Source organism: Thermobia domestica, chromosome 16 (genome assembly GCF_964235325.1).
Source record: "Thermobia domestica chromosome 16, izTheDome1.hap1.1, whole genome shotgun sequence".
NCBI lineage: Eukaryota > Metazoa > Arthropoda > Insecta > Zygentoma > Lepismatidae > Thermobia > Thermobia domestica.
Genome location: NC_137469.1, coordinates 117,099,449 through 117,221,344, shown reverse-complemented (window position 1 = coordinate 117,221,344; position 121,896 = coordinate 117,099,449). Strand labels below are relative to the sequence as shown.

Genomic DNA, 121,896 nt, shown 5'->3' with positions numbered 1-121,896 from the left:
CGCAAAGTTTAATAGGGTCTTGTAAAACCTTAGCAATAGGGAGGGGGTGGCTTTTCCTCATAAAGGTGTCAGCTTCATTTACGCGTTGCAATGGGGCCTCAGGATGGAGACCTGTTGTGTTTCTTTATGGTGTTGCAATAACTACAATACATAATAAATAAATAAATACAATAAATAAATAAATAATACAATAAATACAATACAATACAATACAATACAATAAATACAATACAATACAACTTGTCAAATGACTAACAGAGGCCCCAGCAGGACTTCATAAAAGTCAGACACATTTCGGCATTCATGGGGCTCCAATACACCTTGAGACAATATGATGCTGGGGCCCCATTCTTCACGTTGTTGAAATATAATATTACTAGGCCACAAACAAAGATGCCCAAACAGGACTTTATAATACTGTTAGTTTCATTCCAATAATGGGACTCCAAGACTACATTCAATGCTGGTGGCTACCGAACCCTCGGAACGGAACAAACTACAACGAGTAATTATGCTCCAACACAGCAGACATGTTTTATCCTATTTTACAAGTTATTCAATATTCATTATTATATATAGGGTCTATTTAAAGAGGGCCCCGTCAGGGAACCCTGCCCTCCTGCCCTGGCCAGTCCGAGCCTGTTATAGATAGATGGTCATGCATAGGGCCTATTCGATGAGTGAGGAGCGACACTCGGGATTTTGCCTAGGGCTGCCAAACGCCATTGTTACGCCACTGCGTAAACAGCAAACTGAACAGCGAAAAGAAAGATGGAAAAATGAAGGGTTAATCTTAAAAAGCCCGCTCCAGTTGAAGTGCTTGTACAGACACGGACAATGACACGGAGAACAATCGTATTAAGAAATGCTGAAACAAATCAATTACGCGCTTACTCACCTTCACTAAGATGTCTGCTCACTAGGGGCGCATTTCCACCGTGTACATTAACATGTAACCACAAGAGAATAACTATATCTCAGATTCTGAGTACAATTTCAAAATTTCATTTCAGTAACCTGTAAAAGGCAGTGATGCTAATTAAATACAACTCTTGAGTTGCATAAAGCAAACTACTAGGGAATCAGGTCCAAGCGCTAAGAAAGAATACACTGGAAAATGAAATATAACAAAAATTAAAACAAGATGATAATCGATACAAATGTAGAGGATGAATATGACATGTTCTATCTTCGCCAAGTATGGTGGAAGAAGCTATTTGTTTACTTTTTCTTGCCCAAACGCTAAGAACATTTATAAATCCATATATGACTTTGTCATGGGCAATTAGTACATTCAAATTCACGAACGATGACAAACTAAAGGGTACGGAGTTACGGTTGCAAGTAACAACTGTAGTCATAATAATATAGTTCAACTAAACAAAGGTAAAAATAGTGGGTAATTAAGTGGTAAGTAGAAATGACTAAAACTGAATAGTCGCTCATTTCGAAATACAGCTAAAAGATTAAACTTACAAGTAACGACAAAAATCAGTGAAATTTGGCGGTATACTGAGCATAGTTTTGGTGTGTGTGTGGGGGGGGGGGGAAGCGAGCATATACTTCACCTGACTTGTTTGGAGCCGGTAATTCGAGGCATATAAATGCACAAAAAATATTTTCAAAAAATGATTACAAATTTTAAAAAAATATAAATAACTAGAAAAGATATATAGGACCTAATACGTCAAACTGAAGTTCTTGAAAAGTATGTATATTTGTAAAGAAATACCTTCAAACAGTCGCGTACTTCAAGAGATGTTGGTGCAGGTAGTAGCCCTTCCCATTGAGTCTTTCATAAACTATTGAAATGAGAAGATCTTAGTTTTGATCATGGATCAACAACAATCTTCCTGTGTGGAGAACGTCTCCGGGCAAACGTCTGCTAGAATCACCGCGTGTAAGGATCCTGATTGTCACACGTTAAAACGCCGATTTTGCCTTTCATTGACCAAACCTGTAAAAATGAGTCCGACTAAGTTTTCTCTAAAGTATTGGCTGTGTTCGGTATTGGTGATTTTTCTCTGAACTTGGCAACTGTGTTCTCCACCTTTTGTTCTCCTTGACTAATTAGCAGAAAGCAAAGAAGAGCAATAATTTTGAACATTGGATTCAACTTAGGAATTGTTAAAAATTTTGGTAAATTTAGAACATGGAAGTAGGATATTAGCTGTAGTATGTAAGTCGAATACAATTATATGTTCAAAAAGAAAAGAAGAAAACAACGCAACTGTTTCAAATATCTGGAAGTATATTATGTAACCATTGACAAATACCGGTGTATGGAAATATTGATGTTTGTCCTCTGTAATTAAATGTCTTTGCCTTGCTTGACGCGAAAATTTAACTGAATACGTATACCCATTTTTAAAGTACAAACTCAATTTAATATACTGTAGTGGTGAAATAGTTGTAACATAGCAAACGTTGCGAATATAATGAAGTTCTACAAAATATGTAAGCCTATATATCAAATTGGATTTGTGTTATTAAGTCTGATTTCCACAACGCGCGTAGGTCAGAAGAAATTTTGGCAGTAGTGCTGTTTCGCCGGAGCACACGAAAAAAGTTTCAAAATATGCTAAATTTGGTAAGAAATGTACTAAATTACGTTATAATAGGTTAGGTTAGACCTTCATAATAGACGTGTGTGAACTTTTTCAGAAAATCGAAGAAAAGGTCTATTATTTAGTTTCTCCCACAAATCACTTGGTAGTGACTCTTTCTTAAACACTGAGCTCCTTCACGGCTAAGCGGTTAGCGTACGCGCCTTTGGCGTGGGAGACCCGGGTTCGATTCCCTGCGGGAGCTAATGTGGTTCGGATTTCACGTTAATCAATATTCCCACGTTTCATATAGCCTCGGTGCTGAACGGGGCGTTAAAATCAACTTAACTCTTTCACAAGTACGTGCTCTGCCTTCGTCGATGAGGGTGTGGATTTGCATTTCTCTGTGCAGATTCATATTAGGAGGACTTTAGTGTACTTACACGATAAAAACAATCGTGGAAAGCACACTAACCAACTTTGCTAGATGACCACTAGAAAGTACGAATGCTATCTAACTGAGTCAGGGTGTGAGCACAGGATGGGGTCCAAGTGGAAGCAAGAGGATGCGTCCGTAGGAAGCAGGCGCGTCAGCGATGGTGGGTATACACATAAACGAGGATAGCGCAAAACAGTATTTGGCATAATACATCTTGAGTGGATTTTGGGAAAATATTTAATGTGATCCAAAAGAAATACCAAAATGTACTAAATTAGGTTAGGTTAGATTAGACCTTCAACAGAGGCATGTAAAGTTAGAATCGTGTACAATCATGTAGAAATATATGCACCATTTCCACATTGCCCTTCACGCGGCTAAATCATAAGAAGTGTATCTCTCTGCTAAATAGTCCCTTTCGCCTCCACATAGAGTGCCGCTTACAACATCAAAAGCAACTACTTTTTTAATATCAGCTACTCTTCACCTGAGTTTCATTCAGTCTTGCTCACAAACCAAAATAATTCCTCAATTGACCCGGCAGATTTCCTAAAATTGGTCCGCAGCAATTACCTCGAAACTTTTCTTCGAGCACCATGTTATATAGGGTCATTCCACGTCACTTCAGCCAGGATTTGTCTCATTTGACTCCCACCTGACTCAGAACGGGATAAAAATTCATGTACTAATGTAGTTCGTGATGCTGAATCCAAAATTGCAATCCGTTTGAAAATTGGTCCATTGGTTCTGGACTTATCGAGCTTTGAAATTGATGCCTGTAACGTGACAAGTAGTAGTTACGAGAACGAAAGGTACATTGAAAAGAGGGTGTAATTTTCTTCAAAGTTAACATAGAAACATGATTTTTTTTTTTTTTTTTTGTTTGTTTGTTGCCTCTATAAATGTACTTTACAGATACATAAAAGTTATTCTCGCAATGGTAGAAGAAAAAGATAAAATCATCAGTAAGTTAGAAAAAATCTGCAGACAAGAAATGCTTAACATTGTAATTGAAGGAACTCATCAGCCCCACCTCAATTTGCATGAAATTTTAAGTGAAGGACCGTAGCAAAGTACCCATTCAATATTTAAAAAGAAAAGGAAAAAACCTGTAACTTGTATCATCAAAAGCATCTTATAAGTACCTCCTCAGAGGATTGGCAGTAGTACATTTGGTGGCTTAGTTCTTTGTCTTTCTTCATTAACTGATTGAACAGAACATTCTTAGATTTTATGTAACATTCGAATGTAACTTTTATCTGGAGTTCTGTAGATAGAATGTGTATGTACCTTGTTTGGAACTATCTAGAATGGTCGTCCTTGGCAATGCAGACTTTATCACTGGAGGAACTGATTAAAACTATCACTGAAAAATGACCAAGCTTATTCCACATGCATACATAGCACAGCAGCAATCTTGTTATCTAAAATCTAGAAAGGAGTGTGTACCAGACAATGTAGCATTGATACTGGTGGACTTCAGTGAAAGGTTTCCATTTGTCATTCAAGATAAAGCCGAGGGATTCCACTGGACCAATGGCTGCGCACATTGCATGCTTGTGTTCTTTATTTTAAGTAAGTCAGGGTTGACAAAAGCCATGGTTTTTATTGAAAAAACCAAAAAAACCCGGTGTTTTGGTTTAAACCAGGTTTTTTTGGTTTAAATAATTTGCTCTATGTATTTATATCACATATGGACAGAACTAAGTTTATTTCGCCTTGGTGTTATTATGCAAGAACCGGGTTATGCTGGAAGGGGTCACATAAGCTTAAAGTGGAATCCAAACCACTTCTCGGCTTACATCCGAGAGAAATTGTTCTTAATTTAAACTCGAAACCGGAACTAATTGGCCACAAATGTGATAAGTCTGTCGACTCATTCACGAAGGACTCCTGATAAAAATACGTTGTACTGATCTTTATATACTTGTTAATATAATTGTCAAGAGTCATTTCAGAAAGACAAAAAGATAAACAATTGCACAAGTGAAACCATTATACAGAATTACATACGGACAATTTCAAAATACTGCAAAGTACGAAAGAACTATTTCAGTCCAAGTTAGTTCACTACGACTTTTATTACAGTAGTCCAAGTTAAAGAAATACAACGACTTACCTTTCATATCAGTAAATAAAGATACGAATTATTTGAGTCCACTTTGGTTCTGACCCATTTATACATAAATAGATACCAAAGGTACTTCTAATTTCAATAAAAGTTCTCGTGGGGTTTGTATGACCCCCGCTCCCAAAAAAGTACGGCATTTCGATGTATTTTATCAATAGTAAACATTATTAACACGAAACAATATTTAGAATTTTCCTTTGGTTGCAATTTGGTAACAATAATAGCAAACTATAAAAATATCACAAAAGAAACATTCATAAACTTATAAAAAAAATTGCTTTTGTAGAATAATATCTTTGAGTAATGAATGGGGAATTTAGGTCTGAATATAATACGAATAATATACGGGAGTGAAACGTGATAACCCAGAAATGTGTGTTTATCAAGATTTTACGAATAGTTACATTTTTACGAACATTTCTCGTTTTTTGGTTTAAACCACTTTGGTTTATCCAGTCAACCCTGTTTTAAATGATGATTTAAATTACGATGTTCCAATGGTATATGCAACACAGCAACTTTTGAAAAGTTTCATAAAAATCACCATCCCACAATTGACAGTAATTGAATATTTCGCTGACCGTTGTGCATCACAGCATAAGAACTGTAAATCCTTCTTGAATTTGTCATCATGAAGCCGATTTTCAATTGAAAGCCGGGTGGTCATTTTTTTTTTCTTTTTTTTTTCAACGAGTCATGGCAAGTCACCCTGTGTTGGTATTGGTGGTACCATAAAACGAACTGTAACTAAAGCAAGCTTTCAGAGAACTATCAGTGGACACACCATAAATGCACAAGCATTATACAGCTACTGTAAAGATTTCGTTGGTGGCATTCGGTTTTATTTTGTAGCAAAAGAAGACATGCAAACTATTCGAGAACAGTTAGCAGTTAGGTTTGTGGCTGCAAAGGAGGTACGAGAAGTTTTCATTGTTTTCAGCCAACTGGATAATTGGAGATTATTGCCAAATTCGTGAGTGTAGACAAGGAATTCTCAGAAGGAGACGCTGCTGTTATGTTCATACAACCTCATGGCCCTTCTCCATCATTTTACTGGCCACGGAACACAGTCACTTGTTTGATGCCTTTTACGAATGTTCTCTGTCAAGTAGATGTAACCACGGCTACAGGATCAACATAAAAACTGTCAGATATTTCAAGCAATTTAGTGAGAACAGTGGAGAGTACATTTGCAAAAGTAGATTTTCAACTGTACATTCTGTAAGTGTGCTTTTATTTCTTTAGTTTACGCCAATATTATTTTCATACCTGAGTACTTCACAGGTTACAAGCTCTGAAATAAAACATTCAACTCATCACTAATTTACCTATTTATTTATTTTTACGATTCTTATGCATTGTCCATCACCATTTTTTTACTATTGAATGGATATGTTGCTACGGTTCTTCATACAAAATTTCATTCAAATTGCGATGGGAGTCGATGTGTTCTTGCAATTACAATGTTGGGCGTTTTTTTTTTTTTTTTTTTTTAATCTGTAGTTGTTTTTAACTTACTGATGATTTTACCTTTTCCTTCTGCCGTTGCGAGAATAACTTTTATGTATCTGTAAAATACATTTATAGAGGGAAAGAAAGTTCATGTTTCTACGTTAACTTTGAAGAAAGTTACATCCTCTTTTCAATGTGCCCTTCGCTTTCGCGGCTACTATTTCTGACGTTACAGGCTTCAATTTCAAAAGTCAATAAGTCCAGAACCAATGGACCGATTTTCAAACAGTTTGCAGTTTTTGATTCAGTATTACAAACTACATGAGCACATGAATTTTTATTCCATTCTGAGACGGGTGGGTGTATCAAACGTTGTTATTCATTACCTATATTGGCCTATAAAGGAGAAATGTGGTATTGGAAGCCAATTCACTGAGCAGCGCTAATTATTCTAAGTCCTTTAGTGAAATACTGATAAAATTAGATAACAGGTGGAAGTTCTAAACTAAACTACTTCCAGGTACAGCATATAAATAGCTATAGAGCTCCCTCGTGGCTAAGCGGTTAGCGTACGTGCCTTTGGCGTAGGAGACTCGGGTTCGATTCATGGCGGTAGTTCATGTGGTTCGGATTCTACAATAAGGTGTAAGTCCACCTCTTATATAGCCTCGCTTCAATAGGGACACTAAACTAAAAATCAAATCAAATACCTAAGTATAGCCGGCTTGAAGGCGCGTTTCAGTTGGATGATGTGTTGTCAGCTAGTTGCCATAAGAAGGTCTGATATTTCTGGTTTCCTGAATCGGAGTTTGATAAATATTAATGCAGGTTGTTCTGAAGTTATCTTATGATGCTTGATCAACACCAAAAAATTTTAGTGCTGCCATCGGTAGTGAGGGACCACACATGTAGAAGTAGTCTGCAGCTAACTGCAGAAGTTTGAAGGGGCCAGAAATGTGTTAGGAGAACCGAGTCATCGATAGTAACTCAAATATTGTATGCGTGGTAATCGTAAGTTCCATCTAATTCTTTCAATTTAGCTACTTACTGTAATAATAATAATAATAATGAAGAAGAATGGATATTTCAAATATTTCAAACACGTGTAATAACCCATTATACATGTAAAATGTACAGACACTCTTAATAGATATTTTTAAGTTTAACGTCCCACGATTATGCACCGAGGCTGAGGGAAACTGTGATGATGAGTGGATTAAAATAGTGGGAGGAAACGGGAGAACTTCGAGAAAACCCACGTATACAGTGTTCAACACCAAGTTCATTTGGCGTGGGCTGGGATTGAACCAGGGACACCACACACCAGAGGTGAGCGCTCTACCATTAAGACACCGTGACCCCCGTTATTAGATTGTTAAGTGGATTTCTATAATTAAATTATATTTATTGAGGTATATTATAAGGAGTTCAGTTTAATATTAGCGTAATAAAACTATTTATTTTCTTTACAAACCGTATACATTTTTCTTTTCCCACAATTTCTTTCACACCAATTATTAGTGAACTGCTTTTTACTTAACCTGGGCAAGGTACATGTGGGGGCTCTTAATAGGCTACTAGTCTTATTAATTTAGTGTAAAATGGAGAGAGAGTAGATTAGATTAAGTAAGCATAATATCCTAGAAATTTATATAACGCATATTTAAAAACAAATTAAATAAAAGTTGCGGAACTTTCTCGCTTCCATTGGATAAACTGAATAAAATCATGTTAATTATGAACATTATTGTAATAGATGTTTTCAGAGAAACTTCGAAGATAAGACCACCAAAACACTAAACTACTCCTTGTTGATTTATTCGTTTGAAGTTTGTGCCATATTGTAGCGTTGTGGTTGTGTGCACATGTATAAAACATAAACAAACAATCTGAGTAATTTTTACGAAAATCCTCTAAGAAAACTCACCCCAAAGGAGAAAGTACCACCTCTTGTGGATATTTTCAAATATTTGTATTTTAAAAAAAAGCCACATGTAAGGTTGTTTATGAAGGAAAAACAAAATTGGCTGAACAGACTGGTTTATGGGAAAAACGTCCGAAAATAATGTATTTCTAAGAATAAACGACCCCTTGCAAATCTCTTCAGAAGGAACAACTTAGCTACGACATATTATAGTGTTTTCAATGAAATATTGGTTTCTGAAATGTGTCACAAAATGTCTTGTACAATTTTTAATAAAACCATATGAAAAGGATCGTTTATAGTAAACTACCCCATGTAGGTTTTTCCAAAAAAAAATGGCTCCAGAAGAATACAGGGTAGCTCAAACGTAGGTATACACCCCTGCATTGATCAAGTATAACATTCTAGGCCTAGCTTATGGGTTTATTTGCTTCGGCTGTTCCGAGCTTAAGATATAAGTAAAAAGACATTAAGAACAAATCAGGGCTCAAAATTTCAAGGTCAGACGCACTCGCCAATCCAAAACTGATGGTCGCCAGTATCTCTCACGTGTAAATTATGAGAGGTCCCTCCCCCTTCCCTTGGGGAGCAAATCATCCAGTGTGTTAGTCTTCAGTGAATTCCTGTAGGCAGTCTTAATTCTGTTCAGACTGCTGAAGCCTCTCTCATATGAAACAGTACTCACAGGTAAAGCTGCACAAAATGTAACAATAAGTTGGAAATCTCGTAAGGCAGGAATCCAGGAGGCAAACAGTTTCGATATGGGATGGGAAAAGAGGGTCGAATTACAACGTTGTGAAGACTTCACTTTCCGTGTCCGTTGTGAAGACATGTGTCCGTTCACATTCCATGTTTTCTCTCAGTCAGTGACATTTATTTTCGTGCGAAACGGAAACAGTGCAGCCCTGTGAGTTAAGAAAGAAAAAACATTCTACTGAACACTGGTCGCAAGCTCTAAATTTCTAGTCGCTAATGGCAACCGGAAATTTTGCGCCCTGGAACAAATAATAAAGGTAGGTAGGTCTTCCTGTTTGATAACAATAAGAAATGATATGAAATAAAGTGAGCAGATCAGTATGGGACTGTATACCTGCTTTTGGGCCACCCTGTATATTTTAGGGTGTTTATGAAATAGGACAAATTTGGTTGAGCAGTTAGAAAATCCTTCGAATAAAACTTATCCTAAGAGTAAAATACAACTTAGGGACATTTTCAAGAGAAGTGACGTATGCCTTGTGAACAAAACCGTCAGAAATATTTTTGAGAATATTGTCCTTTAAAAAAATCACATCCAAAAATAAAGTATCCCTTTGTGATTCTTGACGTTACATCTAAGGTTTGACACTACAGTTTGGTAGGATGTGGTATATATGAACACCTTAGGTAGTATGTCACGTCAAATTGTAATATCACTAATTTTATGGACACCATTTTGTGTTTTGATCACGTGACTTGTTCACGTTCGCGAGTCGTTGAGTTAAAATACGCATAACCGGTTAGAATGGAGCGATTTAAATAATGTTGACACCAAATGAGAAGTAATGAAATGCCCTACAGAAGCAGTATTACACAATCACTGCTGCGTTGGGTCTTGATTCATGCGAGTCGATGTTTTTGATCAATGTTACTGTCAATGAAGGCTGGAGAACGTGGTCGAAGAGGGGTTTCAACAGGACTAGAAGTCAGGATTACATCAGAAACCACACCAATCGCAAAACAGTGGTCGAAATGTATTGCAAATCCTAAAAATAAGGTGAATCTCTGTGTGAATTTCTGAGTAACACTTGGTGCAAAATTACACAAGAAAAGCTTCAGACAGTACAGCAGATATTTAAGGGTGGAGGATTCGGGAATGGGGCACGAACAGTACAGTTAACTATAGGACACTGTAAGCAATTGTCGGTTCTAACATCGGATCATGAAGAGGCATATACATGCTTACTTCTACACGCTGCAAAGGCATCTAAGGACCACAGAAAATTCGCGATACAATTTCCTGACACAGATGTAGCTTTACTATGCACTGCACAATTCAGCGAAATTGGGTCTGAAGAATTGTGGTCTCGTGCAGGAGTAAAAGATAAACTGCGGAACATCCTGATACACAAGCTGGCTGTTGATTTGGATCTTAAACTATGCGATACACTATTACCCTTCCATGCACTGACTAGCTGTTACTCCACGAGCTCATTCACATCAGTTGGAAAGAAAAGACCCTTCAAAATGCTGTGTGAAAATGAGCTATATCAAAAAGGTGTTTGCAAGTTGGGTATAAATGTAACACTCACTGAAGATACTATTTCAGCATGTGAATCATTCGTGCATAAGTTGTACACAAAAAATGAGAAGGCTTGCCTCAAAACTGATGCCAAAAAGGACAGAAAAACGAGCTACTGTCTTCAACAGCAGATAGTATACTGCAACACCTAAAGCGTACAAATTATCAATCCCATCTGGAAAAAGGCATTAGTTTCAAGCCAAGATCTCCCATCACCTGAAGAACACGGCTGGCGCAACTATAATGGTTTTCTAAACCTATGTGGATGACAAAAGAGTCAGCACCAAATGGACTATCTGAACTTACAGTGTGTCACTATATCAAATCACATTGTGTAAGGAGAGATTGCCCATGCATGGTGCAAATCTTTCGTGTACGGAAGCATGTTCTTGTACGGCAAATGAAGAATGCCAAAACCCACATACACACATATATGAACGTTTAAATGACTTAAGTAGTGATGAGGATGACATCTAAGAACTTATCAGTAGTACAATAGAAATGTAGATCTATTGTAAGTGGTGGAATTTAACGTGTAAAGGTGAATACAATTATAAAATAATGAAATCTTTTATTATCTTTTATTAAAGCATTTCATTATCTCTCATTTGGTGTTAATATTTAAATCGCTCCATTCTAACCGGAGTTACGTATCCTTTAAGCTAACGAATCCCGAACGTGACCGAAGTCACGTAATCAGAACAAAAATGGCGTCCATAAAATTAGTGATACCACAATTTGAAGTGACATACTACGTAGGGTATTTATATATAACCCATTCTATCAAACCTTAGATGTAGTGTGGGTTGGGCCAATTTCTTTTTTAGAGGCCTTTCAGATATTAGCTTCTTGACTAATTAATTAGGTAACAAATAGATTAATTAGATCATCGTGAAAAGTGTTGCTCACAAAACGTGATTTAGGGCCCTTTGGTTTCGAAAATATGCTGTGAAAGTATTATATGCTTTGAAAAGTGTATCTGGGGTCGCGGTAGCTCACTGCTAGAGCGTTCACCTCTGGTGCATGGGGTCCCTTGTTCGATTCTAGTTCGCGCCAAGTGAACTTTGTGGTGGACAAACACCGTGTCTGTGGGTTTCTTCGGGGTTTTCCCGTTTCCCCCCACTTTCTTCATTCCACCATTTCATTCATTTCTCATCATCACCGTCTCCTTTAGCCTACCCGGCATACACGTGGGACGTAGAACTTAAAGATTTTATTTCATTTTCATTTTCGAAAAGTGTATGTTTTTATTAGAGTAGTTCTGTCTTGTCACGAATCTCAAGAGAATTCTGTATTCTCTAATCTTGTGAGCAGGTGACCCAGTTGGATTAAAAAAAAAAAAAAAAAAAAAAAAAAGTAATGAAAGAAACGTGACTAGTGCGTGCGTCTATGGAATGAGGTCCCAAGCTTGATTCCCGCCGGTGGATTCCACCTTTAACTGTAGGTCCACATTTTAGCCTCACTGCTGAAAAGAGACGGTAAGCTCCAACCAGCAACTATTGATTCCTGGTGGAAGAGCGCTGAACAGTGGCGGATCTAGGCCAGGGCCCGGGGGCCTAGCCCCCTCCCCAGTTTTTTCAGTGACAAATTTATTTGAGCTATTATTTATATATTTTTGAAAGTTTCTATATACCTATCACACTCTCGGTACTGGCTGGCCCCCCAGTTTTTATCTTCTAGATCCGCCACTATCGCTGAACGCATTATTGTGATTTGGATGCATCTTAATTTATTTATTTATTTCATTTTCCGCCGTAAGAACTTAGCGTTCATGGCTTCGTCAAGAGATACAGTTACTATTAAACTATAGATCCACGTCCCAAATAGTCTTAGTGCTCGAAAAGGGACGCTAAACTCCGAAGGAAGAAAATATTCTTTATTAATGGAAAAAAGTAACAAAACTATTCCATGGATTGATTGATACCAGTCACATGGCACGATGATACTGCATATTTTGATTTTTATCATGTGGATAATATTGTTTCCTTTATTTTTCGAAAATAAAATCCACCAATATTAAGAGCGAATAATAAATCCATCTCCAGTAAACTAACATCTAACTTGGATGAAAATAATAATAGTAATCTACCCCGCCCTGTAGCCTAGTTTCAGTTCGCATATGCCCAATAAGCTTCAAAAGCGATAAGGACATGATCCCCAAATGGTAAGCGGATGGAAAATTGTACCAACATAGCTGTTTTCAGAAAAGAATACATCCGCGTTTTTGTTTGGAAGGTGACCCGTACAAAATCTCTGAGGGCGTTCCTGCTCCACTTTCTTTCATTACTTCCACTCAGGCATCATATAGCTCTTGTAAAAGCTCCACACGAAAAGCAGGAGAATTAGCATCTAGCGAATTAGCAGACTAATTTTTCATTTAGTTTTGTACTGATCTTTTCCCACTTCTTCAACAAATACGTGAGGTTAAATACTAAAACTCTTTGTAATACAAACTAGTTCAGTAGGATGATCAGGTCGTTTGCGAACTCATTGGCTACTTTCCATCTGTAGTAGTAGGTATACTTAAACAAGGAGATTTATTTCCCTAAAGAAAGAGTCGGAGCCAGAGGTAGTAAAGAAAGACAGTAGCAAACAAGGTTAGGGTGCTTCCAAGTAGTTAAGCATGGGACGGTGAAGAGCGCGGGAAGGCCGTAATATTTAGAGTCACTTATAAGGGAGCTCTCTGCCCCTTCCATTTCTTTGTTAAATTTGTGATCATCCGTGTTAGTTAAAGTGCATCCGTGTGTTCTATCTATGATTCAAAATATGAGTTTGAGTTTTTCATTTCGTGTATGCATGATTTTATTCTCAACAAGACAGCATAAATTATCAATTATATTAGAATAATGGTTTTATATAATATCTTAAGATTTATTAGTAGTTGTATTAAAGTCTTACTTATGTTTAAAATTATGTGGCTATTGAAAATTTTCAAGAGCTTCAGGGTTTTTTATGACTAGACGAAGGTAGGAGCCTTAAGTTGGTAAGAATTGAAGTGGTAGTTGGCAGTCTGTTTTCTGATTGACTGATTCATTTTAGAGCGAAATGGCTTTGTAAGTCATGAGGCAACTAAAAAAATTCGAAAAAAAAAAAAATGTTCCGTAAGAAGTCAGTACATTGTCAGTACAGCTCAAAATTATTGCTAGTTGGCTTAGGTAAGATCGAGCACTCATAGGTAGGTGTGTGTGTGTGACAGAATTTACATAGAATTTTAGGTTTGAACTTTATGCTGAGTGGTCTGAACTTATTTTACTGTATAATGAACCGTTTGCAAATTCATGATCAATTGCGAAAAGTCGTTTTTAGACCTGTAATGGGTTGATTGCACACAGTCAATTAGAGTAAAGTATGCGCCTCGGTGGCTCAGTGGTAGAGCGTTCATCTCTGGTGCATGGGTTCCTTGATTCGATCCCAGCTCACGGTAAGTGAGCTTTGTGGTGGACAAATACTGTGTGCGTGGGTTTTCTTGGGGGTTTTCCCGTTTCCTCGAACTTTCTTCATTCCACCATTTCAATCATTTAACATCACCGTCACCTTTTGTCTAGTCGGCATAAACCTGGAACGTAAAACTTGAAGCTTAGATTTCGTTTTTTTTTTTTTTTTTTTTTGTGTGTGTGTGTGTGTGTGTGTGTGTGTAGAGTAAAGCATAGATATTGAAATACATTGGTTAGAAGGGAGTCCTTTATGCGTGCCGTGAGCTTGTTCTTTCAAGCGATTTTCATCTCACACTTTACTGAATCTCTTTCTTTCTCTCGAACAACAAGAAAGAACTTTCACATGTTCCACATATACCAGGACGCGAAATTTGCAACCATTGGCGACTAGATATTTTAGATTGGCGATAGACAATTCACCTGTATTTGCACCCATCTAATTGTGAAGAAAAAAATGACGAAGTAAACCGCTCTGATCTAACTAGTGGATTCAGATCTCATATTTCGTTCCCTAGCGTGCACAGTCTGTATTTTTACAGTTTTCGCGTGGTTTATTTCTTAAAGACCATGATCTCTTCAAAGTTATTGACAGAAGTAGGCAAGCAGAATATATTCTGTGTTGTACAACCTTCTAACAAATATACAATTGGGTGGTGAAATTTTGACACACTACTCGGATGATGCTTAACTAGTGATGCCATGTATTGTTGAAGCAAGCGATTCTCTCTCTCACTAATTTCAACCCCGAACTATAGTAGTACGTAAGTCTCTAATTTCCGACAAAACACATAGAAAGTTCTATAAATTTATTTTATTTATTTATACATATTTCTGGGCATTAATGGCAATAAGCCTGTCACGTAGGAGGGATGACGTCTCGGTGAATACACTATCCGGGAAAATGGGGAAGGAAGGAAGAAAGCGGCTGATACCTGTACCTTAGGAATCAGTTTGGTATGAATGAGGAAAACTCACGAGAAATCTTATTGGATGCTGACCTTGAAGCAACTGTTACACGTTTTCGACTGGGTGTCCCCACCGGGAATCGAATCCGAGACCTCTTGCACGAAAGACGAGAGCGTTAGAGACTACACTACGCGGGCCCACACAATGCTCTATAAAAATCGTAGTGAGATTAATAAATATTCAAGAAAATGTGTGATATAAAATTTAGAAGAAAGCACTCCCTCATTATTGGCCATTTCAACTGCAACCAATTAAGACGATTAGAAGTTCTTAGAGAAAGTTATATCATATTCGCCAAAATTGTATATGTTATGAAAATTATCATGGAATTTTTATTTCATTCTTCAAGGGAGGTGTTAAGTGACGCCCGATATTTGATTGAGTTCAACTGGAAGAATGAGGATTATGTGAAAACCTCAATAAACACATACATCATATTATGTTAAAATCGAATAATATTTACAAAAGTTTTTATAGAACATACATTTTTTTAAAACCGGGTGGCTCAAAAATTAAACGTCATATTCCACGAAAATCTAATATTTTTACGAAAGATATCGTGGATGCATATTTTTAAATCTGAGGGCATGGTTGGTTGGTTTAAACCAAACAAAAAAAGAACGAAAAATGCTTTAAATCGTGTTAATTTCATGGTGACCTCTCTACATATGAAACCATCTGCATTACGTTTATGTACTTTTCATCTTTTAATCAAGGGGCCCTGTGTTCAATTCTCGGTCGAACCATAACCCATCTTTCAAGTGTAAATAAAGTAGCGATTCGAGGTGTCCCTTTAAGCAAAAGTCTTCTCCGTGATAATCTTGGTATTTCATAAGGATGTTAAGCCTAAACATACGAAACGAAACCAAATTATATATTTCTACTTGTCTGAATGCCTGCTGTTTTATAAAGAAGCCAAGGTTGCTTAAATATATTGATAGAAATTGGCAAAATTTATCAACTGCCTACGCAGCTTCCAACATCAGCTTGGATTTGACTTTGTTTTAATTTTATTGAATGATATCTACACCAAATTTGTAATTTAATACCTCAGTTTTAGCGTAGTGATTATGATACGTTGACTTTAAAATTTTATATACAAATACATTTAAAGTAATAACAGGATTTTCCCAATGGCTAAGGCAGGAGTTTCCCGATTTATATATAATTGTATAATGTTTTTACTTGTGTAACTGTTTATCTTTTTGTCCTTTTGAAATGACTCTTGACAATTATATTAACAACTAGACGCATGTAAAGATCAGTACAACGTATTTTTATCAGGAGTCCTTCGTGAATGAGTCGGCAATCGCATTTGTGACCAATTAGTCCCAGTATCGTGACGAAATGGTCAGTTTTTCTTGGATGAAGCCGAGAAGCGGTTTGGATTCCGCTTTAAGCTTATGTGACCCCTTCCAGCATAACCTTGTTGTTGCATAACAACATCAAGGCGAAACAAACTAATTTCTGTCCATATCTAATATAAATACATAGAGTAAATTATTTAAACCAAAAAAACCTGGTTTTTTGGTTTTTTCAATAAAAACTATGGTTTTTGCCAACCCTGTCTGAGGAGAATGGGGAAGTAATCTATAATACATTAGGGAACTAAATTCACCACTCATCCTTGACTAATTTTAATCCCAATCTCAAGGGATTACGGAAAACGTAAAAAAATATTCATAATATATGTTGTATCAATACTGAATGAGTTTTATATAAGTTAATCATAGATCTCTAAAAAGAGTCAGGGGTAGGGAATAATATCACTACGATTTTGTTTACTGCTTTCAGCTTTACATAAGGTGAATGATTGGGAAGCCTTAAAGAATATGTACAACCCAGTACTAAAATCGAACAATTGTAACGGAAATTATCGAGAATTAATACTTAAAAAAAAAAAAAAAAAAAAATGTGGTGAGGGTTATCCGTACCAAACAAGGGGTGAATTCAACACTCATTCTTGACTGATTTTAATCCTAAGCACTAGATATTTCGGAAAAGAGTCTAAAAATGTAAATTATATTGTATCAAAACTGAATAAATTTTTAGAAAATTTACCGTCGAACTCCGAACGAAATCGGGGAAGAAAGGTGGGGTGGGGGATGTGGAAGGTAAATGCACAACTTTATTCTTTACAGATTTTAATTCTCTAGAGAGGTGATCGGAAAACCCCAAGGAAAATGTACGACACGCGCCAAAATCGAACATTGTTTAGGGAAACATGGAACATATTTTTAAAGTTTAAAGTTGGGGGTGAACTCGAAACTTCTAATCTTTTCAGATTTTAACTCCAAGCTGGGGGATATTCTCAATACCATAAAGAAAATATACACCAAGTTTTGTCCTAATCGAAAAAGGTTTACTTGACTCGTGTTGGAAAATTGTCTTGCATGCATGTGTAAATTTGCAATATAGGGTTGATTTTAGACTCTTTTACCATCGTACATTTGATGGACTTCAAGCAATAGGGTTATTTCTTCAAGTGGTAGGAAGGCATAGAAAAATGGGATAAGTTTTACGAGATGGGCGGAAAGACACATAAATGCTAATCGAGTCGAATAGTAGAAGCTTCCCTGACAGTCGCTTTAATTATTCAAATTCCTTCCGGTCTTTTTCTAGCAATATACTATGCGTAAAATATCAGAGTGCTTGAAGTTAAATAGTAGTTTAATCTCGTATTGATATGTGATCGTCATATTTTTGAACGACAGGTATGTAAGCACTTTCCTAACTCAAACTAACATTCTTTAGCAAAAAATTTTTACAAAATATTCGTAGTCGCTCCAGTAATATGGCTTGAAACACACTAGCAAAAGTGGACACTTACAGTCATCATCTTATAAGCTTAAAGATATAGTTGTACGTTGTGTAAAGGTACAGTGTCCTTCAAATAATACCTTAGATTCCTTCCCATTACTAGAATCACTCATTTTAACCATCCATTATTATTATTGCTATTATTATTATTATTATTATTATTATTATTATTATTATTATTATTATTATTATTATTATTATTATTATTCAGCAATTTGTAAACTTACTCCTTTGTAATATATTCCTGTATTAGTGACAGGTTTTGTTTCATCATAGTTTCGTATACAGCTTGAGGTTTTCGTATGTCTTAATTCAGTCGCGAAAGTTAACAAAACAAAAATATATGTTCTTCATTTGTTGTTTTGTCTTCGTTTCCAGTGGTGTACCGGGAAACATGTATACAAAAGTCATTTATTTGTAAGAATTATAGTATATAACATAATGCAAATGAATCGATTTATTGAGTACCATTTCCTCTGAAGAATCAGCTTCCTCGAATTCGTTGTGAATTGTTCCTTGAGACTAACTCACTAATCTATTCGAAGCCTGTTTTCTAGTGACTCGCTTCATTTGAATAAATTCTCTAATGTTAATAAGTTACATTAATGCAAAACTTAAACTGAGGCTGCTGTGCATAACGTTTAAACGTCACTACCCATCCGACCACTTAGTGTTTCAACACTGTTCTACTCAGGCCCGTATTTATATATTGTGCGCCCCTGTGCTCTAAATTCCCCCCCGCACAAACTTGTCTCAAACAAGGAAACAAGCCATGATTTCGCACACATACAAACTTTTGTTGAGTAACAGTTTAGGTATTACAAGTTACAAAAGTTCCAACGTAATTTTAAATGGCTTAATTCTCTCAATGATGATTGTAATGTGGTGTTCTTCCCGAAGGTAGGTGTTTGATCCGAAGGATCCTGGGCAAGGTGAACCGATGGTAGTTTGCCATTGCTTTCCATGGGATGATGATGACCTACCAAGGACGGGGCCTACAGCTTAACTTGGGATCCGAACCAGTTGTGTCTCCACCGGAAATCGAACCCGGAACCATTTGATTACAAGGCAACAAACTTAACCACTCATCCATTGGAGACACATTCTTTCAATACTGGCATGTAATTTATTCATGTAGGTTTTAATTTACTGTCCGGAGAAAATGCATTCTCTTAATTCTTAATCAACCGTTAGGCCATTTTTGTATTTCATAATTTCAGTTGAATTATGATTGAATTTCTTAAATATTTGCTCTTATCACTGTAATAGTAAAATATGGAATTAAAAAATTAATCAGTGTTTTTGACATTGTTTATTTTGAAATTACCACATAATTAAAGATTATATGAGTTTAGTAAAAAGCATTTTATAAACTTTATATGTAAAATATTATATTAGGTTGACATAATGAGTATGAATTCTTTCATATGTTATGAAGCTACTCGAACGAATAAGAGAAGCTTTTTCCAAAGTATTTGCAAATAAACTTTTTCTCCTATATGCATTTTCTTTTCTCATGTTTTAGGATACTTGAATAATAAAAATAAAAAAACTTCCCAAAGTATTTTTAAAAAAAAAGTTTTTCTCCTGTATGCTTTCTCTCATATGTTTAAGGTTACTTGAATAAAAAGAAGACTCTTCCCAAAGTATTTGCAAGGAAGTTGTTTTTCTCCTGTGTGTGTTTTCTCATATTTTTAGGTTAAAAAAAAAAAAAAAAAACCTCTTCCCAAAGTACTGCAAAGAAACTGTTTTTCTCCTGTCCTGTCGAAATTGTTTCCCGGTTTTATCATGACAATTTTAATATGTTTTAAAGCTCTCAGAAAAATTATCTAAAGGACTGTTCCAGGTCCCTAGGTCACACCTGAGCTGAGATATAGAGGTGGAAGGTCCCCTATAGGAATAACATGGGGGCAATTTAAAAATAATCGAATATTAGTTGAATTCATAGTTTTTGGGTCGTTGAGATGAATAGTAACAATTTTAATCCAATTCAACATCAAGGTCATACTTCACTCCCAAGGAAGGGGACGATATTTTAAAAGTAATCGAAAACGACATATATTAGTGTTGAATTCATAGTTTTCGAGGTCGATGACTTTAACGGTATCAGTTTTCAAAATCTTCAAGTTCATTCTCACCTCTTGGAGTGGAGGTGGGAGATGATGACTTTAAAAAAAAAAATAATCGAATAAGCTGGCTAATTAGTAACTACTGTAATTAAAGCGAATTAAACACATTAACATTTTTCTCGCGCTTGCGTTGGACTCTGCGGGTTGTTAGTTTTAAATATTACTTTATTGTGAATTTTTAAAAAAGAAAAACCAAAATTTTGCCGCCCCCTAAATTCTGCCGCCCAGTGCTCGAGCACAGAATAGCACTTACCTAAATACGGGCCTGGTTCTACTATGTGGGTATGCTAAAGTTTGCATGGGAAAGAACTTGTTTTCGGCAGCATTTTTCCCACTACACCTTCACTCTTCTTCACAATAGGCAAAAGACTAATCATGTGTGCGTACAATTTTATTGCTCAGCGAAACCCAGTTTGACACGTGTCACTGTCTGTAAGCTGTTCATATGAAAATTGATCAGCTTCTGTTCTTTAAAGACTGTTTAAGAGCTTATTCTGACAATTTCCAAAAATGAAATTAAATGAAATATTTAAGTTTTACGTCCTACGGTTATGTCAGCTAGGCTAAAGGAGACGGTGATGATGATAAATGAATGAAATGATGGAATGAAGAAAGTGGAAGGACACGGGAGAACCCCAAGAAAACCCACGCATACGGTGTTTGTCCAGCACAAAGCTCACTTGGCGGGAGCTGGGATCGAACCAAGGACCCCATGCACGAGAGGTAAACGGTCTACCTGACAATTTCCGAGTTCATATCAAGAGTTAAATAATCTGTACTGGAAGTACGATCAAAAGTAAAGAAAGTTCTAGAAGAAATGAAAGCTAAAATAAAACGGACTGAAAGTTGATGATGAATATGCACGGGTATATTCGAAGTATTTAAAGAGAAGCTATCAGGAGATTGTCCCTGAAGTTTCTTACCACGTACGGAGGAAAAATGGAGCCCCTGTTTTGGTGCTAGTTCTAACAACCACGGTCACTCTGTTCTACACTATCAAGAAAATTGCCATTATGAATGCACCGAGAAAGTCTTGACACATGAGTAGTTGCAGCGCTGCTGCGAGCTGTCAGAAACCTCTTCCTGGCTCCTCTATAGTACACACCAGTCATTTAGTTGTTACAGGAACATATAGGTTAATAAAGTGGGGTCTAGTGTAAATATATATTCCGTACATCCTATTAGCAGCAGAAAATCTATATTCCTGTTCGGAATCAAATCCAAATAAATCAAAGGCACGCGCGCTAACCAGTCATTTACTCACTCCTTAATATAACTCTCTCGTGTTGTTAATTTTGCTGTACTCTACTGACAGTTCTACCAGCGACTCGCACGAGCTCTTACGCTTTTTTCGCAAGTGATTTCGCGTGTAAGTTGCTGTATCCTGCCATAGCCCTTCAGGGATATAACACCAAGAGTTTCAATTTTACTTGCTTATAAATGCTAGAGGACACATTTCACTGAATTATAATTAGCTTACCTCTGTATCTCGCAAATAATATCTGTTAGTTCATGTAAATAATTTCAGTTGGTGTGGGTTCGTTTTCTTCATCTGCTACGGCTGCACACTTGAATTTATTTAATTTCTGACGTTATTGCAGTGTAAAAAATGTAGAAGCGCAGAATTATCTGAGAAACGGTGACTTGAATATTGCTCGTAATTATGCCTCCCCCCCCCCCCCCATTTTCTTTACGAAATCGTAGTTGAAAATGTTAAGAGATGAAAAATGTGACTGTCACTTTTATTAACGCATGTCGTCTGTAATTAACATTTATTTATTCATAAAATCACGGTTGGTTTTCACTTTAAAGTTTATGAAATATTAGCGAATTCACCTTTTCGAAAATCTTAACATTTAAAATGAAAATGTTTCATGTGCACATTTTGTTACATGTCTGTTGATATTCGTAATAACGCCATCTATTCATTTTTATTTCAGGTACCTAAATTGAGTATAAATTTACAAATTGTAAACGTTACTACAAATTTACAAGTTATAACATTGAAAATGAAATAAGGTTCTAGTGTGTAGCAATAAGATGTGTTGAAAAAGGGCTCAACAAGAACAGAAATTATTCACACACGAATTAACATATATTATTTGCTAGATACAGAGATAAACCAATTTAATTTTAGTTCAGTGATATTCTGGTTTGTTTTCCAGACCGGAGATTTTGTGGTGTAGGAGTAATGGATCTTTTGGAACCACCTGTTCTTGCTGCTTTGGGGAACCCGTTGTTGGATATTAGTGTTAAACTTCCGGATGACAAACTCATAAAGAACTATGGCTTCAAGATTGATGAACAAGTGGAACTTACGGAGGAACAGCTATCAGTATTTGATGATATAATAAAGTAAGTTTTTATTTACTTGTTTAAATTTTTAATATAAATTACGTAACGCTTTTGATACGAAGGAGGTTTTAGGAGTTATTTAAAAACAGAACAGTGATCATGGTATTTAGTAAACTCTCTTCCATATGAGCACTTTTTATATACAGGGTGACAGGCAATTCGATGCATTCCTTGCAAGGGGATATTCTACAAATTCTTTGTAACATTTTCACCTATATGAACCGGGGATCGCGAATCAATAGTTTCTGAGTAATTTGCACATGTGTGATTTCTTTCAAATTTGCCGGCTAATGAGAGATACGTGAGAAAGTTTTACCCTGACACACTTCTACATATCATAGAGCGCTGAAATTTTTCATTGTAATCCTACATGTTCTTATGTAGGTCATGTGGTAATGTATAGCTCATAATTCTGCACCGTTCCTGTGTGTTATAGGTATATGAACGTGATAATCACTTTGGAGAAAAGTACATCGATCTGGAGAGTTTTCATGTTTTTTATAGAGGCTGACGTTAGTGGGTCAGCAGTGTGTTGTATTGCAGAAAATTGTTCACGAGGCTAGTTGGATATAAAACTGGCAACAGTATTCTCACGTCTTGGTGATTTGTGTCAGCACTTACAAGAGTCCGTAGCAGATAAGTGAAAATAATACCAATTAAGTATGGTGAGTGGTAATGGCTGTGTGTTATTCAGTCAAAAGCAGCAATGCCGTAAATTAAAGGAGTGTGGAAGCGCCATAACAATACGTTTTGGCAACGTAGGTGAATGAAGATTGAAGTGGCACGTGAAACATTGATTTCGTGATAATCTTATCGCCAAAATGAAGGAACTATTTCGCGGGAAGCACTACAACAGAAGAAAATCCATCCGTGCCGTATGGCGATCCTGTAGGACACAGACATGTATTAACGCTTTAACGGCGAACGGCAGAAGGTAATAGAGATGGAAGGGGATTACATTGAAAGAATTTAACAGCTGTTCTGTACATAAACCTAGGTACGAATTATACCAGGTTGCTATTACTTTAGGACTTGTAATTTTTCAGTGGGTGCAAAAATACGTTTATCCTGCAGTAAAGATCAGTGGTGAAACGAGTTACGATGAACCTAGTCACTTGAGATAGTAACTTGGCTACGAGAGATCGGAGTTGCGTTAATTATTTAAAAGTTAAGTGGAACATTTACTTGATTGCGTCTGTAAAAGTTTTTCCGCACAGTTTCGACCACTTATTCTGTAGCTTATTTCCTAGAATGACCATAAAGTTTTCAGCTGAAAACGAGACAAGTTCCGGCTTTTTAAAATTCATGAGAAATGAGAAACAGGTCACTGCGTAAATTAGTTCTCGTTTACCTTAGCAATACCCAGTACAAATACACGATTTCTGTTTCCGCACAACAGACTGCTCGGGACGCACACGATCCCCAGAAGAAACAAAACCCTTCTGTAGACAACAAATACCTCCGTTTTACCGACATTTGCAGTGTTGCTAACACTCAAGCAACACCCTCATCCTCCACGTGCCAAGCTGCCAGCATCTCGTGCCATGCCCGTAAGAAATTTAGCGTTTAAAATTTTCGCGTTTAAATTTCCTCTACCTACACACAATTTACATATAATGACTATATTTTTTTAGAGACGTAAGATTAATATGAAAATTGGCTCTAAAATTGCCAGAAGTGAAAAGAATGTGGCTAGGATTGCTATTGATGCTGAATTAGCTATCCTGGACTTTTAGGCCTATCTTTGTTCTTATCAGAAATCCTCCCCCCCCCTTCTCTCTCTCTCTCTCTCTTTGTTACAGGACGGGGTCAAGTAATTCGATACTTATGAAAAAGGGAAGACACGTTGAAGTTCATTCAACAAACAAGCAACTGCTGAAACCTTGGCTGCCTTTCAAGCAGTACTGCGAACTATAGATCATGTTTAATGTAGAGAATTTCAGTTCAATTCTTGCCTCTTTATTATTATTATCCGTTATTATAAATAATTATTAATACAAGGAGTACAAGGACTAAGGGGGTGCTGGGCTTGTTATTTACTTCTTTCACTTGCATAAAACGGGGTAAATACTACTTTTTATCCATCTATTGACGGAACGGCCGGGATACGCCCCTAAAAGGGACTGTCCCGGTCAAAACGGGTGGTATGGTCGTCCTACTTTTTCATCAAGTTAAGCTACTCACGTGAAAATCCAATCATTTTATAAAGATATTTTAAGAACACAGATTCTGAAATTAAAATAAAAATTCCTAATAAACTGGTTGTTTGTGTTGAGAAAAAAAAAATAAATAATACGGCGATTTCTTCATAACAACTGAAAATTAGGAATTATCACTTACATGTTAACAATGTGAGCGACTTCTAGACAGTAACAATGTGAATGTCTCTCTTAGGAAAAATATCAAGATATCTTATTTGTTTTTAACCAACTTAAAAAAAAAAAAAAAAAAAAAAATGTTCTTAATTTGAGCCGTTTATATATATGGCGTGTCTATGTTTACGCTTAACTTCGACGTAGATGCACCGCTTTTTTTTGATAGAGTTCTGTCCTAGTGGTTCGGTATAATAGTCATCGGAGCTAGATCATGAAACTGATCAGCAGCTGACAGAGCTCATTCCATAATTGTGTGCATGATCACGCTTAAATTCTATATAGGTACACGAATTTTGTCTATTTATTTTTTGTTTAAAAGAGCTTGCTCTCACGGTGTTTTCATATAAATTTCTTTAGAATCTGATGATAGTATTTGAAGCTTAGACCATAAAACTTCTCAACGACTGACATAGTGTTATATATCGTAATTAACGGACTTCTTTGTGTGCATGTTCACTGTTTGAGTTTCAAAGGAGTATACTTTCTCGTGGATTTCATATAAATTTTATCAGGATCTAATGACGGTCTTTAGACTTAGATGATGAAACTTTTTAACAGTTGGGGGACACGGTGGCTCAGTGGTAGAGCAGCGTTCCTGCTGGTAAGGAAAACCTCAGGAAAAAAGACTAGAAATCAGGGAAAGCCAGGGAAATTTTATAAAATATATTTTTTCTAACATACCAAATCCACCTTAGCCATTACAATATCTATTTGCTTTTTATTTCTGTTTTTTTTTTCTACATGCAATTTTGTTTTTGTTGCTGTTTATTTCACTTCTGCATTCTAGAATAAATGTTCTCATATATAAATATTCACCATTATTAATTCTTTATTCAACGTAAAATCCTGTCATAAAAGTCAGAGAATTTTGCGTCAAAGGTCAGGGAAACTCTAGAGCGCTTACCTGTGGTGCGTCGGATTCTCGGTTTGATTCCCGTTCAGGTAAGTTTTGGTGGACAACTCATTATGCCCGTGGGTTTTCTTGGGGCATTCTCGTTTCCTCTCACTTTCTCATTCTACCAAATTCTTCCATCATTGTCTCCCTTAGCCTAAAGGACATAGTCGTGGGACGTTAAACTGAAATATTTCATTTTTTTCTTTAACAGCTGCTATCTATATCTATATCTATACATATACAGTGAAACCTCTGAATAACGGACACCAATGGGACATGAATTTTTGTCCGTTATTGAGAGGTGTCCGTTACAGAAAGGTAACAGAAATTTAATTTCTCACAGCGGTAATTGTGTGCTGTAATATACAGTAAATACATTATGTATGAACGTAAGTACGTAAAATTCAATATGAAAATACTCTATTAGTACTATTTGAATTACTGGGAGGGATGAAGGAAAAATTCATTTGAAGGGTAAGGGGAAAAAGAAAGAATGTCACAAAACTACATTTTCGAGAAAACGGCACTTTAATATTGAAAAGGTGTATAAAATGAATAGGGTTAGTCAAATCTTTTCCCCGTTTTACATGGACATTTCTACATCTATGCATGCATTCATATACAGTCAAATAGTACCAACAGTCCCCAACAGATAGGACAAAGCACTCGTTAAAGCACACACATGGACATTCCTTGTTTTTTCCCCTTACCCTTCATTTGTGTTAAATAATATTATTGCTGGGGGATGTGTTAATATATTCGTATACCTGTACTGCAAAAGATAATGCGTGTATGTTAATTTCCTTAAGTACATGTCATCACCCTGTAAGCGTTTCTCATATATTTCAAATTTTCAGAACCTTCTCAAAAGATGCGTTAGGAACCAATTACTCGGCTGAACTCTTTTGTTTCGCGAAAAAGGCATACATTTTCCCTACAGGGGTAATAAAACTCATTAGCAAATGTCCTCTCAGAATTCTCAATACGGTTGCGGAAGAATGTGTGTGTGTGTGTGTGTGTGAGTTTGTGTACTGCCGTGGTATCTTCGTTGGCGGAATGGATGAAAAGGCATATGGGAGTGCATATGTTTATTGAACCAGCGCCAATCACAAAGAATATCCTCTTAGAGAAAGTGAAAAGGAAGCCGGGAATCCTCCAACCCAGACTTGTTCCAGTATCATAAGTAAAAGAAAAAGGTTGCTTTTCCGAAAAAAAGAAAAAAAAAGTAAGAGAGGACACATTGCTCTTTGAAAATGTTACTGTAAAACAAACAATGTTTGTTTTGTTATCTATGAAATTGCCGGGAAAGATGCAAGGCCCAGAGGCAAAAGGATTGAATTTGTTAGGGAAGAGAAGATAGTTCGTATAGAATTCTTGGTCATACGACTGACCCTGCATGAGTGTTATTGCTTATTGAAGGTTTTCTAGGATTTCCACCAGAAAGCAGATTATTGCGGGCAAGAAAAAAAAAATTTCAAGTTCAGCATGAAGCTGTTCTGTTTGATGATTTACTAGGTCTAGACTCATGATAGATACGCTTGTGAGAAATAATATATCGCAGAACCGAGAATAATTTCCGTCCGTTATGAAGAGGTTATTGAAACGTCTGGGGAAAAAAGGACTGTCCGCGTCCGTATCTGAGTGTGTCCGTAAAAGAGAGAGTTTTGTTCCATAAGCGAACATATATTTTTGCCGGGACAAAAGAATGTGTCCGTATTATAGAGGTGTCCGTTAAGGGAGATTTCATTATATATATATATATATATATATATATACAATTGTACAATACAATATTCCTCAGTACAAGCTGGACTCTTAGCTGCTCGAAGAGCAAAGGAAAAAAGGAATAAATATAGTAATCTACTCGATAACTGTTGCTTTGTTGCAATAGCAGTGGTTCTTGGGAAGAAGGCGGCCTCAAATTTATAAATGAAATCGGCCACCGTCTATCAATTAAATCAGGATATACTCGAGCAAAATCTTTCCTGATTCAACGCATTAGCATAGCCATTCAACGTGGAAACGTGTCGGCTATTATGGAAACGTTACCTACCGGTAAAGAGATAGAAGAGTTTTTCTTCTGTGATAGCAGAGCAGAAAGGTTTGGGTAAAAACAAATCATTGGTGCAACAATATGTAACAACCGAGCAAGCAGTAGGGAGAGACAGCTCACAGTCCATAAGTTTATATGAAAAATTACGGCAGAATGCTGTACCGTACGTCAAGACAGTGACATAACATGACCTATTGGAGCCATTGAAAGCAGAAGATTTAGTATTACCTGCCAAACAGTATGGGAACAAAGGTGTGTATGCGAGCTGTGGTTTCTTGGAAAATATCTCCGATCATGCTGAACGGGTAGCAATTCGAGGACTGATTTATGTTAGGAAGCTTTCCGAGGCCAGCAAAGCAAAACAAGAGGCACGTAGAACAGGCGAATAAGAAAGTAAAGAGACAGAAAAGAGTTTAAGCGTTCTTGATGTTGGTAAAATTGTAAATTATGAAAAATTACAATAATTGCAATATAATAAATAATAAATGTAAATATATATATATATATATATCTACAACAGTAATTGTATATGAAGTCCACGAATTAATACAACTCGGACGACAAAAGGCAGTCAGTGTATATGAAGCGTCAATTAAATATAATAAACACGGATGCATTATTTTGTATCGTATATATATTTATGAAGTCTGTGCCAAGCGAAATAAATTAATGCTTCATAAAATTATTAGCCAAACTTAATTTTATATTAGACATTAATTTGTTTGGATTTGCACAGACTTCAAAATTTTTTTGTAATGAATTATTTTCTGATTTTGAGCATTTATTAAATTATTTTCTTCTTCTTTTTAGCGCTTTTATTTTCTACATTTTAGCTCTTTTGTTGAAGTGTGTTAATATTGTTTTTAAGAATGTATTTATAAAATCCTTGCACCAAAAGTGCAAAATTTATTTATTTATGAAGTGAACTCGATCTTCATGTGAATGATTAAATGCCACAGAATAAGTGGTCGAAACTGTACAGAAAACCTCTTACAGGCACAATCAACAAAGTAAAGTAGAATTAAAATTACCTTTGAGCAAAGCTCAACGTTTTACTATTATTCATGTGCAGCAGTGTAGAAGGCACAGGTGGGCAGATCATGTAGCCAGAATGAAAGAAAGTAGGAACGCTTTCGAAGTTTTAACTGGAAGTCCAATCGGAAAACGACCATTAGGAAGACCTACTTGCAGATGTGAGGACACTATTAAGATGGATCTTGCAAAAATAGGAACACAAGTAAAAACTAAGGATAGAAGTCAATGGAGAACTTTTTGTGAATATGGCATTGAACCTCCAAGTTCCGTAGGCTATAGAGTTAGTTCAGTTAGTGTAACAGTTTCGCAACTATCTGTATCTCATGCCTTCATCAGACACTGTACCGTGAGAAATGAGAAATAATGGTGTGGGATGCGATGACTTATTTTAAACTCGTCTAACTAATAAGTAAGATACTATCGAAAATTGCTTCCTCGTTGCATATTTGATTCTTCCGAAACACAACTTACCGTGTCAAGTTACGATACACTCACAAAACAAAAGAGACATATAACCATAAAAAAACATAAAACAAACAGAAATATAATTCACATTTAGAACAATTTAATAACAATTTCTTCGCATTTAAACGGAGATTGTTGGCTCTATACAAAGTCGTTAGCACCGTATTAAGAGCTTGACTAATGGATAATTAAAATTTTCGTATTGAGTAACCCGTTAGCGATGCATTTCACGACTTATATCAAAAGAGATTAACTACGACTTTTCTACAAGGTCCAAATACATTAGGAAAAACAAAGTAAGAGAAAATATTAAACAAATACAACACAAGAAGTTAATATTTCATTGGAAATCAAGTAAGGTTTTTGTTTTAAATGATAAAACACAAGTGTGTACAGTATAGCAAGTGTTTATTATTTAATGCTAAAAATTCGATCTGACTTGCAAACTAAATTACTTTCTTCGAAATCAAGAAATTTCGTTGCACGTCATTTAATACTTACCTACATATTTCTAGATTTGAAAAAGTTGTTATATGATTTATTTCTTACATGTAATAGAATAACGTAATCTCAAATGACACCCTACTTCATTAGAAGAAGAAGTGATGGCTACAAGACCGAAATTGCACGTGTTATTGATGTTGCTTTTGCTCGTAACGCGAAAGGATGTCATTACAGGTTGTCTTACAGTATTATATGAGACAGCGTTATACGAAATAGTTTTTGAAATTGGAAGGACCTAAAATATTCACTCAACGACGTGCTGGAAAATTTCTTGAATAATAATGCAAAAATGTTTTCCAATATCAAGTAATTTTGATTGCAGATTAGTTAATATTTTCAGTATTTTTAAATTTATAGAATTTTAGAGTTCTGGACTTTTGGCATCTATGGTCATGTTAACCCGTCACGTATGAGGGATGGCGTCCCTCGGCGATCACACTATCCAAGGAAAGGGAAGGAAGAAAGCGACCTGGGATCTGTATGTTAGGTACCATCCCGGCATTTGCGTGGTGTGAATGAGAAAAATCTAGGAAAACCTTACTCAGGATGGCTGGCTTGGAAAGCTTTCTACACTTATTCGATCAAGTGTCCACATCGGGAATCGAACACGACCACTCTTACCAAAGGAGAGAGCTTTAGCGACGACAGTACGAGGGACCACAGTTAAATAACAGTTCCTTATTAGACTGCATATACGTCTATTTTTTTCATTTAGTGCTCCCGCGTAGCGTAGTCGCTAACGCTCTTGCCTTCGGTGCGAGCGGTCCCGGGTTCGATTCCCGGTGGGGGTACTCGGTTGAAAAAGTGTTTAAAAAAACTTTTTCAGGCCAGCCTTCTTGAATGAGGTTTCCTGGGTTTTCCTCATTCACACCAATCAAATGCCGGCTAGCATTGTATTTGTTTAATATTCTCTCTGACTGTGATTTCTCGTAACAGGTTTAGACAACCTACGAAAAAGTTGTCTTTTTTCGATTCAAATCATGGATAACGTACAAATTGTTTGTAAATACGGAAGTTAGTGTCACACGTTAGTCAAACTCAGTACGACGTTAATCACAGGTGAAAACGTCTATGAATATAGCTTTGTATGTGCAAGGTTAAGAAAAAAAGTTTCACTTATTATATATATATGTAGGTGTGGTGTGTAGTTTACATTGTAATTGTGACAATATGAAGTATACCCGAATACGTTACAAGACTATTGCAAAAACGTAGAAGATTAACAAAAGAATGTAGAGAATGATTTATTACTCCTGCCTCTATGTGAGTAATAAGGCATTTGGTTTCTGCTTGCTAAAAAAAAAAAAAAAAAAAAAAAAAAAAAAAAAAAAAAAACCCGAAGCAAATGACTGATAATAGTACAGAAGTTCAGGTGCTAGACACATGATCACGTTTGGCAACAAGCGGTGTTCTCCTTCCTTGTGTGCGGCAGACTCAGGTTCGATTCTTAGCAGAAGCTCATATGTGTCGGATTCCATGTTAAGCTCGAGGTCCAGATCTCATAGAGCCTCGATTCTGAGAGAGATGCTGAACTTGAATCCAACCTTTCTTATCCCTATCCAACAAGTGTAAAAAACAAAACGATAATCGAGTGTTCAGCAAGGAAGAATTTAGTAAATGAACGCAAACACAGAAAAGAGGAATGATAATTTTTTCCTCACTTTATTTTAAGAAAAATGAAATAAAATTATTTAAAATGTACAAAATACGATTTGAATTGTTGTTAAAATATTGAGCCAAGCTAAAAATCGTTGCAGCTTTCTGTATTGATACTAAGAATCTAAAGCTAAATATGGTGAAAGAAAACGAAATCACTGTAAAAGACTGGGATATTATGATAATCAAATTCATTAACAAAAATCATATTTGATTTCAGTTTTGCTTTAAGGTTTTATTCTCACTAAGTACATTTTTTTTTAAATAATTATAATCAAGAAAAGTTATCTGTAAATGAAATGTTTTTATAAGATAACAGTATACAATATAGTTAGTGAAAATCTGCATTTTATATTTATTTTTGTTTATTTGTGTGTATATTTTAATATTGATGCTCAAAATTGTGGTTGTTCTAAAATTTTTATTATTATTATTATTATTATTATTATTATTATTATTATTATTATTTTATTTATTTATTTATTTTGACAATAATATTATTCAAAGGTAAAACATGTCAATTGATACATGATATCGAGCTGAACGAAGTGACATGCTTGAGGGAAAAATCCCGTAAGTAGTTTTCGAGCAAATAAACAAAAAGTACCTTCTGTGGTGTTAAAATGGATGTATGTCGTTCATTGTTAATTTGCTGGGCTGATTATATTTATTGTTTGATTTCTTGTACATACATTGGTGTCCAAAAAGATAGCATAATCCTAGTCCACAGCCAAAAAGATAGCAGAATCTTAGTCCACATGGACCAAAAATACCTGACTGATCCTAGGCATCTAAAACTTGGACACCTGCGTGAAAAAAGTGTGCAAGGGAAGAAGAAAACACACAGCACACAGACCCAACACCTTTATTCGACAAAACTCACCATAGTTGAAAATGACCCAATCTGTGTGGCGAGAAGACAAATGAGTTTGTGGTGGATCAAGAGCATCAGTAAGGCGTGTGGTCACCCCGCGCGGCTGTACAGGCTGCACAACGACGTTCCATGCTTCCGATCACTTCGTTAATGAGTTCCATCGTTATCTTTGGCCATTCCGCCCGAAGGGCAGTACACAGGTCCGGAATCGTTCGTGGTGGGGGCTGTCGGGCTGCAATCCGCCTTCCCAATGCATCCCAGACATGTTCTATTGGATTCATGTCTAGGGACCATGCAGGCCACGGCATGCGTCGAATATTTTCCTCCTTCAGAAAATCATCCACACACCTGCCCGATGACAACGTGCGTTGTTATCCATGAATATGAGTGATGGCCCAACTGCACCCCTAAACAGTCTCACATACGCTTCCAGCACCTCATCACGGCCCCTCTGGCCAGTCAGAGTACGGCCCTGAAAGACGTGTAGGTCAGTACGGTCATTCAGCATAATGCCCGCTCAAACCGTCACACCCCCACCACCAAATTGATCCCTTTCAATGATGTTCTGTGGGTTTTGGCGCATCCCCTGTTCTCTCCATATTAGTGTCCGTCGAAAATCTGACTGCAAGCTGAATTGCGACTCATCCGAGAACAGAACGTGACCCCATTGTTCCATGGTCCAGTGCCTGTGTTCTTGGCTCCGCCTCAAGCGGGCTCTGTGCTGCACACGAGAGAGAGGGACACACACGACGAGACGTCTTGCGTAAAGACCAACCTCATGCAGTAGCCGGTACGCCGTTTGTCTTGAAACACGTGCTCCTGTAGCAGCTGCAAGTTCTGATGACAGTTGCTGTGCTGACATCAACCGAGTCCGACGTACTTTTACCGACAGATACCGGTCCTGTCGAGCGGTTGTGACTCTTGGGCGACTCGGAATTGGTGCACGTGCGATGTTGCCCGTGGTTTGAAACCTGTGCCACAGACGTGAGATCACAACCGCTTTGTGGTACATGCAGTGTTCTGGACACCTCCGTTTGTGTTTGCCCAGCTTCCAGCCGTCTGATTATTCTGCTTAGCAAGACAGGGTCTAATGTGGGTCCTCGTGGCATGTTGAAGCCTTCACGACGCACTAACACTATTGCCAACACGTCTGCTTTGCACACGACTCAGCAATCGACTGTGGTGTGGTGTGCTGTTATCAGCTCTTCTTTGGGCATTTCTCTTCCTTCCCTCCAGCAGCCCTTGTATGACCTTCAGCACGCTTTCTTCTGTGTGGCAAGTAGAGATGCAAGGGCTCGGAAAAAAACTGGCTTTTTTGAAAAAAAACTCGGTTTTTTCTGCTTCGCTTTTTTGCTTGGGAAATTTTGGGCTTTTTTCAAAATTCTGCTTTAAATTGATAAAGCAGACTTTGTTTCGCTTCTCTATAACACAAAAAGTCATTTAGTTAGTGGTTGATGCCCATAATAATATAAAACCTCGAAAATAAACCATGAATTTCGAAAAGATATTTCAAACAATTTTACTTCAACATTTTTACATTATGAATTCCAAAGGATTAACCAATGTATATAATAAAAAAAATTAACCTCCTATATACAAAAGCAAGCAGAGTTGGCAAGAGCCATGGTTGTTTCTGAAAATGCCAAAAACCCGTTTTTTAGGGGGAGTTTAAACCAGGTTTTTTTTTGGGTTTAAACCAGGTTTTTTTGATTTAGATATTTTGCTTTATGTATTTATATTACATATTCACAGAAATAAGTTTGTTTTGCCTTAGTGTTATTATGCAACAGCGGGGTTATGCTGGAAGAGGTCCCATAAGCTTAAAGAAGTCCAGTCAGTAAATTTCTTAAATTGAGAAACTCCTGCCCTAGCCATCGGGAAAATCCTGTTCTTGTTTTTCATGTAAAATTTAAAGGTCAACGTATCATAATCAGTACGGTAAAAATGAGGTATTAAATTACAAATTTAGTACGTACATATCATTGAAAGTACCATCCAAGTTAATGTTGGAAGCTACGTAGGCAATCGATAAATTTTGCCAATTTCTATCAATATATTTAAGCAACCTTGGCTTCTTTATAGAACGACAGGCATTCAGGCATGCAGAAATATACAATTTGGTTTCGTTTTGTATGTTTAGGCTTAACATCCTTACGTAATACCGAGGTTATCAAATAGAAGACTTTCGCTTAAAGTGACATCCGAACCGCTACTCGGTTTACACATGAAAGAAGGGTTGTGGTTCGACCAAGAATTGAACATGGGACATCTTGATTAAAAGGTGAAAAGGAAATAAGACTAATGCAGATTGTTTGACATATGGAAACGTCACCATGAAGTTCACACGATTCGCATTTTTTTTTTTTTATTTTTCTGGTTTAAACCATTTAAAAAAAAAAAAAACAGCTGGTGCAAACGAATCATTCCTAAAAGTAAAAACTTCTTTTAAAAAAAATATAAAAATAACTAGCAAAATTGTATGTAGTATTTTTACTTCAAAATATTCCATACCCTCTTTTTGAAACAAAATAAAATTAAAATAAAACATAAGAGAAATACTTAGATTTATATGATACACTTAAAGGCTGCACATCTAGAGCTTTTGGTTCTGTATATTCTTGAAATTCTACAGTTAAGTTTTATATAACCACCATCACAGTTTACCCAATCCTCAAGTTTTCTGAATTTTTAACAAGAGGGATTCAACATATCATTACGGAACTTATCCCCCCCCCCCTACAAAAAAAGGACTGCACAACAAACATGACTGAGTGGTTAGCTTTTGCGCTTCTATCGGGAAGTCCGGGATTCAACCCAGCAATCGACCATTCTGACAAAGCTTTTCTTCATTCCATCTGTGAATGTAGAAATAGTGCGTGTACTGACCGACTAGGAGTGTAGGAGTTGGCCGATTTCCTTTCTTATTATTTTTAAATCGTTACTATTACTAATTACCAGCAGTGACGGTTTTTCGAAGATTAGGGGGTCGGTCTTTCGGACTGAAGCCTGTTCCCCAAAGTTGCGGAATGTCTAAAACGAACGAAATGTCTATTAGTTATGCCTTTACTCATATACTTTAAGCTCCCGTCAAATAAAAATTACGAATATTTAGGAAAACTATTCTTACTAAACATTAGTAAGAAAAACCCCTCCCAAAATACTTTTCTAAATTCACCACTGATTCTCAGTATAAAATGATCTTCTAGGTTGTATCCGGAAGATTATTGCTAAACATATAAACGAAACGAAATATTAGTTATCCTGTACTCATAATGTCAAGCACTTCCTAAATAAAAATAGGACTTTTTAGAAAACGAAACAATCAGAGAAACCCTTCCCAAAGTACTTTTCTAAATCCTACTGATTATTTGTATAAATTGGTATTCAAGGTTGTATCCGGAAAATTATTGCTAAATCATTGCACAACTACAGTATAACATATGTGGAAGTACGGTTTGACGGACATATTGAAAAACGTATGCTTTGACGGATATATAGAAAAACGTAAGTTTAACTTTTGTGCTAGAAGCTAGAGTACTAAGCTCTTAAAAATGAAACACGGATGACAAACTAAAATGATCTAGAGAAGAAAAAATGTCGATAACTCAAAAGTTAAAATAAAGTTAAATAGCCTGTAAAATTGCCCTCAAATACTACATTCTTCATGTTAGCTTTAATTCGTAAAATATGTGCTCCATCCATCTTGATGGTGAATTACAGAGCTAAATATGGCATTTAGGTCATGGAATTCTTATCTAACTATAGAATATACTATAAGAAGGCTATTTAGATAGAAAAATCATGAAAATGAAAAACGCCAAAATTTCCAAAATTCTCGTTTTTTTTTTTTTCAAAAAAGCCGGCTTTTTATGTGCAAAAAACCATCGATTCAAAAAAGCCGGCTTTTTTGCATCTCTAGTGGCAAGGTCAGTTCTGACCGCACTGTTCTATGACGGCTGTATGTCGCTGTTCCCATTGTGTGTTCCCACGTTTTCCCATTTTTCTTAATTATGCTATCTTTTTGGACACCAGTGTAGTACTTGTAATATTTTCGCTTCCCAACATCACCGAGTAGTAATTATTAATTTTGTATTTTATTATTTTAGGTACCATGTTGAATACAGTGCCGGCGGTAGCGCACAAAATACCGTCCGTATTTTACAGTGGGTCCTTGGGAAACCTGGATGTTGTGTGTTCATGGGAGGTATTGGAAGTGATCAGAGAGGAAAGACATTGGAGAAAATAGTCAACGATGATGGTGTGATTACGAGGTAATTAACTGTATAATTTTACTATGATTACATACTAAAATAAATTATTTACATGCGTGTATTTCGTACCCATAGTATCGGGTTAAAATATTGGAGTTTAAAAATATTTTTGCAAATGTTACATAAGTGACTTTCGTACGGAATTAGGAATATCATAAGTGGACCTATTATATAATATGGAAAGCAAATTTCTAAATCCTGCAAAGATGGAATGGACATTAACGCTATAACAGATAATAAAACAGAAAATAGGGGCCGCGGTGGCTCAATGGTAGAGCGTTCACCTCTGGTGCTTGGGGTCCTGGGTTCAAACCCTGCTCCCGCCAAGTGAACTTTGTGGTGGACAAACACCGTGTGCGTGGGTTTTCTCCGGGTTCTACCGTTTCTTCCCACTTTCTTCATTCCACCATTTCATTCATCTCTCATCATCACCGTCTCCTTTAGCCTAACTGGCATAACCGTGGGACGTAAAACTAAAAAATTTCATTTCATTTTTTAAAACAGAAAATATCTTGGATGGATTTATATGTTTATTGTGTGTGTATCCAACGATGTATTTTATATAACCTTAAACTGAGGCAGACTATTACTTTTCGAGATGATGTTTCCTGTATTATAAAGTTTCTAAAGACTCATTAGTGGTAGTTTTGTTTTTTGGAGGCTTTGGTACAAGGTAGAGGGGCAGAATTTTAAAATTGAAAGTATCTTAGATTTGGACAGAAGAGACCCTCGCATATATACCTAATATATATATATATATATATATATATATATACATATATATATATATATATATATATATATATATATGGTAGACCACTGAACTTGATACGTCCTTGGAACTTAAACTAATGGAAAAAAATGTCATGCAAATATCAGCAAGGAGGGCATTGTTTGACATATTCTATGGCACCACAAGATTAACAGTGTTGGCAACCCAACATAAAGTTATATCTTTTGAAACGGCACTACGAAAGGATTTCAAATCTGCATGTAAATGGAAAACATGCAGTGTTGCAAACTAAGGTCGCTACAGTTTCATAAACATTCAAATTTTGGCGGCCTCTGAGTAGTAGTAACGATAATGAGACAGACGGAGCAGTGCAGATCCAAAGTACTTTAGTATCTACTACTCCGATCATGATATATATGATGGAGTTCGAATGAATACCAACAAAGTTGCAAGGCATTGACAATTTGACTTTCTTTAGAAGCAGGTATTTCGAAACCCGCTTAGGTAACGTCATTCAGTTAAATAGGCAGTTTTCAGTAGATGTAAAGATCACAATGCCGTTTGCAGCAATTTTATATCTGAAACAATTCTTGAGATAAGGTAAAAAGCATCATCACTGTTCAAAATTATGAAATTCCGAGAACTTTTTGTGGTTACACCTATCAGAAAGTATTGTTGTAATGTTATAAAAGGAAAGTTACTCAAAAATTGATTTGAAAAGTTCCTACAAATACGCCATTTTAAGCAATATATCAAATTTTACTGTTTTTTCATATTTTCGGAATGACTTGATAAATCAAATTGCTGTAAACTGCGGTATAATCTTTATGTATATTAGAAACAGTGTATATAATTCAATGGAATACTTAATTAAACACTTTTTCGAAATAAAAGTCCATCGAAAAACGTTAAATTTTCAATTCTTTGTAATGTCGTGTGATGACCGTAGTGCTCGATACTAAGGCACTCTGGATGTGTATCAACTTCACTCTGTAAGAGATTGGTGTCATACTCTGTCACGTGACTTTCGACGTATTCGTGATAGTGAGTGGCGACAAGACAGCCGGGAGCTCCGTATCGCAATCTTTGGCGAAGGTCTCAGACACAGTTTTTCCAGAAACATTTCCCGTGCCTACAGCAATGATAGATTTTGTTTTGTAATCTTTTACGTGTTTTTATGGGGGAGGGGTACCATAATGCAAAGATTCTGGATGAAAGAAACTTGAGGGGAGGAAATAAAGATTATTTTTTATTTGGAAGTTTGCATCATAACAACATTCTTTTATTTCACCATATTTAGGTTCATTTTTATGAGACTACTGAATACGAAATACTGGAGGACTGGGATCGTTTTCCACCGTTAGTTGGTTTATTTAAACAGTTCTATTCATATTCTATCATAAAAATAAATGAGAAAAATTACCTAATGTCTAAAAGAGTAGTTCGTGTAAGAAATATGAATCTCGTTACAGTATTATGTTTATAAAAAAACTATTTATGAAAGAATTATTTTAATGAAAACCATTGGTTTCGTATGAATTAGATAAATTAAGGAACTGCCCTTTCCCTCAATGCTATGCTACTGTTACTTATGCCTCATTGTATGATTACTTGAGTTTTTTTTTTAAGCCTGACGTGGTGAACTAACAGTGTTATATACCAATCCCTATAGAAATCTCTTGATTGCACAAAAATTCACATGCGGTAACTAGCGTGATATGAATTCACATAGCATTTTTACAAATTTTGCCCTTACTGATACGGTGTTGGACCAGGAAATTGCAAAAACTAGGTTCGTGAATATTATCGTTACATCTTGGTAAAATTAATTTGGCGGATGCAAAGGACGACTTTCAGACAGAAAGGACAAGCACAAAGCTTTACCTTCTATCATATTCTTGTTTCTTGAACATAATTCCGGACTTCTTAAACCTTTCAAAGAAAGGTACACTCATGTCCAAAATTATTATCACATATCTATAACTGTCCTCTTGTAAGAACATATTTTGCTAATTATTTTGCAGGGTACTTTTAATACTGATACTGTGTATAATTGGGAAAGGTATATTTGCGGTAAATTTCATAGGAAAAGAATTATAAATACGAAAATTAGAATGAGTAAAACAAAATGTTGCTAAATGAACAAGAAAGTTTTATTTTCGTTTTATTGTTCTTATTTACTGCTCTTTTGACATGAAATTTACTACATACATGTCTTTGCCGATTATACACATACCAACATTATAAGAAATACAGGGCGAATTCGTTATTAAATTATATTCCTAGAACAACATATTTATAGACATGCGACAGTAGTTTTGGACATGAGTGTACATACCTAGCTCATAGTAATCATTACAGAAACAAGTAGTATTGTCACGTGTACACCACATGAAGAAGTTTGATTTATATCGAATATTTCTCAATATTGAAACCGGGAGTGGTAGTAGATTTCTATCATTTCTGCTTTTATTAGAAAGATGAGGATCGAGATAGAATGTATTTTTTGGCTGATTGATTTCAGAAAACCATTTCTTTCTATACATTACCGTTTTTACTATACAGCAATCAATGACAGAACCGGAAGTGGTTGATTTCTGTCACTTCCGGCTTGAATAAAATGTTAAGAGAAAAGATGGTACTTATTCTTAGAATACTAAATCGACTTATCGTTTTTGCTCTATAGAGATCAATATTGAAACCGAAAGTTGTATTGGATTTCTCTTTCTTCCGCTTTTAGTAGAAAGTTAAGGATGGAGATAAAATGTATTCTTGAGATCCTAAATAGATTAAGAAAACCGCTTCTCGCTGTCTATTGCCAAATTTTCTGTGTAGTGTTGAACGTTAAGCCGGAAACTGCTTATTTCAGCCACTTCCGGTTTGAATATTACCTCCATCAATGATCTCGTTTGTTAACCGTCTACACACTGGCCAAAATTGATATCGACCCTTCAGGTAATCTAATCTAATATAGTTCTTGAGATTTTTTTGTCTACTGGTCGGACGGACAGACAGAGTCAATATATATAAAGGAATTTGATAAACTAAACTTCTTAATGAGTAGAACAATTTCTAGTATTTTGAAGTTTAAAACTGTCTTTGCCTTTGCACTTTACTGTCTATGCCTCAGAGATAGCTGAATTTTTAGAAACTGTATAAAGTAATGCTTTTTCGTTGCAACTTCTGCTGTTGTTTTCACAAGTTGTCTTCACACCCAAAGTGCATTTTATTTAGTAGACGTCCATTCAGTTGCTCAGTATTAAGAAATAAATAAATAAAAATACACAGCAAAACACAACTTACAACACACAAAATAAACTAAGTCAAATTGTTCTTTCCAGCCAACATATATTTCTCATTTTCTTCTGTTCCTTGAGTTGTCGCCATGCGACATCATAGTTCGTCCACTGCTTGTGAAAAAAAAAAAAAGCGTGTCTGATCCTAGCTTTGTACAGAGTAGTCTTGGATGTGCATTACCTTGTCCGCCTCTCTTGCGTTATCACTGTTGTAGAATTCTTCAAAATTTGGTTGTTTTTCGATTTTCGAGATACAATAGCGTCATATACTTTATAACACTACATGATAATTATGGTCCAGTAGATTGTAGCTAGGCTGAATGTTTCAGTATGTTTTCGTTTTACATGTAGATTTGAAGTAATAACTTCGCGCAGTCATAAAAAAATACTTAATGTTGGGTTGGCAACACTGTTAACCTTATGGTATTTCAGAATATGCCAAAGAATCTCTTCCTGCCAATATTTGCATGGTACAAAATTTCAGCGTCTTTTGTCCATAAGAGTTACAAGGGTGCGTCAAAATAAATGGTCCGTTATAAATACATAAATCTAAAAATGTTCAAAGGATACAGTACGTAAATACTTCAAAAAGTACACCTTTGAACTTTTAGTATTGCAAATTTGGAAATATTCGCAAATAAACGTTTCACCACTGATGTAAGTTCATTATACCAATCAATAAAGTCACCAAAGCTACAGTAGATTGTAGCTAGGTTGAATATTTCAGTTTGTTGTAAAATTCGGAACAGTGGTGTCTAATCGAAAAATGGCTTTCTAATTTTAAGATTTTTTTTTTTGGGGGGGGGGGGGAATACGAACTTCTGAAAAGTAATACTTTTCTAGTTTAAGGTTTTATATAAAGGTAAATTACTTAAAAACAAAGCATAGAAAGGCATTTTACTCTCTCGTTAAGTGGCTAAGCCCTTTAAGCGGTTTTATGTATCATACTTCTTTTGTTTGTTTATGCATACTTGTTTATAGCGGGAAACTCATCAACCTGGTATAACTTGTCAACCTGCATGTCAGTTAAATGGACCGGAAAACTTGAAGTTATTCTCAATGGACTTAACCTTTGCATACATACATACATATAGAACTTCTTCAGTTTTAGTTTTCAGTACATCGACTCTTGTGGGAGTTATGATCACGAACTTTTTTTTTTCTTTTTTATCCGATTCTATTCTGGATGTTCACTATATTTCCATCCTGTGTTCTTTTGCTCAGTCTTGTGAAAGAAAACAGACCCAAGTACTCCAAGTCAAAATTATTTCCAAAATACACTTATTTCACTTGTAACTATCCGATTTTTATATTAATCTACTGACAATTTAAAGAAAGCAAGCCAGTTCTTGTAACGGTTATTGACTTCAGAACCTTGGAACCATATATGAGGAGTAAGGAAAAAAAAAAGGAATGTCACAAAACTGCATTTTCGAGAAAACGGCGTTTTAATATTGAAAACCGCGTACAAAATGAATAGGTTAGTCAAATTTTTACCCCTTTTTACATGGACATTTCTACGTCTACGTATGCATGACATACAGTCAAATAGTACCAAGAGTCACCAACAAATAGGACAAAACACCCGTTAAAGCACACACATGGACATTCTGTGTTTTTTTTTCCTTATCCTTCATATGGATAAATTGTAATTACGGGGGCCAGAATTTTTCCCTAAAATTTCATACGTTTTTTTTAATTTTTTTTTTACAGCCTAATTTTAGTTAGATTAGGTTATATTACATTTTATTTATCTTACATGGTTTGTATTGCCCCTCTCCCTCCTCCGCAATTAGAATTAACCCCAATATATTTACGTAAATCAAGAACTTCTGTTGTTAAGAAGAAAGATTGATTTAAGATTATGGTAATGAGATCATTATTGTTTTCATACCGTAAGGCTACAGTTATTCAAATTGGAAAACTAAAAGTGTGGTCCAAAAAACCTAACAATATAAATTAACCAAACGCAATTTTCATTTGATCATATTCGGCAACACGATGTACTGATATAGTACTAAATGCATTTTATTCCTTATGAAAGTGTTAGTCATAGTTGTTGAAAATAGTTGTGTATCATTAGATAATTGCATTAATATAAAATGTATTTCATTATTATTTGTAAGTAAAGTTTAAGTAACTACAGATTTTATAATCGGAAATGAGGTGGAATTTTTCTGACAGTTTTGCAGTGATCACGGAGGTAGTAGCAGATTTTTTGTTCCTCATTTTAACTTTTCTTATTATTAATATTTTCTTTTAAGGAATGGCCATATTTAAAGATATAAGACGAAAAGATAAAATTAATATAGTAAGGTTTAATAAACGATTCTCGAATTCAACCTGAAGAGAATTAAGTAGGCCTGAAGTTCTATTTCATGTCAAACAATTCCAAGTAAATATAGTGTATATCAAAAAATTTATAAAAAGTGACTATGTTAGTTACAATATCAAGATCATTAATTAACCTTATGAGCAAATGACTGTTACAAGAACTGACTTATTTTCTTCAATGGACGGATATAAAACGGACTTTATGCGCTAAAAGTGCTGATGAAAATAAATTTGTCTTGAAATACCTGGGACTTATTATTTTTTTTTTTTTACAGGACAGCGTAAAACAATATGCAATGGGAATATAGTGAACTTGCAGCAAAAGTCTGACTCACACGAGGGTTAAAATCTTGAAAGCACTTAACCAAAACTGAAGGAAGAGCATAATAATGTCTATTAATGGTTACACAGCTTGACTTCTTTAGACGGTTTGAGAAATAGGGTGAACTTTAAACATCTGACCTATTCCGTTCAATTCGCAGATTTTAACATTACTGAGCTGTATAACTAGTTTTAATAGAGTAGCAATCCCGCGCAAGTTTCCTTCTCCACAATCTCTGGCTGAACTGAGTGCAATGCATGAAGAATAAATAGTCCACTGCTCCTCACGATCCACGAATAGTGTGTCCTAATTTTGTGACCTGTGCAAGCTATACTACAGGCTAAAAGTATTATATGTTGAATTTTGTTATTGGAAGTTCTCTCTTGAACTTGTATACTAAGAGGCAAGGGACAATTGGTAAAAATTAAACTTTGCGCGGAAATATCTCCAACTCCCTCATGATTTTTGCTTCCTGTAGGGCAGAGGTTTTCAGCCTATTTCTTATCATTATCCCACTTCTATCAATCACATCATCGTACCAGCGACCCCATAAGTAATTTCTGGTTTGGAATAAACTTTTCGATTATTGTTGGTTATCATTGTAGTTGTATGTGTGTATAAACTTCATATATGAATTTGAATAACTATTGGACAGTACTACGTAAGAGTGCAAATAAAAAAATGTTTATCAAAGTAAGAAATTCAAAATAAACTCTAAAAATATATTTTCCGCTACTATATTCTAATGACATTTATCTTTCTCATCTCCTTTCGCGACCCCAATGTATTTCTCCCGTGACTCCCAAGGTGAGAAACCTCGCTGTAGAGTAATTAATGAAATAAATAAATAAAAAGCAGCTTATAGTATAGATCCATTCAAATTGTCTGCCCTTACAGTTTTATAAGAGTTTATGTAGAGTGGAATTTTCTGAAGGATGAAAATAGCTTTAGCTATCCGACGAAAATGAGTGAGTCGCGTTTTTGACTAACAAGCTGGAGATTGTGGGTTCGAATTTCGCATCCGAGCATGCTGATCGATTGATTTTTTCCAGTTTTCTTCTGTTACTAGACACATGCTAGAATGATACTTTTAAATTACGGATTCTGGGTGGGATCTTGATTGACTTTATTCTAAAATTTCTTCCCATTTAAATTTGCAGTGTTTCTACTGTAAAAGGTCCTTATACCTGAATTTGGATCACTGTAAACTATTGAATTAATAATTATGTTAATAATTTTACGATACATAGTTAGTCATGATAGGAATATATATATATATATATATATATATATATATATATATATATATATATATATATATATATATATATAGTGTTTTATTTCTGGCGGTACGGAACGATATGACGTACGGCAACTTTTTAATGAGAACTAAGTATTTCCTCTTCTGTCTTTAAAAAAAGAGGTTGACGAGAAATTTCGAAAATATCAAATACTAATTACATAATTTTATTGAAAATCAGGGGTTCTATAGTTTTCCTTTTTTTCTTTCTAGAGAAAGAGCTGCAAACCTTTGTTCCATCTTGAAATCAGTTAATTGTATCCAGGGACTAGAAATGTTCGGGCGCTGGCACGTCCTCGCGTCGCTCCTCTCTCTCTCTCTCTTTTTTTTTTTCCATTTCTTTTCCACACGGTAATATAAACCATAAAGGCTCTAAACCGACATTTTTTTTTCTTTTCTGTTCTGAAAAAACTGACCTCTCACAACGAAATAATACCAACAGATTTGTCTGTCGCTGAAGTTCGACTAAAGTGACAGCCAGTACAAAAGTTCTGTTGGGACTCCAACTTTGTACTTTCTCCGCAGAAGAACCTTTCCTCAGTTTCTATTTTAATTTATTCAATTAATTGTTCTTATTCATTATTAGGAAGCGGATTAAGTGAAAACATCTCCTTGATTTTTTTCGCAAAGTTTATCCATTAATTTAGTAGAGGTTTCTAGAGCATTTTGGTAGCATGATTAGTATTCTGAAGAATATTATGCGAACAATGTACTGTATTGTATGCATGTTGTTGAAATTCAGTATTTGTAGAAATCTTGATGCCTTTTCAAAACAAAAGATAGGAGAATACTTTCGCCCGCTTACAAAAAGAGAAAAAAAAATCAAGCAACAGATCACTAATAAATATTGATTATCATTACGTTTGTTGTATTATAAAATTAAGATGCAAGAATCAGACATTTTAAAAGCATCTTTATATATATGTACGTAAGAACTTTGCGAAGCTAATACTCCAGTGATATGCTACTGGATATCATTATTATTATTGTTAATAATAATACTAATAATATCCTGAAGGGTATGCAACTTTTTTTTTAACCATTATGAACCTGAGATCCAGCGCACCGGCACCTTTATTTTTAGAAATAAAACACTGTAGAAATAAAACACTGTAAGGATTCTTATGAAAATCATATTAGATAGTGAATAAGTTTTATTCATGGATTAACTTTTCACACTTAAATGTATTCTTGTATTCATAATATACTTGCGTAATTAAATGTTACGCAGGTACCTTTAAAATGGAGGTTCTGACTGACTTTATTATTCCTTCTAATTCTTCTTGGCATTATTTTCTAATTACATGTACACTCATGTCCAAAATGATTGTCGCATATCTATAACTATCTTTTCGTAGGAATATAATTTGATAATGATTTTGCAGGGTACTTCTGATACTGATACTACGTGTATAATCGATAAATGTATATTTGTGGTAAATTTCATAGGAAAATAATTATAAATACGAATATTAGAATGAGTAAAACAAAATGTTGCTAAATGAACTAGACAGTTTTATTTTCGTTTTATTGTTCTTATTTACTGCTCTTTTGACATGAAGTTTGCCACATACATGTCTTTGTCGATTATTAACATACTAACATTATAAGAAATACCGGGCGAATTCGTTATCAAATTATATTCCTACAACAACATATTTATAGACATGCGACAATAATTTTGGACATGAGTGTACCTAAAAAGTTTGCGTTAATCGTCACAACAGGTAGAATATACACCTTTCCAAGACAAAAAGAAATTAATGTTTAAATTTTTTGACTATATTATATGTTGTATGATTACTTGGAATGGTGTCCTTTTCAGGTATGCTTATCACCCTAAATTGCCTACAGGAACATGTGCTGCATTGATCTATAAGAAGTATCGAACACTTGTAGCGTTTTTAGGAGCAGCAAATATTTATGAACAAAAAGATTTACTTATGCCAGATAATATCGAACTTTTAAGCAGAGTAAAAATGATATATGTGGAAGGTTATTTTTTAACTCATAGTTTTAAAGCTGTTACTGCATTGTTTGAGTTTTTGAAAGACAAAGGCATTGCTTTAGCGTGTAATGTTAGTGGTGTGTACGTTTGTGAAAAATTTCCAGACGAAATATTAGAACTCGTTAGATGTAGTGATATTATTTTTGGTAATAGTGGAGAATTCAGAGCTCTCGGTAAAGTATTAAGGCTTCGTTGTGATGAAGAACAGGTGCCTCTACAACACATAGGATTAACAGTAAGTAAATTACAGGATAGTCCTAACAATACTCAACGAGATATACGGCCAAAACTCTTATTACCCAATTTACAAAGGCTGCGTAAATTAGTAGTAATTACTCGTGGTAACAAACCGGTTATTTGTGCACATGGAGATGAAGTGAAAGAATACTCCGTATGTTCCGTTAAGGAAGAGGAGATTGTAGATACAACGGGAGCTGGTGATTCGTTTGTAGCTGGCTTTCTAGCGGGATTATTTCAGCAGAAGGACTTGGCCGAGTGTGTTGAGTGGGGTGCACGGATAGCGAAGAAAATAATCCAACAAGTCGGTGTTACAGTTCCTAATCAATCAGCAGCAGAGTTATTAACATAAAAATGTAAATACATGTTTTGCATTCAAAAATTAAATGCGCTCAAATAGCCAAGTTAGGAACGAGGCTGACGTTTCCTACACTTTATAGTAAAGTGCTTTATTTTTATAGTACAAATTGGATTAGTGCTTTGTTATAAGCAATTTTACATGTTCGTATTTTCGAACACTATATATTTAGTTCTCTTGTTATAGTACAAAGTAAGTGCCCAGTACAAATCATGGCTACTTGGCAATAGCATTTAAAGATCTTTACTAATTGAATATCTTGCAGGATACAAATACCATTCAATAAACTTTGCGAGAAACCTAACTGGTACGCTGTGAAGATGTTCCGGCAGAGGTACACTTCAGGTTAACGTCAGGGTAACCGGGAATCGCGTGAGACTGCTGTTATTCCCGTGGACACCGCAGTTGTCGGTATTTTGAAAGACCAGATGGACCTCTAATTTTCTGTGGGCGCTGTCTGCTAGCTCTCCTGGGCCTCGATACAATTGAGTGCTCCCGCCTGCATTCTGTACCACCTGTTATTCGTTCGTTACCCTGAACAAAATGTATACATCTCGCCAAATAAAATGTGGCGAACCGTAAGAAGTGCAAGCTGTTATCACCTAGTACCGGTTACTCCACTGCTAACGAATCTGATAAGAACGTCTCAACTGATCCCAAAATAGACGGTGGATCGATTCATGGATGCATGTTGATCATATTTCAGTATTATTAGAAAACAATTAAAGGAAAAAAAAATATCCTACCTCATGTAGAATTCTACACGAGATTACAAGCGCTGGAGTCTTTTAAGAGGAAGCAACACTAAACGCACACATGATAGACAACCAAGAAACAGACAGGAGGAGCAATGAATATCTAAAGCATTGTAGAATACTTTAAAATTCAAACCAAGAACACGGCTGCAAATTGAAAAAAGTTCATGTTGTTTTTTGATTAATAGGTGAACTTAATTCTTTGTTCCTAGCTGATTACGAATAATGAATTCGTTTTTCCCTGTCACGTAAGATTTTCTTACAAATCAATGTCAAAATTTGGGCCTTCTTCCGTATTCAATACTGCTTTATTATACCTTATTTCTTATCTTCTATCAGAATAAAGAGCTTATTATACTAAATAACTGAACATGTTTTGTTTAATGTGAATTCAGACAGACAAAGAAAAGAATATAAGATTCTCTACACATACAGATTACTACATATATACATATAATATAGAAATATATACATACATATATACGTTGTAAAGTGGAAATCAACACAGTCATATAAAATACTTATTTTTCACATCTTTTTAGCACGCTTTCTCTTATAAGCTTTCCTAATTTTCTTGTAATTTTCTTCTGAAGTTTCTCTGTGCAATATGCAACAGTAGTCAGCCATCATGCTAACACTCCAAAGTGCCTGATACCTTTTCTCCATATCCCTCATGTCTTGGTGGAACCGTTCGCCTTGTTCCTCACTTAATTCTTCGAGATTTGGTGGAAAGTAATCAAGATGAGAACGCAAAAAATGCAACTTGAGATTCATGTTGCAACCCAGTTCTTGAAATTTAACTAACATATTCTCAACAACTTCTCTGTAATCAGCACTTTTGAGGTTTCCCAGGAAGTTCACCACCACGCTTTTAAATGCTATCCAAGCATCCCTTTCAGCATTAGTCATAGTTGCCTCGAAGTTTTTATCCTTCATTAAGTTCCTAATGCCTGGGCCAACGAAGACACCTTCTTTCACTTTGGCACATGAAAGTGAAGGATAATTTGTTGCATATGAACTTGAAACATTCGCCTTCCTTGTCGAGTGCCTTAACAAATTGTTTCATCAATCCTAATTTTATGTGAAGGAGAGAAAGTATAACTTTCTCAGGACTGACTAAATTTTGTTGAATGATGTTTTTTGATCCCGCGTTCAGTGTTTTCCGTAATGGCCACTGTTTCCTTCCCTAGTGGTCATTTCGTGCCCTACTATCCCACTCGCAGATGTAACATGGTATTTTTGTATACCCACCTTGTTGCCCAAGTACAATGCTCAAAATCTTCAAATTTCTACACACCACCCAACCATGTATCTCGTATTTAATTTTATTAAGAATAAATTGCACATTGTCATATGTTTCCTTCAGTGACACAGAATGAGCAATAGGAACTGAGGGGAACTTATTTCCATTATAAAGTATAACAGAACAAATTTTAAACTTGTTTTATTCGAGTCAATGAATAATCTCCAATCACTAGAAAGGCAAGGGAAATTTAACTTGGTCAACAAACCTGACACATAACAACAAAACACGACAGAACCTTCTTTTGAGAAATACTGCACAAATTCTTTTTCCCGATATCTGTACCAGGAAAATGTTCCACAGGCCAGCATGTTATTTTCATTAAGTCTGGAACCAAGAGGTTCAGCGCGTTGAGTGAGTGGTATAGGGTCACGAGATCCGCTAGGGGGTTGTAAACTTCATCTTCTATTTCACTATTTTCCACTGAGGCACTATACGAACTAGAATCACTTACAAACTCAAGACTTGATGGAGGTGTCGGAACAGGCAAGTCTAGGCCGTGCAGCACAGGTCTCATTGGAGAGGGAATATTGGGATACACTATCTTTGTCTTGTTTCGAGTATTGTGTCCTACAATTTCACAGAAACAGAAGTAGCTATCGTCGCTATGGTTTTTGGGTTCTCTCCACACCATTGGTGCTGCGAATGACATAGATGACTGCTTTCCAGTGCTCCAGTTCCGTAACGATTCCACACAAGATCTACACAGATTGTGTGGAGTCTGCGATTTATCTTGATCTCCAAGTTCCTTACGGAAGTATGCGAAATATGCCCTTCTTACAAAATCTGTAATTTTCTGTCTCTGTTTGTGTGGAACAAATTCACCACAGATGTAACAAAATAAATCTGCTCTATTCTTACAACCACGAGATGCCATGGCAACACAGTATTCAACGAACTACAAAAGAGAATTAGCCTACGATATTAACATTTCATACTATTGAAGCACATCTAAGATTTGCGATAATTAAATATGAAATTTATTTGAAATGAGATAACAAGGTTTGATATAGAAATATTTTAAATATTCATGCAGGCAAAATTTTAGTTAATTTAATGAAATTAAACTTCCTTACATTTAAAACACATTCATTTTTATTACCGCCTGGATAATTTCACCACGTACTTGTGACATCTAGCGTCAATCAGTTGAATTACGCTTAAACATGCATACCGCAATCAATATATATAAATCGTGAATTGTAAGAAATTCTTACGTGATATGAGAAAACTAGTGCCAGTTTCGGTTTCAGCATGTTCAAATACATATAAAACACCCAAAATTATAAAAACAACAGAACCTATGCTGCCCTGTGAAATTTATCAGGCATATTATTGTATATGCTTTCAATGTGATTCCGCAAAAGGCTATGAGTAGAAAGAAACATACTGCAAACAAAATAAATTATAATTTTGGTTGAGTTGCCGAAAGAGAGCAGTTGTTGAAAGTTGTCTTATAGATATTACTTATCTATAGCAATTTAACAAACATACAAGAAGACCAAGTGGATATATAGTTTACCGTTATCTGTTAAGCAGTTGAAAGGAAATTTAGGGTATTCAGAGGAGAGAGTGACACTCCTTTTTCTTCTGGTTACACTCAAGAAAACTTCTCAGAAAAATATATCTCAGGATACACATATCAACGAGTATAATTTTTAGCACTCACGAATGTTGATGTTGGTTTGAGGTACTGTTGAGTTTTGATGTTGGTTGTTCTCATTAGATATAAAAGTATATTGTTCAAATGATATTCTTATATCTGTGCAAATGTATTAGAAGTAGAATTGCAGAATTTGTGTGAAAGACTTTTGTATTGACAGTTTTAACATGCCTGCCAGTCATCAGTTTGGTTTAAAGTACATACAAGAAAAGTATAAGTATGTAAGTACAAGACAAAAGTATTAAATGTGGTCTTGCGGTGTCATTAGTGATACTTCATTGCTTATTGTATTATGACATTTGTTAATGTACCTTCATATTTCATTTGCTTCGTGTACCAACTTACAAGGCATCTAACTGAACAGCGTAAGAAAGTGAAGATTTTAATATTTTTCAACGAAAACTTACATGTGAATTTTGTGGCAAGTTAATACAATCATGATCATTAACTCACCTGCTGTAGATCATTTACATTATCGTACTCTTTTGTGTTGTCTGCTCAAACATTTCCCTGCAAGAACTTTATAGACCTTTGCGTTTCATTGTAGGCAATGTGTTTAGTCCATTTCAAACGTCTCTTCTTTAATTTCATTGTATTCGATGATTTTCATATGTTGGGGTGTGGCAATCCAGCAAAAGAAAAAAAAAATGTATTTTCATGAAAATAGTTGTTTATACTTAAATTCAGTTCGGCATTAGGAACCATTTAATGTATAACAAGACTTCGTTTAATCGAGAAAAAAAAAAAAAAAAAACCTATTCGGTTTAATGAAGAAGTTGATAAAATGTAACATTAAATCTATATTTTTGTATTGCTTATTTCTTAGAACACAGTACATCCAATTTCTTTATATTTGATTCTCATTATATCGAAGTACCAGCAGAAATAAAGTAGGATGGATGAATCAACTGATTTCGTCACTTCTGCTCTCAACCGAAGTGCAAACTTCTAAACTCACATTTTTGATTCCAGTCAGTTTTGATCTGGTTGGTAAGGAAAACATAGGCTAGTGTGTGTTTCAGTTTATTTTCGTGTTTCCTTATCTTCGATCCATTTGCTCTTTAAGGCTCCGTCTTGCGAAATTTTAAACAAAAACATCAATTTTCTCTTTCATTATAATATAAGTCCATATATCCATACGTAGCGTGTGTCTTTGCAATCCTCCGGAAACAAATAATGATATTTACAAAGGACGTAAGTTTTCTAAGATTGACATTTAGAAAAAGTTTTGACATTGAAACTATACAGTTGGTGGGTACATTCTGGCTTGGTTTTCTTTAAGTATTGTTTTGTGATAAATAGTTTATTTATTGTATAAATGTATTTTTGTAGATAAGTTGACGATGTTGTTGGAAATAAAGAATATATCAAGTGTTTTTTGTAGATGACTTTCAGATGTTGTTGAAAAAAAAAAAAATAAATCTTTTTGTTTTCAAATTGTATGGTTTATTTTTTCTTTAACGCTAGAACACTGACTAATATACATGTTCAAAGCATGAACATGCGCACACGTATAACAACTCTTTAAAGGCAATCCAACGATGATCGATATTTCCGTTTCGGATGTTTTAACGTGCAGTGTATATATAAAGTTCTGTCACCTTTTGTAGAGATCTGTGTTTAATTGGCCCTCACACCATAAGTTGACTGCTTGCGGCATCGTACATCGGGAACTGCTACTAGCTGCTCAGAGCATCAATGCAGCTGTGTACTATCAGCAGTTGAGTCGCGTTCAAAAAAGAAAATTAACCTCTGAAGCCAGCACTTCTGAATCGCAAAGGGATCCTCCTGTTACAGGACAACGCTAACAACTCTCCACGTGGCTAGGATGACCCGGAACACCATTCTACGCTTTGGAGAGGGAACTCTATCATATCTGCCATATTCGTCGGACATCGCACCATTCGATTATCACCTGTTCAATTCCTTGGACGATCACCTTAGAGGACACCAGTTGAAATCCCTAGTAGAGGTACAAAATGCACTTGACACCTTCGCTTCACGGCCCACCAAATTCTACCACGATAGAATCCATAGCCTTCCAGAACGTTGATAGAAAGTCGTTGATGCTGATGGGGGTCTATTTTTTATTTTCCAGGTTAGTGACACATTGATGTTCGAATGTAGTGGTTGAAAAAGCAACAGAACTTTGTTGGTTACCTTTATAGAATTAAAGGGTGGATGAAAGTGTTAATTGCCTTCATCCGCCTTTCAGTTCTTTCTCGGAAATTGCCTGTTCGTAGTTTCACTTGATTTTGAAACAAAGTAAAAAATGACTTGTAGTGGTGAATAGGATTTAAAAAAAAAATCAGAATAATTCACTTGAAATACAATTTGCAACAAACGTAATTTCTTCAATTTAACCCGTTCATTCCAGCGAAAACTTGAGTTATTTACAGCGTCATACTTGCAATCACTAGCAGAAGGCATACAACGATGTTTCAATAAAATCTGATTACTGAACTGTCAGGGATCCGAACGTCGATCTTCCCTTTTTGGGATCAGTGACATGACTAGCCTACAGCATTTATAGCTCTGGATATCTTAAACTGTATGCTAACAATGTGTAAAATAACAATATAATTTGATCTTGAAGCTTTGCTGGCGTCTACTATTAATCCAATGTTCTCGGGATTGCTGCCAGAGTGAGTGTTGCTGTGCTGAGCTTTCGTTACCATACAGCGGCAACATCTTCAGAGCTTCACATAGCTCTGAAGATGTTGCCGCTGTATGGTAACGAAAGCTCAGCACAGCAACACTCACTCTGGCAGCAATCCCGAGAACATTGGATTAACAATATAATTTGCTATTTATAATAAAGTACTTGTTTATACGAATTTCGGTATTTGTGTGCTCTTCTGAAGTACCCAGGTCTAGATCTTCCATCTTTTTTTTTTTCATGTTCGTTGTACAGATAAGTTTTTATAGTGTATCTTATTCTATTCATATATAATATTTAGTTGGAACAAAAAATAGTGTCGAATTGAACATGGAAACAAATTGTGGACCAAAAATAGTAAAATATTATTGCACACCATTATGAACATTAAAAAAGTATACACCCACCTCAGTGCAGTGAATGTGATATGTTGGGTGTACGGGAAAGGAATTAAAAGAATGTATAAAACAACATTAGGTTAGAGGAGAGAGACAGAAATGCAGTGTACAAACACGATAGACACAGGACATCTAGTTAATTGAGCGAAGTGGAAGTGCTAGATCAAAGGATAGAAGATAGTCAGGAGGCAAGATTTATAGACACGAAATATGATGAACTGGTACACAGTTTAAAATTGACGAAAATGGAACAGGTTTTTAGGAAAGCTTAAGATATAAAGTTTAACCGTACAGTTCAATTTTTGTAAATTTATATTTTGTATAGACATAAGTTTCCTTCTGTCGATACATATATGTGTTTGTAGCAAAACGGGGTGGGGAAGGCAATTTAGCAATTTTTGTTTACTTTTGAATTGTTTAGTGTACTTTAATAGAATTAGCTTACAACGGTACATTGTATATTTGGACCATAAGATATTCTAAATATGTACTAGGCTGGCTGATTTTAATATCAGAAGAAGAGAAAGAAAAAGAAATAATATAGATATAATGTTAATATAGATAAAGATATTCAAATGGTTTAAAATAATAAGATTTTGATATTTCGTTGTCAGGACAACAATACATAAATAAATGGAATTATGGCAGTGAAGTTTGCGTTGCAGTGGCTCAATTAATTTAAACATTTTGAAAGTTTATTTTATCGTTTCAAAGTTTTTCGAAAATGAACAAAGTTACTTCATAATTTTTTTTTGTATTATTTACCTACATAATATTTCAATTGTTAACAGGGTTTAGTATTACAATAATTTTGTAAAAATATACCATTGTTATTACCATAAGTAATTACACAAGAATTGTAAAATAACAATGATTATTAAAAAAACTGTTATAATGAAAATTTCAAATGAAACAGTAAATATCTATTCTTCGGTACTTTGTTCCCATGATGTTCGGCAGGTACTACTAAATCTTCTGCTTTCAAAGGCTCCAATCTGTCATGTTATGTCACTGTCTTGACGTACGGTACAGCATTCATCATTTTTTTTTTTCATATAAACTTATGGACTGTGAGCTGTCTCTCCATACTCCTTGCTCGGTTGCTACATAAATTGATGCACCAATGATGTCTGTTTTTACTCCTAACCTCCCTTCTCCGCAATTACAGAAGAAAGACTTCTTCTAGTTCTTTACTAGTGGGTAACGTTCCCATTATAGCCGACACGTTCCCACGTTGAATGGCTATGCTTATGCGTTGAATCAGGAAACTTTTTGCCCGATTATCTCCTGATTTAATTGATAGATTTAATTAATTTAAATAAAAGATGAACCGTTATAAAATTGGTGCCGGAACCCGGGAAAAAGAAAGGAAAAGGAAGTGTATCGTTCGAAGTACAGTAAAACGAGCACCATTGAGCCTTACATTGATTTCACTATCTTAAGAAGTGGAAAAGTGATACCCAGAAAAAACATGAGTACTACGAATAGTGAAACGATGGATATCCAAATGGTTCAGACCGAAAGGAATGCTCCAGAAAACTTATTGGATATTCTAAGAGGGATATTACAACAAATTAAGGACCAAGTTCAGCATTTTGATGAAAAGCTTGAGCAATTGCAGGAACGCAACGACGGCAAATGGGACCAGATACAAGAACAGTTAAAGCAGATGAACCAGCAAATTACAACCAAATTCGGACATCATGATGAAGAAATGGGCAAGACAGTACAGAGACCCAACGAAGTTCAGGACACGGAGAAAGCAGATTTTGAATGTACATTAGTGAAATGTACGGAGTTTTCACAAAAGTATGCTGCCGTATTGGTTAGATCAGATTATCCTAACTTCTTTCCTCATTCGAATGTTTGTGACTGCTTTGCTGATACTGTGTGTAATGAAGATTCTGGTATGTATCAGTATGCGAAAAGTTATGACCATCCTCATCTTGAGAACGCTATTAACTGTCTGCGTTATCCGTATATCCAACATGATACTAATCCTATGGTTCATGTGGCAGAAGGTAAGCTGATTCCAATATTCGTGAAATGCAGAAAGAAAACGTATGTTCCTATTAGTGCTTGTGTTGATTGGTCGAGTGAATTAAATCCGTTGAATTGTTCATTCAACGAAAAGACCAAAATGATGTTAATAAACAATCCGATGATGTTTTCACAGAACGTGATGCAGTGCATTGACTTCAACGAAAAGACCAAAATGACGCTGGTAAACAATCCGATGATGTTTTCGCAGAACTTGATGCAGTGCGTTGGTTTCCATCATCCAAGTGTGACGTTACAAAGTTTTGAAAATCCTTCAATGGAGCAATACAGTGCTAACTTAAATCAAACTAACCTTTGGAACCAAGTTCAAAGTGTCCATGTGAAACTAAAGTGTGATCCCAATGTAAAAGGTGATGTTAAATCCATATATACCGGTAATGTAACCGAGCATAATTACAGAAGAAACAGAAACCATGGTAGGACAGAATACCGTAGATGTCACGTAAAGGACAAATACAGACCCATTAAGAGGCACGATATTTCACTCCCAGTGAAACGAAGAAGAACGGAACCTAATTGGACCGGCAACATAGCGCAATCTAATTACAGAAGAAACAAACCATGGCAGGACAGACTACCGTGGATGTCATGTAAAAGACAAACACAGATCCATTAGGAGACACAATATTTCACCACCTGTGAAACGAAGAACTGAACCTGATTTGGGCGATAATACAACACCATCTAAACACAGCCGAAATAATACAATTTGTCAGAAACGCTGCTCAGATGGCAGGAATTACGGCGAAAATTCTCAACGTAAGAAACTAAGAACTATAGAAGTAAAGAAAGCGGAAAACCATATCCCGATTTGTGACTTTCAATGTGACTTGAATGAACTTATTGGTCATGTAACTTAACCTAATGTAGGGCGTCTGAAAGGACATATCAAATTGATTCTTAATATGGCCAAATGCCTTAATGTTATGTGTATTACTTAATATTTGTGTTTCATACTATTTATGTGTTTTTATATGATTGCCAAAATGCTATATGAATCACATTATTCATGTTATGATGTTAATAAGACGTTAATTATTATGTTATGTCCTGATTATTATCGATATTTCAATCTTAATTTTGTTTAACTATATCCTATATTCGATCAGGTTGTGTTCAGAGAACAACTATATAAATATTACATACATCTTTCTCGAAATATTCTTCATGAAGCATAAGTAAATAATTAATAGCTTGTAACCAGCATTTAATGGACCCGAAAAAGGACTTAAAATCAAACAACTTGTAAATCAAATATCGAATGTGCCTTATCGTCGTTGAAATGTATAAATAAATGAAGATGATGATAAAGTTTAAAATAAATATGGTAATAAATATGATAATAATATTGTTATAAAATTAAATATGATATATATGTTTTAATATAATTACATGAATTGTAATTTTCAAGTATACGAGGTGCATTCGAAAACTCGAATGATGGATATGTAAAAGCAAACGGTCCAGAATTCTTTTTCTTTTTATTAAATAAAATGAATAAAAAGAAAAGTCCGTCGGGCGCCATAATATACAACGGTAAATTGTATATTTGGACCATAAGATATTCTAAATATGTACTAGGCTGGCTGATTTTAATATCAGAAGAAGAGAAAGAAAAAGAAATAATATATAGATATAATGTTAATATATATAAAGATATTCAAATGTTTTAAAATAATAAGATTTTGGTATTTCGTTGTCAGGACAACAATACATAAATAAATGGAATTATAGCAGTGAAGTTTGCGTTTAAATAAAAGATGGACCGTTATAAGCTGACAACAGTCAATCAGAAAACAGGGATATCTCAGCTGTTTTGTATATTAAATCTGTTTCTGCTCATGTAATTCATAGTGTCTGATGAAGATAATGTGCATATTTGATGAAACGATTACGCGTCGTTTTAAAATAAAAAGTATTGTTTTGCTCAGCGAGTAGTTCAATCAAATTTAAATCTATAAGTGAGCAAAGCACTGGTTAATATGGAGAACAATGCGCCAACCTCGCTGGTCTAGTGGCTAACGTGTGCGCAGGTGATGCATCGCGGGTTCTATCATGGGAGAGGATTGAAGTTTGAACTTTTTACGGTTGTTCAGTTTGCTGAAAACGAATGCCGAACTTCAATAAGCAAGCGAAAAGCACATTATAAGTGTTTTCGCTAAATGTTTCATCGGATAGATAAGGGAGGAAATTAAGCTAACAAGTTCCCAGTAGTGAAAAAAGAAAATCGTGCTCTATTGATTTTCAGTAAATCTTAAAATAAACACTCTTCCCTTAACAGGTTTATTAAAGTCCAGACTCAAAATTTGGTGGCCAATGATTCGGGAACGGAAGCCGTACACAATATTTGGTATATGTACCAAGCTCGTGAAGTTCTATCACCATCCATCTCAATTTTGGTCAAGATCGGATTAGTTTAATTGATAGTGTACGATATATTATCCTTGGGATTATTTATTTATAAATCAAATGAAGAACAAAAAAAAAAAAAAAAAAAAAAACACGGCATACGTCTATGTCCTTTCTTCATTATAAAATAGTATTAACGAAACTGGAAATTGTTTTAGGTGTATGAAAATAATGTAAATCGATCAAGCATGCAAATACTGAAGTAAGCAAAATGTGTGTTCAGAAGTTTCTTCGTGACTATCCACAGTTAGCATACACGTATCTTTGGATCAAAAGACCCGGATTCAGATCTTAATGGGATCTCCTGTGGTTTGAAACCACGAAAGCTTTAAGTTTTACGTCCCACGCATACGCCGGCTAGACTAAAGGAAATTTTAATGGTGAAAAATGAAATAAATGGTGGAATGAAGAAAGTGGTGGAAACGGGAGAACCCCGAGAAAACCCACTCACACGATGTTTGTCCACTACAAAGTTCACTTGGCGCGAGCTCCTGTGATTCGGATGCGATGCTGAGTTGTAGGTCTGTAACTCTCATAACCTTGGTGCTGAAGTGCGAAGTTGAACTTGAAACCAACCAATAAATTTGTATTAGCATTTATGAAACACGATACAAGCTACATTTCTTAGCATGTATTGTAATTCTATAATCTTATAGCAATATTACCAGACTGCAGATTAAAATATTTTAGCAGAATAACTCTTTTTCCCTTTTAAACTCTTTCTGATTTGTCGGGTACTCCAATTATTAATTTTGAATATTTTTAGCTTTTGTATTTTGCAATATGAAAATAATGTTATGGAATGCCAAACTTCAATAAGCAAGCGAAAAGTACGTTATGGAGCATCGAAGTTATGAAGGACTGGACGGACTTAGTATTAACGTGAACTCCGAACCACCACGCGACGTGAATAAAGTATAGATGGCAGGTTCACAAACTATCATGTAAGATGAACTTTAGTATAGCCTGTTCCCTACCACACTCTCTATCCTCGAAGACAACTGGACTCATATAAGACATTTTCTAAGATCAACCCAGAGCCAAGTGAAACGTTTCCACACCATCCTATCCTTTTTACTTTGGAGGGGTTGAGAATTTATTTAATCCGAGGTCATTCCTTTAGCTAAGTGTCATAATTCTTAATTTATATTGGCTTAGAGGCCGCAGCGAGGTACCAGTCAATGTTAGGATTTAAATTGATCAATGTTTTGTTTCTGAGAGATCCTGAAAAATTCTAACAGATTAAAGACGTCCTCAACCTAAAACGTTCTAGAACCACTAGCTCAGGACATTCTTATATGTTTCTAATATTCCATTCTAGCAATTATTACACATTATGCATTATGCTCATAAATCTGGTTAACTTAGAAATCAAAAGTAGGAAGTATAAGTGACCTGCTCGTAGATTAATAAATTTCCTGAATAAGAAATCATACTTTTTTTCTTTTTTAAGCATCATAATCAGTTACGCCAAATCACCAATAAGATTGTAACTGTTTTTACATGTTGGAAATTGCTCAAGTGCTTTAGGAAACTAAATAGTAACTACAATATGCTCACTCATATTGGTAGATATCGTCCCATGATTGTTTTTCAAGTAAGAACTTGAATTTTGTGGTATTGTAGCCCACATGTCGTCCTGACTGAAATGTAAACTATCGTTAAAGTCAGTTGGCGACGTTCTGGAGACGACAGGAAATGATATTCTTCATTACAATCTCTCATGCATGGAATTGAATCAAGGTTTATTCGTACTAGACATCATACTACTCTTCGACTAGGCCACTGTGTCCCCACTTTTTGATCTCTTGGTTAACTATTTTTTTTAAGGGAAGGAATAAAATTATTATTCTGAAAATAATCGCTGGAATAGAAAATTACGAAATTTTAAGTTTATGACGCCCCTATTGTGCTCGTATTTTTCATGTTCCCCAAAGCATAGGACACAGCCTATAACTACTTTTTTTCTTTTCATCGATTGTTATTTTTTGGAGCCTTCTCGCTGGTGTAGTGGCTAGCACGCGTGCCTTTGACGCATTAGCCTCTACGTTCAATTCTTGGTGGAAGAACAGCGAACACGTCAGTTCCTCAGATTCCACTTGAAACAATAAGTTTTATCATTTTATCATATATAGCTTCATCATTGCATGTAAAGGACCTAAATCGAAAAAATAAAAAAGAAATCATATCACTGTGCTTCTTGGTTGAGACGAAAGAGGAGTTGTTAATACCATTACAATGAATTTTGTAAATTGCAGAAAGGAAAGTGCAAGGGAGTATAAATTATTTATTTTAGAAACGGAAAATAGCATACAAAAAGACCTAAAACAATTTTGGAACTATATTAAGAGTAAAACGCAACATCTCTCTTCTCGACCATTGTTGTACTAGGGGCGTAGCCCAAGCAAAAATGATGAGATTAGAAACGCTTTCGCACATTTTCAGTCTGTATATCGACAAGCGTCCTCTACTGATGATAACTAGTCATTCACTTGATGCTAATATTGATAATTATACTATTCAAAACTTTTTTTTTCTTATATCGGAGATAACCATAAAAAAGGTGGAAGGAACAATCGAAAAAATAAAATCTAACAAACCGATGGGAAATGACAACATTCCTCCATATATTGTAAAAGCATGCATGTATATTTTAAAATACCTTCTAAGTAGAGTATTTAATCTTGCAATAAAAAAAAAAACGTGTTTCCTGACAAATGGAAGCACCCAACAGCTTTTCCTATCCCTAAATCGGGAAAGAAAAACGATATCGAAAACTTGCGTCCTATTGCAATTTTACCCGTGTTTGCTAAGATATTTGAAAGTATCCTATATGTTCAAATACTAAATCACGTACTTCCTGCAATCTCGGTACATCAACATGGATTCTTGCAAAGTAGATCGACAGTTACAAATTTAGGTATTATTACAGGGTATATATATATATTTCCTTGGATAACAGTGGTCGGGTAGATGTTATGTATACTGATTTCAGTAAAGCTTTTGACACTGTACAACATGATGTTTTACTACAAAATTAGCTTCATTTTACTATTAGCTTCCTCCTATGATCAGTTTCTTTTCCCCTTACTTCCATAACAGTAAACAGTCTGTTCTCTATAAAGAATTTCTTTCTTAAAATATACATGATTTCAGAAGTTCTGCAAGGATTGACGTTAGGACTTTTTTAAAAAACTTTTTATCAATGTTTGTCCGTGTTGTATTACAAATTCAAAAAAACTGTTGTTTGCAGACGATCTCAAAATATATGCAAAAATCAAAACACGACAAGATCGTTATTTATTACAAGAAGACCTAAATAATGTAATGAATTGGTGTAAAGTAAACAAACTTCAGATGAATGTAGACAAATGTGTATCTGTGACATTCAGTAGGAAAGAATCTTGCAAATATTCATACTCCATTAGTGGGGCAAATTTATTCAAATCAAACTTAGTGAAAGATTTGGGAGTAATATTCGATCATAGACTAACCTTCAATCAACATGTAGAAACAATAACTAATGAAGCCTACAGAAATCTCGGATTCGTAATGCGAATGAATAATAAGTTTCGAAAAAGACACGACATTGAAGATTTGTTACTTTTCGTATGTTAGGGCTAAATTAGAACATGTGTCAGAAATCTGGAATCTATACGTATAAACTGAATGCCAGAAAGTTGAGAAATTACAAAATAAATTCTTAAGATATTTTACCTACAAAAAGACCGGTCTGTATTCAAAATTTGAGCAATATACCAATCTTATTGAAAACTTTAAATTCAGGACGTTAGAGAAAAGAGCAGACTGACTGACTTCATTTTTCTCTTTAGAATCCTACATAATAAAATCGACTATCCAGTGCTGTTACAGATTCTATTTATTCAAGCCCCGTCCTTCGAAACGCGTGCAAAAAACAATAACATATTCTTTTGCCGGAAAGCGAGGACAATTATTCTGTTGTATATGTATACTTGGAGAATTACTGTTGCTTACAATGCAATAAGTAAAAAAGAGTGTTTCGTTTTGATATATTTACTAATAATGATTATCACTTCAGAAACTAAGTTCTAGAAGTCCTATAATTTAAGGACTAGCTCGGGAGAGTAATGTTCCTGGAAGTACGGACGAAATACACAGTTCTGATTGGTTGGCGTTATCCATTTCTTGCCATCTAGCATTCAAATAGCAGAAATCAAACGCTTTCTGCTCTCGGCCTCGTAGCCGAGCGTGCTAGAGCTATATGTTAGTAACGAATATCGCTTTCGGCGTGGATTCAAACCCGGTCCAAGGAAAGTTTTTATTTTTAAAAAAATTTTCATAATGCTTTTTTTATTAAAATAAGATGAAAATAATACTAAAAAAAGTGATTTTCTTACTTTTGTGCAGATTAGTAGTAGTAGTAGTAGGAAGGGGTTAGAAGCCCCGCAGGGCTCGTTTTGTTCCACCTTGACCCCCATTATATAAATTTTGTAACCAACTTTAAACAGCTGGCTAGAATAGCGCGTAAAATAGCTGACTAGAGTAGCACGCGAAAAAAAAAAACGCACTTCCGGTAGCATTACTCTCCCGAGCGGGTCGTATGATTTATTGCTTGTTTGTACACTTATTGTATTTTATTTGTCTTGTCCTGCTATTATGTATATAAACTCATTTATCATCTTTGTTCTTACTGATTAATTGAACATCAACAAACACTAATGGTTAACTTTCTGATCTTGAGTTTTATACTCTGTTGAAGGTATAAGTAAATAAATAAAATCAGTCCATTGATTAATGTCATTTCCCACGCCCACTAAGTAAATTGCAGAGTATGTAACATAGTGTACAGTTCCAAAATGAGTGTGAGAACGATTTTTTTAAAAATAAGACGACAATCAGAGTTATGCCAGGGTCTGTGAGTCATACTGTAACAAACCTTTCGTGAAGATGAAATAATGTATTGAGAACAGGGCTCCTTCTGTGCGAGGTGACTTTATACATTTCTCTGTAGACCCTCCTATTGCACCAGATTAAAATTTCCGATCTACTTAGGAACTCACGTGTAAGGAATGACCCGTTTTTCATAACTTGATGTTACACAATGGCATATAACGAAGATCGATTATCAAGCATACAAAATGAAACGACCTAGGGGCCAAACTCGTTACTTTTCCTAGAGTGGAGTGAGAGAGAATTTCAATTTACGTTTTGGTGCAGTCCTATTCAGCAAATGAACTTACATAAATCTTTGATGTGCTTATTCCTGGTTACATCCCAGGCTTATGTCGTGTAGTCAATGATGATAAGAATGAATAAAATGGAAGAATAAAGAAAGTGGGAAGAAACAGGAAATTTTCGGGAAATTTCACGCACACGGTGTTTGTACACCACGAATACCCTTGGCGCGAGCTGGGATCAAACGAGGATCCCACGCACAGAAGTTAACACTACCACTAAGCCACTGCTGCTCTCAGACCAAATTAAAATATACAATGCATACATACATCATCCTACATATTCCCTTGTTAATATATGAAAATCTGTATTACTAAGCAGTCAGTCATATCTTTTGAGGACAAGCGTGATTTTTGTATATACACCTTAAGATGTATAGTAAGTGTTTATATATATATATTTACAATATCTTGCTCATGGGGTGATTTAAACTCTAAACCCTCCTTGCGTACGCCACTGTTCCTAAGAAAGCGACATTATCGACGGCGAAAGTGCAAAACCAAACTTTTCAGGAGATAGAGAGAAAGGAAAAAACGCTCTGCTTTTACATTACCTTATATGCGATACGATATTTTAAAAGTTAGTTTTCCACGTTTTATTGGGGTTTCGTTTACGAGCTTTTGCACACAGATAGATTTAGATGTCGGGAATTGAATGCAACAAAATTCTAAAATTTCATCAAAAGTGGAGATACGAGGTTTTGCACTTTCGCCATTGATATTTTGAACATCTTTCTGTAATTACACATGTGAGTTATTGATAATTAACACTAATCCTAAAAGCAAGTAAGTTTCGTTTCATAGTTTTGAAACTATGGTAGACTTGTAAACTATGTGAATTTAATATTGAAACAGATCTGTAACTACCGGCTGCGAAGAGGGATAATGTGAGAGATACCCCATATCAAGAACACTTTCTTGCTATCATATAAGAATCAATATTGGACCCGAAAGTACTACTATTTCTTACCACGATTGGTTTCAGTAGATGAATAAAGCTTAAATTAAGTCTATTCTTCAGATACTGAATTCATATGAAAATCGTTTGCCAAATCCTATTACCGTCTTCGCTCTATGGAAGTCAATATTAAAACCAGAGGTACTCGAAAACTTTTAGAACTACTAGGTGAATACGGGTGGAGATGTTATCTTTTCTTAAGACGCTAAATGGATTACAAAGAAAGAAAATATGTCGCTATTACTGTTTTAGTTCTATGGTGATCAAAGTTGAAACCAGAAAGAATTGATTTCTACCTCTTTTGGAATTGATTAGAGGAGATGGACTACTTTGGAGGGCTAAATCGATTACAAAAGATCGCTTCTCGCGGTAGGATAAATCCGGTAGAGGTGGACCCCCTGGGACGTTAATTCGTAAACTATCCATCGGAGTGCAGTGTGAATATTGGCGTAGTATCATGGAGGATGTATCCTAGACACTGCGTGTTTTCCTGAAGCAGAAGTCCACATATTTCTTCAGTAGACGAGATTTATTATTTCAGGTAGGTCAAAAAAAAAAAAAAAAAAAAAAAAAAAATAACCACATTTCATTATGAAATGAAATTTCTAACTTTTACGTCCCACGGATATGCCGACTAGGCTAAAGGAGACGGTGATGATGAGAAATGAATGAAATAGTGGAATGAAGAAAGTGGAAGGAAACGGGAGAACCCCGAGAAAACCCACGTACACGGTGTTTGTCCACCACAAAGTTCACTTGGCCAGTATCGAACCAGGAACCTCATGAACGCTCTACCACTGAGCCACCGCAGCCCACCTTCTTCAGTTTTGTTTTTACTACTCAGAGAATCAGAGAAAAGTACATGGAAGCAGTATGTGAAGAAATAATGGAACTTCAACGTGACAGATGTATCAGAAAGCACAGGAATTGGGTGGAAGAGCTAACAAAAGTATACACATTTCTGGAATTGAAGATCAACAGGATCACGTAGTTACTGGGAGCATTATATGAGGGATCTATATGACCACAAGAACCGTCCAAGAAATGTCGTAATTCAAGCAGAAAAAGAAGTAGATGAAGAAGACAAAGAACCCAGTATATTGAAAAAGTGAAGTATCATAGTAGGAGCCATTAAAGACATGAGAAGAAGGAAGACAACTGAAGATGATGAAATAGCAGCGGACTTGCTCAAGGGATTAGGAAACAATGCAATTAAAGTACTGATTTCACTTAATAACGTCTACCTGAGTGAAAAATAGTCAAAGGATTTTCTCGATGTTGCAGTGGTTGCATTACCTAAGAAAAAGCAAGCAAAGAAGTGGAGTGATCACAGACATTAACCTTATTTCCCATAGTGGAAAGATTATTTCACGCATATTGAATAAGTGATTGGAATATAAGATAGAAGATATTGAAGGAAGATCAGTTTGAATTCTGGAAAAGAAGAGGCACCAGAGATGCTATTGGATTTATGATAATTATACCAGAATGAGTTCTCGACTTAAAGGAATTGTTATATTTGTGCTCCATCGGTTGGTAAAGACCGGGTCGAATGAACCAAACTTCTGCAAATACTTAAACAAATCGGAGTCAGCTGGAGAGATTTTCAAGTCATTCGCAACCTGTATTCAGGATAAAGGGTGAAGTAGCACCTGGACCTAGGAGAAACCAACCATGTAGAGATTGGGGAAGAATCAGACAAGGATCGGACCAGGGCCGGATCTTGAATCCTACGAACTACGCGTTTGCAAGAGGCGCCAGGTGAAGAGGCCGCCAAACTGGAAAATTAATTTTGTGTTTTAAACGTGAATATTTAAGTGAGAAAATGTTATGATGAAAATTTTTCCAAATAGCTTCAAAGAAATATTGTACAGTCTGAGATAGAGTAGTGTGGTATGTTACCGTAAATATCCTGCATTTCCGGTTACCACCATGAAAGTTCGCCTTTTTGTTATATGTCCAATCAAGGTTGGAAAATTACCGGGAGACAGTTCATAGGATCATTATGGACGACACTGGACGCCATATTGGAAAATGGCTAACTTCTAGCAACTTAATATAAATATTTACATGAAAGCTTTAGAAAACACTTTTCTTCTTCTCCAGTCTGCTGCCAAACAATAAGAAACAGTTAATAGCAAAAATTTTCCGATTTTAGTCATTTAACCCTTTGCGGACCGATGGAACAGATCTGTGCCATAGCGTCGACCTTTGGAATTTGCCTTATAAGTCTCTAGTTAAGCTTTCCACACCGGGCTTTTTGCATTTATTCAAGCATGGAAGCATCAAAGAACGTGTTTCATGGGCATTTTCCAGTCACGCGTGTGATGCCTACGGGTGGTGACGTCACGAACATTGAAGAATTAAGAAATTGGGTAAATTTTAGAGCTTTTTGGGGGGATTTTTTTTGCACGTTCCTATTTACTCTAGGATCATGGTTCGTACCTCGTTGTGTTCGTAATGAAGCACTGTTTCCAACTGTACTATTACAATTTCCCTATTGTGTATCAGAAGCGAGAAAATCGCATCCAAATTGAAAAAAATGAGTTTTTTAAGGAAAAATTCCCTTTTTCGGGATTTCTCCCCTCAGGGACACGATAGGGACATGTGAGTAGTACCATTTGAAAGCTTCCCTAATTTGACATGAAATCGTTTGCGAATTATGATCCTTGGATAAATAGGGACGTGTCAGGGATATTTTGTTTTTCCTTAAAGTAGTACGGGTTACGCTTTCCACGTGGTTCACATTTTCTTTACCGCCCTTAGTTTTCAAGATATGAGATTGAAACTTTTCACAGATATTACATACACCATGTAGTATGTTTTAGGCGATTTTGAGATCCAAGCGTTAACACAAGGGGGAGAGGGACACAAACTTGAAAAAGAGTTTTTTTTTTTTTTTTTTTTTGGAAAATTTCCCTTTGGAAGTACTTTTCCGTCCACAGACATATGGTACCCACATGCGAGTGATACCACTCGAAAGGTTGATTCATTCAAAGACAACAAGGTACGATTCATGTTCCTACAAAGAACAGTCTTTATGCTGAAGCTCATTGAAAAACAATCGACTGACAATGTATTCATGGGGAAATTGGTAAATCGGCTAGAGCATCTACACTAATTTTTGGAGGACCATTCTTCATACCTCATTCTATTCGCTATAAAGCAAAGTTTTTTGGTACCACTTGCACGTTCGTGTCATATACCACTTGCATGTTCGAGGGGGGATATTGGTGGCATTTTTGTTTGTTTGTAATTTCCGTTTTTCCCACTTTGGGCGGGAATTTCCCGCCTTAGGTACAAAATAAGGAAATTTGACTAGTACAGTTGGAAACGCAGCTTCATTACAAAAAACGAGGTATAAACCATGATCCTACGATAAATAGTCTCGTTGCAATAGCTGCTTGACTGAAACTCTAAAATTTACCTAAAAAGGCAAAGTCCCATAAGGGTTAACTGCATGAATGGCCTCCCCGGTCACTCGACCTCACTGTGAGCTTTTATTGTAGAGGTGTATATCGAGTACAAACTAATACAGTTTATCATTCTACAACTTTAATACGTTTGCTACAATGTTACATATCTACATAACTCAAATACACTTTCACATTTTGAAAAAAAGTTCAGCTGCTGTGTTCATAGTGATATCACTGTGAGCATTGTCCTTCCTAATTGTCCTCTTGGCACAAAATGCATTTCGTCCAATCAACTGAAGAAATTTGCAGAACACTTTCCACGAGGTGCAAGCGCCTCTTCTTTGGCCTTCCGCACTCTTCTTCCATGGTTCACTAAGATATGCCTCGCAAATAAAAGGATTCGTACTTCGACAAATCTCGTAACCACAAACTACCGTGTCCGTGGGTCTCGATTCGTGTTTTTCCCTTTGTCAAAGTTAACCTCAGACGCTGTAGCAGCACTGGTTTTATTGCCAGTAACAATGCGGGGATGTGTTTGTTTTCTCCCAACCGTTTGGTCCTATGTTGGGAGGAGATACCTCCATTCCAATATAAGTTTTGTTCCAAGAAGGGTAGGTAATAGGTAAGTTCGACCCGTTTGGATAGTCGATCGGTAAAAGTAACACACTCGGTTCTCTGAGTAGGTATGGGCTGAATTGTCCTACATGAGGCCTTCAGAACATACACAATGATGCTGTGCCACCCGAAGAAAAAAGGATGGCCAAAATACTTTGTATTACGTAATATGAACAGGTAGTGCAGTATTATTACCGCGATTACTGTTATATGGCAGTAATTGGCACACTTATATTACAATAAAATGTCTTCAAACTACTTTTGAGAAACGAAAACAAAATACGGCAAAGAAATGAAACAAAAACTTGTTAAAAAATTTAATATCGTTGTAAACTTTAGGTGGGGCAGTAGAAATTTAGGGGATGGTCTCCATGACCACCGTGGATACGGGCCTGTCGTGAGGCCCCTTCCCAGAGATGTTGACTTGATATATAGGTCAAGTAACACAATAGTCTTATTTTTGGAGTACACAAAATACCCCCCCCCCCCCCAGAATACCTGTGCCCTTTCACTAGCCCTCTTCAAGAAATTAAAGCTATTGCCGTTATTGTCTAGCAGTTCACAGTCTTCTATAGTCGTTTTGCCTGTGAATTTGAGCCCAAAGACGGTGTAAATCGGACAAAATTTGGGGAACTTGTGAAAAGTAGGCCATTTTTCAAGATGGAACCGGGTCACACGAAACATATTGGGAAGCTGTCTCCCAGCTTTTTTCTCATTTACGGGTCGCGTTAAACACTCTGACCAAATTTCGTGCTGGTAACCGGAAATGCACGATCCATACAAATTATTACACTTTCGGACCGCACTAGAGAGAAAATACATCAAAAGGACAATAAAGTCGAACCTTGGGTATCAAACATCCTTTTACAATTAAAATGAAGTCGTACATCAATTGGTGCCAATGCCAGACTCAGAAGTGATGCTAGTTTGATTAAAATTTATCGCGGCGCAGGGAGATTTAGGAAAGCTTTTTTTTTTTTTTCTTTAAGAAGGAAAGAGGGAGATTATACGAATATGAGATGAAATGTAGGGAAATTTAGCTTTTCAATACCTGTTATATTAAACACTAAGGCAGTACGACTAAAAACAAAGGCATTCTTTACACAATGCCACCATATGCACAAAATACAAATATAACAGACACTCTAATTCCTCTCCCAACAATCCTTCTGTGACCTTGCTAGAGAATATCATTGACAAATATGTCTTTGAAATGGAAATGGATCAACAAACAAAGGGAAGTCAACTGCACGTGTTGCATATGGTTTGGATGGTATTATCACAGTAGAAAGAAATGTCTTTAAGGGTGCTCTGCCTTGTTATAAACAGTGTCCTCGCATAGTGCTTCGGTTCAATGACCACAATTAAGGGTTGAGAAAGGTCAGCGTAAAAGAAATGCATATTATCGAAGTTCAGGTAAGTAGGCTTTTATTGTCCTTTGGTCCAGGGATGGGGTGAATACTAAGAAAAAATGAGCGGTACAAATGGAATTTTTGATTATTCCTGAGGGAAATTTCAACTTAAGTTCCTAATATGTGATTCACAATCGCTGCCCATCGCTTAATGCTCACTTTGCTAATGTTTATTAGTCCATTTGTCATTCATCAACATTTTCTATCCTGAGTCGTTTCCCTTTTTTTATTTATTTATAATGATTGTCTTTTCACTTTAATGGCACTTTGTTTTTCATATAATATAATGGCCAACGATAAAAAAATGTGAGTATTTTATCGAAAAAGAAAGCTACGGAACTTGAAAGTTGATAAGAGACAAGCAAAGGCTCTAAAAAAGTTTCTGTCGACTTCTGGACAAAATTTCGAAAGTGATAATCATACAAATGTTGAGGAGGGGGAGTTGTCAATACCAGTTACTGTTAACGAAGCATTTGCAACTTTTGAAACTGTAAGTTTATTTTACTTGATTGCAGTAATTTAATTGTTAAATTAAAATGTAATGGTTACGGTCTCTTCGGTTACCAGTCTGTGTTAAATTTAATGTATTTCAACATTTGTTTGAATACAATTAGTTTTCATGCAGTATATACATATATAACTCGAGAGGGTGACTGTAATCGAAATCGAAACTATAATTGAAAGTTCATTAGGATTATAAGTAACACTTATTTTTTCAGAACTCTTACTGTCAATCACAGCAGCGTGTACATATGTTCGTTGTATCATAACAGTGTAACAATCATTATCAATCCATTCTCTCATATTAAATTTAGATGAAGATATTTATAGCATTTGGCAATAGTCCCGATGTAGAGTTTTGATTATTATTAGTTACTTGTGTTCAAGTAGCACAAACTTTCGTCACTTATTGTATATTAAGCAAGTTCAGTTAATATTAATAAAGATAAATTTGAGATCAACTACGTATATTTCAAGAACGATTAAATAGACTAGCTTTGATGACTATTGAAAATGAGATACTCGATGAAATGGATACTCGATAAAATTCCACTTGCTACCATTCACGACCTCTATGCCTCCATCCCACGTCGCATCAAGGCTGTTCTGAAGGCGAAAGGTGGCCCGACACCATATTAATCTGGTAAGTTGCAATTTCGTTCAGGTGTTTCCATTTTTCTGATCACCATCTGTATGTATAATTACATATACGTACAATTATTTTATACTTGAATTATGTTTCAGTCAAACCTTTAATAGGGCTGCAATTTCGATCTTAAGAAATAATTACATGATAGGAATACGGCTCTTACGAAAAATATAATAATATAGTAATTATTCTGTACTGCAATTAAGCGACTACAGTTCATTGCATTGTAATTAGAATAATTAACAACAGATAAGTACACGATAACGATACAATATATAATTAGAGAGTCGTTACATATATGTAGGGAAACTACTTCATCCCAGATGTACCAGGGGAATTGGAACCTACAGCCCTTCTGAAGTTTCTAGACACTTTTTTCTCCATTCCAGTGAAGTCATTTTCCCAAGAGTGAATTGTGTACATTGAGATAATTGCACACGGCAATGGAAGAAGTTAGTGAGAAGGCCATTTCTTTTCGTGTATAAACATGTATTTTTTTTATTTCGACGTTTGGAGCTATTTTCTGGCTGTGAGTAAATATAGACGACAAGCAAATACTGCAGTATAAATCTATCTACTGTTTTTACATGTGGATAACTTTAATTTATTACGTACAGGTACTTCTTTTCTATGGATTTGGTTTGATTTGGGCGGTGGTCGTTCCAAGGTACGTGCATCTTGATGTACCAAGGGACATTACTTTTCGATATAATGAACAATATTTGGTGTAATGATCTAAGGCAGCGTTTTCCAACCGGTGTGCCGCGGCACACTGGTGTGCCGTGAAAGGGCCGCTGGTGTACCGCGAAGAATCGAAACAAAATTATTAATTTTATAGCAATCACATTCTAAAACGTAGGGAAAAAAGTATATTTGTATTTCACATTACTATGAACCTCTACTGTGAATCTACAATTATAAGTTTCATACTATGTTACTGTTCTGTATATTTCTAATGTTGTAAAAAGTGTTTGTTGTCATTGTTATGACCATTATTGCTTCTTTATTGTTGCAACTTGAAAATTTAAAATATCATTCAATCCTTTCGACAAATTACCTACATTTGTGTTTTAAAAGTAAAAGAGATTTGTTTGTTCGTTCGTTATTTAATGATTTTACTTCTTGGTAAAAGGTTAGATACAGTTTTTAAAAAGAAAGCGTATTTTTAAAAAATTGAGTCCAATATTTTATTGTAATTGTTTTCTATTTTTAAATTAGAATGAAAAATAAGCATAATGATTTACCACGGGGAAAACCCAGTGATCGAGCTTTCTTCTCTGTGAGAAGGAGATCCATAATCACAGAAAAATATCACTGTGTTTTACATTTACAAATAATAACTATAAATGTGCCGCGAGAATCCAAGTAATAAACGTAGTGTGCCGCAAGTTGAAAAAGGTTGGGAAACGCTGATCTAAGGGATATGCCCAATTTTGCAACAAAGATGCCTAGTTTAATTTTCATAGCATGTTCTTTCAACAAATGATCTAATTAAACTGGAATATATTTGTTTACAAACACACAGTATTTTGTCCAGGGGTAAAAGTGGTTCTGAAAAGGTAGAGGGACAGTTAATGTTACTCCGTCCCCCTTGCCTATCTTTCCCCATTGTAATTTTTGTAGAAAGTGGGGGACGCCACATATATTTTCCGGAAGTGGGGGACGACGTACCCCGCGTTTCCCCGCACTTTTACCCCTGATTTTGTCCCTTATTATATAGGGATGCGCATGAGTCGAGTCGAGTCGAGATTTAAGCCTGTCTCGACTCGTCTCGAGAAAATGTTGTCTCGACTTGAAAATATGTTGCTGTCTCGACTCGTGTCTCGACTCGAAAATATGTTGCTGTCTCGACTCGTGTCTCGACTCGAAAATATGTTGCTGTCTCGACTCGACAGTTTCTGTCTCGACTCGACTCGAATTCGAGTCGAGACGTCTCGAAATTCGAGTCGAGACAAAATATACGAGTTAAAATATACACACACATCAGCCAGACCATTATGACTACCTACCTAATTGTTAGTATGTCCACCTTTTGGCACGAATAACAACGGCAACGTGTCTTGGCATGGTCGCAATGTTCCTGGGTGGGTCGCTGGAGAGAGTTGGCACCACATATGCACACACAGGTCATCTAATTCCCGTAAATTCCGGGGAGCGGGTGATGCGTCCTCACGTCACGTTCAATCACATCCCAGATGTGATCGATTGGGTTCAGATCCGGAGAGTTTGGGGCCAGCACATCACTGGGAACTCGCTCCTGTGTTCCTCGAATCACTCCATCACACTCCTGGCCTTGTGACATGGTGCATTATCTTGTCGAAAAATGCCACTACCGATGGGAAACATGGCCGTCATGAAGGGGTGTACGTAGTCTGCAAGCAGCGTGCGACGCCTCGGCTGTCATGGTGCCTTGCTCGAGCTCCACTAGACACATGGATGCTCACCTGAAATTTCCCCAGATAAAAATTAAGCCGCAGCCAGTTTGTCTCCATCCCGCAGTACAGATGTCAAGGAGCTGTTCCCTTTGAACACGATGGATTCGCACCCTCACATCGTCATGATGAAGATGTCGGATTCATCAGACAATGCAACTCTCTGCCATTGTGCCAAGGTCTAGTGGCGATGGTCACGTGTTCATTTCAGTTATAGTTGCCGATGTCGTGGTGTTAACATTCGCCATCGTTAGGAGTGTTCGGTGCACTGTGTGTTCAGAATAGTGTTTTGTTAAGGCCTGTGAAATAAACGGAAATTTTGGGAAAAAACCCGTTTTTCTTACGGTTTTCCCGAGCTGGGGAAAAAACCGGAAAATTTGGGTATTATCAGAATCGTCATTTTTGTTAATCACAGAATCATTTTTTTAGTTATTATGTTAAATCAAACATATATTTCATAGGGATACCTTCATTGTTCTATGTAAAATTCCGGAAATTTTGAAACCATTAGAAAAAATCATTTGTTCGGAAATATTGGCAAAAACAGGAAAATATAGTTTAAAAACTATTTGTTGGCCTGATGCTAGTAATCTTACTTGCAGTGTTGGGTAAGTTACTTGTAAAAATGTAACGCGTTACAAGTTACTTTACTTTCTCTTAAAATGTAACGCGTTACTTGCCTCAAAAAAGTAACTGTTACTTTACTTCGAAAGTAACGCGTTACTAACGCGTTACTTTTAGGTCCGAAACTTTGAATATATGGAAAAAATCTTATTACTTCAGTTTTCCGTACTGCTATTACTACCGCTATTATTATTATTATTATTATTATTATTGCACGTTCTGAATCGATTTATGTAAATGCAAGGACAAATTTTTACTTGACAACTATATGAACATTTTAATGTAATGTAACATTGACTAAAATGCCATACTGCGTTACTCGTAGGGATGGGCATGAGTGAATTCGAACAAGTTTTCTTTGAAACTCGATACGACTAGAAACAGACATCTTTGAGCTCGACCCGAGAACTCGGCTTGAAAAATTGCCTCCAACTCGACTCGAATTCGAGTCGAGTTTCGAGTCGAGTCGAGTCAAATCTGGTGTATAGTTTCGAGTACTCTCTTCAAGTATCTTACATAGACAATATAATTATTAACAATGGTACTACTACTACTACAACTTCTTTTCTTCTTCTTCTATTATTATTATTATTATTATTATTATTATTATTATTATTATTATTATTATTATTATTATTATTATTATAATAACAACACTTTGTATAAACATCAAAGATAGGCGGTTTATATATGCATACTAAAAAAGTAGTTGATTGCCAACCTCGGTAGTCGTGAAGTCTAAGAGTAAAGGACATTGTTCACGAGCTTCTGAATTTGGGTTGAGGGTCTAGGTTGAGTATTCGGGCTAGCTCCAAACGTTGTTAAAAGTTATATGGCACTGGCCAAATATCTTCAACACTGCTCGGCCCGGGTTTAGAATTGTCAACGACTCGAGTAGATCGGCTCACAGCTCATTCACTATCGACTCAAACCGAGAAGTGAGCTGAGCCAACAACTCACCAACCGAGTCGGCTAGAGCCCTTCGCTCAGTTGAGTCGAACCGAGCAGATGGCTTATCCCAACCAAGCCAGCTCGAGCCGATGGTTCACCCCAAGCGAGCCGGCTCAAGCCATCGGCTTAGTTAAGCCGAGCCGAGCTAAGCTTGTTATAAAAAAATCTCTTGTAGTCTCGCTATCGAGACGAGACGAGATGCGAGCAGTGTCCTCTCTCGTGAGCAACACTAAAAGTATTCCATATTTCTCATGGCTTTCGCTTTCCAGTGTAATCAGCCCATGATTTCAAAACTAGTTAAAACGAGCGAGCCACTTATCAAACTCGACTCGACTCGACTCGAAACTCGACGCCAAAAACAGTGAATCGATTCGGAACTCGACTCGAGAATATTACTTTTGATTCGACTCGAAACTCAACTTGGATTCGAGTCAAGTTTTAGCTTGACTCGTTCCCATCCCTATGCGTTAGAAAAAATGGTTGCTTATTATTATTCTGCTAAACTAATTATATAATAATAACAATGTTGCTATGTAAAATTAAAAATACAGAATATAGAGAAACATTACACTACAACTGACGAAATGAGAACACATCAACTGGGGGTGAATCAAAATTGCCAATAACTCTGAAATCGATACATGCTTTTTAAATCTAGTTGTTCCAAACTCTATAATCAACGGGACTTTAGGATATGCAAACTGATCTAAAAGAACCCTAATATTACATACCATCAACATTACATCAATAAAGTAGGCCTGCTCATCAGAACACCGTTTATTCATATTAAACCCTTACTGAATGTCGTTTATTATGGCACCCTAATTGTTGATAAATATTTCCCGCCGGGGCACCACTTTACTTTTAAATTCTGTTCAGCAGTGGCGTACTTACGATTTTGTTTCGGCGGGGCTTTGCCTGAAAATGTGAAAATTCTGCAAGATATTTTATATACTTTACTATAGTAAGTAAAATTTCGGGGAAGCTTAAGCCCGGAAACCCCCCCTAAATACACCACTGCTGTTCACCATCATCTTCAGCTTTTAAGAAAATGTATTCTTTCAAATGTTCGAACGATAAAATATTTTCGTTCTCCATCTTTATAAAAAAACACCATTCAAAGTAAAATAGACTACCAGTACCATTGCACTCGTAGTTTACTCACTGAATGTATTGATTTGGAGCTGTCAAAATCTAAGACAAAATCTTCCAGTTGCTTGCAATCAGTACACGTGATTTCCCTGAGGCTGTCCTCATCTTCTAAAGCAGCAACTGGCACTTGGTAGTGGCAAACCTACCAACGTAAAGTACGTAAGGCGAAACGGGAAAATACACATCGAGATTTCCCGTTCCACCTTGCATTAAGATGAAAAGTGATAACAGGTTTTACATGCTAATTTCATTGCTAGAGGTCATAAGGCGAAACGGGAAAAGGCGAACAGTGCACGAATTGTCGGTCACTGACGTCGTTCATGCTCCATTGTTCCATTCTGAGAAATTCACTTACAGAAAAGAAACATTTGTTTCCGAAAAAAAATATACATATATTGTAGTTAGTCATCCGAAATGTAACGCAAAAAAGTAACGCAAACTAGGTACGTTACTTAAAAATTTGTAACGCGTTACCGTTACAGTTACTTTGGAAAAAATGTAACGCGTTACTAGGAAACGTTACTTAAAAAGTAACGCGTTACTTGCGTTACGTTACTTCCCAAGACTGCTTACTTGTTGTAACATGTCTGCAACATATACAGTGGGAAGTCGAAAATCCGAATTAATTGGGACCACAGGTATTCGGATTTTCGAAAATGACCAAGAAAATGCCATTTAGGCTTACATGTACTGTACGGTATATTCTTCTATCGATACAGTGGTTATTCAATACATACAGCAATTACAATACCGTACGTAAGGCTATTTACATTTAATGTTTCTCAAGAACTTGCTTGTACTCTAAATAACACTGTTCTTGTAAGTCACACTTAAAACTTATAGGCCTAAGAAAAAATAAAAATAAAAATACATGACGAATAATTACAAACAAATGAACTTTTGTAAAAAAAAACTGACTTCACATAACGTCGATGGACACGCTATTGTTTATCGTTAGCGTTAAGACAAAATGTAAAAAGCTTCTAGGGACCGCGTTCGGATTTTTGACGTTAGGATTAACGACGTCCTACTGTATATACAATGTATTTCGCTGACGGAAAAAATACTTAAAGCAACAGGTTTTAATTCTACTTTACACACATATACCGCACAAGTGAGTAAATTTGAGCAGCGAGAAATATATTAAGTGAAACTTCCGTAGTTATTATTACAGACTAGCAGAATATCCGTTCTTCGCACGAGGAGAATACGTTTCATTTTGGACACAAAAGTCACCAAAACTGTCACCAATGAACTTGTGGAGCTCCAAAACTATAAATTTGACATTAGTATCGATAATTTTCAATTATACCCTATCTTTACATGCCACCATCCTCCTTAGAGTACTAATGGTGCTGAATTTGTGGATTTAAACGGCATCTTCTGTTCATCTCAGCGAGTATGGATTCGAGGCCATTTTCGATCATGTATATATATATATATATATATATATATATATATATATATATATATATATATATATATATACAAAGGCGGATCCAAGGGGGCTATAGCCCCCCCTTCACACTCAAGTATATACTGCATAAAATGGGCTTCAATCCTGCTTTACACTGGATAAAACTGCAAACTATGGTTTAGCCTTTCCCTTGATCATATCCTGGATCCGCCACTATATATATATATATATATATATATATATATATATATATATATATATATATATATATATATATATATATATATATATATAGATAGATAGATAGATAGATAGATAGATAGATATAGATATAGATATAGATATATATGAAATCTTTGAGTTTTACGTCCCACGATTATGCCGGTTAGGCTAAAGGAGACGGTGATTATGAGAAATGAATGAAATGGTGGAATGAAGAAAGTGGGAGGAAACGGGAGAACCCCGAGAAAACCCACGCACACGGTGTTTGTCCACCACAAAAGATATATATGAAGATTTTAAGACAAATTGCATTCAGATAATGCCAAATGTTGTATATACATAAATAGAAAAGCGGGGCCCTTATGAGCTTTGGGGGAGCCCAGGCCCCCTGGCCCCCACGATCGGCGCCCTTGTGGCCGAGTTATCCGGACTGTCGGGTTATCGAGTACCGAGTTTTTGGTACTCTACTGTATAGCTATATTAATCTTATGGCATTACTTCTGTCATTGGGATTGGATACTCAACAATCTAGGGGAAATTTGATAAGAAAAGATAAAATTTTGTGTGAGCTCCTTCGTGGCTAAGCGGTTAGCATACGCGCCTTTGGCGTGGGAGACCCGGGTTCGATTCCCGGCGGGAGCTCATGTGGTTCGGATTCCACGTTAATCAGTAGGTCCACGTCTCATATAGCCTCACTGCTGAAAGGGACGCTAAAATAAAATCAACTCAACTCAACTCAAAATTTTGTGTCTGTCGAGGGAAATTTTCTTAAGGAAATCTACGAACACTGATCCTAATGGCAAGTACCATATACAACTGCCCAACACAATAAATGTCTCGTGTACCATTAATAGTAATGAAGTTTTATTCTAACAACTTTGTTAAACTTTCGCTTATGCTTGCTACGAGTTTTATAAATTCATTTTAAATATGTTTTCCAAGATATTAATTGATCATTAATCTAGCAATTTATTTGACTAAGGAAGGGGTCATTCTATTCCAGACTTCTCAAAATTCTGCGTAAAATAGAGTGACAAGATTCTGAGAAGCGAAAAGTAGGACACAAATACAGTAGAATACTATATGATAGCATATTGCTCAGCAATTCGTATGTCATTTCATTTAACGTTAAGTTAAACAATCATTTTGTTAAAAAGATAAAGAAAAAAGACACTCAACGAAAATATTGAAGGAATTCATCATAATTACAATTACTTTCATGAATGACAAATAGAAGATTGATGAAATAATTTAAAACAATTTGATGGAGCAACAAAGGAGTTACTTTAATGGAAAACAAAACCTAAGTATGTTAAAGCATAACATTTGCGGTTTGCCTTGATGGTTATTTATCCACCAACTTGCAAACTATTTCCAAAAATGTTAGCAAATTAATTTTACTGGCAATACATTTATTCTCGGGCAATCAGCCAGAAGAATTCCACGTTCTCAAACGTTTCGAGAACTGGCAACATTGTTCTCTTCTTCAGGGCAAAGCATTAAAGACAAAAAATATAAGCTTTTATTACTAATGTCCGGATTTGTATGTAATTACATATTTTTTCCTTCATATGTAGGTTCGCCAAATCCTTAAATGTTTGTGATTCACACCTGTAGGATGCTTCAACTCAAGTTTCATATTACATATTTTTACATATTTTGACCAATATTACATATTTCTATGGTTTCTACATATTTTTCAAGTAAAAGTGACTTAAAATTTTGCGTTTACTAAAATTCTAATTTAAAATAAAAAAATAAACTCTCCAACTGTGCAAGGCTTGCATCTAGATTCAGTTTTGTCATGTCTATCTTTTCGTTTCTTTATCGAAATAGAAATATCTCTTTCGTTTTTTTTTTATGTCAAACCATGTTTCGCAGAATTTTCGTCGATAACAAAAGAAATATAAGAAGAAACAAGTAAAAATCCTCCCTCCGGGGTACATTAGCAGTGCCCTTTATTCTCAACTCTGGAGGAAGACAGATCACGTGCTTGACAGGCGACTGGCCAGGAAATTCCTAAAATAAAGCCTATTTGATTGTTATCCGAGGTCGGACGGGAAAAAAGATGAAAGCAAATCCTGCAATTCAAGTTAAAAGTGTATGCTAGTGTGCTTCCAGGAATTTGCTGCAAGAGTTCGTTCCAAGAAGCTGGCGACAATTGCAATATCATAGCAGGTAACCTAAGCTTTCAAAGAACTTCGCTTGTTCAACTGAATGACAGGAGGACAGTACTCTAGTATTGCAGTTACAAAACGCACGTGTTGTATATTGACCGTCGAAGTTAGAAATGGCTCCGGTTGCCTCAACTTTATCCGCGAAATTGAGGCCGTGGGTAACTATCGATGATGCGTTTACTACGGGCGATAAAGTGGTGTTGTGCCAAGTGTGTGATAAAAAAAAAATTGAATGTTCAATGAAATCTCAGTTAGAACAACATGTACGAAGTGCACTCCATGCAAGAAATAAAAATTTGCGAACTGCGAAAAAAAAAAAAAAAGTACTCTTGACACAAATGTATCAAGATACTTCAGTGAGTGAGTTTTTCAAAGACTTGTGCCAAGCAATGATAGCAAGCATTCCTTGGAACAAAGTTCAAGTGCCAAAATACCGTTCTTTTCTGGAGAAGTACTGCGGGCGTCGAATTCCTGACGAATCCACTCTTCAAAAGTGTCATCTCGAAGTTTGTTATATGGAAGCTATAGATACCATAAGGGCAGAAATAGGTAGTTCATATATTTGGGTTTGTGTGGACGAAACAACAGACGTTTTGGGGCGTTATGTAGCAAATTTAGTGATTGGAAAGTTAAGTGAAGATGCTCAATCTAAATCCTATCTTATTGTGAGTAAATTGCTGGAACGCACGAATCATTCCACGATTGCTCGCTTTGTAAACGATGATCTTAAACTGTTGTGGCCGGGAGGAGTTCAGGAAGAAAAAGTCCTTGTTCTCTATACAGGCAGTGCAGCGTACATATTAAAAGTGGCTAGAGCACTTACAGTTTTTTTACCCTCACTTAATTCATTTCACCTGTATGGTCCATGCTCTTCAGCGTGTTGCTGAAGAGGTGAGAGACAACTTTTGCGAAGTAAATAAACTAGTTTCTTCCACGAAAAAAAGTTTGTTAAGGCGCCACAACATGTTCAAGTTTACAGAGATCAACTGCTAGACGTGCCACTCCTCCGGAGCCTGTGCTAACGCGATGGGGCACTTGGATACAGGCAGTACAATTCTACAATGAACATTTTCAAAAAATTAAGCCTGTTGTTCATTCATTCCCATCGGAGTCTGCTGTGTCAGTTGGCATTGCTCAGAAACTGTTTAATGACTCGAAAGTAGCGTGAGATATTGCATACATAGAATGCAATTTTGGTTGGCTACCTATAAGCATTAAAAAGCTAGAGACTGTTGGGCGGCGTCTTCCGGAATTTATGGAAATCATAGACGATGCAAAGAGATTGCTGCAAGGTATGTATGGAGATGTAGGAGAAAAAGTGCGAAAGAAACTAAATGCAATGCTAAAAAGAAACCCGGGTTACTACAGCCCATTGGCATTGTGTGAGATTCTCAGTGGTGAACAAGAACCCCTCCTGAAGATATTTTCCCCAACTACATCCCCCTGTTGAAATACGCTCCTGTTACCTCATGTGATGTGGAGAGATCATTCTATGCATACAAGAATATTTTATCCGATCGCCGACAAAAGTTTACTTCTGATCATTTGGAAATGTATCTTGTAACCCATTGTGCAACAACACACAGTTGAACTGCAGGCACATCTTTTGTAAGTACTTTATTTCAAATTAAAAATGTTCATTAGTGGAAATATTCTTCAATCTTAGTTCAGCTGGTATTGTTTAAAAGATATAGGATTGCTTTTCCCTGCATGAAATATATATATTTAAATACTAAAAGCAACTTAAGACGAAATGTATTGTTTATTGTGTATAAACAATACATTTCGTCTTAAGTTGCTTTTAGTATTTAAATTTGTATATTACGTATAATTTATTTCAAGATTGGGCCGTGACTGATGCGCATTTAGTGTAAAAGGATCTAGATTTGAAACGGGACCACACCACACCACATGAGATTTCTGACGTACAAATGCCGTATGTGTTGCTTTTCTCAGGGCTTTCCTGTTTCTCTCTAGCCGACTCACATCTTCCTCCATTCGCGTCTGATTTTTATTATCCTGCAATCAGTCACGTCAGTGACGTATGGCTGTCTCAACTGTTCAAGCATTTCACTTCATTGTGGGACTTGCATTAAGCAGGATAAAGTGTAGTAGATTTTCCTTTTTATTTTCATAATTCGTTTAAATATTGCATACCGGTACTCATACGCGTGTTAATATTATTGTTTTCATAAATTTGTAACATATGTAATATTACATATTCTTATATAATATTCCCGGCGGGAGCTCATGTGGTTCGGATTCCACGTTAATCAGTAGGTCCACGTCTCATATAGCCTCGCTGCTGAACGGGACGTTAAACCCCAAATCAACTCAACTCAACTCTTATATAATATTATTACATATTTCTTACATTTTTAAGCGATTTTTGTTACATATTTATGCACATATTTAGGGGGTTGATATTACCTAAAAATCCGCACTCTATTTATTACATACGTTGTGCAGAAAGGGGGCGGAGTTTGATTGGTCAATGGCGACGTCCAAGCAATATCAGTCCGTATGTGCTTCTGATTCGAAAGTTCTCAATAAGAATGATACGTTAAAGTATTGCAAATAAGTTAAATCATGACATACAGTATATTTTAAAAAAAAGATATTTCTGGATTTTTTAGGTGTCTGTCTTCGCAACATGGAGGACAGCTTCTCGAAAAATAGTACTGTGCTGCGAAAATCAGTACGTCTGGTCATCCTATTCAAAGCAAAGCAACGCGCAGAAGTCATCATAACTGTTGTGTCGATTATTGGAAAGTAAATCACAAACTTTGCGTTGCATTACGCAAATCGTTACAAAATATGTCCGTAAATCTAAAAATATACAGCCAAAATGAGCGTACAAATTTTCTCTATCACTTTTGATACTGAATATTGATTGTATGTTTCTATAGAAAGTGAGTAATGGCAAACAGACTTTATAAAATAGTTTTTCCAGACATGACATGGACAGCGGGGTAGTTTCTCTCTCGTGGATTTTCGAAAGAGTTTCGGTTCTTCGAACTATTTGCCAAAACATATTAGCAAGACCTATGCAGAGTCGGGAGCTTCACTAAATGTGTGATGAAAACTTCTATATTTAAAAACACGTCAGTGAACTGAACAACGATTTATATCAAAAAGGGCAAACACGACCATTTCCGCATGATTGTAAAAAAAAAAGAAATTATATATATATATATATATATATATATATATATATATATATATATATATATATATATATATATATATATATATATATATATATATATATATAAGAGAAAACAAGTTTGTCCTACCTTGATTTCCCCTAAACTATTTGGACAACCCTATGGAAAGGTCGTGGCTGGCCTTTTAGATATAAATCGCTAACTTTATTAACGTGTTTCTAAATACAGAAGTTAGCATCACGCGTTAGCCAAGCTCTTAATGCTAAACGCTACTAGCGCTAAGCACAACGCTAAAAGCGACTCTACATGGGACCCAGTGGCGTATTTAGGGGAGTGGCTATCGGGCTCAAGCCCTCCTGAAATAGTTAAATTTATATATAGTATATATAATAACTATACCTACATAGACCCAGTCTGCCTTATGCAGAGTCGTTTTGATGTAATATTAACTTCATACTAAAGGCCTGACTATTGCAGGAAACATATGTTAGTCGAACTCTTTAGTATGGCGCTAATCACACGTCAGAACGACTGTAAATAAGGCCCAGTATATATATACCCACTCATGAGAATGTACATAGCCCCTCCCCCGAAACAAAATTCTAAATACGCCACTGATGGGACCCATTAGATTTGCGTACTTACCCACTACAATATATAACATATTTAGTATAGTTAATAACGTTATGCAACGTGCGTCAATAATAATTGTTTTACGTGAAAAAATATGTGTATCAAGTGTATATATTTGCGACTTCAATTGTATGTCGGTATTGTTCCCTTTCCTCCTCGTCCCCAGCCTTGGAAAATATTCTTCAGGCGTTACTGTTTCCAGCGCTTCCTTTGCACTAAAATCACGTGAACTAATGTTGGAAACTGGACTTATTTTGTTTTAATTTCACAATGCTATACCGTTACAGGAAAGTGTCTTCTCAAGGCTGATCAGCAAATACTCTTTGTATTTTACAACTCTATCCATCTATACAAGATATAATATAAAAAACGTTAATGACTTATTACCTTAAGAATAACATATTTTGGTGTTGGTTCAGATAGAAATGCATTTGACGAAAGGGATAAGTCGACTTATTGCCTTTTGCTGTGTAGATCTTTGAATGATACTCACTTATTCAAAACGAAAGCATGCTTGCATCTCCCATCTTTGTTGTCCTATGAGTGCCATTGTTTTTACCGTACATAGAGCCGAACCATAGATCCCAAACTATCAAATAAAAGAAATGATATCTTGGAACTTATTCCCTCTTCCCTGGCGAGTGCAGAATTAGTGTATTATACTATATAATAGTTTATTTTACTTCTATTAGTACTAATTGTTATTGTTTGCTTTGATAATAAAAGAAGTACTTCTCAATTCTTATTTTTCTTCCATTTGTCATTCATTTGTTACTTTTGAAACAGAAGCTTTTATACCAATAATGTATTTGTGATGAGGGAATGCACCTCCTCAATCATTTTCGGTGTACATTACATACTAGTAGTATGTAGTCAATACAGGCTATATAGCTTTTAGAAACCGCTGCTTATCTATTGCATTAATCAAAAAAGTTATGATTGCACATGATATTTCTTTTATCGGAAGACGGATGAAGTTTATGACTATACATAATATCTCCATTATTGCAAGACGGGTGTAACTGTTATACCTGGGTAGAATGTTGCAATTTTATGAAGAAATCCAGTCAATAGTATTAGCATTCGTAGTAATACACCATGACGTTTTGGTTTCTGGGAATTGAATACGATACAGTACATGAGCTTATGTTGCGCTGGAAACCGGAACATAAAGTGATATAAGCATTCAAATTAAATTTGGTCGAACTCGTGCTCAGGTGAAAGAAATGGGAGTTTAGTATTATGAACAAGGTATTGGGGCAATATTTTTATAAGTAATATTTGTTTAGTTAGAAAAAGACAAACAACAATAGATTCAATCAGTTAATTAGCAGTGAATCTTTTACATATAAAATATTTACCGAAATATGTACTATGTGGCAGCAGAATAAATATTATTAATTACAATTGAAACAAACTATATATGTTGTAGCGCCATGGAAAAATTGCTTTCCTCATTCGAAAATTTTGAAATGAAAGGTGTCCGAGAAACCATTATATCTCTAGATTCAAGTGTCACAAAGAGCAAGCAACCTGGGTGTAATTTAGTTCGTTATTTGGTATACTATTTAGTGGTAGTGGTAGTAGTAGTAGCAATGCAGCAGTTACATACAGGATCTGTGTATCTAATGAATCTGTTAGTTGCTCATAGTGCTGAAGCACACAGATCCTTGCGTGTCTATTTTTGCTACGTTTCATGTCTTTGATGCATCGTGAAGCACATTTCTTCCAATCGAGTAGGATTGATTTTTGAGGTAGGTCCTTGCCAAAGTGATCTCTAAACACATTCATTATTTGTGTTATTGTTTGCCCTCAGTGTGGTCGTCTGTGCACCTACATATATGCCACTAACCATTCCTGAACTCTGTAATTACAACTACTCTCATCAGCCATGACTTCACGTGAACTAGAATGCAGAGATACCAGACCGTACTGTCTGTTACTATGAAAACAATATTACTAATACAACAAATATTATACGGTATTTTTCTCTATATTAGTCAAAACTAAGGATATGAAAACTTTTAGCACGCCATCCTTGTCAAAGCGATCTCTAAACGCAGTCATTACCCAAGTCGATGTTTTCCCTGTGTGCAGTCATTCACACACCTACGCACATGCCACTGAACGTTCCTCAACTGTATAATAGTAAACACTCTCATCTGCCATGGCTGGCTACACAACTGAAATCTTCGTTGTGACTTTCAGCGCAGAGATACCAGACCGTACTCTTTGTTACCATAAAAATAATGTTACCAAAACAACAATTAATATTTTTTGTGTGTGAGTGAAAAGTTAGGTTTTCTTTTGTTTGAGTGCGAAGGTACACATTACTACAAAATTACTATTTCTATTTTGGGCATCACACATGTCAAAATACAAAGTAGTATTTTTGAAAAATCAAGCAAATTCATTATGTAATCAAACATGCATAACACAATCTGATCGGACCCTCTTCCTCCTATACCTTCGTGCCACAATGTAACAAGCTGCTTTGTGATTGTTAAGTGTATGAGCAGTTAAAGTGTATGTCCAAAGAAGTCTTTTGTAAAATGACACACTCTTATGTAAATTTGGCGTCGGTAGACATTGCTGTAAGTCGAATGTAACAACAACTGATTCTCCTCCACTCCCTTTGCATTTCTCCTTGTCACTCTTCTTCATGTCATATAAGCATATTCAGCTTTCAGTTGATGATCAGATAGCTGCTTTGGAATGTCGTCAATCTCGCATAAAGAGCATTATATTAGTTTCATGTTAATTGTGACACAATTCTTGCACGTATCAATTCTCGGCCTTTTAATTGAAAGAAATGGAAATTCTTTACTCATAAAATTGCAATAAAATGTGAGCTCACAGGTTTTAAGCTTTCAGGATACTTAGATTTGTACATTTCATATATAATTTGATTGCTTGAATAGCTTGGTAGGTATTTCTTGCTACTTTTTTTGTAGTCCGTAATGCGACTCAGATGCAGGTAATTTGTTAAAATGTTCACGAAGAAACGATAAACTGGCCTTAGATATTTTATTCGATTGAGTAGTGGAACATCTTCTATCGCGAGATAATATTCTCGATTCTGACTTCTTCTTTCTGTTTATAACAACATTCAAGTTCTTGGTATGAAACCAATGGATAAGGTTTTACTGAAACATCCTTGGAACATTTGAACTTTATTGCCACCAGGATTAGTTAAGAAATACTTACAAGTCACGTTACGATTGTGTGGACTTTCTGTTTGAGATCGTGAACTTTATTTTCCTGATATTGATATCAGATTGCCAATAAACTGAAAAATGAAATGAAATCCTTGAGTTTTACGCCCCACGGTTATGCCGGTGAGGCTAAAGGAGACGGTGATGATGAGTAATGAATGAAATGGTGGAATGAAGAAAGTGCGAGGAAACGGGAGAACCCCGAGAAAATCCACGCACACGGTGTTTGTCCACCACAAAGTTCACTTGGCGGAAGCAGGGTTTGAACCCGAGACCCCAAACACCAGAGGTGAACGCTCTACCACTGAGCCACCGCGGCCCCTGCCAATAAACTGAGTTTGTAAGTTGTGCAGGGTGTCTACTAATACTGGAAATACTTGAAATACTGGAATTATATTGGAGTTTAATCAACGAACTTAAAAAGTTCGTTACTGAATTCTTTATGTCTGTCTGTCTGTCTGTTATTTGCGATTTTATTTTTAAAAATTTGAACCCTACATTTGATAGAGCATAAAAAAACTATCAGACAAAGTGATTAAATTTTTCGCGTCATTCTTACCGTTCCCGAGATATTGGCCAAAAAATGGCCAATTTCTAGAGATTTAAGGAGCCATATCTTGGGAACCGTAAGTCATAGAGAGATCATATTTGTGTTGATCAATATCTAAAAGACTGGTAGATATTTTGGTACCAAATAGTAGCAGGTGGCCACTGGTTTGGCCAATGGCCAGTTGGCCAGTGGCCATCAATTAATATCGAATTGAAAATGTTTAACATTCTATTAGGGATTGATTAACACCAATATCATCTCTCTATGACTTACCGGTCCTGTGATATTGGCCAAAAGATCGTTCCGATTTCGGGAGATTTAAGGAGCCAAACCTCGGGAACCGTACGTTACACAAAAATCATATTCGTGTTGATCAATACCTAAGAGGATGGTAAACATCTTGATACCAAATAGTAACCGGTGACCACTGATTAACTAGTTTGAATTTCTAGATGTTTAACCCTTAAGTACTATGGACGAAAATAATCACGTAACTACTATGGAACGGTCTGTCAGACCGCATTGTTGTTTCACATTTTCTGAATAGTAGTTTCATTGCATATTTTTAAAAATGATATCCTACATATCTTAGTTGCCTATAGAAAAGTAAAACGTAGTAATTTCACGATCTAAAAAAGCTTTATATTTTTTAAAACAATGAGAAAGAGAACATAGTCAAAATTTGCAACAATGCTTTCATTGTTATACTAAAATTGTAATTGTTGAAATATTGAATTTTTTCTCCGTTCCTATGTAGTCAAAATAACACTAATTTAAAATACACTGTTCTTATAGATGCACTGAGAATAAAAAAAAATATAGTAAAAACGGCGAAAAAACGGAATTTTAGCTTTTTGAAACTTACAGGAAGGTAGTGTTATAGTTGTACTCTTACAATTTTTGTAGTGAAAAGGTAATGAATAAAACTTATTTTTAGTTCTTATATGATGGAGAAAGTAAAGAAAATACGTTTTACCGGTAAAGAGAGTACCGCACTAACTTTTCTGACAGTATGCACTTTCTTCAGGTAGGCACTTATATCTTCTGCACTGCAAGGAAATCGGTACCCCACACCGCTGACACAAATGAATATCTTTGCTTTCCGCTTACAACTCAGTTGACAGAAGACTATGTTTTCCTTTTGAACTCCTTATGTGCGATGGCGGGAAACTCACTTTCAAGCTGTAGTATGCTCTTGATTGAAAAACTCAGCTCTCGTGGCAGATGTCCGATGAACAATCTACATTCTATGTGAGGGCTAACAAATCCTTTTGCCAAAGTTTTCATGAAATCAAGTCTTGTCATCACTGCGGACTTAGCGTAGACTTGATGCAAGACGTACGCATTGACACCACACGCAACATCCACCAGCATAAAGAAAATTGTCAATGGCTATCGTCTTGTTCGACAACTTGATGTGTAATCTTTACATTTTTGTCTAGAGTATCCATTCCGCCTTTACTCATGTTATAAAGTGTGATTATTTCAGGTTTTCCAGTCTCTGGGTCATTTTTTGATGTGTGGTGCAAGACGTGCCACACGGTAAGACACAAAACAGCTAATAATCAGTAGATTGACGAAAGACAACTTATCAGCAAAATACTCACGTAACTACTATAGTACGTCTGTGAGACCGCTCGACCCCTCCAGCGCCGCACACAGGGGATCAATTATAAAAATTGGAACTTCACAATACGTAACCATTTGCTAGACAGGAAGGTAGACGAAAATATCCACTTGTAGTAGTGAGACTGTGGAAAATACAATGATATGAAAAGTCGCAGCGGTCTGAAAGACTGTCCATAGTATTTACGGGTTAAGCAGCCATATCTCTAGAATTGTAAGTCGTAGAGAGATGATAGTTGACTAATTTTTGCGAGATAGAGAAGAAGGTGCGGATAAAAAGATATACATCTAGGAGCAATCAAAATTATCCTTCTCGCTCCATCTCTTCATTCTTTTTAAGTTCGTTCTGGCAATGCTCTTGGAGCATTCTCAACTGGTTTTGACACTGGAAATACTGAAATTTTGACCCACATTCTGGAAACATTATGGAATATACAAATATTATTATTTATAATCTACCCTGTAGTTTTGAACTCCAAAAGTAAAGGGTAATAACAATAATGTATTGTAACTAGAATAGAATAGTAAACAATTATTTATACAAGTTATGCGTACAAGTTATACAAGAATACTTAATGATACATTTATATAATACAAATAATGCTCTTAGATCAATGTATCAGGCCTCCGAGCAGAGTGTCTACAGGCCATGAAAGTCATGAATTGAGGTTGTCGGTGAAAGGAAAGTAGTGAAATTGGGCTTCAGATCATGAAAGTGATTTTATAGAACAATACGTATGCAATACCGTTACTGAAATAACAAATTGTGATTTTCCCTGATGATCCGGCGTTACGAGATGAAGCCATCTCTCTTGGGGTTGCATAGTCACTAACTTCACCCTTTCTACTAATACTGTTTTCAGTTTCCGCTTTTTCCTTTTTTTTTCAATATCTCAGTATAATAACAATGCATCAATTGAACTTACTTTGGAGTTTAATTTGTGATCTTCGGCAAAAAGAACTTGATAACTTTTAATACACAAAGGAATATCATTAATAACAAGAAGAAACAACAAGGGACCTAAATTTAGTTCTTGAGGGTCTCCCGATAGAGTATTGAACTTTTCAGTAACAAATCCTTTGTATGAAACATATTGATTTCAGTTATGTAAGTATGATACAAGATACTCCATTGCTTGTTTCGAAAAATTTAGAGATGTTACTTTTAGTAGCAAGACATCATGATCAACGACGTCAAATGCCTTGCTAAAATCAATATAAACGACATCTCTTGATATCTAATTCTGTTGCTATAAAATTTGTTAAAATTGATAAGTTTCTCGAAGTAGACCTATTACGTAAGAAACAGTATTGATAAGTTGAAAGAACAGGTTTTATATGATTTAAAATTCGCGCATATAATATATTTTCGAGAATTTTGCCAAAGGGCGACAAAATAGTAATTGGCCTGAAATTTTCTATTTCTCTCTTGTTTCCAGATTTTGTTAATGGACAAACTAAACTTTCTTTCCATTTATTTGGGAAAGTTTTTGTTCTAATAAAAATATCAAATATAATGCGAAGTAAATATTTAAATATGACATTGCAACCTTTCACAACATAAGGGGGAATGTTATCACTACCATATGGTGCTTTTGGTTTCAAGGCTCGTATAGCACTTCCTATTTCTTCGAAATTTATTTAATGCAGAGTTAACGTTGTATGTGGCGTTGTATGTGAGTCATGATTTCCAACATTTTTATAAACTGAACGAAAATAATGTACTATTTCATTGACATGTTGGAAATCATGACTATTGTATGTAAGGGAGTTTAATGACAAATACTGTGTTTTCATTTAATAAAGCTCCAGATCAGGCTTGGATCTTTTTCGATAGAGCATTCTAAATCTAAAATAAAAGTTTTGTAGGATAATTTTACGCTAGATTTTATTTCTTTACGCAGTCTCTCAAATTGATGGTGGTATGTCTTAGATTTTATTTTCTTTATTATAAGTAAACCAACATGGATAACTTCCGCTGATATGTCTTTTGGGTAGAACACATACAGAAAATATGTTGTTAATCATTCGATAAAAGTTTGTTAATGCAATATTTACATTATCCGATTGTGAAAGGCAATCCCAGCTTACTTTAGAGACTTCTATGTATATCTTCTGGAAATCTGCTTTTCTAAATTAAAACCGGATTCCCTAACTTCTTTCTTATGTTTCTGCAGTGTTTACATTTGGAAGAGATAAGTAAAGTGGGTGATGCCTGTCTTCATTAGTAAGAAGAGAACACTCTTTTATTACAGAAACGTCATTAAGATTTGAGAGTACTAAGGTTCGACTATTACTATTCTGAATATCATTATGGGATATTAAGTCATAGACTGACATAAAATTATTTAAGTCTTTACATTTATTTGTTGAAAGTAGAAGGTCAAAATTAGAACATGTTATTTGATTTATATTAAAGCTCCCTATGCAAAGAACGACGCTTCCTATTGGAATATTACTCTCAATAATTCATAAAACAATCCATACGTCGTTATAGTTGAATCCGAAGGAATGTATACTGCACAAATAAACATCTTTAGTGAGTGTCTGGAGAACTTGACAATTACACATTCAAAATTTAGATAACAAGAGTTTATATAAGAGACAATGTAATTTTGATGTACTTATACTATTACACCCCCTCCCTTACAATTATTTGACAGTTCAAGCTTACTGTCTTGACGAAAAACTTGGTATTTTTTTTTTTTTTACCAAAGAATTCTCCATCAGTATGACAGGCCTTCGGTGAGTGTGATTACATCATAATTATTTGATAAGACACTTGTATAGAATTGTAGGGCTTTGGACCGTAAGCCAAACGTATCTTGATAAAACACTGAAAATAATTTACAAGTATGGTTTTGAAGCATGGTTTCGGATACATAGCTATTATCTGTAGACCATGACAATGAATGAGCCTCGGGGCTTGGCAATACAATAAACTTGAAGGTGAAGTTCTGCTTTTAATACACCTGGCATCTACTGATTTTGTTGTACTTACTAATTGATGCAGTTCCTGAACGCAAAATTCTCATCACTTGTACACTGAGAAAAATCCGTACTCCGGACAGCGGTATATTGTACAAATATACGGAATCTTCTTGCTTACTACAGAAATCAGTATAGAGCATACGTTATCCGTATGCTACATAGGCACTGCCCTTAGATGTTACATCATGCCGTTGCAGGATCTCTGATATCTAATACTCTTCCTTATATTACATACATGCTGTATATGTATGTTACCTTCGTCAGCTATATGTTATATACGTCCATTTGTATGTGAGATCCTGACTGCTTATATTATTTCATAGAAAATATTATAAAACATGCGTTTTCAGTTATACGTTTGCTGTACGTTAAGTCCAAAAAAGTAAAAGATTTACAAATGTAACATACGATTTTACGTATGCCACATACAATCTTTACTGAGTGTAGGTTAAATAGCCTCTATGCCGACATCCCTTTTAAACTCTTAGTGATGAATGAATTTATTAATCGGAAAAGAGGGATCTAATTTAAAATGTCTCAAAAATTCCACATATTTGCACAATTTTGAGACACTTTGAATTTAAGAAATTTGGGTAAATTATTTCTAGTACAATATAAATGGCTGTTTTTTTAGACCAATAATACAGAAGTTTTCTTTCTGGACGGAACAGCTATCTCATGTAGAATATCTGCAGCACAGTAAAATACGAGTAAAACATGTCATGCTCAAGTTTCACATTAAATGTTAGCGTTCACTGTAGAATATCTCTGAAAAAGTAATATAATTAGGCCTTTGGGATACTTTTCCTTTTTGTCAAATTTGTATTGGACTATACCATTTATTTATTTATTTTTCGACTGTTAGCGTTCACTGTAGAATATCTCTGAAAAAGTAATATAATTAGGTCTTTGGGATACTTTTCCTTTTTGTCAAATTTGTATTGGACTATACCATTTATTTATTTATTTTTCGACTGTTAGCGTTCACTGTAGAATATCTCTGAAAAAGTAATATAATTAGGCCTTTGGGATACTTTTCCTTTTTGTCAAATTTGTATTGGACTATATCATTTATTTATTTATTTTTCGACATCATTGACACATTTTCTTCGAAAGTTCTGTGCTACGTTAGTATGCCTGTTGGGAATGGGATTTGTTGATAACCAGTCTATTACACTATACACAAGTTTATTTTAGTTTTGTTAGCATTATTGTTTGCGGTGGTAATAAAAGAAACACTTAAGGTTTTATTTTTCTTCTATTCGTCATTTATTTGTTACTTATGAAACAAGCTTTTATACTAATAATGTGTTTGTGATGAAGAAATGGATGTTTACTAACGTTCTCAATCATTTTCGGTATACATTACATACGTAGTATATAATCAATACAGACTATATATCTTTTAAAAACCGTTGCTTATCTATTACATTAATCAAAGAAGTTAATAAGAACCTATACATTACATTTCCTTTATCATAAAACGGGTGAAGTTTATGACTATACATAATATCTCCATTATCGGAACACGAATGTAAGTTATATAATACTAAAATGTTATGAAAAAACCCAGTCAATAGCATTAGTACTCTTAGTAATACAGCGCTACTGGACAATACTTTCGTTTCCGGAAGTTATACGATTTCACACGCGAGCGTATGTTGTGCTGGAAATCAGGAACATAAAGTGATGTAAATATTTGAAGTAAATTTGGTCGAACTCGTGCTCAGGTGAAAGAAATGGGATGTTGAATATCATGAACAAGGTATTAGGGCAATAAGTTTATAATTTTATAGGTAGTATGTGTCATCATTAGAAAAGAAAATGAAACAAGAATAGATTCAATCTGTTAGTTAGCAGTGAATTTTCAACAAATATAAAAAGTTCGTTACTGAATTCTCTATGTCTCTGTGTGCTTGTCTATTATTTGTGAATTTGTCAATTTTGAACCCTTCATTCGATAGAACATCAAAAACTATCGATGAAAATTATTCTTGCATCACTCTTACCGTTCCCGAGATATTGAAAAAATCCAATTTCTTGAGATTTAAGGAGCCATATATTGGGAACCGTAAGACATAGAGAGATCATATTGGTAGTCATTAATACCTAAGAGGATGGTGAACATTTTGATACTAAATAGTAACCGGTAGCTACTGGCCAACTGGTGATCGTTCCCCAGATATTGGCCAAAAGGTTCTGATTTCGGGAGATTTAAGGGGCCACATCTCGGTTGAGTTCAACGCCCCTTTCAGCAGCGAGGAACAAACACATGAGACAGGACCAACTGATTAACGTGGAATCCGAAAAACTACATATCACATGAGCTCCCGCCGGAAATCGAAGCCGGGTCTCCCACACCAAAGGCGCGTACGCTAACCGCTTAGCCACGAAGGAGTTCTGGGCCACATTTCGGAAACATAAGTCATAGAGGGATGACATTTTACGAATGTTTCAAGTTTGAGGCCTCCATATTTAGCATGTCTTCGTAAAGCAAAGTACCGTAGAACGTTTTAACAGGTTTTTCTCCTTCGTATAAACTAAACACTTTCTCATCACACCCGATTACGCGGTTCCAATAGTCTTGTGGCTTAATGATGTGCACCCTAGCGAACTCTAAATGAGCATGTATACTGTATATGCATATGTTAGTTTGAACTGCAAAGCAGAACAAATAATATGAGTACAATTACATGTCCCTGCACCTCATTCCATCCCTAAGGTTGTTTTCAGGATTGTTGCAGCAGCGAACGGGTTTCCTGCGTTAGCTTCAATAATCGAAACATTTTCGTCTTCCGTTGTCACTTGCGGTCTACTCAGTTTCGCTTTAGTTTATAATCCTTGTTCCACTTCTACTTCGAATCGTTCAATTCAATAGTTTATTGTTTTAATATACAGGATCACAGCTAGATCAACTTCCCTTTTAGACATTTCAGTTTCTAGTTTTAAGAGACAAATAGCCTACCATCTTTGTTTTTTATAAAAGCAATTTGCCGTAGACAACAAACAGTTCTCTTTAAATTCGTTCTGAGAATACTTTTGGAGCATTCTCAACTGGTTACATATAAAATATTTATCGAAATATATAATCTGTGACAGCAGAATAAAAATTATCAATCACCATTGGCAACGAACTTCATATATTGTAGTGCCATTCAAAAATTACTTTTATGGTTAAAAAATTGCACATCAAACTTTACTCTAATACATGTCAAGTTGTTCTGCTTTGTGTGGTCTATGGATTGAAATAAAGAGTATCCGAGAAATCCCCATACCTCTAGGTTCGAGTGTCACAAAGAGCAATCTAACTGATTTTTCTTAATTTATTTAGTGTATTATTGTTGAGCACTTATACTCGTATATAGGATCTATGTATCCAGTGGATCTGTAAGTGGCCCATAGTGCTGGATTTACAGATCTATGCGTCTCAATCTTCCGCTAGGATTCCTGTCTTTGATATATCGTGAAGTATATTTCTCCAATCCAGCAGGATTGCTTTTTGAGGTAGGTTCTTGCCAAATCGATTTCTAAACGCATTCATTACTTGTGTTTGCCCTCAGTGTGGTCGTTTGTGCACTTACACATATACCAGTAATCATTTCTGAACTCTTACATATGCCACAACCATTCTCATTAGCGATGGCTTCACGTGATCTAAAATGCAGGGATACCAGACACTGCTGTCTTGTTATCATGAAAACAGTGTTACCAATACAACAACTAATGCTACACCAACATTGTTCCTTAGGAAATTCTAGGTATCCTCCTTGTTGAAGCGATCTCTAAACGCAGTTCTTTCCTGTGTCGGTATTTTCCCTGGGTGTGGTTTTTCATACACCTTCGCACATGCTACTGAGCGTTCCTCAACTGTGTAACATTGTGCACTTACATCAGTTACGGCTGGGTTAACAACTGAAATTTTCGTCGTGACATCCAACACAGGAATAACAGACAGTACTGTCTGTTACCATGAAAGGAATGTTACCAATACATCAACTAATATTACACTGACATTATTCTCTGCAATATTCGAATTAAAGTGCACGACAAGTTCTCGGAAACACTGTGTGTCATTTTAAACGATATTGTAGTTAAAAATAGTTCAACAGTTTATCATAATTTGGTCTATTTTTTATTAACCATGCTATGTACTCTCATCGTGCTGTCATGAGGAAAGATTAATTAGTGTGTGTTTCAGTATCAGTTTGACCTTACTGTGTAGCATGAGTATTGTATAGAATGAATGTTTTGATTTACAAAATTGCTTTTTTCTAAAATTACACATTAGGACATACACTCGCCCGTGTAATTTTGATCATCTCAACGAAATATACCGACTTTGTTTCATTTTTGTATAAAAGTTTTTTTTTTGTTAATCTCTAATAATATTCCAAAATTAATGTGAAATAATATGCATAACCTTTGTGCATCGGAAAAATCAATTTTTTCAGTAGAACCAAAAGAAACTTCAAAATATTGTCGACATACATTCTTAATACGAACCAAAGGTTATGAAAAATGGGTTAAGACACATTGCCAGTACATTCAGCATAAGCTCATAATACCAAACGAAAGATTATGATTTTCCAGATTGATGATGTATCACAAACTGAACATAGCCGAAAGGTGACTTAAGTTACTTTAGCCATGTACAAAAGATACCTAAAAAAACAGTGCTTGAACATGATTTAGTCATTTATGTATTGTAAACGAATTTTGGTCATTGTTTAGCGTGTCCCAAAATGTTCTGAGATTATTTATTACTGAAGGAAAGAATATCTAGATGCATCCTAACAGCCAGTAAAAAAAAACTGCCCCGAAAAGAGTGTTCAACACGTAGCTGATTGCGTAAAATGAGAATACCGAAAGAAATGTAAAGCATTCTATACGTACATTTCTAAAAATTGTTTTTGTGTTCATGTACTCATTGGACACTTCAGAAGTTCAGGTATATGCTGAACACTCATAGAGCAGTTCTTATTAACTACTATTTGATGTATTCTGCACATTTCTGTTCACTGATAGAAAATTTGAAGACATTTATGGACATCTTAAACAATGGCCAGAAGTAATTTCCAAAATATGACTTAATCATGTTCAAACACAGATTAACTTTGTGCAGTGTCTATGTGACAGGCTTTTTGTAAATTTAGGCTTTTTCCAAAGAACCTAGGAGTTTAATAAAATGCCGACTGCTTGTAAAATAATGAACGTAATTCTTCATCTACTACTGTACTCCGCACCAGCCTCTTTGTAATAAGGCTGATAGATTTTAGCCCGTTAGTAAAGATGCACCATGTTTCACAAAACAACTGGAAGAAGCATTTCGCTGAGAGAGACAGTGTCCGAGCTCTCACTGTTCAAAAGTCAAGGTTTAAAAATGTTTCTGCAATCGTGGAAAATTTTAATACTGAACAAATAGATGTCCTATTTGTCAATACCACTCCAAATGCCATTCAACCTTATCTTGTGCAAAGAAATGATTTCACAATTTTTGCCATTTTTCATGTTTCGAAAGGTGGCAGAAGTTAGAAAATAAATAACGTGAAAACTTGAAGATCTCACGCTGTCATTACATTGTAAATAAAACAAGTAGGTTAACACAAGGGAAATACCGAACATTAACGTAAATGCAGTTCGCAAGGATTAATAAAAGGAATAAAGTAGGCTTAATGACTAGCAAATGCATTAAAAACTGAATGCTAAGGTTATTTGAGTTGTGAAGTATGTTAATGAGACTTTAATAAATAATTAATAATATTTAAAATTTTTACTTTAATAATAAAGAGTAAAGTAATAATATACAATAATTTCATTGCACAGTACAATTACTTATATAACATTTAAGAGGTTAATACTTATATTTCCCTTAATTATTGTTCTAAATAGCAATTAATGAAATTTTTAGAAAATTTGACAAAGTTCAAACCCCACATGTGGCGACTTATAAGTCTCAAGGTAAAGACCTGAAAACACACACACACGGACACATATACACACATGTCTCTGTAATTGATAATTTAAGCAAAAATGACGTGGATGATCAAAATTCAGAGAGAAGTGCTTAATAATTCAGTTTATTGAAAATATTTCTTAAAAAATATCCTACGAATATGTCCTTTAGGGTAAATGACACGGATTATTAATGTAAGTGAATGGCTGTGAAATTACATTATTGTAATATTTTACCGTGAAAGAATCCGGGACCATGTGCACCAGAGCCACAGGCGCTAGTCAGTAGACTAGTGAGGAAGGGAAGTCAGTCTATTTTTCAATATAAAGGAATACAAAATTAATAATTTATATTTGTACACGTTAATATCTTAAGTTCTAAATATTATACATTACGTAGCATTCCAGTAATATGTTTCTGAGTTTAAAGCAACAAAGAAATGTTTTTAAATGCAGAAGTGCATTATAAATGTCCATTACATGCATGTTATTTTCATATTTAACCATATCTAGCAAAAGTATCACGTCATTCTTCAACAATGCTTTCGTTTTAAACAAAATGTTTGGTCACTGAGTGATTGCTGTGTCAAGACTTAACATTCAAACACATTCTCAGAAGGAAGTACAATTCACTTGTCATGAACATCAAAATCTTGAAAACCAAATGCCAAATATTCTCTATTATTCAAACAAGCGAGTAGTATAAGTAGAATAACTGCTTAATACAATCATTCATGCATAATCAAAACGCAATTTTATAATTTAAGTAACATTTTCATTTGCTTCGTTCTTTCCCTTTCAGAGAGACAGCCTTTCAAAACTAAGAGCAAATTGTTGAAGACGTAAACATGAAGAACAAAGTAAGTTTATTATTCTTTCTCCCTGTACAGAAGATGCAAAAATATTTTCTTTAATAGCACTTGTTCCGTGCGTTGAGCGAATGTTCTATTTGCGGACAGGTCGATTATCGTTCTTTCAGTGAATACAAACTACTTTACGACAACTGTAAAGGAACGGTGAAGTACAGGAAAGTTTGAAATTATTTTTAATTTGTATCTATTTACATCTATTTATTCTGGTCAGTTGACATATTTCAACTCTTTCGTACAAGATCGTTCCCTTACAAAATAAAAACTGTTCTTCCCAAAAAGTTAAATTGCTATTTATACTTCACAAGCAGCTTGCTTTGTCGGAGAGGAAGGTAAGTTTAAGTACAGAATATGTTACTAGGGTGTGTGTGAAGAAATATATAGAAGCTTTAGTGTTAGTCAAAAGAGAAATAGGGAAGAGTGTACTTAGCCTTCCGCGTTTGAGGGTTTAATTAATAATTTTATTTCATATTACAATATAAACCGAATGTGCTATTTTCAGGTAGAATATAATTGAGGGTAACAGTTGTATTTAAATAAAAAAAGAATTTATTCTCTAGGTGAAATTTATTAGGCCTGAGGTTAACAAGACATTTTCCAAAACCACACTATCATGAACCAAAACCAAGCCTTCCGTAATAAAGTTTTTTCCTCTTGTTTGAATAATAAGCATATACGCACCTGATGCTCAGAATTTGAGTTCAATTCTCGCTATGTGACAACTAATATATTTTAGATTCAATTATTTATAGTCCACATTTCCTATGTTGTTGGTGTTGTCAAGTAATATCACATTGCGAAAAACACATCAAGAAAATCTATCCATGAAAATGCTTAGAAAAATATGTTGTATTGTTTGTACCCCTTTGGAGCTAGGAGAAATCGAACAAGTCTGCTGAAGGTTCAGATCAAGTACTACTCCATTGACTAAATATTCTTTAAAACTTCATTTTTGGAAGCTTGAACATGAATTATATGCAAATAAGTCCAGCATAGAGACGTAACTTCTTATAAAGAATGATGTGGGACCGGACAAGTTGAAATACTGCATTATTGTATATTTTATTGAACTGAAAGAACGAAGAAAATCAACTTAAAAACATCAATATTAATTTAACTGACATGTTTGGTGCAAAGGAACTAACTTGACAAAGTAAGTTCGCTGAATTATATATATAAGAAGAAAGGAATATGTGGACTACGTAGCGATACATTTCGACTATCTTTAATCAAAGTTGTAAAACGGTAGTACTGATGGATCGTTTCTATGCGTACGGATCTTGTAACTGTTAATACTTGCTGAACATTTCGGCAAGAGATCAGTGTAGAAACGTGCCAACATTAAATTCTGTTTTACCAAACTATTTACGATAGTGAGGAAATATTGACTCGTAAGATTGGGTGCAACAGTCTATGATGATTGGGAAAGTATTTTAAGATAACCGAGACCAGGAGGAGCAGTGACTGTGCGAAATGACGGAAACTCCAAGCAGTGGAGAAGATTATAAGCAAGGATTGTTATGTATCTACAATGTTGATCAATGATTTCACTCGTATTCCGAAGTCCACTCTCTGTTTCATCCTATCCTAAAATTTGGTAAACGAAAGGAATGTGCGCGGTTTGTGCCACATACACTCATTGAAGAAAAAAAGTATTGCAACACTAGAGAGACATGAAACAAACTAATGTAAATCCATGATTCATGACAAGGATTGTAACAGGTGATGAAACATGGCGTTTCCAGTACGAACCACTCACAAAGCATCAGAGCACGGAATGAAAAGGTTAAGTTCTCCAAAACCTAAGGAAGTGAGCATGCACAAGAGCCGAATCGAAACTCTGCTTATTGTAGTTTTTAATTTCAAATTCATCATGATCCACAAGAACTTCACCCCAGAGGGTCACACTGTGTACATCAAGTATTATGTGGGTGTTTGGATCGTCTAATGTTCAGGATGCGTAGAGTTAAACCTGAATATTGGCAGCAAGGTTTATGAATTCTGTTGCAAGACAGTGCACTTGTGCACAAGAGAAGGACGATACACCAGTTTTTATCTAACAAAGGGATCCTGGAGTTTGATGGCTTTAAAATTCTTCTGATTTGACTCCACGCGACTTCTTGCTATTTTCGAAACTAACATTATCGTTGAAAGGAAGCAGTTTTAACTGTACCAATCATCCAAAAAAAGCATACACAGCAATTTTGCAGGCAATTCCAAACCATGACTATCAAGACTGCTTTATCAAGTTCTACAACCGTCAATTCATGACTCACAAGGTGTCTATTCTTTGTAATCTACCAGTCCATAAGATCTTCACTTTTACTTCCCATTAGTAACTTTTTCTACTAAAAAGACTGTGTTTATTTGGGAAGACCTGTCACATTGTACAATATTCCTTCAAATTCTGTTACATAAGGCCATCTATTTCTAAGCAAGAATTTCCAAGTAATGTCATTGCCAATACTGGCAGTAAGGGAAACACACCTAAAATATGAGACAAAAATATGTTTTTATATCCTTTCTGTCCCAAATATAACTAAAACTAAAACAAATGGTTAAAATATGCATAAGTGTGATCAATAGATACTATATTTCCGTATTCACAAGAGTTAAAATGTTTATACATGTTTACTTAATTAAACACGAAAAACGAAACCAGGGTAAAAGTAAGACATAGAAAACTAAGCCTTAAATATGAAATAATAAATTATGATAAACAAGAATTATGCAATTCATTACTTCTCTCACTGTGATTCATTCAGATTGTATAAAAGTGGTAGAGCGTTCACGTCTGGTGCTAGGGGTCCCGGGTTCGATCCCAGCCCCCACCAAGTGAACTTTGTGGTGGACAAACACCGTGTGCGTGGGTTTTCTCGGGGTTCTCCCGTTTCCTCCCACTTTCTTCATTCCACCATTTCCTTCATTACTCATCATCACCGTCTCCTTTAGTCTAACCGGCATAACCGTGGGACGTAAAACTCAAAGATTTTATTTCATTTTCATTTTCAGTTTGTATAAACATATAAAATATTGTTACTCGGAGTCTACATAAAGAATCAGCTAGAGAAGCAACTTCAATTTCTACGTCGTAAAACGACAGCGAGAGAATTTTATCGTGAAAATTCTAAGTTGTAGTGCAAGCTTTTAGGTTGTTGTTGAAAATAAAATTGTGAATATTTTGATAGACGTAGCATCGATGAGTCACTATACAGACTCATGACTTTTACGAATTTTAGTGAATGGGATAGAGGCAATGAAGAATATCAAACATGAAGAAAGTGAGCCAGGCAGTATTTCAACCGATTTGCAAGTTTCGTGGCTCCCACATGCTGGAAAATTTATTTTTGGATGTTTATTCTTCCGGATATAGGTATACTCATTCTGAGGCAATATTACTCAACATATCTTTACCAATTTTAAACTTAAGGTTTTGATAAAACTCTCTAAGGTTTCTGCTTTGAACTTTTCCTTCCTTTAAAGTAAAGGTAGATCATTCGGGTAAGAAAATAGAATTTTATAAAAGTATAAAAAGCACGAAAGATAATATTAGTTTCGCAATGAATGAAAGTATTCTAACTTCAAACATTTATGAAAAGTGGAAAGCAATTACCAAAAGTTTCTTCTCCTAAAATTGAATGCAGATATTTTAAGAAGGTATTCAATAACTATGATATACTTAAACACTTTTAAATTCATTTTTAGTTTTATTTTAAAAAGAGTAATTTTTATCTTCTTACCTTCTTACCAGCTTTTCAAATATATATTTTCTCACGCATTTAAAGTTGGAATTCGTGTGTTTGATATTCGCTTTGTGGATTGATTGTTCTAAAGTAACCTGAGCAAAAAAGAAAATGTAATGTTAAAGTTTTCAGTAGTTGAATGGCTTATGATTCCTGTCTTAAGGCTTGAGCCTTAGTTTCCACTCGGTCTATTATGAGTCTGTATTTTCCAACCAGAATACATCGAGAAATTCAGCTTCTAACCCTAACAAACATTTTTTAAATCATCATGTTCCTTATATTTCCCCCAATACTTTGTCCTAAAAATTCGCCAATAAACTGTGAACTATCTACTAACTTTTACATCCATACTGCAGTACTGTGGGAAAGCACTTTATAAAACTTTTTTAATACACATAACTAATTATTAGTAAGTCTTATGTTCAGAATTATATGTGTAATACTTAATAAACTTTGTATTCTGCAGGTATACAAGTGGATGTGCAATATTGTTTTGGAATTAATTTTATATTTCCATGTTGTAAGCTGTAGCATCACATCAACATCAATGAACTTATTTCATAAAGAAGACAAGTTCCTGGCTTCGTCATTGACTGAAGTGTGCTACAATAACTTCAATAATGTAAAAATGTTACCAGTGGTTGTATCCCAACGAATAGAACCTCAATTCCTAACGAATATTATTCCCCTGCTTCAAGTTAAGTTGGAATATCCAGTTGTTATTGTCAACATGAACAAGTTAATTAGTGGAAAAGGACTGTCTCAAGAAGGTTTGAAACCATATCTTCTAATGAAAAGTAGAGAACTGATAATGGCAGTTGAAAATAAAGAGAACTTTGAACTAATCATAAAAGAACTGAAATATTTGTGGTTTTGGGACGTAACAGCTAAATTTGTAGTTGTGGTCACCGGTGATCATATAACATTAGAAGATTTACAAATCTTTTCAGCTCTAACTTGGGAAAGCAAAATAGTTAATGTGGTCATTTTAGTGAAAACCTACAGCTTAGATCATGAAGAAAAATTGAATTGTCCAGTAACTATTGTTACCTGTAACCCAGTTCTCACTGCTATCGGCAATAGATTCGTTTTAAAATTTTTCAGTGGATGTAACGTCGGTGATGTTGAGATCTTTGAAAATAAAGTGAATACTTTACACGGAAACATACTGAGAGTGACTGGTTTCCAACAGATGCCATATGAGGGTTTCTCTAAAATTAATGGCCAAATGGAATATTTTGGAATGTTTGGAAAGTCATTTGAGGCTTTGTCTCATTATATGAATTTCACTCCGCTTCATGTTATTACTTACAGGAGACAAAACTATGGTAAAGAGTTACTTAATGGATCTTGGGACGGTGTTATAGGAGATGTCTTGACCCAGAAGGCTGATATTGTGTTTAATGCTATGTTTAAAACTAAGGAGAGGGAAAATGTTGTAGATCTTTCAGTTGCTGTAAGAATTGTTGAACTTTGCTTTCTTGTGCCCAAAGCCGACGAAATTCCAAAATATTTGGCAGGGTTTTTAGTATTTGAGGCAAGCACTTGGATTGCTATCTTTTTAACAATGCTACTTACTTATGTTACTTCTTTGTTACTCACATGGAAGATAACAGGGAAGAAATTATTTTCCAATCATGTAGATATTTTCATAACATACGTGTATCGTGTAATGCTTGCCACTTCTTTTCCAAGAACTCCACGTAGTTCACGTCTAAGAACAATTCTTTGCTTTTATATGCTATTTTGTTTAGTTATAAACAGTTTATTCCAGGGGTCATTGGTAAAGAAATTAACACGTTCCACTCGCTACAAAGAATTAGACTCATTGGAGGAAGTAGCAAATTCTAATATCAAAATAACAACATTCACAAATTCTTTAAGATCGACAATTAGTGGATCTGAAAATCCACATCTTCTTAAAATTAACGAGAGGTTAATTCCTTTTGAAGGCCTAAATCAAACTATATTTCAAATAGGAAATCAGAGAAATTTGGCTGTTTTTGGTACCAGAGCTTATTTGGAATACAATGCATTTATTCGATTTGGAATGCGGAAAAATGAACTGGTACAGATAGTGCGAGAAACAATAGGTCTTAACATTAAAGCATTCGCTGTTTATAAAGATTTCACATTCCTCAACAAAATGAACAGAATCATACGTGGATTGCAAGAATCTGGCTTAATATCGAAATGGGGAGCTGAGACAATTCCAGCCTTGAGACAACCATATCAAGTGATAGTGAAACTAACAATAAATCATCTTCAAATAGCATTTTACTTCCTATTTTTAGGTCTAATACTCAGCTGTATGACATTTTGCATGGAAAATTGTCGGAGCGGAAGTTAGCGAATATTTCCTGCAATTATCGCAAATACTGCCTATATAGATAATACATAATGGAAATCCAAAGTATAAAATTAATTCTTGACTAGGAAGTAAGAATAATGAATATAAACAGTAATACCATACTTGTCATTTGTATACAATTAATGTATGTGTATGTTTTTGATATTTAATAATTATTACTCCCCGAATATATGACAAATTGTTATGTACGTAAATACCTAAAACATGGCTGTGAGTAAATTTATATACATTTCAGGGTGTATGGTTATCTGCAGTAGTTGTGGTGCTGTTTTATGGAATAAGAGTAATAGATACACTTAATCTTAGTTTTATCACCATATAGGTTTATTTTATTTCATTTAAGCCTATTTATTTCTTAGAAAATTATTGTGTAAATTGGATAATATAAAATGAACATAAGAGATATCTTCATCTTTTCTACTTACAGCTATTGTTGTATCATCAGTAGAACCTAGAATTAATGATAAAATTTAGAAAAGACAAAAATGTCTGTCTGGTAAAATTGAGAAATATAAGTCCAAAAATAAATAAGAATTTTAGAAAAAATAAGTATAAGATTTTTTTTTAAAAAAAAGTATAGTAGGCAATAACTGGTTTACTAATTAAACAAAAAACATGGATTCAAAGAAATAAAATGTTTAATTTTCTAAAAATTTGTAAATAGCGCAATACGTATGGGACGACATGTAACAATTTATTCATCATTTGTCAGTAGTAACAATGATATAAAATGATAAACTCAAAACATAATATCACACTTTATTTACAGGTGGCTCTGTTAGCCGTTTAGAAAACATTCAAAGCACAAGAAATATTAAAATGAAGTTGATTTACACTACAAAAGTAGTTAATTTTCACTTAGGAAGTTTCTTGCATATGTTTGTCCTCTCAAATTATCTACAACTTCTTATCATTTTTAAACAAACGAATCACTTTGTTTCCTGTCAGAAAGAGTTCGCTTTAGATGTGAAAATGATCTTTCCACATCTAGAGATGTTACTTAAACATTCTGGAAACAAGTAAATTGGGATGAATTCATGTCATTATCTACAGTTACACCTGTATCACTTTCCGCAGAACTAACAATTTTCTTTAATTTTTCCAAATCTGGATTAACATTTACAACACATTCACACTTCCGTCCAATGTGCGCGACCTAACACATCATTGAAGTTTATGACTTGACACATCATCACTGACAACGTCATTGAAGGTTATTGGAAAACTAGATAAAGTATGTTATTTTTTGAAGCTTGATAATAGCATTTGACAACTTTGCAATATGTGCTGCATTGAAAACTAGGTCATTTTTGAAGGAATTCTTATAACACAAACTTTGAAAAATCGTAATTGAAGACGTGTCATATTCATATAAAGTATCAATATGTTTTTGATGAATTGAAAGTTCTTAGCAAAATATAATCCATGTACCCCATCTCGTTGACACGAGTTGTGGTGAAAGCGGAAGTTCGGAATGTAATTCGTCAAAGGTATTGGTTTGGAAGAGAGATTTCACAAACACCTTTTTCACATTTGATTCGAGATCAATGTAAGGATTATGATAATGTTCTTCCTTTGCAATTTATGTATTATGTGTGCTAAAGAGGGTGACATTTAGCATACCTTGGAATAGAACCTTAGGGGCCTTTCTTGTGTTTTTCAAGAATTTAGCTCCATCTGTGGCGAAAAGAATAACACTATCGTGTTTTAAGCATGCTGGCCACAGAATAGCCAGAAATTTTGTAACAAGCTGTGCAATTGCCGTACCGTTTATTTTTCACAGAACTTCTAATGTGACGATCAAACACATTTGTGTGACTTCCCCCTTTTTTTTCAAAGTTGCAATTATAACACTAGCAATGAAACGGATTCAATATCGAATTTCATGAATTGAAATCCGTATATTTTTGCCACAAATACTTTTACGGATACCATCAGTAATTCTGTTATGTGCACTTTCACGTAAGTCTTTCAATAAGACAATTGATTCACTTTCCGTTTTGCGAAAATTTTTGACAAAGTTTCTAAAGGAAACATTTTCTAACTTCCGTAGAGAATATCTGTGTTAATTAGCTTCATACAGATCATTTGCAAAATTGTTAGTACGCAAAGTGGAACTCGTGAATGTTTCAAGAGGATTCTCAATGTTTTCACCAGCTGATTTGCGTGTCCTTGCAGATTTGTGTTTTGCAGTGCTTTTAATGGTATGTGGCAAAATAACACTCTTTAGTGGGAATCACAATTTCACATAATTTGCAAGAAGTACAAAGCCATATGTTGAAAATAACTACCGTGATATGAGGATACTTTAAATTCTTGGGATACTTTGATCAAAACTTCCAAAGTGAATAGAGAGGCATCTAGCGGCGCCAATACAAAATATGTCGTAGTTATTTCTGCGAATGTGAGAATCAGGTCAAGCACTGAGAATCAGGTCACGCACTTACGACACAGCGATCAGTTTGCCTGTGTCACTACGATAGAATGCCTTATCTGCAGGGAAAATACGTTTAAATTTGTAAGTGTAACTAACGTCTGCAAAACTTCCTACCTACAATGGCAAGTGCAAAATATATACCAACTAAACTAAGTACAACTCAGGGGCGAATCAAGGGGGCAATCGTACCCCCAGTAGAGGAAACTTTCTTATTTTATTTATAAATAAAACCTATCCCAGAGTTTGAAGCTCTTAAAAATAGCTCTAAGTAGCAGTATTACAACTCACCGCTCCCCAGAAGTCCGTCCTCGATCCGCCCCGGGCTGCTTTAGATCATTAGACGAATATTTAACATCCGTCAACTCTGACCGCCCTCCCCTTGGAGTCTATCCGCCTCTCCAGGAATCCGTCCTGTATCCACCCCTGGTATAACTTGTGTTTGGTAGCTCTGGGCGTATAGGAAGAAATCAAGGATGTAAAATATAGTGCTCATGTATGTTTTAGAAAACATAAAGATTGAAGGGGTAAATTTGATTACAGCATACGGGCAACATTGATCAAGCTATGGGATGAATGGATGGAGCTGTATTCCGTGACTTTTTTAAAACCATCTTTGTACCGCATGCGAAACGTTTAGAAGGTCGAAACGAGCTAATCGGTAACAATTTGTCATCGCATTTGGATGTTGAGGTGATGTCATTTTGCGCTGAAAATGCCACTGATTTTATTTGCTTGGTTTCTAACTCCACACACCTTTCCCAGCCGTTGGATGGTGCGTTTTTCAGACCCATGAAGGAAGCCTGGCGCTCATGTCTGACTGATTTCAAAGTATAAATTCCAAGATTATACACAGTTCCAAAGAACATGTTCTCTACTCTATTGACCTAAACTCTGAAGAAGATGGACGCAGTAGTAGCACGTGCCACACATACTCACGATCACAACAGTAACATGACATCAGCAATCAGCAATCAGGAGGAATTTGGTCAATGGATTCCGAACATGTGGGATATATCCCATTAATCATGAACAAGTATTTAACAGATTGGCCACAAAGCATGCTCCGGAAGATCCCATCCATGATGTCGAAGACGATGTCTTAAACCACTCTTCTCAAAGAGCAGCGATTCGGTACCGGTACGTCCAGCAATCTATCCAGAAAGATGAAAAGACTGGATGTTGCTTCTTGATGTAGTATATCTACAGGTTGTAACTACATCAGAAGAAGACACTGACAGCGACGACCCCACTGATTTGCCTGGGATAGAAGAGGACGCACCCCTTGTCCGGAGATACCGCACACGCAACACTTGCCTCCCAGCAGCAAGCAGCAGCCACAGGTTTACAAAGTTGGTCAGTATATTGTAGCAAAATTTGCTACCCAGCGAGGGGAAAAATTACAAATATTTGTGTCAAATAACAAACACTGAACCCGAAATAATCGTCGTAGGCGTTATATTGATTTGTGCAAATAAAAGAGAGTTCAAGCTTGTTGCTGATAATACCTGTGTCATCCAACCAGACGATATATTTGAGATCATTTCGAACCCTTTCCCTGATGCAAACTGCTTTGGGAACATATATTATGCCTTTTCTACGGATTTCCAAGAGACTGAAGTTTAAAGTTTTTTGTTGACTTTTCTTACGTTTTCTTCTTTTGTTTGCCATTTTTTGTGTTATGTGCTTTGAGCGAGGAGCCAAATCAGTAGATGGAAGTACAAGCTATGTGAACATCTCACCACATTTTTCTCGCACATGTTTCATTGTTTATTATCGTTGTATGTTTCTACCTTTCGAATCATCCAATTTGCCATATTGCATCTACATTCTCACGATAAACAGTTCATACAAAATTGCAATCTCATTTACTTTAGTTATTGACTACTTCCATCTCCTACATATAAACCTACGATATACTACCGGACATTTCCTTTCCGTTTTCTAGCATTTAAGATGAGATTTCTTTGATATTATATGGCAAAATCAAGGATGATCAAAGTATCCCCACCCCAAGTGTAACTTCGATCACACACACATTTCCTTTCTTTTCTCGGCAAATACAAAAAATTTGGTTTTACAATTGCAGAATATATAGATACAGAAGATCGATTTGTCTTCTTTTTAAAATTTTCTTTCCAATGTAGAAAGATACGGGGATATTGATTTTTACAGATGAAATTTGATCAAAGTATTTCCATATCGCAGTACACTCAAACTCACTCACAAAGTTCTCCATCTTCTCATCCTAGAACGGTCTTCTTTCGACATCTTGAAACAGTGAAATATACACCAACAAAAGCTATGTGTCACACAGTAGTAATCGCGTGACTTGAGGCCATTTTTTCCGCCCCCTGGAGCGTGGCGCCCGCCGCCGCCATAATTTTGCGCCCCGGGCGCCCTGCGCCTCATTTTGGGGTAACGCGGCCCGGGGTCAATGACCTAGCGCCCGCCGCCGCCGCCAAAATTTTGCGCCCCGGGCGCCCGGCGCCCATTTTTTGGTTTACGTGGGTCAATGACCTAGGGGTACATAGGACCACCCCTTTTAGATTTTGGTAGGAGTACCATGGCCCACCCCCTAAATTTTGGCAGGGGTACCTAGGACCATCCCCCTTTCATAAGATATGGGTATATTTGTGCACTCCTTTAAAAATTTGGGAGGGGTACTTTGGCCCACCCCTTAAATTTTGGAAATTGCCCAATTTAAACATTAGGTATTATAGTACCGGACCCTAACATGTATTATGATAAATGTGGGTGGTCCAGCTCATTCCCTTTTAGGGGTACAAAATTGTCAAAATATAAACGTAAGCAATACGTTGTACCACGTGTTTGGTCTTTTGGCCCAATTTATCCTCTTGGATGAGGCCCTATTACCTTATATAGTTATATGGACGTATACAGGGGTTCATTACCTTTCATAAGATATGGGTATATTTGTGCACCCCTTTAAGTTTGGGTGGAGTACTTTGGCCCACCCCCTTCAAGTTTGGAAATTGCCCAATTTAAACATTTGGTATAATAGTATAGAACCCTAATATATATTATGATATCCCTTTTAGGGGCACAAAATTACCAAATTTTACTACAACCACGCATTTGGTATTTTGGCTCATTTTATCACCTTGGATGAGGTCCTATTACCTTATATAGTTATATGGACGTATACAGATGTCCATTTCCTATTATAAGACATAGGTACATTTGTGCACCCCTTTAAAAATTTGGGAGGAGTACCATGGCCAATCTTTTAAATTTTGGAAATTTTCCAGCTTAAGCATATACTACTGGACTCTAATATGTATCATGATAAATTTGGGTGGTTCACTTCGTTCCCTTTTAGGGTACAAAATTGTCAAAATATAAACATAAGCAATATGTTGTACCACGCGTTTGGTTTTTTGATCCAATTTATCCTCTTGGATGAGGACCTATTACCTTATATGGTTATATGGTCATGTATAGGGGTTTATTCCCTATCATAAGACATAGGTACATTTGTGCACCCCTTGAAATTTTTTGGGAATGGTACCTTGGCCCACCCCTTAAGTTTTAGAAATTGCCCAATTTAAACATTTGGTATAATAGTACTGGACCCTAATATATATTACTATAAATTTGGGTTGTCCACCTCGTTCCCTTTTAGGGGTCATTTTGTTCCGCTTTAGGGGTGAACATGGATACCGTACATGTGTTGCAATCGTCCCGAGTTCGATTCTTGGTGCTAGTTTCAGGAAATGTTGAATTTAACGTCTCCGCAAAACGATGATGATGAGAAGTGATAGGACGAAAACATGAGAAAAACATGATTGAGGATTGAAGCAGGGACCTCACACATTAGTGACAAACGCGGATGGGATGATGTGATTTTGGACCTACTTAGTAACTCTCGTTTCCGTTCATGGATTAAATAAAAAGATGACTTTTTGCTTAAATCTGATTAGTTCATTGTTCGAGCGATTTTTAAGATTTCAAATAAAAATTTGAAACAAATTTTGAAAAATCTAAAATTTTTAAAACTAAAAAATAAAATCAAACTTTCTGGAACGAAATTTTTTAAACTTAAAATTTTCGAACTCGAACCGAATTTGAAAACTAAAAACTTTTCGAACTAAATTTTCAAACAGTTTTTTTTCGAACTCAGAAAGTTTCAAACTTAAAACTTGCAAATCAAAAATTTCAAACTAAAAAGTTTTCGATCTAAAATTTTGAACTAAAAAAATTCGAACTCAAAGTTCTCACTAAAAATTTTCGAACTCAGAAAGTTTTAAAATCAAAATTTGAAACTCAAGTTTCGAATTAAAAATATTTTCGAACAACAATTATCAAACTCAAACTTTTCGAAAATCTTAACAGAGATTGAAAGTGATCACTCGTCTTCGCGAGCCGTAAGCCGTAACTTTTAGTAATGTAACATAGTTTACGGTTTAAGATTTATATTGTCTTGAGAACGATTGAGTTCGTTTATGTAATGAATCGTTGGCCAGCCATAGCCTGATTTCACATCGTAGCTCATGAAAGCAATCTTGTTGTAGTTGTTTAGCCGTGACCATTTTTTCTGGACATAGCCTGTACGATCACCAGGAATGAAATACTACTTAGTTTAGCGACCATTAAGACGTGATTTAATAAATATTAGCCACATTAACACTTGAACTTGTATGAAGCGAATAACAGCTTACTGATCAAAGCACAGAACGAAAAAATGCTAAGATGGACAGAATTTCATTCATGTGACGTCAAGCACGGAAGTATTTCCTTACCTCTAACTCCTCTCACTTGAAGGTCAAGGTGCTAATCAGCATTTTCCAGGTTTAATGCATTACAATAAAAAAAAATCTTTCCTTAAGCCCATTTGAGATTTCAGTGGCTAAGTCCAGGTTCGATTTTTGGCGTTATTATTACTGGTTTAAGTACACAACCCACAGAAGTACGTTCAAGTCTTATACAGCCTAAGGTCATAAACACTTTCCATCTTATACGTAAAATAGAAACAAATATTTGGTGTTTATAGCTACATTTATGATGATTCGAATTTCACTTTGAACTGTAGGTCCACGTCCTATACAGCCTCGATATTGTTAAGTCAACATAAAACATTTATGGTGGTTCAGATTTTATCGTTCACGTCTTATGCAGTCTAGGAACACAAGATTTACGTCCTCGGTACTGTCAAGAGAACAAAAAAACACTCGTGGTGGTTCAGGGAAATGAAATTAAATCTTTGAGTTTTACGTCTTACGGTTATGCTAACTAGGCTAAAGAAGACGATGATGATGAGAAATAAATGTAATGATGGATTAAATATAGTGGGGAGAACCCTGAGAAAAGTCACGCACACGGCTTTTTTGTTCACTACAAAGCAACTTGGCGTTAGCTAAGATGGAACCAGCGACCTTACACACCTCTGTCATTGAGTCATCACGACGTAAACAGATAATGATACACTTAACATGAAACAAGCAAGGCCACTGAGTTGAGGAAGATCATTTTGCAGGCCTCAGCTTTTTCTCGAGGAGCAAATACCACAACAATAATTTAAAAACCATTCATGAAAAAGACTGTTGTTTAGACTAACATCAAGCACACACACACACAAACACACAATGTTGTTTATTACAGTACATACTGATTACATTTTTTAAATACAAATATATTACTTATGTTGATTTCAATGAAAATGTAATTAAGTTTTAGCAGTAAGCACAGACTGTTCGTGCAATACTTTTATCGTATAAAAACTTCACTTAAAATAGTGAACGTCAGCAGAATCAAACTAGAATCCTTTTCGCATTAGATGCACTTGTTCACTTTTATGAAATTGTTTTCCATCCGGAATCGATCTTCTTGTGAATGTTATTTAATACAAATCACTCGTATTACAGCACCATGGTACAAAACAATATGAGATCAAAACGATAAATCGTTCATTTCTCGACACAAGGAAAGCCGAACCATGGTATCGTAACAGTTTTTTTTCTTTCTTCATTTACAATCTTATGAGGGAAGCTCTTCCACCATAGTAAATTGAATTCAATGTAGAATCATTCACTACTGGATCTTTCATGAAATAAGTAACATGATAATCCTATAAGAACGACGGGAAGCACTCTAAAGGAATCGAACTGAAAACCTCTTGCACCAGAAAAAATTGGATTCAATGCAACATTATAGCATCACTAGGTAACACGGTAATCACTATTGCAGTAAATGACAAGTTCAATGTTACAAACACAGGACTGATATCTTAGTAACTAAGCAACAGTAACACAATTTAAAGAGAGAGAATGCAATATGACAGAGCTGAATGATGTTATAAAGAAAAACTGCAAATTCTGCATTCTTCATCTATGACAAAGAAACTATGATACTGAAGTAATGAAATTCATTTCGTTACGAAAATTGTGCAAGAAGCCGCTCCTCTCTTTCGTCATCTTCGCCTTCGCATGTGATTTTTTTAATGCAATTTCAATATGACAGAAGCTGACTTAATATTTTAAAGTGTTTGGCAATGTCAATGGAAAATTGGTTCATTGCTTTTAACAACTAAGCAGACGTCGATTTTTGAGGTCCGAGTTCCCAGCTCATAAGATATGAATCGCTGTGCTAAACGAAATATGTCCTTTTCTTAAAGTTCTAATCGATCCGGGGTTCGACTCCAGGTAAGGAAACACACATTTTTGTTTGTTCCATCGCAGGATGTCTTAACATTTGATGGTTCAGATTTCATCTTATTTCACGTCTTAATGGTCGCTAAACTAAGTAGTATTTCATTCCTGGTGATCGCACAGGCTATGTCCAGAAAAATGGTCACGGCTAAACAACTACAACAAGATTGCTTTCATGAGCTACGATGTGAAATCAGGCTATGGCTGGCCAACGGGCTCATTACACAAACGAACTCAATCGTTCTCAAGACAACATAAATCTTAAACCGTAAACTATGTTACATTACTAAAAGTTACGGCTTACGGCTCGCGAAGACGAGTGATCACTTTCAATCTCTGTTAAGATTTTCGAAAAGTTTGAGTTTGATAATTGTAGTTCGAAAATATTTTTAATTCGAAACTTGAGTTTCAAATTTTGATTTTAAAACTTTCTGAGTTCGAAAATTTTTAGTGAGAACTTTGAGTTCGAATTTTTTTAGTTCAAAATTTTAGATCGAAAACTTTTTAGTTTGAAATTTTTGATTTGTAAGTTTTAAGTTTGAAACTTTTCTGAGTTCGAAAAAAAACTGTTTGAAAATTTAGTACGAAAAGTTTTTAGTTTTCAAATTCGGTTCGAGTTCGAAAATTTTAAGTTTAAAAAATTTCGTTCCAGAAAGTTTGATTTTATTTTTTAGTTTTAAAAATTTTAGATTTTTCAAAATTTGTTTCAAATTTTTATTTGAAATCTTTTAGTTTGAAAATTTTTGCTTGACAATTTTTTGTTTAAATTTTTTTATTTGAAATTTTTTAGTTCGAAATTTTTTTTGAAAAGTTTAAATTTTGTTTTAGTTTAAAAATTTTTAGTTTTCAAAATTTTTAGTTTTGAAAATTCTTGCACTCAGCGGAACCGTTCCGAAAAAGAATCGGAGCAGTTTAGATTTTCAAAATCTGGCAACATTGTTTCCATCAATGAAGCGCTTACTGATCAACAAACGCTGAGCGTTTAAAAATCGCTCGAACAATGAACTAATCAGATTTAAGCAAAAAGTCATCTTTTTATTTAATCCATGAACGGAAACGAGAGTTACTAAGTAGGTCCAAAATCACATCATCCCATCCGCGTTTGTCACTAATGTGTGAGGTCCCTGCTTCAATCCTCAATCATGTTTTTCTCATGTTTTCGTCCTATCACTTCTCATCATCATCGTTTTGCGGAGACGTTAAATTCAACATTTCCTGAAACTAGCACCAAGAATCGAACTCGGGACGATTGCAACACATGTACGGTATCCATGTTCACCCCTAAAGCGGAACAAAATGACCCCTAAAAGGGAACGAGGTGGACCACCCAAATTTATAGTAATATATATTAGGGTCCAGTACTATTATACCAAATGTTTAAATTGGGCAATTTCTAAAACTTAAGGGGTGGGCCAAGGTACCATTCCCAAAAAATTTCAAGGGGTGCACAAATGTACCTATGTCTTATGATAGGGAATAAACCCCTATACATGACCATATAACCATATAAGGTAATAGGTCCTCATCCAAGAGGATAAATTGGATCAAAAAACCAAACACGTGGTACAACATATTGCTTATGTTTATATTTTGACAATTTTGTACCCTAAAAGGGAACGAAGTGAACCACCCAAATTTATCATGATACATATTAGAGTCCAGTAGTATATGCTTAAGCTGGAAAATTTCCAAAATTTAAAAGATTGGCCATGGTACTCCTCCCAAATTTTTAAAGGGGTGCACAAATGTACCTATGTCTTATAATAGGAAATGGACATCTGTATACGTCCATATAACTATATAAGGTAATAGGACCTCATCCAAGGTGATAAAATGAGCCAAAATACCAAATACGTGGTTGTAGTAAAATTTGGTAATTTTGTGCCCCTAAAAGGGATATCATAATATATATTAGGGTTCTATACTATTATACCAAATGTTTAAATTGGGCAATTTCCAAACTTGAAGGGGGTGGGCCAAAGTACTCCACCCAAATTTAAAGGGGTGCACAAATATACCCATATCTTATGAAAGGTAATGAACCCCTGTATACGTCCATATAACTATATAAGGTAATAGGGCCTCATCCAAGAGGATAAATTGGGCCAAAAGACCAAACACGTGGTACAACGTATTGCTTACGTTTATATTTTGACAATTTTGTACCCCTAAAAGGGAATGAGCTGGACCACCCACATTTATCATAATACATGTTAGGGTCCGGTACTATAATACCTAATGTTTAAATTGGGCAATTTCCAAAATTTAAGGGGTGGGCCAAACTACCCCTCCCAAATTTTTAAAGGAGTGCACAAATATACCCATATCTTATGAAAGGTAATGGACTACTATACATGACCATATAACTATATAGGATAATAACACCTCATCAAAGGGGATAAAATCGACCAAAAACCAAACACGTGGTATAACGTATTGCTTACGTTTATATTTTGGCAATTTTGTACCCCTAGAAGGAAACGAGGTGGACCGCCCAAATTTATCATGATAGGGTCCTGTACTATAATACCCAATGTTTAAATTGGTCAATTTCCAAAATTTAAGGAGTGGGCCAAGGTACCACTCCCAAATTTTTCAAGGGGTGCATTAATATACCCATATGTTATGAAAGGTAATGGACCCCTGTATACGCCCATATAACTATATAGGGTAATAATACCTCATCAAAGGGGATAAATTAGGTCAAAAACCCCCGAAATTTGAATTTTTGGCAATTTTTTTCCCATGAAAGGGAACGTAATAGACACCCAATACTGATAGAGGTACATACTATGGTCCTAGGCTACCACACCAAATTTTTAGATTTGGCAATTTCTAAAATTTAAGGGGGATGGTCCTAGGTACCCCTGCCAAAATTTAGGGGGTGGGCCATGGTACTCCTACCAAAATCTAAAAGGGGTGGTCCTATGTACCCCTAGGTCATTGACCCCGAGCCACGTAAAGAAAAAATGGGCGCCGGGCGCCCGGGGCGCAAAATTTTGGCGGCGGCGGGCGCCCCCTAGGTCATTGACCCCGCGCCACGTAACCCCAAAATGGGGCGCCCGGGCGCAAAATTTTGGCGGCGGCGGCGGACGCTAGGTCATTGACCCCGGGCCGCGTTACCCCAAAATGGGGCGCCGGGCGCCCGGGGTGCAAAATTAATGGCGGCGGCGGCGGGCGCCACGCTCCAGGGGCGGAAAATGGCCTCAAGTCACGCGATTACTACTCACACATATAATTTACTTGCAATAACTGATCAAATCTTTAAAATAAACATTTTTATTTATCTTTGGCATTCAAAATTCCAAATACAAAAGATGCACTAGCATCCTCTCCCCAGTTTCCACATTAAAACTGCAGTAGACTATAGTTGTTACCAGACACTGCAATCAGTTGGTAAAATAAGAGTGAGCCAAATATTTCGTATGCTGTCAATCATGTGTGAATAAAGAGTGGTAGAAGATGACATGAAAAATGGCAGTAAATTGCTTCTAAATTGTAAAATTGCATTCTTCTGGAAAATATGAAAACTGCAAAGTATGGCATTTCACAATTAATTCCAGGCTTTAATCACCAGCGAAAATAGTATATTAAACTTGTCTATGTTTAAGGACAAATTATTAAGGTATAGGAGAAAGCGTGCTGGTATAAGAATTGTCTTTTATGAAGCATGTGTTTCTTGTTTTGTTTTTATTTAAATTTTTTGCTCAAATTTAATAGCTTTATTGATGTTTAAAAAAAATCGCACGATTTGTTTACGATTGCAATGATATGATTTGTTAAATTCCAAATCAAATTCTCCTTACTTTCCTAATTTGCTAATGTGTATATCGTAATCTATAATTTTCATTTATAACTGAATGTTACATTACGTCACATTTTGCTGCACTTCTTCTCCGTAAACTACACGGAGAGGGAAAGGAGCTGACAATTAACTGATGTTGAGGAAAGACAGTGGTAACAGGCAGACTACGCTATTCATTAGTCGATGAGTATTTGTGCATTGCCAACACTGGCTTTATTCTCTTCCCATTCCTTCTCATTCCCCATCATTTACTCGAGCTGTTATTCCTTCTCCGATCGTAAGATATTACTTCTACTTCACAATCAGCCAGTTGAAAATGATCGACCTACAACAGTCAAAAGCTTTCGAAAAATCACGAAATATGCCAAGCTGTAAGTCAAAATGTCTGTCGATCCACTTTAAAATATCCTAACAGATGTTCATATTTTGCGTAATAATATATTTTAGAAATATCGACAAACGTTCTCATTGTACTTACGTTGTTGTTTAAGAGTAGCAACTACTAAAGTACGTAGATGAAATTGTATGAAACAGAATATTCTTAGAATTATTCCAAAAAGAATTAATTAACTTGGTATTCCAACGCATTTTCCCTACGTAAGGGTGGTTAGAACTCTATTTTTCGAAACAACATGTAAAACACTTCATGATAGTGAGAGATCTGTTGTATGGAATAGCCAGTTGTTATTTTCTCTCTACCGAGACGAAAATCATGTTATTATTTAATATGTACCTATGGTCAGGTAACTTCTTCTGTATGTGAGTGTTCCTAAGGGTTTAGTAATTTATTTAATTCATACGTTGTGTAGATTTTCATAGGCTTTAACATAATATTTGTAGAAAAACATTGCATCATCAACGGTAGTTACCTGCAGGAGACGGTAGATAGACATTACTATCGATCCTCAATGTTTACATAGATGACAGCATCAAAAAGAGGGAGAATGCAATATCACATACTTGTCTGTTTTTGCAAGGGTTGTTTTATTTTAATTCTGTTCTGTCAGAGAAGAGATCTTTATTTAGGAACTAGTATGTGCCCTATACAAATATCCATGTTTCAGAATCCTAAAGTACTCACGCAACAATTTTTAATTGAGGCACTTTGGCTCCGGGCATATAATTTGAATTTTCACCAACTATCTCTGTAAAAATTGTTGCGGAAGTACCGCAGGATTCTGAAACAATTTATTTAGATGGGGCGCATAGCCTACTAGTTCCTAAATGAAGTCTTGACCCGACTACGGTAGACCCCTTAGTATTATAGCTATGGATCTTTAAATTATATATATATATATATATTTCATGTTTTTGTGACTTCAATAGGACTGTTTCAGAGCGACCAGGGAGAATGTTAAGAAAGTATATCCTGTGATATATATAAGATCCTGCTATGATGTTAGTTGCTACACGCAGGGCCGTAACTTGTGCGGGGCTACTGGGCAACTTCCGCCCAGGGAAGCTCCCCACCGTTCGAGGGGGCCCCATTTTAAGACAAAATTTTCTTACTCCATATACGATACGAATATGAAATTATAAATGAAGCATCAAACAGGTTCACTACATTACATAAACAAAACAGCACACAAAATTTCAATAAACAAAAATGAGTCGTGGTCCCATTTCAGTAAAAAAAAAATGTCTACTATTAGGGGCCCTAGAAATAATATTTATTCGTATGGCTTTGAAATTTGTCAATATTGTCCCCTTAATTGAGTTGTCATGTATGGAACGTGCCCAGGAGCCTGCTCCGGGGGCCCATAAAGAGTAAGAGAAATATGGAAAGAGAGGCACAAAAGTTAGAAAACAACTTTTCTAGGGGGGCCAAATACGATTGTTAATACTTGTCCCCCCAGAAAAAAGTCGAACTTAATGCGCTGGCTGTACGTCATAATGCAAATACTTCGAAAACACTACCTATGGCGGGAAGAAGGAGCTATGAGAGGAATTACATTGTAGTTCAACTACAATTGATATTACAGTGTTACCAGTAAAATTACACTGCCAATTTTAGCACTTTAATACTATTATGTATGTACTTCAATACTATTATATAAATATATAAATGGAAAAGTAATGAAATACTCCGTCTAACAGTTAATCAACTTAGAGGACCACCTTCAACAGGTTTCCAGACTACTTTAGGTGAGAAGAGTAGGTTACAAGATCACGAAACTTTGTAACGTACTGGAATCCTTAACGAGAATAGTGTGATCTATTTTCCAGGAGTGGTTTTGTTTATAATAACAATGTGCAGGAAAATCAAAATTGAGTTTTATATATATATATATATATATATATATATATATATATATATATATATATATATATATATAGGCGGATCCAAGGGGGGCTATAGGGGCTATAGCCCCCCCTTGACGCTCAAATATACACTGGATAAAATGGGCTTCAATCCTGCTTTACACTGGATAAAACAGCAAAATATGGTTTAGCCCCTCTCTTGATCATATCCTAGATCCGTCCCTATATATATATATATTTGTGTGTGTGTGTGTGTGTGTGTGTGTGTGCATTCTGTTGGTAATCTAAATAGTGGTATAAAAATCAAAAAGTTTTTATGCTTGTGTTATCAGTGTGTGATTGTGACATATCAGGAAGGATTATGTTTTTTCCTCGTGAAATTAAATTCAAATACATAAGGAAAAGTCTGTTGTGCTGGTGATTTGCCCTCCGAATCCAATATTGGTGAGTACAATGACTGTTGACTGTGTTATATAAATGTATTCTCTTTCAGAGCAATTAGTATGAAGGTTTACAAGTGTTTCCGTATGTTGTTATGCTTCCTAATGGAGTACAGGAAGTAAAACATTCAATCCTATGAGTACTGATGCATGTAGCTAAATGTAAAGGAGCAAAATACAGGATGTTATTTCAGCGAAATATCTTATAGTGTTCCTTTCAATAATTTCGGAGTAGATTACTTTATTCTATTTTTTCTATGTATAAATGCAAATCTTACCCTCTCTTGACTCTTCTTAGAGATTTATCATTTCCATACACCTCCTGCTATATGACTTTATGCATTAATCAAAAGTTTTTAATTGAGTACTCACTCCTTTCAAGGGTCAATTAGCACCCCACATATATAAAGCTTGAGCTACCTCTGTTGCAGCCCTTTCACAGTACACTTCTAAATTGTTCTTATGTGGAGTTTCAATCCTTGCCTTTTAGCTTCGGTAGGTAACGTTATAATAATTTCAAAATTTAAATTGTAAGTTCCAAGTAAGATCAGTAACTTCGAGTTCCAACAGTACTAGTGCTATTAGGTTAGTTGAGTTGAATTTAATTTAACATTCCTTTCAGCAGCGAGGCTATATGAGACGGGACCTACTGATTAACGTTGAGTCCGAGTCACATGAGCTCCCACCGGGAATGGAACCCAGGTCTTCCACGTCAAAGACGCGTACGCTAACCGCTTAGCCACGAAGGGGCTCGTTGTTAGGTAGGTTAAGTTTAGAAATATCTGAAGATAAGTATAACAGGTAGGTATAACGGTACGTATCTTAGGATTTCAAGGAAGTTTTCAGGTAAGTATCATATGTTAGGTTTCCAAACGGTAAGTATTATAGAACTCTAGGTAAGTAAGTTCCAAAAGGTAAGTATGGCGGCAAGAAGGAGCTATGAGAGGAATTACATTGTAGTTCAACTACAATTGATATTACAATGTTACC

At 35.5% G+C, this 121,896-nt stretch overlaps 1 protein-coding gene across 4 annotated transcripts; it reads left to right on the top strand.

The window, feature by feature from the left end:
• The first annotated feature begins 1,891 nt into the window (after positions 1-1,891).
• Positions 1,892-106,034, top strand: LOC145673362 (uncharacterized). 4 transcript variants are annotated; one of them, XM_081743001.1, is made up of 4 exons: positions 1,892-2,179; positions 22,285-22,474; positions 36,438-36,602; positions 46,413-50,077. In XM_081743001.1, the coding sequence occupies exons 2-4, from the start codon at positions 22,311-22,313 to the stop codon at positions 47,182-47,184; spliced, it is 1,101 nt and encodes a 366-aa protein (XP_081599127.1). In that variant the 5' UTR covers positions 1,892-2,179; positions 22,285-22,310; the 3' UTR covers positions 47,185-50,077. The 4 variants fall into 4 exon arrangements, with proteins under 4 accessions (XP_081599127.1, XP_081599126.1, XP_081599128.1 ...); XM_081743000.1 differs by having other exon boundaries at positions 1,897-2,139; XM_081743002.1 differs by lacking the exon at positions 1,892-2,179 and adding an exon at positions 2,329-2,590.
• Positions 106,035-121,896: the final 15,862 nt, after the last annotated feature.